This window comes from Ammospiza nelsoni, chromosome 8 (genome assembly GCF_027579445.1).
Source record: "Ammospiza nelsoni isolate bAmmNel1 chromosome 8, bAmmNel1.pri, whole genome shotgun sequence".
In the NCBI taxonomy this organism is placed as follows: Eukaryota; Metazoa; Chordata; class Aves; order Passeriformes; family Passerellidae; genus Ammospiza; species Ammospiza nelsoni.
In genome coordinates, this window is record NC_080640.1 from 23,131,126 (window position 1) to 23,275,304 (window position 144,179).

Consider the following 144,179-nt stretch of genomic DNA (forward strand, 5'->3'; position numbering starts at 1 on the left):
TTAATCTGGCACCCACCCCTTTGAATGCTAAAATGCATTATCCTCCCTTTCTATAGTAGTCTGCATGTTAAAACATTGAAATTTCTCTGCATCCTCCTTTGCTCCATAGGAAAGATGAAAGAGGCCGTGGAGAGCAATTGTACATCATGGATCTAGCCCTCAGGATAGGGATGGTACTGATGACAACCTGTCAAAATGTTGAACTTGTGGTGTTGTTTGGATGAAAGAGAGAATGCAAATGAGGGATAAAGAGAAAATAAAAGCTTCAGGATAGGCAAGGGGGATTTTCCAGCAACAGAATAGCAAACACTGTCAGAGCACTTGTGATTACAAGTCATATAGCCTCCACAGTTGGGAGCCTGAAATGTCTCCTCCTCATTTACACTTCTTCCCAAAGACTTTGTAATGCCTGAAAGAAAATAAATCTAGACAGATTCTACAAGCTACAGAAGGAAAATCTGCTTTTGAGAAAAGACTCTTGGACCCTGTTGTGTACTACCTGCCAGGTACTCTCCGGTGTAGACTATGAAAGTTTATTAATTTCCAAGACATTTGGGTTTCTATGTATGGCAAATTCACATAATTAAAAATTAAATAAATTGGTAAAGAGGTGTAACACCTTCATGTTGGTGCTCTCACTTGCTTTCAGATCAACTTCTAACAAGTTATCTTAGCTAGATTAGACACCTAAATCAACACTGTTTTCTGTAATAACTGTGACCTTTAGGACTGTAACTGACAGTAGTAGTAAGGCTACAGCTGACTGCTTTTGAAGACTAAAAGATATAATAATGCCTAAATTTGTTACATGTGTTTCCATGCTTCACTGTAGACAAGAACAAATATGCTGTAAAATCTATACTGTTTTCTGAAATATTGTCAGTAATTCTGCTATGTCTGAAGAAACTCATTCCCTCAGATCTCATGGGTGTTCTGAGGGAGGGAATAATTCTGTTTCCCACCCAGTTTTTAGAGCAAATAGAATAAAAAAAGGGTAAGCAGCACTAGGTAGAATCACTACAAAAAGAAGAGCTGATTCTCTCCAGGCCTATCTTCTTCTGTGCTATTTCTCCCCATTGCCTTGCAGGTAGGACATTAAAAGAAGCTGTATACAAGGAACTGAGAATAACCAGAGCACAGCAGTCTTTCTTGATTTATTATTTCATTCATTAATCCATATATAAAAAACAATCTAGGACAAGGTTCAGAAATCCTCACTCCTGACAGGTTCTCACATATTTGATAAATGATTTCGCTGTAAGAGACTTGTAGGGCATCTGCAGTAAGTTCTGCTGAGATCTATTTCTCGAAATATTTTTACAGTTTCTTATCAGATTAGAGGATATCTCATAAATGGGTGATTGAATTTCTATCACTTGGATACAGGTGGAGTAGTATAAACAGCCAGGACCATAAGAAACCCTCAAGTTCAGGACAGTCCATTTGAAAATGATCTTTGGAATAGTTTCCTGTTTCCTTTCAGCCCAAAGCAGTCAACTGCCATTGAGAGGTTTGAAGGCATTGATATGAATGTTGTTTCCTCTAACTGTTCAAAAGGAAGAAGCACTGTGATTTATGCATTCCATTTGAGTTACTCCAGGCAGAATGTGGATTCTTAATATTAACTTGAGACAGCTGAACTGAACTTTTGTGGCAGTCACACAATCTTATTGGAGCAACACAACTTTCTTAGAGAAGCTGTGGGTGCTCCATTACTGGAAGTGCTCAAGGCCAGGTTGGGTGGGGATTTAAGCAATTTGGTGTAGTGGAAGGTGTCCCTCCCCATGGCAGGGGTGTTGGAACAAGATGATGTTTAAGGTTGCTTCCAACCCAAACTATTCTGTGATGATTCTAAAATCTGAACTTTAAAAAGAAGAGTTACATTCATCTTCTAAGTACATAAGACCCAGAAGCTCTATTTTCTCTCTTTATTTTGATTGTTTTGTTGAGGCAGTAAAAGTTAAATTAGAGAATTCCAATAACTGGTTCTTTCTCTTATTCTTGCCAACCTTTTAGTTCAAACATCCCTTGTCTCTTTCTCCAAAAATGTAATATAAAATACCTTCCTGAAGATGAGATGTCAGTTCAGGGATGCTGGTTTCTAATACAAGTTTAGCTGCAACATCTCCACCTCTGCAGTGAACATGGTGTGCTGTAGATCTCAATCATGTGTTTAAATTCTCTCAGAATATACAGATTATTGCTGCTGTGCAAAGGAAATCTTTTTACTCCCCTTGAGTAATATCCCACAGCCTTATGCAGCCAGGCAGTATTTATCAGAAAGTCATTACAGCTGTTTTGTTTGCACATAGCTTTCACTCCTCATATTTTAATGTCTGGACAGTATTAGCTCAATTAGTTTAATGAACAGGTAGGTCTTCTGATATTTACTATCTAATTAGTTTATTGGCCTAGATGTAACATACTAGGTCTGTCTGTGCAATGTCTCTAGCCAAGTCTCTTCTCATGGACTTTTCTATTTTGGCTCAGCACTTTTTGGAAAATAAAGAATGGGCTACATTCTGCATCCCTTTTCCTAAAGGATGTCAAAGCAATAAATTCCCTTACAAAAGATGATACTTTTACCCTTGTAAACTGCCAACCAGACAACTCTGAATCCCTTCTGTGTAAGGCAACCTGAGAGAGAAACTAAAATAAAGAGCCATCTTTATTTTAGCATGCAGCAACAGAAGTGGAGGACAACACCATCAAATATGTATCAAGCATCATAAAATGCTTTACTATATTCTCCTCTTTCTCCAAACGGAATAAAAGAATTAATGTTTGATAGGTGTTAGTTGTATTGCTTATTATTTATTTGAAAGTGCTGAGATCATACGAAGAGGAGCTCATATCAAGACACATGCAGTGTGGATGGAAACAATTATAAAAAGAGAGATATGAAACTAGAGTACCTCTACTGTGTCTTAACGAGTAGAACAACAAATTCAACCACACCTTTTTTTCCCCCTCCCTATTTGTTCTATGAAAAAAAAAGATAAGTATTTTATCAATAAAGGCCTCCTCCCGCCAGCAGGCTGAAGAGCCCCACAGACTGGCCAGTGCCACCCCAGAGGAGAAGGGTGGTGACTCCAGGCAGCTGCAGGTGCTGGGGCTGTGCCAGGCCCAGCTGATGCCCATTCCCTGTGCCCCAGGGTTGGCAGGGTGCTGATGCAGCACAGCTGCTGCCCATCAGGGCCAGGTGAGCCAGGGAGCTTTTCTTGCTGCCTGGGGGAGGGCCTGGCCTTTCTCCCCCCCATGGCTGCTCAGACCCTGCAGCCCCGAGCAAGGAGGAGCAGCAGTGGGAGGCTCAACATCTGCTGGTTCACTTCTTCTGGGTATGAAGGTGCAAGAGTGACTGCTTAACTAAGATATTTCTGAGTGCTCTGGGGATTCATCACTTATCCTGAAATTCAAGGAGAGCAGCCCTAAGAAGTCCTGAGTGCAGATAAAGGTAGGAAAACTCTGGTATTTCTGTTTAAGACTGCAGAAGCTTAATTGCTTTTATTCAGATGTTGGAAATGCTTAAAACAAAGAGCAGGAAGTTACATGTGTGAGTACAGCAGTGTCTCTCCTCTTAAGCTAAAAGAGGCAGTTTGCCTTGCCTCTAAACTTGAAGTTGTTCTTTACAATATCAAAAGTGAGCAAACCAGCAGGTAATAAAGTAAAAACGGACATGATGTTAAGTGGGTGAAGTGACTACGTTAGGAAAAAACTATTTGTAAGTAAGGCTGGTTTTTGTCATTAAATCTAGTTATTCACTTCTTAGTTTTTGACCTTAAAGGTGACTTTATATAAAGATCTTCTTTGGTTCAGTCAATATTGAAAACAAAAATTTGAGCTGGTAAAATCTCTTTAGTAAGAAAAAGTATAACATGGCTCACAATTTGGAGGCTGTGTAACTTTGCTTCTTTGAGGTTGTTTTACTTGGTGATGCCCTCCACAGCTGTAGGGTGTAAACTGAAGGCATGTAAGAATTGATAGCTTAGTGCATATATGATGGTAAAAATTCTGGTTCCTTCCTTTTTTATTTAATTTTTGTCAGTGTTACAAGGGGTGTTGTGAATTCCAGGGCAATCTCAGGTTTGCTATATGATATCAGTGTTTTTAATTCAAGGAGTTTGCCTTGAAGAAAATTTTAGTTGCCTTCTGCTCCTGGTTTACTCAAACAAAAAATGCTATCAAGGTTTCTGAATATGAGCACAGGATATTCTTGTTAGTGAGGCCTTGTGATCATAGGGGCTAAAGCTGTGGGTAGGCCCTATAGTAAGTACAAGGATCTGTTCACAGAGCTTGGAAGTGTAGCCTGAAAGGGGCTCTGAGCATGGGATGCACTGCCTATTTTCCTGTTAAAATATTTGCTGGAGCAGTTCAGTGACCCACCCCTAAGACAAAATGGGCAAAATGGGCTATTCTAGCCTTGGGGCCTTTTTCTCCTCTACAGCAGCATCCCTGCTAATGATGCTGAATGGGCCATGCCAATAACTAGCTACTGGAAGTCAAAGCAATTTGTGAAGCTTCTCAGAAATGTTTGTGGAAACCTCAGGAAGATGTGTAAATTGAGATGAGAGAAAAAGCAGCCTCTTATTATTTCATATATTATTTACATTCATAGCATATCAAATTGATTAATATGGTGTCATAATTACTTGTTTGTGCCACATTCATTAAATGAGAAAATGCATAACTGAAATGTAAAGATGGGAGTTAGTCCTCGAGGAACAGTGTTGCTTCCTGGCTTTTGGGAAGCTGTTTATATTTGGGCAGGAGACCAGAGAGAGAGCTGGCCTTTCATATGCCCAAGTCTGAGAAGTCTTGACATTAATTATAAGTCAGGTCTCTGATTCACTGAACTGTTAGCTGCTGTTGTATTTCACAGAAATGGATAATATGTAGTGAATGCCTCTGCTGTTATGGGTAGGGATATGGTACTGGTGTTCAAATGTCAGTGCTGTGTTTCAGGATTAGCATATCATAGTAAGTGGTTAAAAAAACAACAAGCCACTGTTTAAAGTTTTCTTGTAATATTTCAGGGATCTAATTCTGTCATGGTACACAGTTGGAAATTCAATCAGTGAACTGAACATTTGTGAACGGATGGAAGGGAAAGTTTTATCCTGGTGATAAAACTTTGTGAAGGTGTATGATGTCCTTAAGTGGACAGTCTGTATTGTTAGGTACTTCTGATGTACTTGAACATCTGGTGCTGTGTTTCATTCTTGTACAAGCACTCATTTTTATGGTGTGCCGGCATGTCAATGTGTTGGAAAGCTGTTCTGATTGCTGCACTGGTAGTATTGACTGACTGGGATCAATAATGGTACAATCAAATATACTACAAGCACTGCTTACCCTTCAGCTTTGCATCTGGCCTTGGCGAAGTTGGGAGCATTTCTCTTTCTGAAGTTTTCATTTTCAGCGCATTTCATTCTCTTCTAATGCTGCTTGTGCTTTCCTCCTGGAGTTCTGTGTCAGCTATAATGATATACCTCTAAACCAAGTTTGAATCCTGCTTTGTAAACATTTATAAATGTTTATGAGTTTGCCCGAACATTTCCTGTTGTCTCTGTGTGTTAATAGAATAATTTCTGATTCCTTCTACTTCATCAATATACGGTCACATAAATTCATGTTGCAGTTTAGAGCCAATTAAAATTTATAAGGCACAAATAGTGAGTGAAATTCTGAGGATTAATTTACTCAGTGAAGTATTAATCTGTGTAATGTAGTAGGTTATCCTTCAGTAAACCTGGTTATATGGAGATGGGGAGATAGATTTCCTTGCATGTTTTACTGTAAATGCAGTAATTGGTCCCACTGGGCTGTTGAGCTTGAATGGTTACAGCCAGAAGTACCACTGCAGCCTTGGTGTGAATCCTGGGAACAAGAACCCAGTTATATTTATCTAGCAGCATCCATCTTGCTTTCCATTCCCTGCTCAGAATTGGAGATCAGGAAAGAAAAAAAAAAATCAAATGAATAAAATTAATTAAACTTTAAAGGAAGAAAATCTTGCATGTGAGTATCAGGAAGTAGAACCTATTATCTTTACCTGCCCCAAATCTCTGCTTTTAAAGAAGCCATGGAGAAGGGTTTGGAAAAGGGCAGTAGTGATCAAAAATTGCATAATACATTTGGCAGAAGCAAGTTCCTCCATAAGGCTTGTGAATTAGGATGCTCTTACACTTGGAAAACCTAATTGATCAAGCCTAGCAAATCTGACTTTTGTTAATGAGTTTTTAACTATCATTTATTCAGCTAATGATCTTGCTGATAGGGAGCAGGGGCAGAAAGAGACTGTGGCTTGTGAAGGCCCACAGGAAAAGGTAGTGCCTGATCCAATGCTTTAATTTAGATCCTGTCCTTTCTGCTTCAACATGTGCTTCCTTTCATCAACTTCTGCCTTCTTCCTGAGTTATTAACTGTGAACTTCCAGTGGTAAACCCACTGGAACTCATGTGCTTAAAAAATATATAAGCTGGGGAAAAAAATGTGACAAGGGAGTTGGGGAAGATTTTTTTTTTCCTGTAAAGACCCATCCAGGGAAAGCAAATAAATAAGTGTGCTGTAGGAACTTGTGTGTTGGAAGCACTGAGGTTTCAGGATTGACTTGCAGTAGGGGTTCCCCTCATAAAAGAGGGTGAGCCTGGTGTTCAGTCCTGTTTTCATTGCTGTTGCTGGCTGTGATTTGGAAAGCCAGCATCCCTGTGTTCTCACTTTATTGGGTTTACCTGCCATATTCCCTCTCAGAGGGATGATGCTGAAAGACCAAAACCTGCTGAATTGCCTTTATCTGAATGAAATGTCAATTATCCCTGTCCAATCCCATAGCTCAAATTCTGATGTGTGTCAGTTCATGTAGAGCAGAAATACAGGTGTAAAAATAAAATGTCTGTCTGCAGATAACTCCAAGAGCTTGTGTCCCATGTCAGCTGGGACACAAGTTCTTGGTGAGCCCTGCCCTGTTTCCTAAGATGTGCTTCCTAGCAAACCCTCCTTCCCAGGCCCCAAATGTCAGATCCTTGGGGAACCTCTCTACAACTTGAATTTCCAAGGAGGCAAAAATCACAGTCTGTGCTTACCAGTCCCTCGTGGTCAGATGAAAAATCCTTATTAGTGATGCATATCAAGAAAGTGGGCAAGAACTTATTGGTTTGATATCTTTTCAGGATGCACACTGAAACAGAGCCCAAAATAATGGTGTAGGATTTAAAGGGGTTTCTTTACTGAAAATTATGACACTGCACTCTCACTGGAAGACCCTTGATAATGCTGTCCAACTCTAGAAAGTTTTAAGAATGATGAAAATAGGATCATATATAACAGAGGTGCTTTTGGGGGAAAAAACCGCAGCTTGGTAAGGTGTAGCACAGAATCTGCTGTTAGGAATGGAAATTACCTTTTGGGTTTCATATATATATATGGTAGATTTGGTAACTTCTGTGCTTCTGGTTTGTAATGGTGCTTTGTTTTGCACTGAAGTGGGTTGACCCTGGCTGACTGCCAAGTGCCCTCCAAAGCTGCTCTCTCTCCCCCTCTCAGCTGGACAGGAGAGGAAATATAACAAAAGTTCATGGGTTGAGATGATAATTCACTGATTACTGTCATGGAAAAACAGATCCAGCTTGGGGAAAACTGATTTATTGCCAGTCAAATCAGAGTAGGTTAATGAGCAAATAAAACCCAGATATTCAAATGCCTTCCCTCACTGGTGACATCTTCCTGGGCCCAGCATTACTGCTGGTTTTCTCTGCCTCTGAAGTGAATTGTTTTTCTCACATCCTCACTCCTCTTTCCAGCTGCACTGTCTATTTCCCCTCTTCCCGTTTTAGGATGTGCTAACTCAGAGGTGCTACCAGGTGCTTCTTGGAGTTTCTTGGCCTTGGCTCTGTCAGACACAGGCATGTTCTCACAGAAACCACCTCTGGAGTCCCCGTGTGACCAAAACCTTGCCACACAAACACAATTTTGTAGAGCATTTTCAAGTAATTTGGAGGAGAAAGGTGCCTCGTTTCATACCATGCTATTTCTAAATTGTTAATAGTAATTCTTTGTCCCACCTTCTTTGTCTCTGGTTACTGAAGCTTGCACATATATTTTTGTGTGCATGGCTTTATAATTATCTGCTATGAGCTATTACTATTATATTCCTACAGAGAATAATAGAAGTTGGTAGAGATTCATAAAATGCCTTTAAAAACCCTCTAATGAATGTGGGGAGAACAGTGAATTTCTTCTTTTTGCTTTTAGATGTCTACCTCAATTCAAATAGTAGCATTCAGGAGGAGGGGATTTGATTAGCATAGTTCTGTCCCATGGCATTACTTTCATGGGAGAGAGTCTGGTAAGAGTTGTCATCTCCAAAGATTGTCATCATAAACACTAATGCTGCTTGTTCTCACATTTCTTGGTAATTTCTTTGTAATTGTTGTTGATTTTCTTTTTTTGTTACTCAAATTAAGTCACTTACATAGATTTTTATCTTGAGTATCAAAAATGGATCCTCACTTGCAGGAAATAAAAATGGAAGGAAATAGCAAGTATGCAAAGGCAATTGTGAATACAATTATAATTTACCCTCGCAATTATTTACTATGGTCACTTTGTATTTGAATGAATCGTATTTTTTTTTTTTCTTGATGACCTGAACTGAAATAGTCTCTTACCAAGGACTTTCCAAGACTTTTACTATGAAGTAAACTGTGAAATGAAGATGGTTGCACTTCTAATGTTGAGCCTGAGTGGTTGGTTGGATTCTTCATTGGTGAATAACTTTTTTCATTTGGTTTAGATTTTCACTCAGATGTCGCAGGGTAAGGGACCATGACTCTGAAAGCCTTTGCTGGCCTTAAAGGTATTTGCTGTGGATTAAGATGCAGGATGAGCTGGCTGATAGCACTCTTGGCAAGCATTGCTCTAGTTACCAGGATGGGGAACACATGGAATAATGAGCTTTAATCCTTGTTAATAATAAAAATGAAAGATGCAGGTCAGCCAGCCTTGCTTGTTAGAAGAGCCTGATTAATCAAGCCTTACCTTTTAGGAAGTAAGTGTTGAAGACTGATTACTGCATTTTGTCCACTGAAGTTTGTTTCCCATTTATTTTGTTGTGAGCTTTGTTAGATGTTAGCAGACCTCTAATATCTGGTGGTGTTTTCCATGTCAGAGGACTGGGTTGTCAGGCAGGATTTCCTCCTTTTTAGCTTGTAATTCCTGTTTGTGCCCCAGCACCAAGCCTGTGCTTTGATTTGTGTAAGGATGCATTTGTTGCAGGCATTGGTCTGTCTGTGTCCGTGTGTTGCAGAAGTTGGCACAGCTGGTGCCCATAGTGTGAGGCTCTGAGGCAGTGGGGCTTGCCTGTACCCATTGGTCAGTGGAAGCTGACATCCCAGGCTTCTTTCCAGGACCCTGTCTGGGTTGCAGAACAAAGGTCCTCACTTGGCAATTTCATGTATGCTTTCTTATTGCTGAGGGAGATGCTATAGATGATGTGGGGCCCCTCACCTTGCCCCAGGCCCCATTGCAGCTGGCTCCTGCCTCTCAGCTGCAGGCTGGTGTTAAGTAGTGGGAGCAGGACACACCAATGCCTGAAGCTCTGGCAGTCAATTATCATCATGGTGTTTTTGCTGCTGTGTCCTTTGCTCTCCTGGGGCAGAGAAGATGGTGCATTAACCAGCTGTTTGGGGCTCCTCTGCTGTCCCTGGGCTCTGCCTCGCTCAGCTGCTGCCCACAGGTTTGCTGTGAGGCAGGAGAGAAACCCTCAGAGCACTGTCAGACTCTGTGTGGTTCTGTGTTCCTGCAGTTTGGCTCCTCTGCCATCTGCTGTAGGATACAGGTGAAGATCATACAGTACTCTGTACTGTGGAAACAAACATCTTCTGGTGTTTAACATCTACCAAGGACATTTATGTGTATGCCCATGGGAAAATGTATTTTATTGGACTTTTCCAGGCAGTATCTGTAGAATTATCTTAATAAAGGTATCTTTTTAAAGGCTTTTAAATGAGATTTCTGTAGATTTTCAAGGTATTCAAGCGCAGTGGTCTTCATCTTTTGCAAACTGAGTTCATACAACAATATACTCTGGTACCAGACTTGTACTGAAGAGGGGGAAGGCCAGCTTTGCTTTTAGTACTTGTATTTCAAGCTAGAGCTGCTTCTGTTTATAGCCAACACAGAGTTTAAAGGGCTTATTTTACAGCCTGGGTCAAGAGCTGCTGCTATTGGTGATATTTACCAGGTCCTAATTTCTTGTATCATAGAGATCTACCCATCTTTACACTTTTTATAATTGTCTAGGTGACTTCTAGGAAGAAAAAAATCCAACAACAACAAAAACCTCCAAACCAAAACCCAAAAAGACCTAACAAAACAAGTCCCAACCTAAAGCTGCTTTGGGAAAAACAAACAATGAACTCCTAAAGCTTTTGTTCTTGATGAATGATAATTGAATTGCATATTTAATGTGAACAATTTACTTGGATTTGCTTCTTTAGGTCTGCATGCAGGGATGAAATGAATATATTGCAGTGGGATTACTTCAAAAGTTTTGCTTTAACAAAACCCAACTTGTTTGTACCCATGAGTGTATGATGACTTCTACCACAAGGCCATATAAGGCCTTTCAAAACCATAGGTAACTTGAGTTAGATGCTGGCTTTTTCAATTCCTGCCCTCCATGTAAAGTACAAATATGACCAGTAGCCTACCAAATATGTAGAATGGCAGGCCTTTTTCTGTAAGGACTTGTGCTATTAGCTGCTGTAAGCTTATATCAGGAAGTGATACAATAGAGGTCTGGCACCTGGGTAAGTGCAGAATTCACTACATTTGAGCCTCAGGCTGCTAGGAGCCTCAGGCTCAAACATCTTGCAATTGTAACAGTTTATAGATTTATTTATTTTGGTACAGGCATATGTAACGGTAAAAGAGAATTCATTTACTTTTGACTTTTTTAATAAGATGCTGGAAAGGCCCAATGACAGAATAGTGAAAGCCTTTTTCCATGGAAAGCAAGGCATGGGTGTAGGCCTTTCCAGGCTCCTTGTAAAGGCCAAGCCATGATGACCCTGATGGCCACCAACTAGGAGCTCTAATTGGTCAGCGGGATGCTGGCACATGGGTGCTCTATGTTGCATGCTCCAGCAAGGTTTACCTCTGTGATGCAGGTGGCTCTGGAGAAATCATGTCTTGAGTAAGAAAAATGTGTCTCCGAGTTCTGTAGAGACCCTACAACACGGTCAAGTCTTAGGAGCTTAGTTGAAGGAGTTTAAGCTGGTGGTTTTTAGTGGGATTGAAGTGTTATCATCCAGTAGCTTCTATATTTGAGTAACTATTTATGTGTGTAAGTTGACATCATTGCATTTGATCAGGTATTATGAATATGCATGAGTGGTAGTGGCTCTGCATGAAGGATGCAGAGCTTCACACAGCTCAGGCTCAAGCTCTTGACACATCCTTCACAAATAGAAATGCATTTGGTAAGGTGTGAGAGTGTCTTGTTCATTGATTGCTCCATGGGGCCTTCAAGGAGTCAGTCTCGCATGCAACACAGGAGAACTGTACCGCTCTGAGTCCTTGCAGATGAACTCTGTGCTGAGCAAAGGTCCCAGAGATAGTCTGGCATCCAGCTTTCAGTGACTCTTTAAACACTGCAAGTTGAAGCTCTACCCACCAAAACTGGAGTTCACTGTGCGTTGCATTTCTGGTGAATCTTGGGTGCAATTTGAGCTTGAGAAGTGAGATGTGTCCTTTCCTGTGCTGCCTGTCCCAGTGCTAGCCATGATTTCTTAGCTAAATCCTCTGTGGAGAGAATCACTACCCCATCTGCTCCTCAAGCTGTTTGTTAATTTTTGGGTTCATGCTGCGCTTGGGCCCCTTCCCCTGCAGCAGAAACACACTTTGCCTCTGTGACAGAGACATAAAACATGAGAATGGCTGGCTGGCTCACACCAGGCAATGGCGGCACTGCTCTTTCCCCTGGCTGTGGTCTCTATATTCTGGTGGCCTGAAACACTGCCTTGCTCAGACACAATTATTGTATGTATCACATGTAGATCATAGTAAATACTTTGTTTTGTCCTTATTCAGGGAAAGCCAGATTGATACCAGTCAGAGAGATTTAGGTTTTTAGCTTTTTTAAACCCTCTGTTCTGAGCAGGCAGAAGTGGACAACTTTCAATCTACTAGAAAAAATAATTAATATTTTTTCATTTTTGATATAGTGGCAAATTATGGTGCCATATTTGTCTGTCTTTTTGATTAACTTTTTTAAAAAAATCAGTAATATGGTATGCTGCTCTGATGCTCAACCTTTACAGCATGTTAGATAAGAAAATAAATATGAATGTGTTGTAATCATAAGGATTCAGCATGTTTAGGTGTCAAATGATTGTCCGGTATTTATCTCTCTGGGTATATGTTAAGAAATATAGAGAATTCTCATAGTCATACCTCTTGGATTCATTATTGTTTTGGTGTTATTACGGAGGGGCTAATTCACTATTTAGAACAACCCTAAGGAGACTGTGATGTAAATGTGATTTTTTTTAAACTCTCCATTACATGATTTGGTAAAATTAATATTTAATGGAGTCAAAAGTTAAATGCCTGTGTTTATTTTTATAAAGGCAGAGATGCTGCAGGACAGCCTTTGACTTTGCTACTTCAGAAAATATTCATGCTTACAAATATTTCTTTGCTTTCCCTTGCCTCACCTGAAACCTTTCTATTCTCTCATTCCTTATTCCTAAAAAAAAAGCCATAGGGCTCTAATAGAGACACTGATTAAATATGCTGCTCTGTAATTTATGCAAAAGTGAATCCCAACAGGAATCAGAGACTCTGAAAATCTGTTGTGAAATAATTATCCTGAATGACATTGTAGAAATGGTCCATGAAGATGTTGTCAATAATGCATTACATAAAATTTGTTTGAAATAAACCTTGAAAATTACATGATATTCATAGGAACCTGAAAGAATTATCAGTAAACAAATTTAATCAGCCTGGTGTTATGCATACCACTCAACCTCTTATTATCTGATCATCTAGGTTTTAGAATACTATGGGGAATTGAATGACAATTAATAGAGAGAGCTGTAGGAGCTCATGTGGTGGTTGCAGGACTACCTTATTTTCTCTATTTTTGCTCTTCTCTGTTTATCTGCTTTAATTTCTTGCTGCCACAGTCTTCAGTGATGCCCACTGGTAGTGTTCTGGCTGCTGTCGCACCTGTTACCCTAACAAGAATGCACTTGTAAACAAAGAATTAACCCACTTTACAGTGAAATTCTGATTTTTCCCCACTTATGCAGGAGTGCTTATACCAATGTCCAGACCCTTCTGGTGGTGATATCCTAACTGCGTTGGGAGCATGGACCTCAAACTCTGAAGTCAAGTGCAGGATGCACTAGATTATGTAGAGGTTTATTGATGCTTCTTTCAGGAAAATGCAAGACCATGATCAGCTCCATTGCATGTCAGTTCAGAAGAAGGGATGCCACTTCTGCTTGCTGAATGCAGTAGCAATTTTGCCACTGGCTTCACAAGGAGAAATAGGAGTAGAATTGGATTCACCTGAACTCTGGTGTATCAAGCTACTGCTTGCATCTAGCAAGTTCTCTATAAGGCAAAAAAATATGCGGAGGACTTGATAGGAGCTTCAAATCTTTCTTTCAGTAAATGGGAAAACAGTGCAGAGTTCTTTAGCCTGTCTTTGTTATTTAAGGTCATTTGCTAGCCTGTAGGACAGAGCTGTGGGTATTCGCTTTCAGTTTTACATATGCATTGCTTAAAGGGATCTTCTGTTCTGTCAATGTGTTTGGATGAAATAATTAGAACTCTACATTATTAGAACACACATTTAGGCAATAAATATAAACATACATAAAACTGGACACACTGATGTGAAACCTAGTCCTATAAGCACTTAATAATGCTTCAGTTTATCTGTGACATTGATGTGAATAAAAACTCAAAGTAGTAAAAAACAAAGTTTTTTTAATCAAGGCCTGCAGCATGTCTGTGAGTTTTGAGGAAATGCTCCATGCTTTTGGGGGATGACTGTGCTGAACAAGGGAAGTTAATGCAGCCCGTGGTAATAAGTGCCACAATTGGCTACTGTCTCCATTATCACTGAAACAAGGCCTTGTACCTTTCACATATGTGTATATCCAATTACAAGTAGCCATAGATAGATAAGAAGCAGCACCCCATTTCTTCCACTTCATTTTGTCGTTGTGCTGTTTGATAACGCAGAAGTAGATGCCATGGCTATTGATGTCACCTGAACTTGTGGACAGCAAGCAGAAATACTGTAGCAGAGCTAACACGTTTTACTATGGGTTCACTTTTCGTTCTTTTGTAAAAACATTGTATCATTCTGCGTTTTAATAAGAGATGGCTAAAGCATCTAAGTGCTTCAACAAAACAGACAAGTCTTGGGGATTTTCCTACTGGCACTGGCAGTAGCTCTGAGGGAACTTCGGAGATGAGAGTTATGCTCTTGGTCAAAATGGAGCTGCTGTACATGGACTTGTAGTCCTGTGTAAGAATTGAATGTTTTTCTTTGGAAGAATAGAAACTTGCTAGTGTCACTTCAGGAAAACATGATGGTATTGCATGTGGCAATATCATGGTCTTGTTTTATTGGCAACTGCATGTCAAACTGGTGGGAATGTATGAAGCCTGAATGATGAGACTGTGTTGTTTTAATGCCAACTTTCAGCAGTTTTCTCTTTATGCCTCATATTGTGTACCTCTGGAAAACTGGTGGACTAGTGGAGGTAAAGCACAGCACACTGTGCTCCTATTTTAGACACATTCTGTCACTTGTGGAGTTTGCAATACAAATGTTTGTATTTGCAAAATCTCACAAGGTGTGATGCTTCCTGGTCCTTGTGATATATTGTGAGAAAAAGCAATACCTACTTCTTGAGATCTTTTTAACCTGAAAATGCTTGTGAAATCTGATATATGTATAAAAATGTGTCCACAATACCTATGAACTATTTGTCTTGGTGAATAGTGTCTTGTAAATTAGAGTAATTTAGATTTGAGAAGGTCTTTAGTATCAACCCCAACTGTTAACTCAGCACAAACCCGTGTTTCTAGGTGCCACAGCTATGCCCTTTCTCCTCCAGGGATGGTGATTCTCCCATTTCCCTTCCATTGCTTAATGAATCTGGTGAAGAAATGTTCCCTCATATTCCATCTAATCCTCCCTTGATGCAGCTTTTCCTCCAGAACAAGAGGAACATTTCCTCTTGTTCTGTCACTTGTTCAATGAATGACATAAAGCAATCCTACCAGTATGATTTTATAAGTGATTGTGAAAGTTCTTGCAAGGATTTGGCCAGTTATTAGTTTAGGTAATTGTATTAGGATTATTTATGATCACTTTATTTATGGCTGTTGTTTTTAGTACCTGAGAAATTTGCAACCAACTGCTAAATGTTTTTCCACTTATGGGAAACGTGAGTACTTGGTTTTCCTACCAGATGTATGAAGCTCAAGCTACATAAAAAAGGTGTATTTATTAAGGTGAAACAAGACAAGTTGGAAGAAGGTGCAACGGCCAATAAAGTGGATGCTGTGGACACAGAGCGTATTTTGCCTCTAATTTCAGATCCTAGAAGTGAGGTGAAATGTCCAGGGAGTTCAACCTAATTTGAATGCTTACTGTGAATAGCACTTGTGTAAGAAGCATTTTATTATGGCACAATGAAAACAAAATTAAAATCTTCTAGAAATTAGGACTCTTTGTGCTTTGAGGCAAAATAAATACACTGGGGAGGAATAAAAACCCCTGTTAGAGCAATTTGAGATAGTATATCAGTCTGATTCTGATCTGCAACTCAGTTCTTTATTTCTTGCAAATCCTCTTTCAGACTTTCTTTTCCTTGTACAGGTTCAAAAGCAGGGACTGATTGTGTACGATCTTTATTAAGTCCCAGAAGCTGGGGGTCCCATATCCCATTGTTGTATTGATGAAATCTGTGCCTTATCCATGTTCTTGTAGGCAGAAAGACAAACTTAGTTATGTGCCTGGGAAAAACAGAATGCAAGGAAAAAATCACTAACATCCTCTGGAATGTTAAAGCACTCCAAGTGCTTTGGAGATGCTATGTGACTGAATGGTGTTTTTATCATCTAGCTTGCTGTTCTGTGGAAAATGTTTCTTTGTGTAATGTGTGTTATGTACTCAAATATACATAGACGCATGTCTGAAAAGATGTTTATCTGCACTCATTTGAGCTGTTAGTGATAGCGACTATATTTTTCATTAAATTAAATCCTGTCAGTGTAATTAATAGATTTTGCTAGGACTTTACACAAGATGATGTCAGGATTGAAAAATATTTGGGGTGCAACATGCATAATGACGTAAATTTTTCTTTGAATTCCCATATCATATATCCTCTCTAGACATTGTCTAAAACATGAACTGTAATTGGATTCCTTGGTTGTGCCTTTTGGAGAAAGCAATATGTTAGATTAATGGTACTTTTTAAATTAGAGTGCATCAGGAACAACCCTGAAGACTTGTGAAATGCAACACCCTTTAGTGAAAGCAGTGGTTGGGTGGCAGAACAGCAAGATGGTTAGTGTGTGTTTGCTCATCTCTTTCTACTTGAATGATAATTCCACTGATTTGTGTTTTGTTTTTTTTCTCTTTTCCTCCTCTGTCAAATAGCAGTAAGTAGGTGTTTATATTTCAAGTAGTAGTTGGGAGACTGACAATCCTGTATCTTCAGTCAAAATCCCTGTAGGAAAATAATCCACTACTAAGTTAAAGCAAGTGGAGATGAAGGTTGGGTCATGTTTCGTAGAGTGAGGTACAGTTAGCATGTTAGAACTGGGAAACAGAATGGCGTGTGAGCCATCATCAACAACAAACACCAATGAAGAATATAGGAACTGCAAGAAAAATTTATCAATAAAAGGGTAAGAAAGCTGCTGAGGCAGAAAAAATTAAAGAAAATTAGTTATAAATAAGGATTTAGGATGGGTGAGGTATTAGAACAGAAAAAGCCTAATAATTGTTTTATTTTCAGTTATTAAATTTAAAGTAAATTAATTTCTTGTTGTGGTGTGTGTAGGATGGTAGAAAAATAGAAATAACAAGTCTTGTCTGATTTCCAGTTGGTATTACCTGTTTTGACTACTTCCACATTCATCAAGCTCCTGACTTGCTGATAAAATAGTTGAAGATTTCTTCTGTTTCCCACTAGGTATAAGAGAACCTTTTTACCTTCAGAATTGCTTAGGAGCTCTTGCTTTGGGAATAAGTTTCCACTTCTCAGGACTGGCTCTGGAGGAAAGTTGTTTATGAATCTAACAGTGCTTTGGGAATTGTTCTGGGGCCCAGAATAGAGTGTACACATCACCATGGACTTCTTGATCTCACAGGCCGAATTCTGCAAGACAGCAAGGGAATACAGATGGTTAAAACTCTGTGTATTTGAGTATCTTGTTCAGCATCTTGCTGACCTGGCATTCTGGTTCATTCCCACAGGTGGTTCTGATTCACTAAGCAAAGAAAATTAGAAGGTGAATAGTAGAGCAATGTAAAGAGTTGTCTCACATCTTGATGTTGTCCTTGTATGCAACAAAGCTGCAGGAGGAATACATCCTTTATGAAAAAGATATTGGTAATTCTAAAGTGCCAGAAGTCTGTGATGCCTCAGAAAATGAATTGGTTAAAAAGGAAACAACAGAATAGTTGGTAGTTGAAGTTCACTCTTGCCTCTGAAATGTCAGGTTAGATGCTTACTGCAACCAACTGTTCTGGCTTTTTTTGTAATTGAAAAAAGCTGGGACCCTGATTTTTTTTTAGGTAAACATAAGCTTTATGATTCTAACATTTTGTAATCAAAGTACAAAAAATTGTCCATCTTAAAAGCTGAAGTGTAAGCTGAAAAATTGAACCACAATGTTGTCAAAATCAGTCTTGGCAGTCTTTGATCTTGATCTGGTTTGATGGTTTTCAAGTATGGAATCTTCCAATCAAACCTGACGGGGAAATATTTTTATGCACTGGTGGCTCACTTAGCGTATAGAAGCATTTTCAGTGAAATATGCTATTTGTGATACATATTCTCAATAGAATTGGGATGAGAATCTAACTGAGCATGGCCCTCTTGTCCCCCTTGCCATATCCATACCTTTTTAGGCGACTGCTCTGGGTTGGAGGTTCAAGCTTTGCTCTGTGCTTGAGTCAAATTATTCGAAGCCTGAGGAAGGTACCTTTTTGTCAACCCCAATTGTGTTAAATAATTCTATAATCTTACTCAAAGAAAAGCTGGGAAACTGTATTCTAGTGGTTAAGACCTTGCCTGGCATATAGGAAGAACATGAATTCAACTCCAGAACTGGTATATATACTACATCCATGGAAAACTAGTTGCTGGTCTGTATGTTATCCACAGATGATTCTGCCTGTCCCTGTTTCTGTCTGTAAAAACACTTCGGAAGGTCCTGGAGCTGATCAAAGACTGAAGCCATCAGGTGAAAGGGGTCCAGAATTTTTGGCAAATGCACCCTGTTATCACAGTTAGCCCTTCTGACAGTACTGGGTTTGCTGGTTTAAAACCGTGCTGGACTTGATGCTCCCATCACTGCTGATAAATGCATTGCTCCTGGGTGCCAACAGCTTGCAATCTCTCATGACTGTTACGTTCTCCATTGTGTTTTCAGAGATTATTTAGATATGCATACCAATTCTAATAAGTCATTAATCTATGTACTTGCATTCCAATGTACATTTTCTACACAAACATCTACTTGTGAAGCTGTGAAGGTGTTTGTTTACCTATGAGTTAAGAATCATTCTCTTGTCTCTGCTGCTCAACTGCCGTGAGTGAGAACTCAAATGATGGGTGGATTTAAATAAAATGGGGGAAGTTGTCACTATGTTACAGTGGTGCAAACAAGTTAACTTGATTTCCTCTGCTCTGCCACAGAGGTTGGTTGAGTGCAGCTGCCCAGAAGCTGTGTGGGATGGGGGCTGTAGTTGAGCTGCCACAATAGTCTATGCTTTCAGGGCAGATCTCAGACTCTTTTGCTGTCTTGAAATGGTACTTTAGCAGCGCTAAAACCCGACAAGTCAATTGCAGTCCGTGTCTCCTGCATCCAAGATGCACCTAAGTGGAGCTTCATGTTGAGTTTCATAATAGTTCAATCTGTCCTGCAGAACAATTCTGCTCCTCAAATAGTGGAAGGCCAGTCAGTTTTTCTGTGAGACCTAGAGGTTTTTGCCACTTGGTATATAGCAAGTGAGATGGTAAAACCTGGGGGAGGGTATTAAGATAAAGAGAAAAAGCTTCCAAGTAGCTCTTGACAGATGGTGCTTGAAAATGAGTATCTCTTTGGCACCATGAATGCTCCCTGAGGGGTTCTTCATTCTCCAATTCTTTCCCCTTTCTTTTTTCCCTTCGCTTGCTCCCTGACACTTCCCTTCATTTGCTGTAATTTAAATGAAAGCGCAGAAAAGGCATATTTGGTTTTAATATGTAAAGAGCTACTCCTGGGTTTGAAGCAGCCATTTAACATGCAGGTTGAGTGAAAAAAGAAATGGAGGCTAGGGCTGCTGGCTGTCAGTTCCTGCCACAGCAGTTGCTGCCATTGCTTGGCTGCTATCAAAGATTCATCAGGGGGAAGTTGCTGCTTTGCAGACAAAAATAACAGATGGTCGTTCGTGTTTGCCTTACTCCGGGGGCCTCGCCACAATACACGAGGTCCAAGAGAATTTGAATTACTGGGGGTGGCTGCTTTCTCTGTGTGTGTTCATGCATATTTGAACAGATTTTTTGTTTTTGGATTTTATAAACTTGCTAATGAATTTAATGATGAACCTATAGATTTCCTGAGATGCTTACATGATGTGTTGGTTTTGAAGTGAGTTTTAATTAAATTTTCCAGCACTCATCCACAATTTAGCACTGTTCTGTTGCAAAACAAGCTTCTTGCCACAGGTGGCAGGGCATGGATGTGACTCAGAAAAAAAGCTCTCCCTGCTGCCAACCCAAATAAACATGGTTCATTTTGGAAAACTACTGATCATGTTTTTGTCTCCAGCAAACTAAATACTGTATAGGCAAAATAAATGTCTGTTTCTGTATGAGGTAAGTAGAACAGAGTAGGATAATTAAGTTTTGAGAGATCTTACTTTTATCTCTTTAAATTTGGATAATTTTTTTCTTGAAACTTACTGGCTTTATCTTTACAGAGAAATTCTGTTATGTAAAATGTAACATTAAACTCCTCAAAAAGTTACCTCAAATACTGTGTATGGCCAAGGAAGGTTACCTTTAGCCTTTTTGCCCAAAGTTTTTTCAACATTATTGCTTCCAATTAAGTGACTTATTTGGTATTCATACTGAGGTTTAAAAACCAATCAGAGTGCATATGTGAATTTACAGTGTGCTTATATTGATCAAGTGCAAAGTTCATGAATTGCAGGAGTGCTGATAAGAAGTCAATCCCAGATCTAGACCCAGTCTATTGCTTGGTTCCAGAAAGATTCTGTCTGAGACTCAAATACCATCTATGTGTGCTTGGCCAACTTGTATGCACCACGCTGGCAGTTCATGTTTGGTACCCTCACACAGCTGGGTGTGATGGTCATGTGAGGGACACGTCTCACACTGAGGTGCTGTGTGCCAAGGCAGTGGTTCTCACTTAATGCCCAAAGAGCTCTGAGCAGTGGTTGGTAGTCACAGAATATGCTGCCTTGGAAGGGACCTACAAGGATTGAGTTCAGCTCATGGCCCTGCACAGGACCACGTCCAAGAGTCACATCGCATGCCTGGAGTGTTGTTCAAACACTCCTTGAACTCTGTGGGGCTTGGTTAAAACCCTTTAGTAAAAACGTGAGTTTGTTGTTACCGAACACCAGCAATAAGGCTCAGTAGCCTGTTTGAGTTCTGTGAGTCCTGAGTTCATTTGTCTGCTTTTGCAGTCACCTGGGTCTGGGAAACATGCACAAAGAGCTGGATGAGCAAGCCCAGGATACAGCATACTGCAGGCTTTTGGGATGGTGTTTTCTTCTCTCAACTGGCCACCACACTTGTTTTCTTCAAGGCAGAAGAGGAGATAGATGCATAGATAAATAGGTGGTGGTCAGCTTCCTTGATTTTAGAAGCAAATTTTATGTTAATGTAGTGGCTATTCAAGTATGACTGAAAATGCATGTAATTTGGCTTAGATTCTTTAGGATGGTTGGCTGATTCTCAAGTGGATTTTGCTAGATGAACTGTGTAATCAAGTTGTACTACACTATGAGATGTGTACTCTGTGTATAGATCTTTGGTAAATTAAAGTTATTACTGTACTTTTGAACTCTGTAGATCTTCTAATGTCAGAAGGAGAAAGAAGCTGGTTCTGTGGTGATTGTTGTGATGATGGCCAAGATAATCTAACAAAGGTCTTTGGGTTTTCATTTTAGATTTGCAGAAACATGGCCAACTGGTGAAATGTTTGTTTTGTTAGTCAAACTTTTTGAAATCTGTGAACAGACAAATTAGAAGACAACACAAAATAGCAGAGTTGAAGCCTTGTTTGCCCAGTGATGAAATTAAATACTCTTCATAACAATGCTGATATACAGAATTTTCTCAGTAATCCTTCTCAAAATCCTGCTTCTGGCTTGCACAGTGATGGTCAAACAGAAAAATTTGATTAATAATCAAACTGATGTTTTGTAGCATTTAAAAAGTTAAACATTTCAACAAATATTTTCTGGCAAAATACTAGCTTTGATTTTTAGATGACTAAGAAGCTTTCCCAACTGTTATGCTGATGAAAACAAAAATTACTAACATCCTGAATCCCAGAAAAATTCAAGTAACCTTAGTGTCAATACTCGTTTGATCCAAACATAAAGACAAAATATTCCACAGCAGACAAGAACATGGGTACAGTTTAGAATTCAGACACATGGATTTCATGTCTCCCTTCAAAAAAGGCAAATTTTCTTTTTTGTGCATGTGTGTAGAAACATTTCAAGGAAGCGTCTGGGGTTTAGTATTTTTTTTTTTCCTATAAAAATGCCTATGCTTTTTTTTTATTGGTCTCCAATAGGAAAATAGACTAAAACCATTTGCACACAGGGGATGATTCTTCATGCATTTCCTTGTCCTTATCAAAGCAGTGTTGGCTGTCTTAGTATTTAAGTGCTTATAGAGTATTTAGAGACCCTGAGATGAGAGGATTCTAAGTGTAGTTTGGAGTAACTTGGCCACTTATGCTGTGGTTGGAGATGAATGCTTCAAGAGTCTACAGCCATCACTGGTTTACTATTTAATTTTTTCCTATCCTATGTAGGAAAAAAGCCAACCCCAAACAACAAAATCCCCAACCAACAAATTGATCAGTTCACAGAACTCAAATCAGGCAAAAAGTGTTTGGGGGTAGGAAAACTCTTGGTTCTTCATGTGTTTTCATGTGCCAGCTCTACAATTTCTCTTTTGAGAGCCTTGAGGAGGTGTGTTTGTGTATTGGTGACAGACTGCTCTGGATTCAAGTACCAGCAAACAGCATTCATTCATCTGTTATTTGGGGATGTTATTTGACACAGTATATTTTGAGAAGTCCAGTTTATAATGTTGATAACTTGAATGCATGGTGGTGAAAGGGTCTGGCAGAAGTAGTTAAAGGCTTTAAGTTCCTCTCTCTAGACCACCAGATGATTTCCAATGTGCTAACAAGGATGGATAGATTAGCAGGTGGTTCATGCAGGAAAAATGCTTGTGGTGTCATTATCTACTGTGTGTGAAGATATATTCCCTCTGACTGGAAATCTGCCACTCCCCCACCAGTACAACTAGGAGAGAATTGGAAGGGTAAAAGAGAACTCATGGATTGAGATCAAGACAGTTTAACAGGGAAAGCAAAACCACAAGAAAAACAATCAGTTGTCCCTTCGGGTGGGCCAGCAGGTGTTCAACCATCTCTGGGAGAGTAGAGCCCCATCACACAGAAGTTGCACAAACACAGTCATCCCAAATGTCCCCCCTTCATACCTCTTCCATCCACTTTATCTACAGAGCAAGATGTCACATGGCCTGGAATGTCACTCTGGGTCACCTGTCCCAGCTGTGTCTCCTCCCTGGCTCCCATGCACCCTCAACTTCATCACTGGTGTGTTGGTATGGAAAGTGGAAAGGCCTTGGCTCGGTGCAAGCCCTGCTCAGCAATAACAACCATCTCTGTGTTTTTAACCCTGTGCTCTGCACAAAGCCAAAACACAGCCCCACACCAGACACTGATGAAAATTAACTGTACCCCACTGAAACCAGCAGAGACGTCTTCCAGGAAAAATATCTTGTTCAAATGGAGCTGTGGTTCCTCAGACTCAGGTCTAGGGATGCGAGGTCTTACAGAACTTCGTGGTTATTGTTGAGGTACATAAGGTCCTTGGGTTAGTCTGAAGACTTGTTGGATTTTTGTTTGTTCTGGAATGGGCAGAGTTATCTAGGCTAGGATTTAATACAGCTACTTGCTTCTGGGCCAGAGTTTGTTGTGTGGTTCAGATTGCTGACATGACCCAAAAGGATGGGAGTTAGCAATGTGGAGGAAATCAAGATGACTTATGTGACCCATCTGGTTCAAGTGACTGGAACCTCTGTGCTACATGGCCTGAATATAGAAACTATGTAGACATATAAGGTTGATGATGTTAATGAAAAGTGGCAGTTCCACATCTCCAGTGCCAAGTGCATTACTGAATAATTCAGTCCCTTGTACTGTACATTTCACTTCATTTCTCTTGTAAAGGGATTTATTTTTTGGCACAATAATTCTACTGCTGTCCTTGTCACAGTTTGGCCATAGGAATGCAATAGGGTGTGCATGGAAGCAGGAAAGATTTATAGGAGATTATAGCTACTCTGTTCTCATCTGTTGTAGGCTCTATGATACATCCTTGGAGCTAGTCTAGTTTATAGTTGAGAATGGAAAAAGTGAGAATGCCTATTTAAATCAGCACCTCACAGAGCAGTACTTCTTAATGCATATTACTCAGATTATGAACTCTTGTAAGGAGAAGTCCTTTTGAGTGTGAAAAATTCTTTCTCCAGGAGTTTTTCTTGGTATTGAATATGAGCTCAGATTTCCACCTACCTAACTCTTTCTGTAGTCTTCAGGTTTTGCAGTAAATTTGGGCCAATTAATATGGGAACCCAGGTGTCTGAGTGCAGAATAATCTCACAGTTGTTTTGAAGCACAGTTGACAGGTTAAACTTACTGGGTTCCAGCTTGGGAAAAAGCACAGTAGATTCCACAGTTGAAAATGTCATGCAAGACCTTTGAAGACCTATCAGGTGCTTCTTCCAAGTGCTGAACACCTATTGGAAATACACTGTTGTTTTTCTCTTCAATGCGACTTACTGAGATCCTTTTGCGTCATGGAGGAGAGCAGTGCTTGTGTTAAAGGTCATGGCTTTAATTCTTATCCTTTATTGGCCACAGACTTAAATGCAGCAGATCATGGGATCTTATTTGTACTCTATTGCACTTGACGGAGGGCCTTTGCAAGGCTCTATGTTCACTTAACTGCACTACAAAAGTACATGCTGCTGCTTTAGAAGGTATTGATGCATTGCTGTTTTGCACAGTAAGCACAAATGATAGTTAAAATTCATGGAAGGAGGTCCAGGGAAGTACCTCAAGGTGCTTGTGACCATAGTACTGAGATAATATTGTCTTGCAGCAGTTCTTAAGCTTTACCAAAAATTAAACAAATTATTGAAATGTTTTGATGCTTCAGCACTTGAGAAGAGGGGAGCAGTGCTCTTTTTGTTTTCTTTGTCAATAGTGATAGGCTGTTACCTGCCTTTTGCACTGCTAATGGCAATGGTTTTATCTGTAAGTGTATAGGTTCCCACAATTACTTTGATGATGGATTAACAACAAAACTGCTCAAATTTCCCTCACTTCTTTTTCCTGTTCCTGTCTTTTCCTGGCTCCACATATCCAACTTCCAGGCTGTATCTCTGACTTTGTTTAGTAAACAAGTGAGGAGATTAATCTGAGTTATCCTGGGTGGCATTCAGCCATCTGTTCAACAGGATCCCTGGCTTGCAGAGTTGCTCTTTGATTATACGGGTGGTTTGTTTTTCAGATGAATTTTTTTGATAATAGGGAGCATTTTGCAGTAGACAGTCTCATGTTTTTCCTTATATTACAAAACTTGGAGGGAAGTGTATGGCAGTAAGTAGAAGAGAGTCCAGGCAACACATGAAATGGCTGTAAGAACTTGTGAAGTACAGTAGCATGTGGAAAAGGGAACAGGGTGTCCTCAGAGCTAGATGGGAAATGGCTGAGGACTGGGGAGGAGGGTTATACTGCTCAGCTATAACCCTCAGCCAGACTCCCTACAGCCAAGGTCAAAGTAGTATCTCTTATGTGGGAAAGAGCTTTAAATCTTACTGTGTTCAATTGCTTCCGGCTGCTGGGGTTAGCAGAGCTAACCTGATAGTTTTGAATGAGTGAGCTCAGGTATTGGAAATGATTGAGGCACAGAAGCACAGAGCACCAGACCTGTGGAGAACAACCTTGTTTCTGGTACTAAACTGAAATACAGCTTCTTAAATGTAAGTTTGTGTTTCCCCATTCAAGCACATTTTGTGGTTTAGACTAATACTCAGACACCTGCTTAATTATATATTTACATATGAGACAAGCAGCATAATGAACAGTCAAGAAGAAAGGAAAGCATTCTAGAGTTGTTGACACCATGTGGTGACCCATGTCTGTTCAAATAACTGTTTTTTATGCTGCTGGCAAAGTCAGATATTGAGGGTGAGCTAACCCATGGTTAGTGAATAAGGAGCTGTCTCACATAGAGCAGTGGCTCTGTGGACACTGAATTGGGAGCTGTGTCCTGTGCAGCAGTGGTTCTGTGATCTTGGTAATGGATTAGTGACTTGGTATGAGCTCCAAGTGTGCTGCAGTGGAATATGTCCAATCTGAACCTTCATATTCAATCTTCCCTCAAATAGGGGAGAACATAAATAAGGGATGACGCTGTGTCTTTAAGCACAGTTTGCCAGTACTGGAATGCTTTGCACTCAATCCAAATTTGCAATATACTGAGGGGAGGAAGGAGGAAAAAGAAACCATGATTTATTTGAAGTCTGTTCTTTAGTGATTGGTTTAAGGATATGTTTGGGTGGGCAGAAGGGTTAAGCAGTACCTTGGTGGCGATGTTATGGTACCTCCAGTTGAAGAAAATCATTATAAAAAAATACTTATTTCATCTAAATAAGCATAGATATCTGAAAGCTGAACCCAGAAAAATTCAAATTAAATGGGAAATTTTTGCTAGGTGAAGTTGATTAACTGTTGAATCGAAGTGTCAAGAGAACTGTTTGCCTTAATTCCCGCAGGTAGAGACTAGAAAGTATAATTTGATCAAACAAGTTTCTGGCTTAAACACACAGGCAATTGGTTAACATTTTAAGTGCTATCTCAAGCAGAAAATTATATTACTCTGTAATGGCATTCTTTGGTTTTAATATGTCTGATCAGCTGGTGGAAAAAAGAACAGAGCATTTTTCTCTGTCACTGAAAAATTAAAATTCATTAGAATTTGATCTAGAGAATAAAATAATTTTTGTAGCTTTTCTTGTAGCATTTTGTTGCTGAAGAAAAACAGATTTTTTGCATTTGTGCAAAGACAGTCCTACATCATCAAAAGCTAATGTCCAAGTATAAATATCTTGTGCATGTATGCATCCTCTATATTTTGAAAATGCATTTAAAGAAATGATGTAGTACAGTGGATTGTTGCATATCTGGTAGCTTAAGATCAGGAAGAGATGACTGAAGCTCCTTGGTGAAAGGTATATGGTGTTTGTTTACCACCTACTGCTGTTCTTTTGAAACACATCTGTGAGCAGAATATTCTCAAGGGATGTTTACAAAATAAGCCAGGAGCCTGTCAGCCTTTTCTCTGTGTTGTGGTGAATATGTTAAATTTCCTCTGTTTTCTCCTTTCCCTCTTGTAACATAAAAAAAAATCTGAAATCCACAGCAATTCAGACAGTTGGGAACCTCGCAGCCCAAGTATTCTTTTAGGAAGTAAACTGGGCTTGGAGAAAATCTTGTCATGCTGGGAAACGCTGTGCTGTATTGCTACTAGAGTGCTGGGAGCCTCTTGCAATGCTTTCCCATGCAACACCTAGATAACATCTGCTTATTGCTAGAGAGTCCTTCCTTAAGTCCTCAGCTTTGTGCAGAGGTTTTTTTTGTAACATGTTTCATCTTGCTGGCCTTAGAGGTTTTTATTGACTCTGTCTTTATTGAAGCACACAATGAGTAAACTGCTTCTGCTTACATGTGATTCCTTCCTTGCTAGTTCTGCTTTCAGGAACTTTTCTGTTCCTGCTTCAGGAAAAGTCCCTGTTTTAAAGATCAACAGTGGAGTTCCTCATTGGAAATTAAAAAGCTGTTTCTTAAAAAGAAAATAAAATATCAAACAATCATCTGATACCTTGTGTGGTGCCAGCTTTATGGCACCTCCTGCCTAATTGAAATAGCATTAATTATGGGCATTTGAGTTTAAAAATAACAGTCTGGAGATCACTTTTCAACTCTGGACTTAGTTACATAGAGGCTTTATATTGCATTTAATTTGAATTTCATTTTTTTAGTAAATTTTTGTTTGAAAATTATAAATTACTCAATTAAAAACATTTGTCTCTGAACTTCTGAATTACTTCAGTTTTAGACATGGATCATCTGCTTTACTATAGCCTTTATTACTGAAAGATGACAACAAAGGATCTGCTTCCTTCGTTCTAAATAAAATGGATGTAGGTGCAATAATTTTCATGTAGTGTTCTCTTAGGCAAATGATTAAATTTAATTTACCCATATTGTTTATCAGTGCTGTTTTGTAACTTGCTGAGTATTTTCTGCATCAAGGGTATAAAAAAGGGAAAAAAAGCCAGAAGAACCAAACAAACAAACCTGCAACAAACCCCCAAACAAATGAGCAAAAATTGTGAAAACCTTGATCTGGAGTAGAAACACTGAAACTTACCGAAGTGTTGTGTGAAGTGGAAGATAGAAACCCAGAAGAGTGGAGTTTTAGCTTTTTGATATCTTAAGTCAGTACAGGGCTATGTTTTTAAAAAAACCCAAAACATCTCAACCGAACAAGCAAATGATGTGAAATAACCCTCAAAGCAAAGAAAAAAAAATCCCCAGCCCCACAGAACTACCAGCTGGTTCACACAGGTGTCTGTCGGGCACTGTCACTCCACTCTGATCACCTTTGGTCCATGAGCTGCACTGGGCACTCCCGTGTCCTGCCCTGGCCTCGGGTCTGTGAGCTGCACTGGGCACTCCCGTGTCTTGCTCGGGTCCCTGAGCTGTGCTGGGCACTCCCGTGTCCTGCCCTGGCCTCGGGTCCCTGAGCTGTGCTGGGCACTCCCATGTCCTGCTCCCACCTCAGCAGTGGTCACTGCAGTCAGGTGTTTGGCGGAGCCTATGCCCGGCCTGGGCAGGGCACACTGGGCTATAAGTCTGGGCCATGCCAGGATGAAAAGGTGCAGAGATGAGCAATGGAGGACAGGTGAGGGTCCATCCCCAGCAGGAGCAGTGCAGGGAGGGTGAGGGTCCCTCCTCCATACAGCGTTTGGGCGGCTGAGGCCTGGAGCAGATGCGGGGCTGATGGGGGCCGACTGGGCCTGTGGGCGCCCACAGCGCGCTGGTGGTCTCAGGGCTGCGCCAGGGTCTGCTGCGTATGTGGGGATGTGCTGATAAAAGATGGCTGAGCCGTTCTGAAAAACTGACATGGGGCCAAACTGTGGTGTCCCCATGAGCTGGGTGGGCTGGGCTGCCTGATGCTGCTTTGTACTGTGGCAGAGCCCTGCCCGGCCTCACCTGTGCCCGGCTGACTGAGGCTGGAGCAGTCCCTGGGTTTCCACTGACTCCTGTGCTGTAAAGAGGAGCATCAAGCAGACTTATCTTCAGCTGTGCAAGTAAGTTTGATCATGCTTCTTTTGTGCTGTTTGTTAATGAATAATCCTCTGTCTCACTAGAGTTTTCCATCATCTGGGAAAGGATGAGCATGAGGGCAGCGTGCTCAAGTCCTTCGTACATGTGTATTGCAAATGTGCCACTGTTTGCCTGACGTTAGCACAGATATGGTTCATGAATCAGGTTTCAACCACTGCAGATGTGAAGGTAGTTTTTGTCAGAAAACCAAGGCAAATGGGTATTAACCATGTTGTACAGAGTGTAGCACTTTAAATTAACTTCTGAATGTTTCTGTGAGGGTTTTTTGCAAAGGCTTGGCAGGATTCTATGTCTCGTGGCAACTGTTGTGTGAAGCTTCATCCTGCAGTTGTCCATGTGAATGTATGCTGTATTTAGTGCTATGAGTCCCAGCTAGGTACTTACTGGACAATGAACAGTACCAGCACTTACTAAGGTGTTGCACTTCATGAAGTGTCTATTTAGTGCATTGGTATCAGAGTTTTTAGCTCCATTTCTTTTGTGATAACACATTATCAGCAACTCAAATGAAATGACTGAACTCTCAAGTTTTGCAGAAACTCTGGGGCAAAATCACTGTTATCTGTTATTATCTTTATCCCATAAAAAAAAAAAAGGGGGACTATTAAGCATTCAGTGTCTTTTAGGACAGAATGAGATGTGACTGCAGGGTCATTAAAAAGTTTGTCAGACACCTTTCACAAGAAATGTTGGGTGCAGGAACACTATCAGTGGCCTTAGGCTTCCCTGCATCTCAGTTCTTTCGAATTTATTCACCCAGGACCTTGATTTTGTGCAACTAAAGAATTTGAGGACTGTGTTAAGGTGGTGTATCTAAACTACTGGTTGAGCATGGCCTTCAGGGTTCTTTTTCAGTTCTGCAAATACTGAAGGGAGGTATATAAGTTTACAAAGGTTCACTTGGAAGGAAGCAGTGCATCAGCCCCAGGTTGGCTGGCTTAGCCAGGCCTTATGCTTCCTTGCAGCTATGAACCACGTTACCACACTGTAATCTCTGACAGAGTAGAAAACTGCATGATGCAATTTTTACCATTGGAGTATGGAAAAGATTGTTTCTGGGACCTTGAAAAGGCTTGTACTAGTGGTACATACTTGGAACAATGAGACTCAGATTTATGTTCTCTTTATGTACCTGGTATTCCTCTTTGTGTACAGAAAAGCTCCAAACAGAAATTGCATAGGCAATGTGGAGATGGGGATTTGTGACAAAACTCAAGGTCAAGAAGTTATTTTTTGATCAGTAATCAGTTTAAATGTGTTTGACAGACTTTTTTTTTTAAGTTCAGTGCTTCAAGGCTATTGGGCAAGTTTTCACATGGTGGCAAAGATGATGAGAAAACACATGACCTGCAGTAAGCAGTAGAGCCACAGTACTGAAAACACAGCAGTGATTGAATACTGTTTGTTCTCACAACTCCCTCTTTGCAGCACTCTTTCATTTATTTATTTGATGTGTCACACAATGCCATTGCTCAGCTAGAGGCTAAGAGGGAATGTAGGTAGACTGCATACCTGCAAGAGAAGCAAGAGGCCTGGAATGCTGCATCTGGAGAGCAGTATTTGTAATAATACAAAGACAGGCTCCTGTGTCTTGTGGCCCTGGTGTCCTTGTGCTGGCATCAAGGCAGCAGCATGGATCAGCTCACTGCGGCAGCAGTCCGGCTGATGTGACTTGCATTACTATCAGGTACCTGATTGCAGTCTCTGGATGGAGGGAGCGTGGGACGTGAGCAGCATAGCAATGTGTGTGTGCTGCTGCTGCTGTGTGATAGTAATCTGTGATGAGGACAGAGGCTCCTCAGCATGCAGAAAAGTTTTATAAGGACATCATGAAACTGCTTGGTGAGATTTTGATTGTTACTGGGATCTTGAACTCTGATGTACTACTAGCTTGTCCAGAAGGTGTTTTAACAAACATGTTTAGCCTGTGCAGAACAAGGACATAGAGGGCTTTAGTTCTGAAATTGAAGTTTTCTTCTGACAGAGACTTGCTATATAGTTTGGTACAAATTTGGAGATTCCAAGGCTAAAGTAGTCCAAGTTTTGGATTCCAATGTGGTATTTAATGATTTTTCCTCTCAAAAATTTTTAAATTTCTTGCCTAACTGTGTCAATAAAATTTTATGACAACACTTCTGATTTTTCACATGCTGTGGTAAATTGTTCCGACATAGGATCTTGATCTATTTATTGATGGCAAATCGCTGTGGTCTTTTCAGTGGAGCAATTCCTGGCCCATGCTGGTTGCAGACTGAGCAGTGTGGTATTCAGAGAAATACTTTTCTAAACTGAATGTAATTGCCAAAACATATTTTTAGAGCACTTAGGGGTTAGTAGAAGAAAAATCCTGACATAAGGTCTTTGCCTTAATTTTCGTTTTGGAAATGAAGACAACTGGGTAAGTAAAGAAAACTAACAAAAAGAGAAGGAAAAGAGAAGTAAATATGTCCTAGCCTTTATATTCAGAGCAGAAGAAGCTTTTCAGAAATGTACTGCAACAGAGCAATGCCTCAAACTCAGACGTATAGAAATCCTCACTATAGTGGAGTGCTGCCTGTACTCTATACTGGGAGAGCCAGTCAGTGAAGGATATTGCTGCCTTCTAAATTGGTCCCTCAAACACCTATTGAAATCAGAAATCATTCACTGAGCAGAGGGAGGGCAAAAAAAACCCCACTGTAGTGGCAAACCACTTGAAAAATTTCTCTGAGCTGCTAAATTTGCATTGCAAATCCCCTGGTATCTCTTGTATGACCTGATACAAGAAATTATGTTAAATATTCAGGATATGAAAGAGTCATCTGGTGGGAGAAAATAAACTTTGTAATGTTTTTTCTACTGTCTGAGACTTCTGTCAAGTATTCAAGTGCATCTTTTGTAATGATATGCTCTAAGACAGTTTTATTGCTGTTTGAGTGCAGCAGAATAGGTGACAAGTTTTCAACCATTTTGCCTGGTTAAAACTTTTTCTTACATTATGTTGAAGTGCTGTCTGGGCCTGTGTACCCAAGAGCAGTGTCTTACCTGCTAGCCTGACAATGTCAAGGAGAAACAGAATTGCTAATAAGAAGAATATGCAACAAATGGCATGGATCATGAGTTAGGACATTGTCAAAGACACTAAGTGTTGGAGATGATGTGTGCTAATGAGCAAGACTTAGTCAGAGCCCTTCTACTGAGATGAGAACATTGTAATGGGACTATGAAGTTATAGCAGTCACACTACAAGGGGTCCTTGTTGGGCTTATAATAAATTTATTGCCATTATTTTAAGCAAGACTCTTTTTTTTTTGCTCAGACTTGTTTGCCCTCTGATGTTTCCAATTCTGTCATTTCATGAAGACTTTGTAGTTGCCACTTGATGAATATGACAGTGTTTGGCCTGTGTTACAGCAGGAAAAGGAGAAAGCAGTCATGTAAAGGTGTTTCTGTCATGAAAACTAAATGACAGGTTTGGTCTGCTGTATAAAGTTTGCAGGTCCATTTGATAGTGTGTATTTAACATTAGTTTGGTTCTCTGATAAAACTGGAATTTTCACTTCTACAGGTGGAGCAGAAAAGACCATATCCATAGGTCTTAGGAAAGAGGTTTTTCTCTAAGGCTTAGTTTTCTTCTTCTTTTTTTTGTTTGTTTAGTGTTGTGTTTGTTTTTTTTCTTGCTAGAATTCCATGGGCTATAGATTTGAGTCTGAACAAAACTCCACTGAATTTTGGAGGAGTTAATTTCAGGTCTGTTTTCAAGTGCAGCTTCTGTAAGACTACAGTGGCTAGATTTTTGAACTCCTCTGATGATTGATTGTACTGCATTTTGAGTAGTGTGTAGAAAACACAAAGCTATATTCCTTTGAACAGGTGCAGAACTAGCACACCTTTTGTACTTGTAGGAGGATACTCTGTCGTAGCGAGCTCCCTGGATCATCCATTATCTGAACTGTCCTTTGTGAGCCACTCTCTGATTCTTTGCTGAATTATTTATATTTTGATTTCAGCGTGCCCCTTGGATGAGGCACTGTAAACTCCAGGACTTCTGTTGTCAAGTTCATAGTAACAAAGTGCAGGATAAAACCAAGTGAAGCTTTTGTAGTAAAATGTGAGTTTGCATTCTAGTAAAAGAGAAATGGCAATGTTTTAGGGATATGGAGACAACCACATTCAATGGAAGAAATTTTAAATTTCTCTGTGTTGGAAAGAGCCCTATTTTATTTGTAAAAACCATCTAGTTTGTGGAGATCATGTTTCAGTAGAAAGTCTTATTCAAAAGTAAGATGGGGCATTCAGACATTGTTCCTGGTGTTTGCTCTCAGTTTTTACTTAGTAAATTATTTGTGCTGGTTCTCAATGCTTCTGTCTATGCTGATGAGGCAACATTGAAAAATAAGCTTAGAAATGTCTTCAAACGGGATGAAAATAGACCCAGGTCTAGTAAAGTTCTCAAAAGGTGGTCCCAAGCATGGGCACAGACTTAACCTTAGATCTAAATTAATCTGGTAATCAGTAGATATATCATGCTGATAGCTGATGAGAAATCAGGTGCAATTGATTGTTTTGCATTGTCAATGTAGATTTAGTGTCCTCTGTTCTTAACTTATATGCAAAGGGAACTTCTATCTGTACTAAGAGTAAAGCTCTGATATTTCAGAAATTCAATACTATGCTTGATCAGTGTTAGATACTTTTGCACATGGTATTCCTAATGTTACAATGTCAGTGTTTGCAGAGATTTTTGAGTACATTACCTTTGCTGCAATGTACATTACCGTTCCTATGTTTTAAACAAGTTACTGATTGGTACAGTTAGATAAATTCCTATTTATTTAGTTAGCATGATAATAAGTACCTTTCTGTAACTCACTATGTTAACTGACAGGCAGAAAACAAGACCTCACTAAGTAACTGAAACATTTTTCAGTTGCAAAGTAATTTTTAATGAGGTATATTTTGTCTGCTAGGAAGAGGAGTGAGGAAGGAAAAATAGCAAGTACAATATACAAAAGGATCTTTGTGTTCCTAATACTGGCTGACACAAGAAGCTTGCCAAACAAAACCATTTCTTTTGCAATGGTAATGAAGTGCATGTACAAAGAAGAGACCAAGGGTGAAATGGAAAGCAAATGAAGTCGGTCATGTAGTTTCGTTTGTACCTGCTAAAAATGAATCCTTTTACTTGAGAGTTAGTAACAAGTTGTACGCCTCAAGAATTACAACTAAACTGTTGTGGTCTGTTTGCATTGGGAAAGCCAAGAGTAGGAAAAGCAGTCTCCTCAGTAGCAGTATTTCAAATCTGGGTGTTAGTTGGGGTGTTTGGGAGAGCAAGCCAAATTGCAGCAGAACACGACCAGTAGTACTGGCTCCTCACAGGGATTAGAACAGATTTGTCTGCTATCACACTACAGATATACTTTAAGCAGCTGTAGCTTTGCTAAGTCATGGGTAGTTGTCCTGTGTCTTGGTGCTATGCTGCATTGTTCCCAGCACAGCAGCATGTGGAAAAACAGGCTAAGAAAAGCCAGTGTCCATAAAGGGGATTATATTCGAATAAAGGGAAAGAGTCCACTAGGGCACATTGCACTAGGATTTTCTCACCTGAGATTTCAGAGGGCCCAGCCTCCATTTCTCCTTAACTCCTGGCTGCATGTTGCCCTCTTCCGTTCCCCTTTGACTGATGTACCAGGAAGATACAGCCTTCCCAAACTGCCTACCGTATATTCTCCTTTCAGCCTGTCATTTTACTCCAAAGTTCTGAAATTCAGGATTGTGCAGACCCACTTGTTTCAGGAGACAACCTGCTGCTTGAACTTAGTAGAGACGTTAAGCCCCATTTAAAATATGTTAACTCCCATACCTTTACCCATAGAATTGTTTGTAAACACATCTTCCCTATCTTGTAAAGACATCTTCCCTATTGCAGTGAACAAGGACTGTTTGCTACTTTGCCTGTTTTTTGGCTGTGAGACAGAGATGAAGCTGTCTGTGTTTTGTTTGAAAAAACAGTTTCAAATTTCTGCAAAAAGAGGCTGTGTAAGTTCTTGGTTTGTATCACTTGCTTTTAGGCAGTGTACTAGAGAGAGACTACTCCCAACTGCGGTCTTGTATTTTGCCTTGAATTGAGCAGTACCTTCTGCAGCACTTAGCTAGTTTTTGGGAAAGCATTCTGTCTTTGTGGGCATATGTGGCATTCATGCTTGATTTGGGCTTTTAAATGATGCTCGTCTTGACAGCAAATTAGCGTGGCAGATACACATCCTGGTTTATGAAGAAATAAACTTGTTAAATTTGGCTGTACCAGATTTTAAAAGCTCCTTATTTCTTTTGGACAAAAAAAAAAAAAAAATTGGGTCAACTGAAATGTGGCTTAGATGTGTGTTTTTTCAAGTGCAAAGTCTTTTATTAACACAAGGTGAGATTTGTGAAGCAACCGCAGTAATTCAGTCAAGCAGTATCTACATAATCTGTTTCAGTGGTTTCAGGTCTTTTGTGACCCAGTTTTCTTGCATAAAAATTCTAGGAGTACTGATGAAGCTCAGTGCTCTTATTTTGACACAACTCTACCTTCTTGAAATTGCTCTTTTTATCTCTACATAGTAATAACATGGCTATTTGTGGGGTGTATCTGGATTGGTCTGCACTGTCTCTTTTGAATGCTATTTCCTTTTTGGTGTGCTGTGCTTTTGGATGCTGCAGCTGCTGGCCTTTCCTTAAGTTGTGCATTTTAATTCCCCTTTGTCATGTAATGACCTCGAATGCAGCCAATATGAAGATCTTCAGACAAGTTGCAAGAATGAACAGATCCTTTGCAAAAATTGTCTCTTATACTTACCAGAAACAAAGTGTGTTATTGCCTTTTCTGTTTCTTGTTTAGCACTTGTGCTTCAGTGTGCTGTATTTTTCTGATGAGGGGTTTGTTTTTGTTTAGTTTTGGCCTTTTTTTTGTTCTAAAACCTATCCTATTGGGCAATGTCTGCCATCCTAAATGAGGGTTAAAGTTGGGTTGTTTCTCATATTTCCTATATTTCTAAGTGATTAATTTTCCAAATGGTTTTGCTCAGAAAACAGCAGCTGGTTCCTGTGTCTCAGAACATTAGTTTCTGACTGCTGAGCTCGGATACATTGAATAAAAATATTAAAGCTTTCTGCAGCTGTCTGTGAACTGGGAGTTTAACTTGGTAGATGAAATTTACTAGGAATCCCAGAGAGTAAGGTTTACTTGTACAGAATATTTGAGGTCAGTAAGAACAATCAGATAATGAATTAAAAATGTTTATTTTGAGGTACTGGAGTATTAAACAAGGATATTCTGTGATATTAATTACTACCCAAAATATAATTTCATTTTTCTATAAACTACTTCCATTACTGTGCTCTAGGCCCAAACTTCTCTTCACAGTATTGCTACATGGCTTGTTGACCAAGCTGTTAAACCCCATGCCTTATATTGTAACTGAGGTTTCTTGGGCTGCAAGTAGATACTCAAGAAACACTTTCTGTGTCACCTGACAGCAGGATGTCTAGATCTGATTCTGTCTTGTAACTGGTCAGTTAAGAAAAATGGTTGTAGTACCCTTCTTTGAAAAGCCTTTCATCGCTGAAATTAGTGTTGAAGAGTGAGCTAATATGGTGTGAAAACTCTGACACTTAATGGTTTAAGACTTGATGTCATCAGCTGTGTCTGTCTAATTCTAGGCTGCTACATTTGGTTGTTTCAATGTTTTTTAAATTGCAAACAGCGGATTGTTTGCTTGGACAGGAGCATTTCATGGTAAGTAGAGGTGATGTCTCCAGGAGATAGGAGCTTAACAAGTGTGGTAGATACTTGTTTACTTTTGGTTGTGAATGCATGAAAATAAATAGCCAACATAGTGGGAGAAAGTCTTAGTCTTAGAAAGTATTAAAGACATCATAAGATACAGTAACTTAAAAAAGGAATAGCTTATAGTTGTATTAAGAAGTATTGCTTAAACTACGTGAGCACATTTGAAGAAAATGTCACCAAATCTTTCCAACAAATATCTTGCTGAGGTTTTCCTGAGTTGAATAGAGATGATTTTTAGTGTTTTTATTTTCATAGAGAAATGTCTTCGCGATGGAATTTTTTCTGAGGCTATGGCACCTTATGGTAGATAGTAGGCTTGCCTTGAAGCAGAAGTAAATAACCCTAAATAGAGGATATAAAGCATTAAATTGTTGAGTGTCAGTCCTTCACCACAAGAACACAAAAATCCATCTTGCATGCTGTAGATAAAACACTGAAGCAATAAGCTGGGCTTTTTTGGACACATGCACACCAGACTGAACTGGAAATAAAGAATTCTTCGGAGTTGTTTTATCGTTTATCTTGGGGAACAAATAATTCACTGCAGAAGAGAATGAACTTTAGATAAGAGCCCTGACAGTGATGTAGTATGATATAATGTAGTAACACTTTATTTTATAGCATCTTTGTTGAAAATGATATCTCAAAGTCTATGTGTGGTTAGATAATACAGATATAAAGTTAAATGGTAGCAAGGAGACAGAAATTAAGACTTTTTAAGGAAAGCGAGGACAATCTGTTTCCAGACAGCATTTAGAAGATAGATGGCAGTATGATTGCAGAGGCTCTTTTTTTTCTTTTTGGGAAATGTTTTTCTAGATGTGGCAGGTAGAGTGGGAAAATATCTATTTAAAGAATGGCAGACAGAGATGTGCATGTGTAAACAGACTGCTGAAAATTACTCTTGCTTTCTAGTACCCACTTGGTAATGCACAAGCTGACTTTGGCATTATTTACATGAGTTTCTTCCCTTAGACCTGACTTCATTGCGTTTTATTTGTGCTTAATGTAGTTAAAAAATTCCTGGCTTGTGCTGATTGAAGTGAAGTAAAAGCAGACTGTTTTATTCATATGCCTCACTCTTCGTCATGAGTTTTTTAGCTTCCCTTCCTCAGCTTTTTGGTAAATTTCCCTACAAGACTGTCCTGGGCAAAATAGTCTTGTCTTGGAACTTTTTTTTACTCCATGCGTGCTGGTTAACATGATACGCACTTTACACCCGATAGACTATTCTGTTCCTGACCTGGAGATGCTTTTCAGAAGATTTTGTTGACCATGATATTCCACTGCATTTTGGAGAGCCTCTTCAAAACTGAAGCTGGATTGAGCTGTGGAACCTGACTTGGAGAAAAATGAGAACATGTTAGGGAGGAATTTATTTACCCTGCTGTTTCTTGCCCTTGAATTTGATCCTAGCTCGCTGGAGTATACACAACCAAGGGCACTGTGAATGTGATATTAGCCTTTCAAGCTGTTCAAATGTGTGAAGGGAATGCAAGGTGTGCACGGTCAGGATGTGCACAGCATTGCTTTCTGTGGTGTGGTCAGCTGGTCTGTGGCTGCAACTGCCTAGGGGTCTGCTGCTCACTTAGCTGCAGAGTTTGTTTTGTGGGTACCCTCAGCATTGTATGTCTACTTCCCTGCTTTACACTGGGTAGGAGCTTCCCTGCTTTTGTCCGTAAATTCCATCTGGAAGACTTGTCCCAGAATGGGTTCTTTCACCCAGTGCACGAGAGGCCAATCCCCACACAGGTGAGGTATTTGAACAGAGATTGACCAACTTCTGCTCATGAAGTATCTTTGTAAACCTGCTTGCATGAGCTGCAGCCTTTCTGTTAATGCAAGTCTTTGGAATGGATGCTTATTTGAAAAAATTTCTGGAAAAATTTGTCTTCTCCATACCTTAATGTTCCAGCTGCTCATTTCTTGAGTGTTTTATGAGAATACCAGGACTCTGCACTTCAACACCGTAAAGAATTCTTAGGTATGTTAGTGGTAGAGAGAGTGAAGCCCAGAGCTAGGGTGTATGAAAGAAAATTGTCTCTGCTATTTTAAGAGAATTACGATATTGTGCTATTTCAAAGCTGTATATCACTGTTAAATATCCTTGACTGTTCATTTCTCACTGAAGGCTCAATTTTGATAATTGGATGTTGAAAGTTGTTAATGAAGAAATTCAGTACCTAAAATTTTGGGTTAATAATTACAGTATTATGGCTGTTTCCCAATGTTCTAATGTCTTAATAATGTAAAGGATATAGCTAATATTGTTTGTTCATTTTCCTGTGTTTACTCAATCCAATTCCTATTGAACCTTCAAGGAACTTACTAGCATGTCAGTCTTGACATAAAAACTTATTCAGCAAGTTCTATTTGAATATGACTATCCCATTCACTCATATTCAGTAATAGTACTGTTACTGCTTCAAAAATGAATCCCCAGAGCCAAGCTAGGAAAGGATACCTGGGAGACAGGAAGCCAGGGTTTAAGTGGGGCTGATCTTAACCACCTCTGTACTCTGACATCCTAGTTCCACAGCCCTTGGGAGATACTGGTAAGAGCGTGAACATGGCACATGTTTTGTGGAGGTGATTAAATCAAACCTCTTGATGACAGACTTGATAAACTAATAATGGGACAAAAAAAAGGTCCCTTTCCTTTTACCTCTTATTTTAGTTTATAGTAAGGCTGTCTAGATTTGAAAAGCAGAATGCAGTTTAAAATTAAATTGCTATGGAAGGATTTTTCTCCAGCAATTTCTTTCTAAAAATAACTTTAGGATAGAGTAAAGTAATCTTTAATGACAAATGGATAGAAATTACACCAAGATCTTCTCGTAACTAAAAGAAACCTATGCAGTATTTAGCTATAAATCTTCAGTGCTCCTAGGTTCTCTTTAGGTAATCAGCTGTTTAGGTAGATCAACATGAGCGTTCTGGTGATGGCTGGGCAGAGGGGGAGCCAAGTCACTGAGAAACCATTAGCAGAAAATAACAATAGCAGATTGCTTGGTATATTCTGTTAAGTATTTTCTGATTTGAATAACACAAGACAGAGTTTGAGTGCTTTACCAAAATGAGTGAACATGTGAAGCAATATAACGTTTTTTTTGGTAGTGCCTGAAGAGTATGCTTTCAATACGTGCTTTCTTTAATACCCTTTATATATTAGTACCATTCATATCCTGCAGTCTGGATCATGTAGAAAACTTTTAGATAATCTGTCACTGTTGCAGTAGCTCTGCTGATGCTGGGATGAGTGTGAGAAGTGAATGTATTAGCTGTTGGCACGTGAATTATTATGCATTTCAGATCCATCTCCACGCTTCAGTGGGGCACTGGTATTATCTTAACTCATGTTAACACTTCTTTATGGACTGTGCAGTTGTACCAATAAGGCTAGTACAGCCTCAGGAAGTTTTTCTACAAATGTCAGGGTTTCATCCAGCTTCATGAACCATTAGGGGATCCCTTGAAATAGTATTTTTACATTTGTCTTGACTTAACTGGTAACAAATCCTAGAAGCACATGTGTTTTCTACATAGAAAAGCAGCTGCTCCCAGTGTTGGAAATACAAAGTCTATCTCCACATCTTCCATTAGGATTACCTTTGTTCTCTCTTTAAAGTTCTTCATGTCTTCTGGACCTCATGCAGGCAAATGACTCATGCTTCTAAAGATGAAGGAAAGACAACATTGCCAAAGGATGCAGAGGAAAAAAAAATGAATGGTTGAGGAGAGCCACCTTGGAGTAGAATGCAGAGGGAGTTTTGTTAGGGGAAAAGAATGTCAAGTTTTGATCACAAGGATGATAAATACAAACGGTAACATCTTAAGTAAACCAGAGGGAAAGCTGGACTTGTAATATAGAGGTACTGAGTAGAACAGGTTCACCTATAAGTCAATAGGGCATTGCCAGAATAGCTTGATTATACATTATTTCAAACATAATTCCCTACTTCCCCTAATAAATTAAGTTAATAATAGTTGGCTGACATAAACCCATAAAACTCAAGATTCCCCCTTAACAGGCAGATGAGGGACTGAGAAACAGCATGTAGCCCATCTCCATTTTTGACCTTGTGCCTTAAACAAAGACCAGCTACAAGGAGGAGGGGAGTAAGCACTTTGGGACACTAATTCAACTTAATGCTGAGTATGATTGAAGCTGTCTCTGTTGGCAGTAAAGTATATTCTCCATAAGGTCTAGGAGTAATGACATGTTGTAAATTCATTTAATTTTAAAGCTTGCTCAAAGGTAGAATTACTAGAAGCACTTCAGGTCTAGTGTGGATGTTGGGCTGGATTTTTTTTTTTTAACCTACAGACTCACCAGGCACCAGTTATTCAATTAGATCTCTGGCTTTAAATGTATAATGACCTGAATACAGATTGTGTTACTAATGTGGAATCACCTAGAGCAGAAAGCACGGGAGTTATTTCAGTGGTTTGTAATTTTCTTCTGTCAGATTTTTGCGTTAAAAAACCCCTAATTAAAAAAAATATATATAGATTCCTGTGCACTTATATCTCTTTAGTATGGAGTCTAAATGCTACCCATACAATGGGTGTGCAGGGCAGTAGTAGAAAAATGAAATGTAACCCATTGTCATAGCAGGCATGAGTTTGCAGCCTGTGTAATTACCTATCTCTAGCCAGGCTGAAAAAAATCTGTAACCTCAGAGTGAACTCTAGCCCTGGACCTCTACAGTAAGAGTAGAGAAATGCCATGCTCCAGCAGTCACTTAGATGAAACACAACATCAGAACGTACTCTCATAGGCTGATTTCCTCCTGAAGGCATGGACACTGGTTCTTCGCTTATATTGGAAATGCAATTTACTACAGATTAATTTTTGCAATGGGTGCCTCAGGGCTTTAAAGGTTATTATTATGCTGTTTTGAAAAAAACACTGAAGCATAATTTGCTATTAAAGGCAATTATGATAGTTGCTGTCTGAGAACAGTCTTTCTTGGAGCCTACCAGCACATTAGATATTGCTGCTAATGCTGCATTTCCACTATCAGAACTCACCCATCCTATTTGTGCTGTACTCCAGTCTTATGTATGTCCCTCTATGCCATTTTGATACAGATACTATAAAATCTTTGTCATTAACTTTGCCGTGGTTTTGGGTAGACTTTAGTGCATCATGTTTCTGTACCAGACTCCAGTGGTCAATAGCTTTGACTAGTGCCAAAATTTGTTTTCCCCATCCAGTAATTAAGCCTTTGTATTCTCTGCAGTTCCTAAGGTGTGAAGGAGTTAAGATGTAGCAGTAAATAACTCTTTGGATATTCTTACAGGATCAGATGTGCAACTAGGCATATTTGCCACCAGCAGTGGCCTCAGCAATATAGAGAAATTTGGGTAGCCTCAATCAAAAGGGGAGACAGCTGTCCACCTTCCATCAGGGACAGGTTTCTTAGGACCTTCTCTGTGTAAGCCATAATGCTGGAGAGGCTATGAATCTGCTGTTATCAATTCTTGGCAGTTCAGTTGGGTGGTTGCCACGAGACAGCATGGAATCCTCAGGTTTAAGGGGACAGAGATTTGGGATGGCTCTGCCTTCCTTTTGACCTTACTGTTTGTGAGCGTCCTTTCCTTGCACTCAGGGAAATGCAAATATCTGCTGAGCTTCTGTGGTCTACACATAACTGTGTTGTGGAGCAACACTGAGTAATTTTCTTGTAAGTAATACAAAAATGTCTTGGGAAAGTACTAATTCTTTATCTGATTTACCCCTGATTAGGCATTTAGTTAGCACTTATAAGGTGTTTTTCTCCAGATAGTCTTAGAACAAAAAACATTATGTGGGTTTTCACACAGACAGTTTGCATTCAATGTGATGTACAGCTGTGATTACAGTTAAATCCAAACTCTTTTTAAAAGAGTGAGCTACACAGGCCAAAGTTTTATGGCTGATAAATGTGAAAGTTAAAATCAGGGGAAAATTCACATGCAAATGACAGCTCACTGTACCTACCATGGAGAGGAGTAGTGATGATGAGAACTCACAGATTAAGCACTTAGGTGTTTAACAGGTTTCCTGAACAGAGATCAACTTATTGATGCACTTTTGCTAACCATCCACAGGGACAAGTGTGTCACAAGGAGTGTAGCTTCAATGGTGGTATATAAAGCTATTTGTTCAGGAAGGACCAGGGGGCAGCTTTCCTTTAAATGCAGGAGATGCTGCAGTAAGGAAATGTATCTGAATGTAATGCAATAGTTCTATTTCTAGCACCAACCTCTGCTATAAATGCACTGCTGAAATGTAGAAGGTTAGTTTTTTTAAGAAAGCATTTATCAAAATACTGTTTTATATAACGATTTTGATGATGTTATACACTGGCAGATCTTTCCTTTTATGTGTTCCAAATGCAAGAAAAATTTGCGTTCATCGGCAGTTAGATTTTAAAAGCTGTTAAGAAGTAGTTCTGTTAGTCTCTTAAATAAAACCACTGCATCTCTAAGAGCTTGGACAAACATTCAGCCCAATCTTGCATTTCAATGGGAGCTATGCTCCTACTCTGCTTCATTAGCCTGCCCCCAGCCAGAGAAACACAGTGTATTGGCTGCCTGGGAAAGGCCCCTGCCACCTATGGCGAGAGAGGAGCCGCCATAGATAGCTGGTGAGGGGCAGTTGGTCTGTGTGTCATTCTCTGCCAAGAAGTGGTTCTGTTTTTCATTAAAAGCTATTTTGAGACCTGCAAGTGTCTTGTGTTGCTGTTTTGCAAAAAGACAAAAAAATCTTTTGTTATACAAATTTAACCTAACAGTGACCCAATGACGACACTTACTTTGTCCTAAGAGCCATAATTAATTGTGTTAGTGGTTACTGAAAATATCTTTGAAAACATTTTTTTTTCTTGAGTAGAAAATCCTTGCTTCTCTGTTTAAAATATCAGTCCCTCCTCAGGCCTAAGGACTCCATAATGAGGAAGTCTGTCATTTTTTTCCCCTCATTTTTTCTTTTCTTTTGGTCCTGTCTGTATAGCTGTGAAGAGTAAGTACACCTACACCGTTCCACAGCATGCCTTTCATGGAAGTGACTCAGCAGGGATGTTCAATTCTTTGACCTCTGACAATCCCTTAAACTTGTGTAAAAGAAGAAAAAAATTGCAAATACGAATGTTCTCGTGGTGGATTTTTGTAGCTGCTACTCTACATGTTTCAAAATGGCAAGTTCAGTTCTTAATTCTAAGGAGAGGATCAAGTGACAACAGAAGTGAACTCTGTACTTAACTCACAGCTACCTTCTGGAATAGTTTTTCCACAGCTTGACATTTCCCTTATTGTAAAATATATCACTCCTCATACATTAGGCTCTTTTAATTTCAGAAGCCTGCTGGGATTGATGTTTTGTAAATCCATCTACATGTGTAATCCTTTCCTATTACTTGGATAAATACTTTGACTCTCCTGCTCCAAGCCAGAGAACTAGAAAAAAATGGATCAGTTCTTTCATGGGGAAGGAAAAAGTCAGTCTACAGACAGAATCAGTCATCTCTTTCTAATCTTTTAAAACTATACAACTGAGTAAAACACTTGGGTTTGTTTGGGTTCCTTTAGCAGAACTGAGGCAGAATTGGGAAATTATTTCTTGGAAAATGCCCAGCCTATAAAGTTACAGGGTATTTTGCTCCAGCTTCAAGGGATTTTACATCTGTAATGTAATTTTAATATGCAGACATCCTTGTCTAGTTGTCTCACTGTTGCTATGGGTGTTCTATGCTTTCATCAGAAAGCTAACATGCTTTACACCTGCCTGAGCTTGTACATTTGAATTTCAGAGTGACTTTGGGGTAGCTATGTATGCAGGTTGCCAACTGATGTACCAGGGCTGTGGTAAATAGTCTTGTCTGTAAGTGCTCACTAATTTGTCCTTATCTAAATATGAATGGAAAGTAGTCCCATAGTGTGTTGGAGTATAATTTGTGAGACCATTTTGTTCACAGCTATTTTAATACAGGATAACTTAAAAAATCCTGTCCTTGTCAGTACTGCTTTCTACAGAACGTGTTTATGTGAACCCTACCCAAGAAAAAGAATGCCAGAGACAGAGTCTACTCCATCACCTTCTTAACATGTTTATGTAGTTAGAATTTTCTTCAAATAACTCTAGTCAGAGGGGATAAAAGTACATTTCTGTTTGGGCTGCCTTTGTTTTAAGGCTTCTTTAGCCATACATGTACAGATTTGGTTTATCCCAGGAAAATTGATATTATTTGCATGCTAGTAGATACGTGGCTGGAGCCTCTCTTTGCTAGGCTCTGGACAAGCCTATATTAGAAGAGAATTGGTGCCACAGCTGAAAAAATCCACAACTAGGCCCCTCAACCTCATTTTTCAAGTAGCAGACTCAGGTGGCCCCTTTCTCCTTGACGGGTGGCACCAATACTTTGTGTACTTGTAGCATGATGTGAAGGCTAGCTGGGAGAAGTACAGGAATGCTAGAAGCCAGCTAAGGTAGAACGTTGCAGAGAACACTAAAATGTGAAGGATCTCATTGCAGGACATGTTTTGGATGTGCTTATGAGAACCATATAAATGGCAAAGGAAATGGAGACATGATGCCAAACACCCATGGAAAAAGGGTCATGTGTGTCCCGGCTGCCACCATCTAGTGTCTGATACACTTGAACTATGTGGTGTGTCCACGAGTTGATAAGGTGCTGGTTTATATGACATACAGTTCTGCAAAGAAATTTAATTTTTCTAGACTAGTTTTCAGCTGTATTAATATTTGGGGTGGTTTTGTCTGGGGTAGAATTATTTTTCTTCATAGCAATTAGTATGACTGTGTTTTGGGTTTATGCTGGAAATGGTATTGATAGTATAAGAAGGCTTTTGGCTACTGCTGAAAAGCAATTCCTCTGAGTCCTTTGCAGCTTCTCACCCTCCCCACCAGAAAGGAGGCTAGAGGTGCACAAGAAGTTGTCAGGCCACAACAGCTGACCCTACTTGATCAAAGGAATATTCAATATCATATAGCATCATGCTCATCATATGAAACTGAGGGGAGAGGAGGGAGAGACATTGCACGTGATGGAGTTTTCCCAAGTCCTCATTATGTACGATGGAGACCTACTTTCACAGGGATTGCTGAACACCTGCCTGCCCATGGGAAGTGGTGAATCAACTCCTTGTTCTGCTTTGCTCACACACGTGGCTGTTGCTTTACTTTTTATTGGACTTCGTTTATCTCTACCCACAAGTTTGCTCACTTTTACTCTTTTGATTTTTCTCCCTGTTCCACTGTGTAAGGGAATAGATGAGTGACTGGGTGGTGTTTAGTGTTGTGGGGGACACTGGGGTTAAACCACAATAAATTTTATGAAATAAAAATACCCTAAATGTTAGTAGTTAGAGGGAGGATGCAATTTTTTGCTAAAGGATGATACATTCCATTTAGTCTTAGGAGATGTTATAAACCAAAGAAAATCCAAGATGAATGAAAATATACTTTTTATATTTATTGTGTACAACGCTCTTGCCAAAAGGTGCTGCTTCTCTAGTCAACTTTCTGTGCCTCAAACCGACAGTAGTTAGGATTACTGTAATAAAGGGAACCCTGAAGAATATTAAAAATAAGCTTGTGCTAAAATCTGCCTAAGCTTTATAGATCAGACCTCGCTAGCACTTTGAATATCCTTTTGGAATGAAAAGAGTCCTGTAATATATAAAGAATCGGCTTAAAAATTGCCCTCTGGGGAGAGAATATGTTTGGATGTTTTGGTTTTGATTTGAATTTCTGTAAGGCAAAATGCTATGGGCAAATATGGAATCTGAAGTGCTGCTCTGGGAGATAGCACTGTACTATTTTATAAAAAATTGACTTTGCTTTTTTGTCTGTTGTGTCCACACGTCACAGTGCCCTGCCCATGATACTTGGAGTTCGGTGAGAATGTTTTCCCAGAATTCATGAAATTGCAAGTAATGATTTCAAAATCAAGATGTGGCTTTATCACAGAAGAATTATTCATCTCAAGATTGCCGATGTTTTTCCCTTGCAAACAAGGGGTTAAACTTCACAGGAAGTTTGGCTCTGAATTTGGAGGCTGTAGTCTAATTGGGTTTCATTTCATGTGCACATTAACATAAGCTGTAAGTGGGTCTGAAACAGTCTAGCTGATGGATGGCTTTTCTTCCGAAGGTGGCACATTGCCACTGGTGCCAGAGACTGCTTAATGCACTAGAGGAGATGGAGCAGGTGCAATGCTCTTGCCAAGGGCTTGGAGTACCTGCTCTGTCTGGCTGAAAAAGGATAATGCATCCACATTGTTTTGTTTCTAGCATCAGTTCTGTGACAATTATGTTTTTGAAGTACAGTTAGACCAGATATAATTTTTTACCAGGTACTGAATTTTCTTCTAAAGTACAACTAATGGCTGAAGCTACTCATTCCTATGTAGATTTTATTTGCTATCAGCATTTTCCACTTCGCTGGCTTAGTCACAAAGTAGGCAGAGAGAATAAAGCCAGGAAATGGTAGCCAAATTGGCAATATCCTGAATCCACTGCCTGCATCTTTTACATCTGCCTTGAACTTTCATGGCATCAAAAGTTGTATGTGTGCTTTTGGGAAAAATATGCCCTTTTCAAAGAAAAAAAAAGATTAAAAACCTCCTGGAGCTTATTGGAAGGCATGTGCTTATAAAAGGTCCTTGGGCCTGACTTGATACTATTCCAGTTTGAAAACAAACCCACAAACACACTCCCCCTCCCCAAAACAAAAAACAACTGGCAAAACATCCTCCCCCATCTCCCAACCCCCAGTTGTTTTTTTTTTTCTTTGCTATTTTAGGCATATTCATATGGCATCAGTTGCTAGTTTCAGTATTTTCAGGAGCAGGAAGGCAAAACTGTAAAAATTGTCACTTATATTACTATTGGAAGCAAATTTCAGCTTACCATCACTCTTGGCTGATAACTGAATTTCCACTAGCTGCTGATAACTGAATTTCCACTTGTGGTAATTTACTCTAGCTACTTACTAATGCAAAACCAGTGAGCCCCTAGATTTATTGACCTGTTGGTGTAAACCTCTTATACAAACATAGGAAGCATAATGTAATGCTAATTTTTGCATCCTATTTTATAGTGTGCATAAGGTTAACATAATTTTCCTTCTTGCTGTCTGTTGAGCAAGAGGGAGAATACCAGAGATGTGGTTAGGCATTCATAGCTAATGTAGATGTGTTACAGTCACAACTTGTAATTTGACTATCTGTGCACTTCTGGCTTGAAGATATGCTGACGTTTTTTCCATGGAATGGGTGTGGGGTTTTTTTTTTTTTGTCTGGATCCATAGACAGTAAAATGGTTTGCTAATGGTTTAGACTTGAGATGTGATGTTCCCATTTATTTTCTGGATCACTTAGCTGAACAGAGGAATGTGATCTTCATGTGGATTGTTATCTTCAGAGGATACACAAAGCTCATTGCATGGAAAACATGAAGAAAAAGAACTTGGGAAGGTTGGAAGGAAGAGAATGGGTGAATGAATTGAGATAGAGGTGTTAAGTGAGAAAGTTTGCTAAAGGTGAAGGTGAGGAAAAATTGAAATGGGAAGAGGAAGAGAAGAGCTGAGATAAGAGTACCAAAGGGACAGGGAGAATTGACAAGAAAAAGATGTTTGTGCCCAGTACTACCGGTCCCTGCCCCAGGCAGAGAGCAAGGCAGCAGTGTGGTGATGTAAATTAAGTCTTGTATTTCTTTGGTACAGACACTGACTGCCCCATATGCTGTTTCGTAAAATTTTCATATCCATAGTCTTAAAACACAGTAAGTGGTCAGAATATGCTTTTAGAACTCACTATGGAGTGATGTTGTTTCTGTTCATTGTCTTGCAAGTTGTTTTCCAAGTAGTTTGAAGAAGCATAGAGCCTTGCAAAGTGTACACAAACCCTCATGGTCTTAATTTTTTTCTTAAAGCACAATTCCTGCTTAATTCTTTTTCTTTTTACTTGTCCTTTGAAGAAAGCAGTTGTTGGAGTAGGTGTTCCCAAGCTGCTTTGTGAAGAGTCAGGAATTGAAGTAGCTTCTTTTGACATGCATAAAAGTATTCAGGAGTGCAGTAATTGTCACTGTTGTAACAGAGAAATAAAAATTAACAGCTTGTTTGTGGTTTTAAGACCATAATCAGAAATATTGATTTGTAGCAACTGAATATGAGTTTGCAATTAAAATCAACTAAAACTATGTTTTTATATCTGGAAACATATATTTGTATTTGTTAATAAATTCTTTTCTTTGAACTGCTATTTGCAGTCAAGATGAACATTTTTAACAATTGTAGTACAAATCATAAATGTGAATCATGGCTTAAATGGTGGTTTACTGCAGTTGGTGATGCCCCTTTGCTGCCAATTAGCCAACTGCAAACTCATAGGATTTTAAGTTTATTTTCCACATAGTGCCTCAGCAGTGAGAGAAAGAAGCTTAGCCACAAGCAAATTGCATGGGCCAATCTTGGACAAACACTGTACATTTTTTTTTTCTGTGAGAAATCTGGAGATAGTTTGCCAACTGGAGGCAGAAGTTATTTCAGCTAGCTAGTTGTCTTTGAAGTTACCTGGCAGGTAGTTTCCCTACTAGACCATGGGTATCTTGTAGGAGTGCACTAAAAGTACCATCCCCCATAACAACTCTCTTGTAAGCTGACTATTGAATAGTTAAGCAAGTTTTGGGAAAGACTTTCAGACTGGTTCACCAAGCAGCTGCCTAGTAATTTTAAGTAATGTTGAAGTGGGCATCTACTTTAGAGGAATCCACAGAGTATCTTTTGCATGCATAGATAGCTGCATACACATAAATGTGTGTATATAGTACATAGTTTCCCTATGATATGACAGTAAGAAATATGTTATCAAGACTTAAAATATGTCTGTGTATGTAAGACATAGAAGGGCAGTAACATACATTGGTGATCCTGTAGTGACAATGGGGTTCAATGGATTTATTAATTTAGTTCCTAGATGATTCTTTGGATTGCAGCACTGCAAAACTAAGAGCAAAATAAAAAGCACTGAACAACAAACAAACCTTAAAAATCCTCAACACCAAAACAAAGTGCAAACGATCTCTTGAAATATAAACTTGACAAAGAATATTATAGATAGAATAGTCTAGAAAAATTAAATTTTAGGTGTAATAGAAATATGTTACTGTCATTAGAAGCATCAGTACCCAAATTCTTTAATGAACTGCATGCGGTTTCCACTTGTTTAGAGGAAGTGTTTTTCTTCCTCTTTTATTCTTTCATGCAGAACTGAGGCTGTGCTGACTGTGGCAAAAGTGTCTCCAGGTTTCTGTAGGTAGACATTACTGTCCTGATGTAGGGGATTCATAGGTAAAATAATGAAAAAGAAATAATAACCTAGTTGCATTTTAAGTGCTCTCTTTGAGAGACCACATCAGATACATGTGGATTTGAATATGGAGATAATTTCTCTCTTCAACTTAAAAACAGTGTTATATTTCTTGTGCTAGCTACTCTGAAAGAGTACTCTTGTAGGACTAGTTGGGATAATATGTGTGACTATTTGTAATGTAAAGCCATTTGATCTGTAATCTGTCCTAAGTGGTTTTTATCCCTCCTTGATAATTATACTATGAAGTCAGATATTCTTTCTCAGCATTTATTTTTCTAGCAGAATAAAGCTGTTCACTCTTATCTACACTTTGCTGACACTCCCTTTTTCCTAATCACTGTAATAGGTCCTCTTTGAATGTATTCCAATTGAAATTGGTTTTCATGCATAAATGTGACAAAAGCTATTTACTGTTTTAAGTGACATCTTAGTGAAGATGCTTAAAGTAGTGTTCATTGGATAGGTTCTAAAGTCAGAGTATCAACCTGCACATCTCTGAGCCATCTTTATATTCCTAGGCTACGGATGAATACATATGCTTTAAGATTGATGCTAGGTTGCATCCAAGAATCTCTTGTATTTAATTGTTGAATACAAATGGATATTTTTAGAAGTGGTGCAGAGATGGTGGCCATGTGGATTATATGCAGCTGTACAGCTTTTTTGTCTCTGCTCTCTTGACACAGTCTTGATAAAGGAGTTAAGCGTGTGGTTTATGATACTATGGGCAATTGCTTAGTGAAAAATGGCTTCAGAAATTTTAGCTGAAATTTTTCATGTTCTTCGTCTTGGGTGTATCTGATAGATGTTGATAAAAAGGGGTCTTTCAATTTTTTTTCAAATATGGAGGCATGTAACAGTCAGGAAAAATGTCTGCTACTTATGCCAGTAGTAATTTTGTTTGAATGGATGTTGCAAAATTTATTGTAGTTTGGAACTTCTCCCTTGAAATCCAGTTACCTTGTATAGTAAGAATTAATATATTTTCATTACAACTTGCAGGGTTTGTCTACTTAAGTTTTCTAAGTAACATCATTTTCAACACACACATAAAATTTCATTCCCTTGTACAAGCCATAGATAGCAGCCTTTTCACTAAATACTCTTCAAGTTTTTTACTTTTTTTCTAGGTGGTTGGCTGGAAGTGACTTAAGTGTGACAATGAAGGTACCAATAAACTTCTATATAGGGGGTGAGACCCCAAGCAAATGTTTGAAACACCATTTTGTATTTGTTCTATGAAGTTGGGATAAGGAAGGGTTTAAGTACCCGTATCAGTTTGTCCTGTTGGCACACACTAAGCAGGAGAAAAATGCTGAAAGTTTCTCTGCTGAATTTGTACACACATAGTTATATAGGTATATGTAATAATATATGCTAATATGAAACTAGTGTCTACCTTGAACAGTTTTAATAATTGCATTAGATTACACTTCAGCACTCCTGAATACGGGAGGCTGTGGCAATTGCCAAGTGAGTCGTCTTTCACTACAACATGGTGTGATTTCTGGGTCACTAGTGCCATCAAAAATAAAAACAAAACTTGACATTTGTCTTTTCGAGGTAACCTGAAAGCTATGTTTATGTAACTGTACTTTTGGACTATTTTTAATTATTTCTTTCATTTAATTGATGCTTCAGACAGAATGTTGAAGTGTTTTTTTTAATTGGGGGTTTGGATTTAGCACTGGATTTAGAAACTTTTTCGCCACATTTTGATCTGTAAGGTCATGTGTTCAGTTCCTCTCTCCTCAAATGCATGAATTAGGAGTTGTATGCTTTACCTTACCTGAAGTTAAGAATGTTTTCCTTAATGTTTCAATGCCTCATCAGTTCATCCATCTGTATTAAGACATTAGAACTTTATTATTTTGCGAGAATGTTTTCAGTTTTAATTCCTTTAATGTCTAAAAAATACTTCCATAATCTTATGTGAAGGAGCTAATCAGTGCCGGGTGTTAACAAGCCCAAGTGCTCTGAACCTGTCTATACTGAACTCCAAGTATGAACAATATGAACTTTTTGATCCCATGAGTTTCCAGGGAAATAGTTTACCTGCAATTGCTGTATGTTGGTATTTTTTGATGTTAGTGGAAAGGCTAATTTCTGTGCAAACACTTTTGTATCATAGCAGCATGAAGTTTTATACTTGATCACAGCAATAGGGCTTGAAAGAGTGCAGAGACATGGAAAGCCTGAAGGCTTAGATCTCACCTAGTGAAAAGATATGAGGGCTTAGAGCTTAGTTATTCAAAATATGAATAACTGTGCAGGGGATATTCAGCCTTCAGTTCAGTATCTACTTGATTTAGAGTTCCTTTGCAGTGAGCCAAAGAGAAGGGCTCCTTAGGGATATATGAAAAATCTGTCTCTCCAGTGTTTTCACCTTATCTATCTTTATTGAGTGAAGCCAGTTCACAAGACTGAAAAGCAGTGCCTTAAAAAAAAAAATAAATTACATGATAAGCATACAAGGAATTAATGGATACTTTTTTTTATTACTGTCATTACTACTGTGGCTTTTCAATTTTACCTGTGACATGACACTTTGAACTGAAATTTTATCATGATTTAGAAAATACAAATCAATCAGCACTTAATATATTTTTTCAAAATTAAAAGTCATGTAGAGATGTGCTTCAAACATTAGTGATAGAAGTAGCACTGAAATATCCTTGGTTCTGTTAATAAAAATTTACATTAATGCAGCATTTTCTATTCATTTTGACTGATTTCATTCACATTGTGTTTGGTTAACTGCTGGGCTGAAATGCTTCTACTGAGCAACTTGATTCACTTCTGAGGTGGTGGTGATCAAATGGCTTGTAGCAATTGTAAAGCTTGGCAGAGGTGGAGCTCTTGGCCCCAGGTAAAGGATCCAAATGGTGAAAGACAGTGCTGAGTACTACTCTGCTCTAAGATGGGATGCCAGCCTGATCAGTTTGGCCAGCTTCAAGTCTAAGACATTTATGAAAGTGTAGAAAGCTTGTTCTATCCACATGTTGGGTGAATATGTTGTTTTAATACATTGAGCTCACTTTACTTGTGTTAGGGTGGGTTTTATCATCGTGGGCATGAAGAAACCTAGTTTTGTTTTTGACTCTGTGTGAATTCAACTACATCAGTTCATCTTCTGCTGTGTGGACTGCTATGCTTGTTTCTCAGGATTCTGTGAAAATTGTAGGAAGACCACCTTTAAGATAAAGTCTCTGTCACGAGCTGCGGCTATTTTAGGAATTAATCATGTTGTCTTTTGGACACACTCAGGTTCAGGTATCTCCTGAGTATATTGTAATGTTTTGACTAATTATTTGTCTCATTGTCATCACCACAAAATATATATACCCAGGTTAAGGTTTCCTACCACCCTATCTTATACTTCACAGTGAAATTATATCTTAGTTGTTTTTAAGTACTGAAGAAACATGTTGGGAATTTTGCTGTTGATTTCTGTGACACACAGGTTGTGGCAGTGCAATTTGTTCTGTCTCTTCAACTGCAAAATCATTAATCTGGAACCTGTAGGAGGTTCTTGTTAGAATCTCAGTAGTAACATATCACACTTATTAGTGAGATGTTCATAAATTAAGCTCCTAAAGCCATTTACTTGAGCCTATCAGTATCAGCCTATGAGGATCAGGGTTTTTATGAGGATTTTTTTAATCAGATTGCTGCCTATTCACTGATCTGGGTGGCACTAAAAAACAGACACTGGAACAACAGACTATTTGTATCACTCTGAATCCAGCAGAGCCCTGTTAAATGATGTTTGTTTGTTTCTTTGTTCCTTTCTCTCTATAGCTGTTTAGTCTCTCCTTTGAATGAAGGTGTTTGGCTGTGCAGTACTTGATTTCAGGAGGTGGAGAAGAGGCCTGTTGGCTGGCACTGTTGGGCAGGTTACAGCAGGTGGCACTGTTTGGTGACTTTTGCTTAACACCATTAATTATTTCAGTGCACAGGTATATGTTGATATATGATGATTTTTTCAATTGGGTTTTTATGGAAACACTAAATAAGGTACCCAGTCTGAAGAAGCAGGTATATATGTCCTTTCTCCTAAGGAATAGTAACAACTCCTGTATACTTCAATATATATGAATTGTGTCTAAGGCTGTTCTGTGTTATATTGATAATAAAGAAAAAGACCTATGGAACTAATTTTTCAACTGACGCTTGGACTAGGTGTGCTGGACTCGTGTGCAAAATTCCGGAGAAGTAATCATGTTTAAATTGTATTTATCAAGGGTTAATTATTTTTAAAGGGCTTAGAGGTCTCTACAAAAAAAAATCAGTTTTTAACATATAGCTTTGTGTTCATGTTCAATTTCATTTTTTCATCATGCCATAAGAGGTAAAACAAAACATGGTCTTGTGAAGATGATATCTCTGTTTATGGGGAGGGGAGAGTCATTCTTGCTTTGCTTTTCCAGTGTGGTAACTTATACAATAAATGCATCTTCTTATTAGGTCTCTTCCAACCTAGAATTTCTGTGATTCTGTGAAATTCACAGATGAAAAAAATGTCTAGGTGTGTGCACATAGGTATTCACTTTTAAAGTCACTCTACCCTCATTAGTTTTGCAGCTGGGAGATTTCTTTCAGCCCCTTGATAAACAGGGATGTCAGTAAAAGCAGAATTGATGTGATGAGATCTACACAAGACAAAATAAATACAGTTTTCTGCTTATTTCATATTAAATATGGCCATTCAACAGCTGTGTTAAATGTGTCTGAAAAGCTACAGATAAATTGTTTCTATCAAAAATAAAGAATGGTGTGTCTGGGGGAGAGAAAGCCAGCAAAGCACTGGTTTCTGACACTGCTCTTTTTCTAATGTAACAGTTATTTTTAGCTCTAGAAAGTGCAAAACATGTTTAAGAGAAATAGGCTGGAAAATGTGACATTGCACAACCCATCTTTGTGGGTGGATGAGGTTTCTCTGGATTGTGCTGTTTGCTCTCATTTGCATCCTCTTGCTGAAGTGTCATGCTCTTATGAATTACATATATTTGTGGCTCAGAAGCCCTATGCAAGCATATTGATGTGACTGGAAAATATATTTAAATGGTATGACATACAAACCAGTGATGTTGTTAAAATCAATATTGTAAGAAATAATTCCTCATGTTTTGACTCAATAGTTATATTTTGTTTATCAACCTTACACTAATAGCAGAGTTAGACTGAGAAGGATGGATTTTACAAGGTATTAAAATAACTTTATATTTAGTAGGAGTGGGAAAAAAGCAGGTGCATCATGTTTATTTCTAAGGATGAACAGAATCATTTGGACGAGAACAGGGAAAGGAGGACTGGAGATGTGCATTTCCGTGCTGCCTCTATTCTCAGTTCTGTTGCTGGCCTCCTGGGATAAGTGTTTTCATTTCTGTATGAGTTGCATGCCTTAACCTTTAAGATCAGAATAGTGATTATGAACTTTGTTTACCCACTTGCACGTGTTTGGATGAAAAGTGTTGTGTAATGGTTTATTAATTCTCATATGTGTTGCTCCTGCCATCTGCCTATTTGCTGGCCTGCTTATTCAAATGGAAAGGTCTGGGCTGCACCCTGAATTTTTTTCTTCTCTTTCCTGTGTCCAAAATCAAGAGCTTGGATGATGTTGATGAACTTGTGACTGGGTAACCTGGGTGGAAGAAAGCAGTTTCTCTGAGGATTATTTATTATTAGCAGTGGTCAGAAGACTAGGGAGTACATAAAAGGTCTCTACTCCAGACACACAGTGAAGAGAAAGTTGAGAGGGAATATTTTTGTGTGTGTGGCATCTGCAGCTCCTATGGTCGTCTGGTCAAAAAGGGAGAATTTGCCTCATAGTTGCAGATAGAGCTCCTTGCCTCATTTACTGGTTCACACTCAATTCATTTACATGTCTTCCAGCTTATTCTTATGGTTATTCTTACCAGGTAGAAAATGGGCTCGTGGTTTGAATACTGAATATTGTCAGTATTTTTCTTCTTGGCTTGTACCATAAGCAAAGCAGGCTGGTATCAGTGCTGATGTAGACAATATGCAGTATTAGAAAACTAATGCAAAAGGTTTTCCAGCAGGGAAAATCTTGAATTAATTGAAGGCAACATTGAGTGATTTTTTTTTTTTCCCCTGGAAGCCTAATCTTCAGAACTAAGAGGAAGAGTGAAGTTTAATTACCACTACTCACATAAAAGATGTTTCATCAACAGTTCTCCTTAAAAAGGGATTGAAGAAAAAAAAATCTGCTTTATGTGCTTTTTAGTCTGTGTGGCATTTTGCACCCAAATTTGCCCATTAACCAGTGCAAGAACAAAAATGCCTAAGTAACCCCTTAGAAACTCTCATAAAATCATATAAGCTCAATCTAACATAGCTCTGCAAGTGCAATTTTTAGTACTGAACTGTTCAAAGATTTTAATTTCAAGATTTTAATTTCAAGAGGATCACAGGGTATGTACAGAAAGAGAATTAATCTCGACTTTGTGTGTAGAATAATTCAGATTATCTGAACCTTAATTATTTCGAACTTTGTCCAATTATTAACTGTGCTGAAGCCATCCTTGAGTATCTGAAATCTAGTCTCTAAATGTATCTGTTGGTTCCAGTGACTGAGATAATCAAGATTGTAACCTTGATGTAAGTTAGACGCCTAGCATTTGGGGTAATTCCTTGTGATATCTCAAGATCTTCACCTAAAAAACTCTTAAGGGTTTTGAAAGACACTCTGGCAATGAACTTACACAGCCTTGATTAACAAGACTCAGGTTTCAAGTGTGCAAGTTGACAAAGCCATCTGAAAAGGTGAAGGTCTCTGGAGCAAGAGCCACAGTGTGTTTTCCAGGCTGACTAGGTCCCATTATCATTTGTTCACATTTGGGCCAAGTGATGCCTTTCCATTTAGTGGTTTTGTCCAGATGCTGCATAACATTTAGCATAGTTAACTAAAATCAGAATAGAGGTACCTTTGAGGGAAGTGGGTAAATACAGGTAAAAAAAAAAGTTGCACACCTCAGAAGATAAAAATGATTTTTTGGATTTAAATTCACACTGTGTTACTGCTTTTAACATGCAGAATGTTTTGGGTATTTAAGTGGTTTGTTTTGTCAGCTTTAGGTGCCTTAATACCCATCCTTGTCCATTTCTCAAGGACAGGTTTTTAGATTTTACTGCAAAATTAGTGCCTCCAGTTGGGTGCTCAGATATGCTTCCAAATGCATAGGCCATATGATGTTGCTTATTGCCCATTTTTCAGTTTCCTGTTTTCACAGCTTTTATGAGAATATGAATGATTAAAGCTCAAAAGAATAAACTGACAGAGCTTTGTTATCTTAGAGCCATTTGTAAAATAACCACTTTGAGATGCTTTATGGTTTACATAGTGTTGTGAATATTAGTATGAATTTCTCTTGGCTTCTGCAGGTGCTGGTTTGCAGAGACAAATATAACCTCCAATTCCCAGCACACTGATCTGTCTAAACACAATTTGACATGCATTGCTATTAGCTTAGCACCTTATCAAATAATGTGCCCTGATAGAGATAAAAGGTTTTACAACCTTACCGCCTTTGTTTCTGTGTGCGTTCACCCACAGAGACAGCTCTGCAGCAGCTAATAATTAACACAAAAGACAAAGACAAATCTATATGGCTCAGTGTTGGAGGGTCCAATGTGCATGTTAAGTAGCTGGGGAAGTGAAATCTACAGCAAGAGGGTCTAAAATGGGATCTTTAAATGAGACTTTCAAATGAATTGAAGTTGGGCTTTGTAAAGTCTCATTTTTACATGATGGAGCAGATGTCATAGTGTTTTCTGGAAATCACCATGGTTCTGTGTGTCAGAGCATTTACTCAAGTCTTCAAAGAGGCTCTCACTGCTCTGTTAGCTGTAACTCCATGTTGCTTCACATTCCAAATGCAAGCAAAGTATCTGAGGAAGGAATTAAGTGTGCTGAAAAAAAATCACCAGGGTGATGATATGAAATGTTCACTGAACTGAATCTTTCCTTGCTAACTTGTGTGTCTTTGGGAGTGTACACAGTTTTAAGTGGTAGCTTGGGGGACTAAAGACAAGGCCATGCTGGCTTGTTCTGACTGTTTCCTATTCAGAGGCCAGTGAGGGCCCCTCTCATTTTCTTGAGTCATCCAGCATCTTTAACCTGCCTGGCAATAGAAATATCATCTTAGCTGGACTAGATACTCAAAATGGGAGCTGTTTTGGCATGAACAACAAGGTGACTGGTCCAGCATTATAAAGGACAGTGAAACTATTTGTTTCCCCTGTCCTTTCAAAATCTAGTTAAGTACTTAAAAATAACAATCTTCCTCATGACTGCTAAAGCTCTATTTCATCATCTGAATAAATCTCCAGCCCAAATTATCTGAGAACAATGGGGTGTTTAGTAGTTTTAAAAACGAGATGAAAATTCTAGCTACCCGTAAGTATTGTTGTATTTTCAGAAAAATCAATTCTAGTCAGACTTCAAGATATTTGACAACACAAGTACGAAGAGATGCCACGAGGGATCTTCAGAATTCAGTGTCTTCAGGTGCTTTTGAAACTCAATAACCATCTGTCTATGTTTTAATGCTTATGAATGTCTCTGCAGCTTGAATCTGGGTTCAACTCAAAATTTTCTTGACTATGAATTTAGAGGCACAAGATTCTTATTTCTATGTAAGGTGAGCTGTCAAAGAAAATGATCCTTAAGTTAGAGGATAATGCTGAAGTGAAAATATTTAGGAACAAGAGAAACTTTGAAATACGTGACTTTTATTTCCTAACAAAATGTTTAGGAGAAACTTCAGTTTATTATCAATTGTATTGCTATACTGAGTTTTAATTTATCACCCCATCAAAATAATAAAATTAAGCCAGAAAATCCAAATGAGTTAAAGATCCAAATGCCCACAGAGAGAGTAGGAAGAGTAAGTCAGAGAACAGTGATACTTGAAGGATGTTTATAGAATAGATGTTTCACTTGGAAGCATTATGGTGTCATGCTGATCCAAACATCCAAAGCAGATTTGCATAATTATAATTTGGCTGAAATTTATATAGGAAGCCTATGGAATTTTGGTGATAATTTGCCATTGAGTTTCCGTGAGACTTTCTAGTACTTTGGAAGTCTTATTGATGCTGGTTTTTAATTCAAATTTTCCTGTAAGATGTCGCTGAACATCTTAAGGTAAATTTGCATGCTGACATAGCTTTCCAAAGGGATATTTTTTCCTGGTATTTAGTGTTTGATGTCTGAGAAAGCTGCTTAGGGATGTCTCATCTTATGTCCTGACTTGATTGGCAGTGATGACAATTAGTTTTAATTTTGTGAGCCAGCGCAATGTCAAGCACATTTTGTGTGCAGTAGACATGTAATGGTAGGACCCAATTCCTAATTTCTGTGGATCTGACAAATGTGCAGTGGAAGCAGGCTGTGTTACTGCTCATGGCCTGATCAAAACTTTGATTTTTTTTTTTTTTTTTTTTTTTTTTTGGTGTGCGTGAATGCCTTAGTAGTACAACAAATGTGTCAAGCCTTATAAATTCCCCATCCCTCTGAGTGCAATGGTCTGTGTTTATCAGCAAACTAGGCAAAATGGTGAAAAAAATGCTTCTTACAGAGTTCTTTTTATCTGTCTAAAATACAACAGTTCACCCTCTGCTTGCTTTCTAAACCATTGAACAAGATTCAAAAGATTACCCAGCTACTAAAACCTATGTATTAGTCTTGCCTGAGTTGAAAAGAAAAGTAGTAGAAGACTATGTGGGCCTGAGTAGCTGCTTCCCTGTGATTCGTGGGCTCAGCAGCTGTCCCTTCCCAAGCACTGAAGTTATAGTGCAACAAAGTCAGGGAAGGAAGATCCCCTCATAAGATCAGTGTCAAACACAATCTGTGTCCCTGTTCTTTGAGCATGCTGGTAAAACCAAGCAAGGGAAGAGGATGGAGAACAGGAAGAAACCTGCGAGAGCAGTGTTGGGCTGGGCTGATGACAGGATACTGTCTTGCACCTTCTCTATCTCATTTTCTTAGCTTCACAATCACTAAAATTTTCCCAACTCTACAGCAGTGAGCAGAGGCCAAGTGTCTGAAGCCTCAACTGTTTTTAGTCTCAGTGAGTTTCTTCATTTGCAAAAAGAAAGCTTATAGACTAACATCAATTTTTAGGAAAATTTTATTAATAGTCATTATTTAGATGGTTGTGCACCTAAATTAATATTTTATTAATATGACATATTTGTATTTTAGAATTTTCTGTTCCATTAGCTGGTGAGAAAACTGGGATTTGCTATTTCTGTCATGACCAACCTGAGAACCTTCTCATCTTTCTTCCTGAATTATAGCTCACAGAAAAAGGACAGATAAGTTGCTGAGTTGTTTGTTCCTCTGCCTGACCCTGCTCTGGCAACTTACCTTTATTTGAAGGCTTTTATTTTGCATGTGAAGCTTTTTGGGAAGGATGCTAGCAAGGTGCAGCACAACATTCTGGTAAATCAAGCAGTCCTGTCACATGGTTTCACACTGCAGAGCAAGTTCTGCATTGGAAGCATTCAGTCCTGAGAAGATTAATATAAAACACCTATTTTTATTTGCATTGTAACAACTTTGAATTGTTTTTCAAGTACAGGAGCCCTTTTGTGAACTACACATATCTGAGAGTAACTCCAGCATCTGATGATACATAGAGGCCATAGTAGGTGAGTGCAGAGTGCTAGAAGAGAAATGCAACATAAACCAGAGGTGATAAAAACAACAGTAACAGCAAGGAAGAGTGCATCTTGTTGCCTGAAAGTAGCAAGCAGTGGGAACCAAAATAGAGCCTCAAGACCCTCCCTGAAAATTGCTAAATGAAATCTGAAGCAACAGCTGTGTTGCTATCTCTTGTGGAAAGTACAGATGAGGACTCATGCAGAGGAACATCATGTATCTTTTGACATCAAGTCTTTCTTGGCAAACAGCCAGATCAAACACATATGGGTCCATGTCCCAAGATATTCAGGTTCCTCTGTGACCTTCAAAACCTCCCTGGAGGATTTTGGGGTAGTTCTTACTTGGAAGAACTAAGGGAGGAAATTGCACACACTACAGCTTTCTTCCTCCTTTGTCACTCATATTTTGTTTGGGTTTGTTTTTCATTCAGGAATTGTTAGGATTTTTATCTTGTGAGCTTTTTGGTGGATGCCCAGAACCATCTTGAGCAGTGAACTTTTGGCTGATAAAAGTAATTGTATTAAGGCAGCACACAAGCAGAGGTGAAATAATAGGAAGTAATAGTAACTCTAACTTGGATGTTCCTGCTAAGTTTTAAAAACTATTATGTTGAGCAAGGACACTTTTGATTAAATTATGAAAGACATGATCTCTGTGCAAATTTTGATTTGTTGCATTTCAAATCAAGGTAATTCATTGCTATGAATGCTTCTCCCTTTAGTGTCTTGGAGTTTCACAGACATAGTTTTGTGACCATTTGCATAATTATCTAAATGGGCAACACTTTGTCCTTCATCATACTTTCCCCCTCAGGATTTCTTGCCTTTTTTTTTTTTTTTCCCCCTGCAATCTTTTGAAGTCCAGCCCAGGATTTCTGAAGTGTAGGTATTGGCTTGATTAACTTCAAAGCGACACACCGCTGACTATCATATTAGCTTGTCACTTGGCCTCCAGCAGACGCTGCAGTTGTGAATGGAATTGAGCAGCTTTACTGGAGCTATATACATTTTTTTTTCTTCCATAGCAATGGGAAAATAATTAAATATGAAGATTCAGCAATGTCACTCAAGTGCACGTTCATATGTTAGCTAATAGTGTCTGCTGCAACTTTAAATATAGAGATGTATATAATGCCAAAATATTTTTTTTTCATGTTTATTCTTTTGCTGCCCCAAGAAGAACCCAGAGGAAATGTGGAGATTTGGCAGAATTATAATCAAGTCCCTTTCCCAGGACTTTGGAGTTTGAAATAGCATGAGATGCAGATATATTTTTATAGTTTTTAATTTTCTTGGTAAACTAAATTTTGATGGACACCTAATAAACAACTATGTCCCTGTTTTCTGTGCAGTCCTACAGCTCCAAAGGTCAATGCCATGTATCTCATTATGACAAAACAGTAAATTTTCAGTTGCATAAAATCATTTTTATAAACTACATCCTCCTAATGTTAGCTCTATGATGCAATTGCATTTCTTCCTGAACTAGTTTCCCTGCCTTATTGTTGTAATTAGAGATGTCAAGATATCATCTGGCCCTGGTAATAGTTATGTCCTAATGATTAAATAGTTGTGGTAATCTGTGGGAGGTGAAAAATTTTCCTGAGATGTTGACAAATATAACTTTTAGGGAGTGAATTTTTAGGGAATGGAGAAATTTTCTTGGTAGAGACTATGTCTGTATGCTGTTCTGAGATTATATGGCTGCATCTTATTTTGCCTAAGAAACCCCCTTTTCTGTCTTTAATTTCTCTATGCAAATGAAAGATGGCCAAATGCAAGCATGACTAGATTGAAAGTCAAAATGCACAAACTGTGAGAAAGGCTGGTTTTTCTGAGATCCAAAGCAGGCTTGCTAGTGAGCAGCATTAGGTTTAATTATTCTTTGTAATGTGAAAGACAATATATAAAGACAATAAGGGAAAACATATTTAGAGTTCCATGCAACTGAATATGTGGCGTGCTTGCTGGGATGGTAAATACAAAAACCTTTAGAAGTTCTATGTATGTTGGACAAGAGACATGCATAGGTACTCTCAGAAGGGTTTATTTTGTTGGTAATTAGAAATCTGAGTCAGAATAATAGGTCACAAATGATCTAAGGATATGAACAAATTTGACCAATGAGTTTCTATAGGGTACTTAAGGTATTTTGATGATACAGATAGACCATACCTGCCTTTCTGTCAGCCTGTTACTCATTTGATATATTTCAGTGATTTTGGAAAGGCTGTCTCTTGCAGTGCAGTTCCATGCCCTCCATCTTTTGTGGCTTTCTGTATGAAGGAAACTGTTCATGTTATGCAATACAACCTTGTAACTGACATCTGTAATGAAAGGGGAAATGAGAAATTAAGAATTCAGTCCGAGAAAAGCCCTTGCCTGTGTTATTCCAGAAACCAGGACTAACATAAAACACTCCGATTAATACTGAATACTGCATATTATTTCATTACAATTCAGAAAACTTTTTTTGGTAGGTCCCAGTAGGGTGGCTTGATTTAAATCACCAATTTTAATCATGATGTAAGCCAGCAGGCAGGAGCCCTGTATTTAGACAATTAATTTTAATCTGTACTTAATTATTTTCTTAAAGAAATTTCAGTCCTGTTGGTAGGTATAAACAATTAAAACACACTGATTTGCAACCAGATGCAATCTTATGTTATTAATTAATAATATATTTTGTTAATAGAGAAAGATATATTAAAACACATATGTGAGTAATTACATCACTCAATATGCATTTATTTATATTGTTAATTTTTGCATTTTCTGGCATTAGAGAATGGTCAATTGTTTGTCTGCTATGAGGATAGTTTCTCATGCAGGGTTTTTCAAGAAGCATACCTTGGTTCATGGAATGTAAATTAAGTGATTGGTTAGGTTACTTACGGAAAAAACATATAAGGAGATGAGTACATGATTGTAAAAAACACACACTGAGGAAGTGTAACTTAGTTCTCTCATTCAGTAACTATTGAAAGTACATTAGCTGTAGTGAATATCTGTGCTCAGCACACTGTATTTTCAAAGGTGTAGATAGCAAAAGGTTCATCAACCTATCTTTAGGTGTCTAAACAACTTTGTCTTTCCCCACATATTTCAGAATTGTAGAGCTTCCAGTTTTGTAGTCTTTTGTACCTTAATTTACAGATGGAAGAGAACACAATCTCTTGAAAGTAACATTTACTTTCTCAATAAGTTTAACCCAGTGAAGAAAATATTATTGCCAATTTTAGTAGACATTGAGAATAAATATGACTTTAAGTAAAAATCTGGCTTTGATATGACTGATTAAGAAGGTTGAAATTATTTACCCCTGCTTATTAAAAAAATAAAATCGGGAACACCAAGAAAACAGCATGTGTTTGGAAAAAACCCAAAAAACCCCAAACATTCATTCAAGAAAAGAGCTCTTCTACAGCTGTGTGTCTTATGGCGGTAGCCAAATGGATATAGTAAAAAAGCTTCTAAGGGGAGCTATACCAGGTTAGATCAAGAATTTGTTTCATAAAGATTCCTGTTTGCAAGGGAGACAGTGGCACCTAAAACACTGTCATGGTTTAATGATGTACTTGGCAGTTATATACAGTGATTGTACTTTAATGAGGAAAGAATACTCTCTCTGAAGTCTATGTTTGTGCATTTATTGCATGTCTAATTAAGGAAATTTCAAGATATGTATAATATACTGTAGAAACTTTTTAAACAAAATATTCTGTGCTTATTTAATAGCCAATGTTAGATTAGCAACCACTAAAGTAAGGAAATGAAACAGATTTTAAACCCCAGTTTTGCTGTAGATCACAGCTTTGAAGAAAAGTAGTGGCAGAATCTGAGAGGTGCTGTATGAGGTAGGCTGAATGGTGTGATGAAATGCTTTTTTGATCTTGTTAGATGACATCAAAAGCAACAATTTCTTACTGCTTTGATCTTGATAAGAGAACAGTAACTGAGTTCCTTCTAGACCCACAGGTACTCTAGATCCTAGAGAGGGTTGCACTGATGAGATGGCACTGATTTTCCAGTACGTGTGTACTTTTTCTGCAGCAGTTGGCTCCAAGAGAAGTCCTTCCTACCTGTACCCAGGAGGAAGGGTTTTCATCAGGGCCCACTGCTGTCACCCATCATGTCTGCATCTTTCACCTTGTCAGCTCTGCAGCCTTGGGTGGAATGCAAGCTGATCCATGACACTTAGCTAACCCTTCAAGTATTGCTCCTGCTACTCAATGCCCTCTCCCCAGCTCAATTTTATCACTATTATCTGCTAAACAGGACTGCCTGGGGGTTTTAGGCAAAGCTGAGCATCTGCACAGTAAGAGAGCCTTTCCTGAGGCTGGTGGTATTTACTATCCCAAAGGAATTGCACCTTTTCCATGGAGCAGTGTATTTGAAGGGTGTGGTGTGGGAATATTTTTATCCTTCTTCCCTATAATTGACTTCATGAGAAGCCAGACCACCTGGTGCTGATTTGAACAGTCTTGTGATGTGGGGAGGAAGGTAAATCTGCATTCCCTCCACTAGGACCCAGGGAATGATTTCAACTGTCATGTCAGATGAAAATTCATGAGGCTGTTCTGTCGCAGTGTGAGGCAGCATAATAGAATATGGTCTCATTCGTAAAAATGTCTGTTTTCTTCCCCTGCCACTTGTCTTTTTAGCTATTAAACAGGGTTAAGGGTCCTCTTGTCACTTTTATTAATGTGGAGAATCTACATCAAGGAGATTTTTTGCCCTTCTATTCCTTGGAAAGTTTCTCTCAATGCTAGAATTAGAAGTGAAGATGAAATCAGAAAAAATAGACTTTGAGAAAAGGATAGATACCCAGCAGCTCTTTTTCAGGAAAGAAAACTCAATAGACATGATATATGTCGTCAGATAGTTTAGAGATACTTCTTTCCTGCTGATTTAAGAGAGGGAAGTGAGATGTAAACAATAGATCAGTGGCCTCACCATGGAGCATGTTAGAATAGGCTACAGCCTAAATCCTTATCAAATCATCTTGAATATTAGGAACTTGTTGATTTTAGCAGCTAAATGATTGCAGCTACTGCAGGGATTTGCTCTTTAGATTTCCTAGCTCAGGGAGCTGAACTTTCCTTTCAGGAGGATTACCATTAGGTCTATAGGACCTAATCAGCATAAACCTTCAGCCCAGCAGGCAGGTGTCACAGTAGCTGTTCGTTTGCAAGGTAAGTAGGTACAAAATGTGAGAAGTTCAGAATTAGTAATGCAAGTCTTCTGTCATTTTTATCATTGGACCCTGCAGGGAGGATCTGATTAAATGGATATTCAACTCTTTGCATTAATGTGAACCCAATTTTAATTTGCATATAATTAACAGCACAGAAAGTATAATTTTATTATTTGCTGTTGGAAAGCAGATCTGTGGTGGTAAGGAGCTACATACAGTTGCTGAACTGTGATATACATGACTTCATCTCATACCTCTTCTTTCCTTCCATTTCTGCTTCCTGCAGCATATTAATTTCAACATCTGTTTTGTTTGGTAAAAAATGCAACATCGAGATTTTTTCCTGAATTAAGTTGTTTCACATGTTCCTTTGTTTTGTAGGTCCTCTATGTAAAAATAGCGATGCTGTAGACCTGGAAATCTTCAAATGCCCTATATAGTTTCACAGAGCTGTGTTTCAAGTTCTGTGCTACAAAACACAAAAGCAATCTCATTTGGATTTCTAAGGGCATTGATTCTGTCCACGACTTCTGACCTGCATTTGGGAAGTGACAGGGAGCAAATCAGTTCACCTCACTGTACCTTGGTTTCCTGTCTCAGTGTGGCCTAGCTGGTCAGTTTAGACTCTTTAGAGCCGGGTAAGAGTAAGAAAGGAAGAATAGCTCCTCTTATGTTCACTAGATGGGCCTCTGGCTCTTGTTGGGCATTAACTGTAGTAATTGAGAATTCAGTTATCTACTAAAATGGTTTATTTATGAATCAATAAGTTACATTTGTACCTAAATGTGAAATATGCCATTATCTTTTAAAAACTATTATTATTATTGTTTTACAATGCATGCTCCTGTGTCTGCAGTAGATAAGATAGAGCTTTACTTCAGTCTAGTATGGCAGTTTTCATAATCTTAAATTAACAGCTATAGGTTCTTCTACTTGCTGACTCATGGGTACGACCTTTCTGCTTAAAAATCATGCTCCAGAAATCCATACCATCAAGAGTTCTTTAATGGACAGCTGTAGTAGTGCCCTGAAACATCATGTGCTTTGCTCTACCAGCAGCTGGAAATGCTGTACTTCATCAGATAGCTGGAATGAAATGAGAAAATGTAAAATCATTTGGTATATGCTGACTACATGTGAAAAACAACACATCCAACATGTTCTGATATGTTGAACTGACATGCACACGTATGTTAAACCAACACATGAGCCAACATGTAGCAGAGAACTGGATGTTTTAGGAATCAAAGTCTTACTGGATTGAACATATTATAGAGAAACTGTAACTTAGATTAATTGAATTTTCTAGAAGAAAACTCTTCCACAAAAGTTTATTGCAACTGATTTGCAGCAGAAATTTAGTCAAAAGTTTACATGTTGTCATGTCGGCCCGGATTCAGTGAAATCCATCACAAGAAGTATCTTCCTGTAAGATTGTGTCGAAGCGAACTATCTGGGGAGTGAAACACACAAATACATGGAATAAATGCTAACTGCTGAACTGCACAACTTTGATTCTAAGCTTACTTTTTTCTTAATACCTCATTTGAACAATGCTCATGGATGTATCTTTCCCTTCCATTTACTTTTATGTCATACAGAAGGGAGTAGATTCTAGTCCAGTATTAGCATTTAAAATAGCATTTAGGGTCTGGAATCTGGTGATCCTGTGTTCTTTTTAGCTAACTCTGCATAAAAATATAAGTACATAGTGTCTCTTTACTTAGCTCCATTCTTTTGTGGCTATTTTCCCAACAGAGTAAGATGGATACAAGCCATCAGCCATATGAGTGTTTTGCCATGAGACTGGAATATTTATACTTTGCAAAACATAAGTTGTGTAGTGTCTTAGAGGCTGAGAAGCCTTAGGCCATCCACTTTCTAGGCAGTTAGAAAGCAAGAAGCTCTTTGGAAGGTTGAGGGTTTAGTTCAGCAGCTGTTGCTTATGTAATTGTACCAGGATGCTGAAGCTAATTATGGCGCTGTGATGTGAAACTGTTCTAATCTGGTTGCATTGATTATTTTAAGAAACCTCTGTAACACTAGAAAGACTTTTTAGGAATTATTGAAGCACTTGCAGTTTTAATTTGAGCTGTCTCTCCCCAGTTTGGATACCCAGTACATCTTTCATTTATTAGCATATGGTCCTTGTATCTTGCTTAGTGTATCTTTACTTGGGCCTGTGTGTGCCAGGCTCTAAGCAGAAGCAGCAGATCACTGCTGGAAAGGAATTACAGTAATTGACTTGTGGGGTCACAAACAGTTAACTCTGTGGGAGAGATGTTAATGCTAAATGATGCTATAATGGCATTTCTGCTCAAATACATGATGCCAGCACAGAAAGGTTTAGAAGTAGTTTCCAAATGACCAGGAAATGTGAGTAAGCAAGTCATGAGCTAAAGCGTACATTCTCTTAGCAACGAAAAAAAAAATGAAAAAGCTGTGTCATGTGCTGCCAGTGGGGCTTCAGCAGTGAGCAAAGGGGATGGCTGGATTTAGGAGGGATGCAAATTTCAAGCTTTAAGCTTGAATTTAGGGCCTTCCCTAAATGTGTAGGCTGAAAGCATATACAGAAGGGAGGTCTTCTGGTTGTGCAGTGTCCTTTAAGTAGATTATAGGCAACAAAAGGTATCCCTGATTACACTGATGTTAAACTGTTCCTCTGATGACTTTTTCCAGCAGGTACATTCCTCATCCAGGTCCCCAGTGCCTCTTATTATTGGTATAACAAGGTATGTTATAGACTGTGTTGTCTCATGTGTCCCATAGTCCGATACACGTACATGCTTTATACCCATTGGTGCAGTCCATGGTGGGATTCTCTCCCATGGAAAGGCATGGGGCACAACTGGGGAATTTCTTCTTGTGTGGATGTCAACGGATGCCGTAGTTTTTCATCCAAGCAATTTTCATGTTCCTCTGTAAAGTGAAGAAAGATTTCTACTTCTGTGTGCTGCTGCTCCGAGGTTACCATGTGTATGAAACTGAAGGTGGAAGAGGTAGAGAATTGTAATTTCCTGTTGTCTTCACTAGCTCATTACTTTGTCTGATGTGACTGGGATCAAGTTGTAACTGGACATGCTGGACATGACAGCCTTTTCTTTGTCTAGTTTTGGTAGGATACTGGCAAATTCATGTACCCAAGACTTGTCTGGTTCATGACTTGTTAACATAATTTGAGCCTAGTGATTAATAGTTGGTAGTAATTATCATATTAGACTAGTATTCAAAAAGTATATCTTTCCTGAGGCACATAAAAAGCTTAAGAATGTATTGAACACAAATTTCAATATAATAAAGAGGTAACCCTCCTATCCCTTTGTCCAAAAAGTAGGTGGACTGGGCTGGATTATCGTATATACTGTTTTAATGTATTTCTGAGTAAGTGGTAACTAAATAAAGTAAGATTATCCTAGTGGCTGGCTACACTGAATGAAAGCAAGAACAAGATGAGTAATTTACACCATTATAAGGCCGAATATAATAAAAATTGGTAGGTGTACTTTGTATCTGAGAGATTAATTGTAAACTTCGAATCTCTTGAAGGCACTGGGAAACCTGTGGGATCCTAGAAAGATATGATTTATGAACAAGACTTTATAGGCTTTGCCTGTATACATCGTGCAACATGTGGGAATGCTGGATTCATCAGCGATGCCTGATCAAATATCCACTGTGTCCTTGAGGTTTCTTGCTTTCCTCCTCTGGTACACTGAGCTGTGACTTTTGGTCTTTTGTCACCAATCAAAAATTTGCTAACTTTTTGGAAGTATTTTGTGTCTCACATTGTAGCACATGTGATAAGAATGTTCTATAGACTCTTCTAGCTGAAAAGGGAACATATTTGCTTTTGGCCAAGGATGGCCTGGGCAAATTCTTCCAGGCATACATTCTTTAGCTGTATGTGACACAGGACTTTCATAAGCAGAAAAGTAATTTGGAAATATGGAAATCCTTTAGTTGAAGCTGTGTTTTTGAAACAGCAATTCTTTGGAAATGTTCTGTGTAATGGAAATATATTTTTCTTATTAACAGGTTCTTATGTGTGGCTTTATTTTTAAAAGCTATTTGTGAAACCCTGCAAAAATATTTATTTTATATATGTTTACTGCATGTAGAATATCTGCAGCTGCAGACAATGGTGGCAAATTCAGTCCATTTAAATATCTGCAGCTTTATTTGAATAAGAAATTTATTGAATTTGGAAATCAATATAAGCCAAATACTATGAAAGTTCTATGTATTAGAACTTTGAAGGTACATGGGATAAAGCAGGTGTAGTTTAACTGCAAAAAGTCCGAGGCTCTGAAAAATCTATAAATGAAATATAATAACTTATTTTCAAAATCTGACTGAGGAAAAAACATATTTTCTCCAATAGTCACTACTGTAATTTAGTAGAAGGAAGCTTTTACAAGGTGGTTGTTGCCAAGGTAACGACTTCGTTCCCATCCATGTGTTGAGCATATGCGTATCACTTTATCTCAGCCCTCAGAGGCAATAGCATGGCGCTGCATTTGGGAAATGATTTTTTTTTAAGTGTATAAAACCTCTTAACATCTAGAAGACTCATTAAATGTACTCACTCAAGACAGATTTAAATTACTCTTTTGGGCTTCTTTTATGCTAAAGTTCTGTATGTGTCTGCGTCCTGTTATAGCTTCAAACTCCGCACAGATGAAATTTACAAAGTAAACAAGTTTTCAATATTTAATTTCAAATGCATTTATTCAATGACTTATGGGTTATATCTACACACAGACATACATATATATATATAAAATGGATTGTGTTTATATTTGTGTGTGGAAAGGACTGTGACAAAAAGGAACTGGAAGAAATCTCATCATCTTAATCTTTATTATGGTTGATATATGTTTGAGCTGATTTTTTTATGATTTTAGGGAAACTAAGATTTGTTTTGCTGGTCACTTGTTCTGACCAGCAAAGAACAAGTGCTTTTGCAAATCTCACTATTTGCTGGTAATTTCCAAACTGCTCAGCAACAGAGGTAATGTGGAGGTGAAAAAAACCAAACAAGGATAGGGGGAGCAGACTGACTAAAAACTATGGCCTAGACAGGTGTATTGAATGCCTCATTTGAAAGATCGACAGTATCATTACAGTTCCTAGAACATTAACATCAGTTCCTAGATATGTAATAATGTCCTTTTGGTACTGTGTATTATACGGGGAAAAATTGCTGTATGATACTGCCTGTGTTTTTTACTGCTGTCCAATACTGAAGTTGCGTCAAATTTTGCATTACTTAAAACATCTGGAAGCTTTGCCTTATGTTTAGCTTTTGACTACATTGCCCATCCTTAACTTAGTCTTTTTTTTTTTTTTTTTTTTAGTAAAGACAGCCACGTTGTACTATTTTTGAAAGTGGTCAAGGTGGCTTTATATGGGGAAACTCTCTATCATCAGAAATATTTTGCAGACGGACACAGTAGACAGTAGAGGGTGACAGTGTAAAACCAGTTTCAGGTAGATTTGCTGGAAGATGTCTGGCAGAGCCTCAAATTTTTGTGATTTATCTTAAAGGCCAGAGGAAGACTTTAGGTTTTTGCTAGAGCCTCAGAATGTTGGTAAAATATTCTGAAATGCTTCTGTTGAGCACAAAGTCAGTTATTGGTATATTGTGCTAAGTAGGTTGGTTGGTTTTTTCCTGCGGTTGTTTTGAGATTCGGAGGGGAAAGTAAAAGCCTATTCTGGACAGATCTTGCTGAACAAGACAATGAAGGGAAACAAGTTGGTTTTTATTCCTGTAAATAGTGTTTCTAAATGTATTTTAATAATATTTTTGTGTGAGGAATATGTGCCATCAGAACTGTCTTTTAACTCTGAAGATATCAGTTGGAAGGAAATTTGTATGGCCTAAGGAAAGACTAAATAGAAAGGAAAAACCATGAAAGCTTTTATTTCAGAAATATCTTGTTGCTATCTTTTGTTTAAAACAAAACAAATTTAGTTCACAATTATATTCATGCCAGAGTAGAAATAAGCTACCACTTTTTGTAACAACTACTGCTTGGTAGTTCACTGTTTGACTCTCACAGTCAATTCCAGACCAGCTTCCCCCCACTTTGCCTATTCAGCTGGTACTTGGCAACTTGTTGAATTGTATGGCTGGCATCCAGAAGTTTCAGCAAATCTTACTCTGCCACTACCACCCTGCTCATGCTCACTGTGCCCTCTGAAGTTACAAGAGTTCTTTTCAATCTTACATGACCATGTGGGTTTGTACTGCAAGGTTCAGTACTTAATCTGAGGTTTATTTGCACATGAAAGTGTATGAGATCCCTGCTCAATGCACAGGTAGATCCTTTAGTAAAGAGAATACTCAGGGGGATGGCAAAGTATTCTCTAATGGAAATGGGAATAAGATATGCTGGTATAAAGTAAGATTGCACTTATATATCTTCAACTACACAGGGGACAAGGGCTGAAGAGTGAAATAATTCAGAGACCTTGGTACAAGATCTGTGTCCAGACAACAGTTATGGACCCAGATCTCAATGCAGTGATCTAAGTGCAGCCATATGAATGGGGGTGTTCCACTGGCTTGTACAGATTTGATGTTGAGAATTTGTGTGAAGCTCAGGGCATACAAACACACACCAAAAAATTGCAAAGGCCAAACAAATGTTTATTTTTAAAAGATGGTGACCATCCGTTTGAGGGTTTATTTTCTTTTTATATGATGATGCTCTTTGGAGTTGTACATTTTCTCCCAAGCTGCCTCATTATTGTAAATCATTACTTATAGATGATTCTTTTCTTATTTTATATTTCAGAATTTCTAGGGCATATTCCATTTGAGTAAAAATCCCTCTACTGGGTAATCCCAGACTTATAGTCTAATACAGTTAGCTAAATAACTCATGATTTTTCTATAGTTTTAATTACCTAAGATAGTAAGTGATTATTAGCTTAAAACTAATACCGCTTGGGATGAAGAATTTCAAAGTGGGGGTCCTTAAGGCCAATATGTAAATACATAACCCTTAGTCCCCAGTCATATCTCCCTACTTGCCATTTCATCATGGAGAAGTCCCCAAAGGATCTCTAAAGAGCTCTAACCAGGCATCTGCACAGATCTGCCTACAGTACAAAGGTTGGTAATCAAGGTTAGGCAGTTTGCAAGTAACTTAGTGAAAGCGTTTCCCTTCCCTCACTTGCTTTCCTCCTTCTTTTATGGCATCTTTAATAACAGGAGATTTCCGTAGCATTTTATATTTAATAAAATTTCGCTTGGTTTGTCTGTGGAGCAGGTTTAGAATGCAGTTAAAGGCAAACTTTCTATTGAGTGTTGATTTGAATATTTTTATTTTAATTGGCAATTAAATGTTTTGGATGGAAAATCTACTACATTGGAGGACAGTGGAAGTCCCTGATCTAATTTTCTCTTAGCACTGGGGACTCGATAAACAGGAGACTTGTAGTGGTTCCTCACTAGTGGAATAACAGGAAAAATAACTTAATTTCATCCTTTAGAAGGACATTTCAAGATAGCTACAAATCTCTTTGTGCAGTGATTCTCTGTAAATAATCATGAAACAAGGTTTTCACCAATTCCATCTAAAATGAAAACAGGTGTATTGAGAGGACTAGTATTTGGAATACTGTCATATCATATTTGGGAAAATGGAGAGCTCTTCAATTTCTCAGGTTCTTTAAGGACTCTTTCTCTGACAAATCAAGCTTTCAGAAAACAACTTTTGATAAGATGTAATTATGGAGTTAACTGGCCATTACCAGTGTTCTGTATTTGGATTGTTTTATTTGTGTCTTGACTTATTTGTTCAAAAAAGATGCATTAGTTTTTTCAAAGTAATGGCAGGCTGTGTTTGCCTAAGCTGTATGGAAATTGTAAGGTTTTAGTACAAATAGGTTCCACATTTGATAAACATTGGTTTTTGTGGCTTTGGAAGAAAAAATATGGTCTCGGCAACAAAAAAATATTGACCATTGAATGTTATTTTTTCTAACTTAACAGCTTTCCTTTGAATTTTAGTTTAGTCTAAGAATCTTATGCATTAATTGAAGAAGTTAGGTTTGTACCTGCTCACTTCATTACCAGCTGTTACTAATTAGTGCAGCTTAGTCATTAAGGAACCTGCTGGGGTTTGAGGAGAACAATTTATATTTTTTCATGGCATTTAAGCACACAATATGCTTGTGAGTGGAAAAGTTTCGTTTGGGAGCACTCAGTTTTAGCAGCATTAGCATATCTATGGTGGGCTAGACTTGAGCTAATATCCCTGGGGCAGGGAGCACGGGAGAGCCCCACTACTTGAGTAGGTGCTCCAGGAGGGGTTCAGAGCAGCCTTTTGGGCTGTAGCTGTGCCTGCAGCAGGATGAGTCATGGGGCCTGTGCTGTTTGTGCATGGTGAGGCTGCATCATTGTGAGCTTTAGCCTCAAGCAGTCTCTGAAAAACAGTTTTTGTTAAGCCTCAGTATATGGACAACATGATGTGTCATAAGGGTATGGGGGAACAGAATTGCCTCTTCATGGGTTGTTCAGGTCATGGCAGGCTGGGCACACATGCTGTAATCCATTAGAAAGGTGTAGGCTGATTTCCCTAATTAATTATTTTTGTTATGTGAAGCAGAACCATTTTCTCCCCTTCCTTAATCTAGTCCTTGCTTCCCATAGGTAGTGGTATGTTTTGTGTCTGTTTCCAGAGCCTTTATTAATAAATCCCAGTATTAATTCCAGGAGCTTGGAGATTTTTTGCTGTATGTTGCTGTCATACTGTTCTGCACAAGTTCTGGTGCGAGTTACCCTGTGAAGTGTGAGGACAATAGTTTTGATTAGTTTCTCTGCTGGGGACATATCAGAGAGGAAGCCTTCCTGCTCTTTCCTCCCCTTGAGCTGTGTAGGACAAGTTGTCCCCTATTGGGCTGATGTCAAGATTCATGTTTTGCTCTTATGATGTCTCTCTAATGGGACCATTTAATGTACTAGATGACATTACTGGGTTAGTTTTCAAGTTTTTGCTGAGGGACTTCCAAATCTATCTGGCTACATTGGATGTAAACGTTAAACACACTCCTAACTTAGGCTGTTGCATGTCTTCACTGGTGGAATGCATGTAATCACAGAATCACTGGGTTGGAAGAGATCATTGAGTTCAACCCAGCCCTAACACCTCAACTAGACTATGGCACCAAGTGCCACATCCAATCTTTTTCTAACCACGTCCAGAGATGGTGACTCCACCATCTCCCCAGGCAGACCATTCCAGTACTTTATCACCCTTTCTGTAAAAAAATTTTTCCTAATATCCAACACATTTTCCCTTGGCACAGCTTGACTGTGTCCTCTGGGTCTGTCAGCTGCTGCCTGGAGGAGACCAACCCTACCTGGCTACAGCCACCTTTCAGGGAGTTGTAGAGTGTGATAAGGGCACCTCTGAGTCTCCTTTTCTCCAGGCTAAACACCCCTAGCTCCCTCAGTCCTTCCTCACAGGGCTTGTTTTTCCAAGCCCCTCACCAGCCTTGTTGCCCTTCTCTGGACACTGTCAAGCATCTCAACATCCTTCCTAAACTGAGGGGCCCAGAACTGGACACAGTTGGTTGAGTTTTCCTTTGTACAGTTTTGTTTAATTAGAAGCTGCCTATAGTTCTATTGAAGTATTTCAGCTCCATATAATATAAATGTACTGCAACTAGGTACAGCTCCTAGATGAATACTGGCATTCTCTCAGGGTAGAGGCAGTATTCATATTCCCAGCTACCTAGTTAGACTTTAAACTACCAATTAAAAAAAAATCAAAATAACCAGAGTTGGGCTTGGGATTGAACACACCCATTAACAATAAAGTAATTGAAAAAAAGGAAATAACATTTTTGTGGTTGTGCCTCTAATACTAACAGCAGATTCCAGTTTTCTCCTCTGCCCCAACTTGCAATCAGGGTAATCTCTTCCTAGCTAAGCCTCTGCAGTGTATGGCCATGTAGAAGTGACAGCTTGCTGCTGTTTCTTGGCTCGCATAAAGGGCTGCTGGAGGTCACAACAAGAAGGTGAGTCCAGTGCTGTCCCATAAGCTGCAGGAGGGCAAAGCTGGACAGCAGAGAGCATTTCTGTTGAAAGAAGCGCTTCAAAGCAAACCAAAAATAAAAGGTTATTGCTAACTAAAAATTTGGCCTATTTCAATCTGGAATATGTCAAAATATTTTGACAGCATGGGAAAATTCCCTTCTCCCCTCTTTGCAATGTGTTCCAAAAAAACCCCTTCTGACTGAAGGAAATTGATTTTGCCAATTATTTCTGCTTTTATGGGAAACCACAGAGGCTATTTAAATTTCTGAAACTGGCTCTTGTGGGAAGTAAGTTGGGACAGAGGAGCTAAAGGATAATAGGATTTACCAGTGGTGAGAAGAAATAGGTGTCTGTTGTCATTTGTGCCACATGAACCCCTAGCTCCTTGTCTCCAGCCACACAGCTGCTGCTCAGGTCAGGTACAGGAGTGCCAGGTGATTTCTTTGCTAGGAGTAGGGCCTGTTGACTTACCTTCTGTCATTATCCTCTATTTCATCTCCTTAAGAGTTGCCTCGTATGTCTTGTAGAGGACTTCAGCTGTCTGGAGTTTCAGATTTGCTACAAACTGCACGCTGGTCATTTTGATAAGGATGACTTGACAGGAGCTTTTTCTTCAAGCATAAAAATTCAAGGACAGAGTTGGTTTCATTGGTAGTTAAACCTGACTGTCAGATTGTTTTGGAAATGTATTACAGAAAAGAGCTGTATTTCTCCTTGCCATTTTATATTGCTGAGTCTCTTGGACTACTGTCTGGTTCTCACGTTTTGTGTCTTAGAGGGAAAGTCAGGGAAACATTGGTGCTCTCTAGGATATCACCCTTTTTTTTTTTCTTTTTCTATTTTGTTAAGAATTATTTCAAGTCTAAAGTTAATAGTAAGAATGAAAACCTGATCTTATGGAAATAATTGGGAACTTTGTCTTTATGGGCAGACTTTCCCAGAAGGAGTTTCTTCATAAATAATGTGTTTGGCGCTCAGTTATCTCTGGAGGATTGTCCAAGGTTGCAAAGTATCCTTCCCACGTATTAAATACAGGCACAAACAAAAAACCTGAAGAAAACCCAAACCCTTTCATCAGAACTATCAACAACAACTCAGGCATGAATCCTTAACTGAAGTACTTGCCCTTGTCTTTGTAGAGTCACTGACGACATAGCAGCAGCTCAAGTTAACCTAGTGGTAAGAATGATTCACTTAGAGATGAGAGGTTCTTCACATGCTGTATAGCACTTTAAAATGCTAAGTACTTCCATATTTGGAAGTACTTATCTTTTATTTTCTACAATATCTTAATTTTTTTAAATGCCACCAAAATAATATTAGGGTTCTCTTAAGTGTTTGCTTTTATATTAATAAATCTTCAGAAAACCACATAATTTTTTCTGATTGGTTTTATAATTTGACACCTGCTTCTTATGAATTTATTTCAAACATTTAAAGACAGTACTAAGCCATCTCTTTCATTTCTGCTGTCGTGTGACAGTAACAGATTACTGCCTGCCAGTAATTTCATTAACATTTCAAATTAAAGAATATAAGGACACACACTTGATAATGGGACTTTTTTTCCTGGTATTCTTTTCTTCATTTCCCTTTTTAGGGTACTCTAAAAGTAATCTGTGATTTATCATGTTGCTAATCTTCCTGTTATGGGGGTGAACTTCCTCTTCAGGACTTCAGAAAGGAAATGGCTCCTGATGAAATGTGCAAGATTCACAGAAATGTAAACAAAATAATGGCATTGGATGCCAGAACAGGCAAAACAGAGGCGTCAGAAGTACAGAATTCTCTTTTAACCCTGGCAAATTTGCCTTGGTCTGATCTGATGGGGAACAGGAGGTAGCTGAACCTCCCCTCAGTTGAGACTCGTTGCTCTTTGCTGAAGCTGATAGTACAGAAATTCTCACAGCAAATTTGACAGTGTTTTGTGTGCTGTGTGACTTGCGCTCAATTCACTTCAAGTCCTGCACCAGCAGCCTCCAGAGGTGTTCAATCTTTGTAATCTGAAGTAATCATAAATCTTAGAGCTGTTTCTTTGCAGCTAAGCACTGGTAGAGTAATACTGCATCACACTGAACAGACATCAGTTCCTCGAGCTTAAGAATTAACAGATATGTGATACTGAATTTGGAAAAAAAAGTTGACCGGTCAAAATTTCTTTAAACAGACTGAGTGGGTATGCTCAAGTACCTGCTCCTCACCATTCTGTTCTGGAATCAGCTGAGACCTGCTGGCAACTTCAGTGCTCTGTGAATTCTCACATAGTGATATAGATATGAGAATTTAAAATGTATGAATCTGGTGTGAATCAGCTGAGAGCTGGTTCAAGTTAGTTTTTTTAACTTTAAAATGAGCTAAGTTCATCAAATTCAGATTTTGAGCATTCCTTTTCCTAGACCCTGCATTTCATGCTGTCTTTACCCTTTTTTTTTTTTTTTGAATAAGCACCTGCAAAAGAAAAATGTGCATTCTGCACCTGTTTTTCTCAGACTTTATATTTCAGGGTTACAAATTACTTTGGGATGTTTAAGGGAAAAAAGTCACCTTAAATATGCATTAAACACAATCGTGACAGAAAAATGCATCTGCTTTATTGATGCGTCACTGCAATTAGCATGTGGGAACAGCCAAAAAGAAAAAAGCAGAGTTTAGTGTTATGCAGTTGCTTTATTAATTAATTGGAGAAAGGCTTGGTTTAAAAATACCTTTTTATAGGAAATGGAGGTCAAAGTGTGCAGTATTGTAAGATCTTATTTACCAAATGTAAATGAACTGTTGAACTGTGTAGGGAGGAAAAGAAGAAAACACAGGTGCAGTTGAATTTCATGGCAAATTATTGTCTTCAAAATGAGTTTTATAATGTGTTTATTCTGTTTTACTGTGATAAAAATATTCCTAACAATCATAGCTTAGCAAATACCCATCTATTCCAGCAGAACTTCAGATTTTTCTGGCTTTGCTCTTGAAGCACTTTATCTAAAAGGATTTTCTTTAAGTGGTGCACTGCTCCCCAGGTTTCCATATCTTTGAAGATTATTGGTATATTTTCTAGTTTAAAAAAAAAGGTTTTTGCGTTTAGCTGAACAGCGATCACATCTAATTAATCCATTTAAAAGGAGTGAGTTCTGATTTAAGACGAGTGTTTTGATTGCACATAACCTGGAAGATGGTGTTTAACAGAGATGTAAATGACTTCTTGAGGGAAAAGTCCTTATTTTTGGGCTAAAGTCATATTTGAGAAATACTCTAAAATAGGTAATCATCATAGAAATGAATGTTCTTTGAACATGAAGGCTTTTGAATTATTTTATAAGGTTACAAATGAAGATGTTTTAGAGATTTGTAGTGAGTTACATCAGTTTCCCAAGTGATGCCATTCAGGTCCTGCTCTTTGTACCTTGAATCTTAGTCCCATCAAAATTCTTTAAATGCAATTGGTAGCAGTGTGCTGAGATTCTCACTCATCCCCATGGAAAACCCTGTGGTATCCCAGCAGAGCAGAGCATGAGGAAGAAGAGCTGTATAATGCTTCCTCTGACAAAAATAGTCCAAGAGTTCTAAGAGAAGGTTCCACACATGTTCACTTAGCTGGGTTTTCATGTCTGAATCATTTACTGAAATAAACTGAGAATGAAATAGCACCTGTTGTTACCAGATGATAAATTTGTGGGATTCTATCAGATGCTGAAGCTGTGTGTTTTGTACAAACAGAGATAGAGATGATCACTTTTCCTTTATGCTGAAGGAATAAATACGGTATTTATTCCTTCAGCATAAATATTGTATAGGGTTGAGGAGCTTATTAAACATATGCCTAGCATATTATTACGTTTTTTTCACTCAATCCAGTCAATTACATGTCAGGATTGCTGTTAGTCTGTGGGGTCTGGTCTTTGTAAAATTCATGAATAATGGGATGGAATTTTAATTGGGTGCATTAACATGACTTTAGAACCTTGTACTGTTTCTGACTAGCGGGGTGCTTATGTAGCCAGTCTGCCTCATCTCTGACCGTGGCCAGAAGTGCATGCCCTGGGATGAGTAACAATGTGGCAAATGCATGTCCTGTGTTATAGGGACTTTTGATCTTACAGCCTGTTCAGATGTTTGGATGTTCATTTTGTACTGGTACTTTTTTCCTTTCTGAAGTTGTGTACTTTTCCCCTGAGTTGGATCTCCCTGGTTCCTCTTTGTCTAGGAGTCACATTTGCTACTGATTGGTCTTCAAGTGTTACAACTGTTCATAGCAAAACTGTTAATGCTACTGCTAGTGATTAAACTTCCACTCTGAGTTCCTTTTGAATCCTTAGCTGAGTATAACCTAGTCCTGGGAATTGGACACTTTGTCTAGTTTTTCCTTATTTTCTTCAGAGGATTTTAATTTTAGAGAAACCCTTAGAATTCCTCCAAAATTAAGGACCACAGCATGGGAATCTCTCTTGTCTTTTCCATGATCAGCACTGATTCAAATGATTTGGATTTTTTTGCTGCACCTTTGAAACCTTCATGTGTATTGTGATCATCGCCAGGCCTTCAGATGATCTGTTATTATTTGTGTTCCTACAGTTTCTCTTATAATATTTATGTTCTTGATGTATGCGGAGAATAACTTATTTGCAGTTATGAGTCCTGATAATCTCTATTTGAATTTGTTTTTGGTATACCTTGGGGGGGTTTTGTTTAACTTCTTCTTTTAATTCTGAAAGGGTTTTTAAGTTGATGACAGCCCCAGCTTTCTGAATGATATCTTGCTCCAAAGAGGCTTCCTGACTCTTCTGATGAGCTGTGCTTGTTTCATTCTGTCATTTTGATTTGCTGATAGTGAGACTCTTCATTGATAAGCTTCTGAACCACACTAAGCCTTTTGAATTTGCTACAACATGAGGTTTGCATCTCTGATTTTTTGGGAGACCTCATGAAATATTTCTTTTTAAGGCTTAAATTTAATCTCTGAATTATATCCTGATGGGTCATTTTCTTGTGGTGTTTTCCTGTTTACCACAGAATGGATCAGTAGTGTTCCAAGGGCAAAGGAATTTGATTCTATACAGTTCCTTTAGAATGACCAAAATACTGCAAAGATCTGTAAGAGGCAGTTAGCAATGAATTTTCCCTTGTGATGTAGAACTCAGATTGTCAGCCTCAGAGTTTGCAGTTTTATGAGAAAGACCCGATGCATTCTGTTGAAGATGAACTCCACTGTACACACCTCCTAAGAGTTGTAGGATAGCCTATAGGAACAGAGTTCTTTGGTGTTCAGGCTATTTCATTTTGCAGTGTCTTAGGTGCAAAGGTTTGGGACAGTTAGTCTCCTGATGTGCTCAGTTCCACATTTCCTGTTATTCCTGTACAAAGGAAGGAAAAAAGAATATAACAAGACATGTAGCTGCAACACATAAAAGTACTCCTCATTTAAGTAGGAATAAGTTGCCTGCCAGGTGGTTACCCTAGTATTCTTGTATGATTTATAAATAAAAGCCTGCTTTAATATTTTTACTGGAATGCTTAAAAGGATATATAATTCATTTCTTACCCTTTCAAGACATTATATTCTTCCTCTCTTCATCCTTAAGAAACTTTATAAACCCTCAAAACTAGAAGTAAAATTACCTCATGGTGATCTCATTTTTTTTCTAGGCATGAAGTTATGAAGTTGCTAATCCAGTCTTTTATCTTGAATTCACCATTATAATGTCAAGATTGAATAATCTGCCTTTATCTCCAGGGTGACAGCTATGTAGAAACTTCAAAAGGGACAGTTTTGCCAGCATCTAAAGCCTCTTGTTAATTACTACATCTTGAAGTAAAGTGAAATAAAGTAGGATGAAAATTATATTTCTCTTTGACAACCTTGTAAAAATATCAGTGATGAAGCAGTACATTATAAGTACTTTAAAAATGCATTTACTGAGATCAAGACCATTCTGATCATGGTTCAGGTTAAAGTCTACAAGATACATTATAGGAGATGTGTGTGTGTCACTGATGGTTTAGAAATTTCTTAACTGGGAATTAAGTGTTTTGCCTCTAATTTCTTATTTAAATTGATTGAGATGATTTTGTTATGGTGTTGCTTTACAGCTGGCAGAAGGGCTTGTATTGTTGTCTCTTCCAAGTAGAAATAAACTTGTTCTGTTTCATATCCCAGCTTTACCCTGTTTTCACTGCTGCTGGCCTTACATGACCTTATTATGTAAAGCCAGATAGAGTGTAAATATTATGACCTGTAGCAAGCACTGTGTTATCAGCAGAGAATGCTAATAGTGAACTAACTATGTGTGTTTTCAGGAGTGGGGTTTGAGGTGTTGTGCATTGTGTTAGTTTGTCTATGCCCTCCTTCTGGAGATCAGGCTGTGTGGGTGGGCCAGCGGAGGGATATTTGCTCCATAGGAAACAAGTCCTCATATCAAACCTGTAGGCCAGGCAGGAAAAGTTGTGGATCAGTCATTTTCTTTTAAAGGGTTGTTATACTAATTGTCTCTAAAAATCTGAGGGAGGTTCATGCAAACAAGAAACCAAGTAATCCTTTCTTAGTACCAAGTTGTAAGTAAGTACATAGTATGGACTAATGAGAAATAAAATTAGGCTCAGGTTTTTAGGAAATTTGTAGTGTTTTATATTTTTTAATGTGGTTTAATATGAAGTAATTTATATCACAAAATACATAATATAAACCACTGTGGATAACAAAGTTGACTGAGCTGATGGTGCTAGAACAGTGCTTGTTTAATTAATATTAACTACTTGAGGAATTGTAGCATTGTGGATTTAATACTACATCAATAATGGCTGGTTGTCAATCCAATGTCCTTGCATTACTGGTAGCCACTAGATGATGTTTCTAAGGAAGGAAAAGCTTACCAGTTGTGTGAAGGCTTAAGTAATTCTAGAGGCTTTGGCTGGATAAGGGGGTTGGACCCCCCCTCTTTGGTCATCACAGTTCACATCCTGAAGGAGCTATAATGCAATATATGACCCCTCTTTTTATTAGGTGGTCGTTCCTACTAACATTTGATTTCAGCAGTGCTGTTTGCCATGGGTATTTAGCTTTTGTGCTGTATTGGTTCAATGTGATATTATTAAAATAAAAAATAATGACAAACAAGGCAATTCTATACTATTCAAGTGAGATAATATTCCTTCTTTGCAATGCAACACAAACAAACGTGATGTTCCTTTTGTTAGCATAAGTTTCCAATGGTGTCATCCATAAAAAACTGCAGTTATAAAATCGCTAATCCGGGGTTTCAGCCTGGGTGTCTCCCCATGTAACAGAAGGGAATGCAGTGAGTGTAGCTTGGTCCTTGTATATAGATTTCCTCATTCCTTTTACATTTGTGGGAGACAGACCTCTGAAGTGGAAGTTCTTAACTGGATAATTGTGGCTAAATGAGCGGCCCTGAGGGTTTTAGAACTGTTTTAACAAATTACTGTGATGGCACAAATGGTGCCATCAAGAAATCTGTGTGGGTAAAATGAGGCAAATGTGGTAACAGGGACATGGCAGTGTTTGCACATTTCAGAAAATTAAAGGTGACCATTAGTGTGGATGTTGTAATACATAAAGTAGGATTTCATGTTAAATACAATGTGATGTGTGGGGTATGTTTCAGTAATATCTAAAACTGAGACTCCTGGTGATTGCTTGATGTTGTGATGAAGTTACTGTTTACTCTGTTATTATCAGCTTCTCTTTTAAAAATGCTGAGAAAGTTTCAATGAGGTGCTGAAGCCCAGGGGGTTTTAAGGCAATTCTAGTACCTAAAAAGCTTTCAAAAGTGCAAGTTTGTACCTGGAGGACATCAGCTTTGTAGTGCAAGTGTTCTTTCTGAAAGATAATGTGGAGACTTATATCACTTGACATATCCACAGTGGTGTCATAATGTCGAGAATCTTGCAAAGCTAGTCCTGGGACTAACCTGAATGAAGCATATCTGTGTTAATCTGCAGCAAAAACAGTGCCTGCAGTATTTCCAGCAACATTTACCTTTGGAATCAATTTAAAATTTCTGTTGTTATAAGAATTGTCAAAATATATTAGTAACAAATCTAAAAAGTATTGTTAATATGTCTTCAACTAGTTCAACATTTAAAATGCTTGATATCTGGTACTTTCCTGAGCCAAAACAGTCTAGTCACTCCTGAAAATCACAGTGGTGCAAAAATTACAGTGGTGACTTGAACAGATTTCTCTACTGCCACCTTTTCTGGGACTTTTCAAACTAATTTATCTCATTCTAGGGAGAAGAAAAAATACTCTATTATCGTTTCTGAAATGTCATTCAGATCTTAAATTAATGAGCAGAATATAAGCTTATTTCTGAACATAAGTCTGGGAGGGATAGTGAGTGAAGCATGAAAAACAATCAAATAATATGAATGGAAGCAATTCCCAGAGTATGCATTAATAATTCATAATACTGCATTTTGAGGAAAATCTGTGGGTTTTCAGTTGCTGTACTTTTGGGTATCTGACACAGGAGGATGGTAACAGCAATGCATTTTCACTCAACAGTGCCTCCAGGTCTGGAGTGGTTTCAGCTGAGGTTTTAGGGAGAAATTTGCTTGTTGTGTGGTCCTGTGTAAAATTATATCTGCTCTAAATATCCAGGCACCTCATAAATCCAAAAAGCAAGATTGTTTTTTTTTTCTCTTCCATTCCTTTGTCTGTATGAATTGATTCATAATTTTAATTAACCTGCCTTTTTTCACCCAAAATACTCTTTTGAAAAACAAAAAGTATAAAAATTTACAAGATCCTTTTTTGCTAGGTACATCCTTTGGTTTCTAAAATTTTCTTGTTATATATGTTTCCTTTCCTCTAGAAATGTTGTTAGCTCATTGAGAATTTCTAAATGTAAAATAACCAAAAGAAACAGTTTCTAAACTATTGGGGGAGGGGTATGCTTGGTATAGCGAAGTATTTTTCTTTCAAAATCAGTCTCGCTTTCTTTTTAAGCGTCTCAGGAGAAGATCTGTATAGAGAGCTCTGTGTATTTCAGACTCCAAATGTATGGCAAACAGTTGTCAACTCAGTTCTGCTCATCTGCTATCAGAAAATCTGTTGCAGGCTTACTGTTTCTTGTGAATAGTTCAACAAAAACTATTGTACTGGCAGATCCTAGCCTGAATGTTTAAATGCTGGAATGTTTATTGTAGTAATTAACATATAGTAATTAGATCAGTTCAACAGTGCTGGCTATCTATAAATTTAGTCCACGGATACTCAAATCCAGCACAACACTTCGATGTAATCCCACTGAAGTCAATGTAATTGAAGTTACATCCATCCTTAAGAGCTTTTTTGGATTAGGGCCTAAATGTTTTTTATTATGAAAGAAAATGCTGTCCAGCTCCTGGTTCTTAGATGTTCTTGTTCATAAAAATCAAAGTTGTAAACTAAGTAAGTAGATAAAAATGAGGAGGTCACCACTCCCAGCTCTTTGTGGAGCTGGGACTTGCCTAAGCCCATATGTCTTGGGTCAAGCAGCACATGATGATGGAGCTGAGAGTCTGGGGAGAAGATGACTCCATGAGACAGGTGCTGGTGGGAGAACAGGCTGCTTTCCTTGACAGAAAGAGAAGTACAGATCAACTGTATGCACACAAGTTTTAGGTAAATACATGTAATTTTTGAATGACTTCTATTTTACCTTCCTTTTTTGGCTGATACCATGTTGCAGTTAAGAGTCAGCAAAACTTTAAGTGCTTACATTTCCTGCAGGAAAATAGTTCCAACTTGGATATGAGCAGCTATTCTAGAAAATGAAATGGAAATGAAAAATAGAGAATTAAACACTCCCTTCCTCTCTTGAAAGCAATACTGTGGGTGCGATGCTATCACAGCTAGGTGTGAGTGTCCTGCTTTGGAAAGGGACTCCTGAATAAGGAAAGCACTGCTAAGAGTGGTAGGTGAGAATAGAATGCTGTGTGGATTACAGGGATTAGACAGTGGACAAATGAGTTGTCTTTTTTGTTTTTACAGGCTTATTCTTGATATTTTTCTCTTTCTCCTCCTAAACATCTCCTTTTTTTATGTGTATGACATACAAATTTAATATGAATTACAAAAATAAAGTGCTTTGGAATTCCAGAAATTTACTTTTAGACCTTTATATTCTATATGGTATGTACAAGGGCCTCTAACTAGACTGTTGTCACTGTAGACCATAGGACCTTGCAGAAATATTAAGGCATAAGGAAAGACAAATACAATAAATGTAGTTGATGGTCTCCAAGATGTATTTCACCTCAAGCATTTTGCATTTAGTTCATTAAAAGTAGGTGCTTTGCCTGCAGGACAAATGTATTTAGCATTCATATCCTGCTCCCTCTATATTATTCAAAATATTTTTATCTCTTTGGTTAAAACCAGAAGCATTTTCCACTTAGATAGGATTCTGCTACACAATTCCATTAGTCTGCCAGGTATTTTCCTGTCTTTTCTTTCATCTTTGTGTTCTGCACAAGCAGCTTTATCACCAAGCTCTTCTGTACAGCTACTACTGCTACATTTCGCAGTATCCAAGGTGCTTCAAGGACAGGGATTTTGTCATCTCTGATATTGTTTTTCTGTGTAGCATCCCTGAAAATTCCCAGGTGTAGAAGTAGGAGCATTACAATTTTCTGATAAAATTTAAGATGAAACATAATGCAAAGCTCTTGATATTGAGGAAGGGCTAACATGACTAAATCCAGATTTAAGAGCATTCTGCAGCAGCACTAGAATCACAGCTGATGACTGTACTCAGCTTGGATGGGAGGCACAGTGCTGTCAGTGTGCCACTCCTGTATTCATGACTCAAATGGCAAAGCCTACCTATCCTAAGGAGCTGGCGCTGCTGGATCCATGGCAGCTGTTGTAATGCATAATTAACGCAGCCCTGGGATGCAGTTTCAAACACTCCATGTCAGTGCGTGCAGGAAGCCTGCAAAATGGGCACTACTTTCAATAGGCAAATATTTATTTTTCACTAGCTTTATAATGGCATACATACTTCTGCAAAATTGGGTGGAAAGAGGTAGGGTTCTCAAGCAGCTTGTGATTGAGAGATTCCAGTGGAAATCTCATTTTCATTCTCTACAAACAGCAAGGAAAAGATGAATTCATGTTTGCTTACTCAGTTTTGGGCAATGTACAGCATAAACACTAAAATGAGTAAAGAAACTTCTAGTTGGTTATTTTAGATCTAAGTAGGTCAAAGAAAGAGAGTGGATGAAGCAGAAATTGTATAAATGTTTGGGTAGTGTGATCAGAGTTGGTTTTGGAGCAAGCTGGTATGGGAAGGGTTTTGAAGGAAACGCTCAGTAAGGTACGTAATTTTTATATTGACAAATCCTTTTTTGGAGGGTTGACAAAAGCAAAAATGGCTGTTTAGCAGCATTTCCTTCTCTACATGCTGGAAGCCTTTGCCTTATGATGGGAGCAGAGTCCTGTCCCTTAGCTGTGGATGGCACTGGAGCGTGAGCTTGCACGTGGTGTTCTCACCTGTGCACCTTTGATTAGCTGGAAACCAGCTGCTGTGATAAGGAATTCTGCCGGGGAGATTTTGAAAAGAAGCTATATAAAACTGATCCAAGTATGTGTTGTGCTTGTTGTGCTGTGTATTTGAGTACCTTGAGCAGTACTGTGTAGCAGTAGCAGAGAATCTCTGGGTGGGGTACTAATTACACTGTCTATGCTTCTTTCTGGTTTCATGTGCCTAGGAAAATAACCTCTGCTGTTTGAAAGATCCAAATGTAAAAGTCTTATTTCTCTGACCTTAAATTTAATTCTTTCACTGCATGTTGGTAACATCTCTTGTTGAATATGAATGATGTAAATTATTTGAATTATATTCCCAATGCCCAAAGTGGAAAACCTGCCTCATGTGTGAAATTTAACAGATGAGAAGTAGAAATTGATATTGAAATTTTGATCTTACTCCACCAGTTTTAGCACTTTGATTCAATTAGTCAAGTTCTATGAATTTCAAGCAGCTGAAAAGTTATAGTATCTTCTTACAGATAAAGGCATCTAAATGTACTTTTAAGTAGAATGTAATTTCTGGACATCTTTCTTGAAATTATTTGAATTTAATTCAAATACGGAAACAAAACCTGAAAAAATTTTGATTGTGTACAAAATAAGTTTGTTTTGGTCTTTTTTAAAATTTTTTTGAATAAATTTGAGATCTTCGAGAGATGTAAAGATCATAAGGCTTTATTTCATTCTTTAGAACTTAGAAGAGCATGACTCAGGACAGCAGCCCAACCTTAAGGTAAATGCCTTTCTCTCCACAAGAGATCCTCCACTTAACAGTGCTTATAAGGGGCAATTTTTTCCTCAATATGTTATGTGCTATCTGACCTTTAAAAAACCGAGACATTGTATGTGAAAACTTGTGATAGGCATAGAAAGAAATCAGCTAAAAAATGTAGTGTGCATTTTATGGTGAACTGAGGTTCTTCCAGAGGATAATGATTCCTTTCTGCACCGGTGTAATTAGATGGTTGGTTTCTCCAAAGACACTCAGCCAGTTTTGAAAGACTCTCTTTTGCACAGGTATTTGTAACAAGGGGAATTAGTAACCAGGTGTGTCAGAGAACTGTTTATCTCTGAAAGATCTGCAACAGTGAACTATAAAAGCTGACTTTTCTAGTAGGCAACATTTTAAATAAGCCAAGTTATAAAAAACCTGGTGAAATGTTGGGAGGACTACAAAGGCACTGGTAAACACAGTCCCCCTCTGTAAGGGAATGATGGCTAATGGACTTGCATTGAGATGTGTTTTCTGGATCTGGCTAATATTTGTTGCCTCTGGATTGTGAAACAAAGAAATCACGCATCAAATGGAATAGCTGCAATTTTGCCACACAAAAAAGCAAATTGCATAATAGATGTCTGCTGTAACTAATTTATGTATACATATTTAATTTATTTCTTAGTAGATTGGGACACATTTAAACAAGAGCTAATTGGAAAAAATCTGAAGGGAGATGGACTGCATTTCAAGTACAACCCTTGCTTCAAACAAACCAAAAAGAAGGAAGACCTCTATTAAAGGAATTTTTTCAGAGTTGTAGAAGACATTTTTGTATTAGTTCTTTACTCTTTTCCATAACTCTTACAGACAAGTGTATGGTTCCCTTGCTTACAGAGACTGCACACTGTTGAGCAATATCTGCCCTATTTATATGAATAGACTTGTTTTAATTGACTATATTTGAGCTGGATAAAATAACTTGGAGGGAAAAGAGGAAATTTGTTTTTCTGCAGAGAATAATCCCTGATTAATAGATGGGGTTTTATTAATAGTTATGAAGGAATGAAAAGATGCAGTTTTTTAGCCATAGACAAACATGACCTAGCCTGCGAGTCACTTAAAATAGGTAGGGCACTCCCCACCACAGAGGAAAATTAAGAGCCTCATGCCATGTTGTGGTCCTGGATGGTGCTTAAATGGGTCAGAACAAAGAATCTGTTTGGAAAGAAGTTACATTAGGATTTGGTCCAGTTAGTTCATTTGTGCCTCCTTTCGTTGTCAACCACAGAAGGCGATGCCATAATGGGTGGCCCTGTCAGGGACCATTTAGGTATAACATTCTCTTTGCAGAAATGCAAGGAAATTTTTCATCTACCTGCAACAATGAGCTGAAATGCTTGAAGAGAGAAAACCAGACTAGTTTATTTATTTTATTTTATTTTTTTTTGTCTGAAAGGCTTGGAACAATTCTGCAGTGCAGTTCTGACCTTTTCATACACACAACTAAGTGCTAAGGGAAGCTGGGCTTCCTGTCAGCCCTTAAAGGCTGCTATTTCTCTCCTTTTCCTTGTGGTCAATACTGGACTTTGCTGTAAAGCCTTGCTTGGTTGTTAGTTCAGTTAGACCACAAAGATCCTTACCTGACACTGCCAACGTGTCTCCTCGCAGAAATAGATTATCTCAAATGACAGAATCCAAGCAACAGTTCAACTTTAATGTCTGATGCCTTATAGAAAACTAGCAGCATGCAATACATGACTTAGCAGCACTGCACCATCAATACGTGCTTAATTCTACGTTTGTTTCACTTTTCCTTAGAAAAAATTTTAAATGTAGATATAAAATAGAACCTATTTTGTGTAAAGGAAATATATTTCTGGCTTGATTTAGGATGAGATGACAAGAAAGGACAGAAGAAAAGTATGGGAGGAGGACATGTAAAATAAATGAAAACAATCAATTCAGTGTAACAATCTGATTTGTGAAATTTATAAAATTAGGTAAATTTCAAAGCCAAAAGGGAAAGTTATGTATTGAGACTGACTTGTGTGAGCTCAGATAATGAGTAAACTCATGTGAGAAACATTTTTTTAAACTACTGAAATTCTTCACATGTGAAATTTCAAATGAGAAATTAGTTTAAAATTTTAAGGAGAAGAGACTGTTCTGTAAAGGGACTGTGTTCTGTAAAATGATTTATGGGTTTAGTGGTCATTACTTGGAGTGAAAATAAGGACTTAGTTTGAAAACTGTGATTTAAAACTGTTTTGTAATAAAGCAACATGGATATGTACGCAGAGATGAACCGCTGAAAGTACTGATGGGTTCTGTGACCTGTAATATGCAGCTCTCTCTCTGCATCTGTGATACTGTAATCAAGGAGAATTATATGCCAAGGCAGGCCTTGTTAAGACTAATTCTGGTAATAAAATGGGCTAAAATAGATAGGTTTCCATATTCTAAGCTTATCTATGAAAAAATCTTATGAAAGATAAACAACAAAAGTAAAAATTTATAGGAGGCTGAAATATTGGATGTCAAAAAGACTTCATATGAAGAATAGCTAGAGAACTCCAGCATAATTTGAAGAAAAAATTAAATTTTTGGGCCATAAGACTGATTATTTTCCCTCTGTTTTTGACATGCTGTTTTGTGAAAAGCATAGCATCTTGTTATTTCTGGGAAAGGTGTTTCAGGGAATATCAGCTTTGAGAGTTGGACTTACTAAAGGTTCTACAAAGATATATAGTGAAAAAAAATTCTTTCCTGTAGAGCACATTCAGCCCATAGATTGACAGAAAAGGATAAGAGATTGCATTAAGATAGGAGACAGTGTAAAAACTGCTGTAGTGCATTCTATGCAAAACTGCAATACTTAGATGGCCCCCCATGCCATCCCAAGTATTCGTGATGAGTAAACTGATTCCCTGGAATGCAGGGAATGTGATTCTGATGTTTAGAATATCTCTGTGTGTCTGTACATTTTTATACATGTGTATCTGTACATTTTTGTCATAGATACATAAAAATCAGAAGTTGAAATGGAAGGGATTATAGTCTCTTAGGCAGCCTGGCAAGCCCAGATCACTACCCCTGGATTCACAAAAGAAAATCCACATGGCTGAAGTGTGACAGGCAAGTGGCTGGGAATATTCAGAGGAATAGAAATTTTAGGGCCCTTATGTTGAAGAGGTGTAACTTTTCAGTAGGGAGAAGGATCGGAGAAACTGCTTCGTTTGAAGCACAGACTCTTTTTGTCTGGTCAGGACTGGCTGGTGATTTGAGCATGTTTACTCTTCCTAGAGCTTTCCTTTTGCACTCCTATAGTCATTACTCACTGAAAATATCCTGCAGGTTTGGGGATTCACTGGAGGCCAGGTCAAGAATATGGGCAGCAGATACTCCACTGAGAAGTCAGGAAAAAGCAGCTGAAAAGACCTGAGCAGGGAATGTGAAAAGATGCTGCAATGGAAAGTGATGTAACAGAAAAGTACTCTCTAGTGAGCTTCATTTTAAAGTACAGACACAAGCTTGTGCTGTCCTACACAAATTCCTCCTTACTGAATGGCTTGACTGCTTTTCAGAGATCGGGCTGTCCTTGTGAAGAAAATGTTTCAAGAGAAAGGGCTTGGATCAGAGCATGTCTGTTACATCAAAGGGTGTGAAAAAGAAGTGGTACTCAACGTTTTCTCTGCTTCAGTCTGTACTGGTGAGGCTAATGTTCAGGACACAGGTCTTTCAAACCAGTCAGAAAGTCTGGAGGAAGGTACTTCCCCTAGAATGGAAGAGGAGCATGCTATGGAACTTGTGAATTAACTGGATGTTCATAAATCCATGGCACTTGATGAGATACAGCCCCAGTGGGTGAGGAGCTGGCTGCTGTCATTGTGAAACAGTTCTTGACTGAGGTCATGTGTGCTTGGACTACATAACACTTAAAGGTTTCTCTCCAGCCTCAGCCAATCTATGATTTGATTATATTGAGCCTTTACTGAAGGTGAATGAAACTGTTTGTACCACACCAGTACCAGAAGTCTCACTGTTGGAGGAATGTATGAAGTAAGGTGTTACTGGAATGATAAGGCTCTTGCTGACAAGGACATAAAGCATTTTGTTTGAAAACTTGTCTACAGGGCACCTTCTTAGATGACATAGATATGAGATGCTCTGTAGCTTATACTGCACTTCATAAAATAGTGATTAAATTTCCGATGGGAATAGGATGTAACTGGGGAGCGTAGGGAAGGCTACAATATCAGAAATGTAGTTGTCCTCTCAGGAGTGCCTCAGGGAACAGGGTATTTAAAGTAAAAATCTGTTTCCTGCTTGCTGTGTGTGTTGTAGCTCCTCCTGAAAGCTGCTAGACTTTGCTGCTCCTTGGGGGGCAGCTGCTGAAATTGCAGTGGAATGCCCACACATGAGAGATGCTGTCATGACAGAGAACGATTCAAGTTCCTACTTTCTTTTCTTTTTTTTTTTTTTTTTTTTTTTTTTGCGGTGAGTGACTCAGTTACATAGGGATACCTCATATTATCTGCCAGATATTCTGCTCATGCTGATCTGTGTTCACTATATCTAAATAGATGTTTTCTTTGCAATTTCACTTGTTCTGGTACAGATATTCAAGGAATCTGTATAGCCTTATTGTGCTCAATGTTTCTTTCTGACCTCCTGCTTGTCTAGCTCAGTTCAATTATAAGGTATTGAAGGCATTTGCTTTCTTCTTTATTTATGAGGGCTCCCACAAACCAGTGGTGGTGGCTACATCCTGATGTAAGAATAAAGAAAGAGCATGAAGAGTTAAATAATACCTGTTAGCATATGATGCTTCCATAATATGTGATTGGGTGAAGTGCTGGGGAATAGCAGCCCATCAGTCTACTGTGTTGCAGACAACTACTCTGTTATTCAAACTGCCCTTGCATAAGCTGATTGCTGTGTGCTTCTTCACCCTGGCCTATATCTCACCTCATGCACTAAGTAGTTTCTGCTATCTCAGACAAAAAGTGTACTGGGAGTGGAGGAAGGCTTTTTCAGGGACATAAAAATCAGTGAGACTGAATTTTTTTTCACTAGGATTTTGTAGAAGGTTGTGTTCTTTTTTTATACCTGTAAGGGTGATCACTATAAATGTGTGCATTGCTGAGTGTGTTTGGTCAGAAAAATCTGCTGTTGTTATTCAGTTTGCTTTTCCCCTCTTTTTCAAGTGTTTAATTTTGGAAAAATGACAGAATTTTTTTGATATTACAGCAACAACAACTTGATATTAGAAGATTTTTCTAACAAGACAGTGCTCTGCACATTATATTTTTGAATAGTTGTCAGATAGAAATTCTTTTGCAATCTTGTCTCTAGAGACAGGAGGAGTTCTCGTAGCAGACATCACATTCATGTTCAAACCTTGTTTACAGTTCCTAATGAGAATGAATGTTTGTATTTTTCTGTTTAGTCACTTTGCTTATCCTTAATTTGTTTATGAAGAAGGACAGAATGTTCTGCAGCATGTGTGAAATATTAACAATTATTTCCCAATTACATCACTGCTAAATAGAACTCTGGTTTTATTGCTGAGATATTTGTGAATCTTTGAAGAAAGGAAAAGTAGGCTTATTTTTTCTCAGAGATTTTATTTTTAATGAAATGCCTGTACATGCAGACAGGTTTAATATTCTTAACTATAGTTTTAAACAATTGCTTTATCCTTTGAAAATATCAGCTGTATTTTCTCATGTTTGAATTAGCCAGAAGTGAACAGGATGAGTACAAAGAGACACTGAGAAGTTTGATTTGGCTGAAAACTTGAGAGCAGCCCACCAGCTAAATTTTGTATTTGACATAAAGGGGTCAATTGTTACCATGCAGTCTCATGCTGGCTACAGTGGTGCTGCCTGAGGAGCACAGGAAATCAATGGTGACTGACAGATGCTACTTGTGGGTACCAATTGCTGCTTTTCTCATTCATTCCTCTAAGATGCAAGAAACTTGTGGCAGTTTTTCTGCTAGTATAAAATTGCTTCTGTGTGCCACTTCTGAAGCTTCATTTAGCTTACAAAGGATCAAAAAAAACCCCTTGCTTTTCCCTCAAAAATCTTCACGTGCCCCACATGTCTACAGAGGGTGGCATGTGACAATTTAGTGGCGGTTTCTTTGCCCATTGTTCGTTTTAGTGATACAAATATTTTGTGTACAGAAAAGAAACTTGAATTGATTGAAGGTTTGATGTAGCCAAACTCAAGACTGTAAATAAAACTGTAAACCTGCTTGGGGAAAGCACTGACCCTAGCAGGCTAATTTGCTGGGTAAAATGTCTGTGACAGTGCAGCTAAGCTGGACTTAAGCAAGTAGGTAACCAAAATGATGCGAATAGACACACAAAAAACTCTTTCAGAGCTGTAATTTTTCCAGGAGCAAACTTTGAGAAAATTAGGTTCTCCTAATTAAGGACTCTTAATGTCATTGTATGCAGTGACAAGTTTTTTCATTACTTCAATATAAAAGAAAATATTGTGGCTTACAGAATCAAGAGATCGGTTTGGTGTTTTGTTGTTTGTGGTGGGTTGTTTTGTTTGTTTTTTTTTTTGTCCTGAAGCACTGAAGCATCCATGTTGGTTGGAAAATAAACCCTCCTAAGCCTTAGACTATTGGTGTTCTATAACTAGAAATACAGATATATAGATTAATTTGCTGTTGTGTGGAACATTGGGTAATGAATACATCAAGAATTTGACTATTAACATTGGATGTGCTTTGAGTTTTTTATTGGGATTTGAGGTGTCTTGCCAGTTACTGGTTTCAACACAGTGGAGGACTAATCACAAAGAGATTTTGTAGTAAGTTTCTCCTCTTTATTTTCTGTTTATAGAGATTTTACTATTGCTGAGACCATGAGCTGGAAATGACAGGGTTAGAGTAAGATTTGCGCGTTGGTCAGTCAGTCCATGAGAGAGACAGCTGGAGGAGGGCAGGAACATGGTCCTAGAATTTGAGAAATAAAGTATATCCATGTGAAACTGAATAATGTTAGCTCAGTAGTGCAACATAATGGCACACATTACAGGCTACAAGTTTGTTCATCCATGTTCCAGAAAGATGAACTCAAACTGTAACAGGTACACAGAATTACTCTGAGCTTAATGAAAAGCCTTTGTGAGAAGAGGCTGAAAAGAAATTGCTCATTTAACTTTGGACAATAAAGCTGACTGGACATCAAACAAAGTGGAGGTAGTTTAAACAGGGAAAAGAGATGAGCTACCTAATGTAAAGGACAGGCAGAGGAACAAATGGATATAAAGTAGTCAGTCATGAATAAATTTTAGGTTGGAAATAGAAGAAGGATCCTTGTCATGGAAGGAGTCAGGCTTTGAAGTAACCTTTTAATTAAAGAAGCAAGGGCAAGAAATTACCAAGGAGTTTACATTATATGGTGCTGCTGATAGGGAACTGGAATTGATAATAAGGAGGTCGATTTCAGGCTCACTTCCTACAGGCTTTGTTTTCTTTCCTGGGAAGGTAAATATAAGCTTGTTTCTCTTTCAAAAGACAAAAGTAAAAACTATGATGTAGGAAAATCTTAGGGGTTTGAGACCTACCACAGAGAGTAGACTGGTCTTAGGGATGAGAGTAACAGTTTATTAAATCATTGCCAGCCTGTGGCCTTTTGCTGCTGTGCTATCCCAAATGGATAACTTAGTTATATCTCACTTTATGACAATGACCAAGAAAGCTGCAAAGAAGAAATATTAGGTCAATTTATATTATGGCACAAATCAAAACTAGCTCATGTTTTTAACATAAATATTGAATCTGTTGTGTTTTCAGATATAAAGACTATGCTACTCAGTCTAGTAATAAGTGCATAAGAGTTCAGGGAAGGGTGGGTTTGTAAATTAATAAACATTTCCTGTGTTCCTCAGGCCTCACTGTCAGCCTGGCCTGGTGTGAGCTCGAGCTTTGACCTGGGGTGACCCAGTGAGGCTGCAGACACTCTGCCACCAGGCTGTTCTGTCAGCACAGAGCGTGACAGGCCATGTGTCACAAAGCACATGAGGGACTCCAAAAACCCCTCCTGACCACCACCACCTAGTTAGTGCTTTTCACATGAGACTGCTGCTCCCACTGCAGGAGAGCTCACCTCTGTTCTTAGGAGGTGGGAGCAAAAGGTGCTCATTACAAGCTGAAACCACAGTCTGCCACCTCCTTGAGATAAAAGTCAAAAAAAAAGAAAAATTGTGCACTGGGCTGTCTCAGCTGGAAAGGGATTTAAGTCCTGCTTCCCAGCTGAGAATGGCTTTGAGTGAGTCCTTGCCAGCTCTGCTACCTTTGCATGTCAGTGTAAATAACAAGTACTGACTAGAAGTGCATGTTTTGTCTATATTTAGGTATACCAGGATCCAGTGCCTAAAATTCATTTGCATCACAACAAGGTAAGAAAATGTGGCAACAATTTTTGTGAGTTCTTTCAAGTTGTAGATATATTACTGGGACCCCAGAAAGTGCACCTACACAACAAAAATCAATGAGTTTGTGCTGAAAGTCTTTTCATAAGGCAAAACCCCATAATTGTATGGTAAATATTTAGCTTTTAATAGCATTAATGACCTTGATAGAAGTAGTTGTAGGGATTAATGAGCACCTGAGGTTAATACCATCAGCTCCACCCAACTGATCATAATTCAGAGCCTGTGCCCTAGATTTTGATCATTAGTGTAAAATAGAAAATCAATTTTACATGGTTTGGGGCACCTTTTGACCAACAACATCAACAATACAGATTGGTAATTTTGAAAATGACCTTCCTGCTAGATTTTTCTCTTTTTCTTCCTTACATTGCCCTCTGTTCAATAACATGTAAGCACTTAAAGGAAAATGCCAAATTTCAGCATGCTGTGTTTTGAAATGCCTGCTTTATTAAGTCCTGAGGCGTGTTGATAATAGAAGCATAACAGCTTTTTACATGAAGCACTTGCAGATTCCAAAGTCTTACAAATGGCAGTTCTTAATGGTTTGAAAGTATTCTCTAAACACTTTAGACTGTTTGAATTAATAACTTTGGAGTTCAACACAGAATTAAATAGGTTGGTTGTGTGCGTGCCCTGCACCAGTAGGTGGTGGTTAAGGATCTGTGTTCACAGACACTTGTGCTAATAGCTGTTTTTAGAAACAAATCTTGAACTTCTGGGAATTTTGAAAATACTAAGGTCTATTTCAGACAGATTCCATTAACTTCAGGTGTTTCACTGCAGACTGCATTTAATAGTATCCAGCCTCAGGCTGAGCAGACAAAAAGGATGCCCCAGTATTGCTCTGGTATGGGATAAACATGCACAGGAAACAAGTATCAACAACCTCCTGAACTGTGTAACCTGAATACTCTTGCACCTGTGTTATAATATGTCATACATAAATTTAAATGTACCCGTTCATTTCTGCCATGGTGTGGATACTAAGCCTTCCCCCCAAAAAAGAAAACAAATATTCTATAACTAAACCCCCTGCTACATGCAGATCAGATTATGAAGTAGGAGAGTTAAAGGAAATTAATAAGAACAGTCCAGTTTTTAAAGTGAGACATGGGAAATAGGGTTCTGTGTCTCAGTACCCCAAGGTATCTGACCTTAGCTGCAGCAATAGATGCAGAAGCTGCAGGAATCTCATAGGATATCAAAATCTAAAACCTACTATCTAGACCTCATTGTGAAATATCCCACAGACAAAGTGTATTTGTTTTTATGTATACATATAGTTGAAATATAAGAAAGGCATTTTCAAAAATCAATATTTTGCAAAAACAGCATTAGTACAAGGTATCAAAAAAGCTGTTTTTGTGTTTGATGCAAAATGCTACTTTATTTTACTGCAGAATGCATTTTTGCTTAATTCCTATATTTTGTTCAAAGTGTAGGAGTGGATTATTAGCCCATTCAATACAGTAGCCAAACATCCTTTATTTGCTGTGTGATCACAATTACATGTGAAAATTTTTATCAGATTAAAAAACAGGACCACCACAAACCCAAAGTGTAAAGAAAGGAGAGGAAATTACCTTACAGAAGATCTGTAAAAAATGTACTAATCTATGTCAACATCAAGGTATATGATCTAAGAAATTAAAAAATGTTTTTCTTACACATTTGAAAATAATTAAGCTTTATGCAGTGTTATATCATGTTAAAACATGTGCTTAACTTAAATTTTTCATTGCCTTGAAAATTCTGAGGTCTCACACCTCTCTGGTAGATTTTACCATAAACGCCCTCTAAATTTCATATTCAGTATGCATGTTAGTTGATAGCACGATTTGTTTCTACTTGGTCTAAACAGAAGCACCTAAAGATTTCGATTGACATCTGTTTTGCTTGGGCTTTTTTGTAGTTGGATTCATCTCAGAAATGCTTGAACAATTACTCAAGTATCCTGACACCACTGTTGTACTGAGAGCAAATTTCTAATCAGTTTTTGATTGTGGAGTATAACACTCTTAACACAACCCCAGGTACGCACTCCCCTACTTAATTCAGCAGAGTCTTATTAATGTTATTTTTTATTGCACTGGTAGTTTTCATAGATGTTTCTCTAAGGGATTTTGTTTACTGTTTAAAATACATCTGAAAATGTTATTCTAATACATGCTTGCTCCTTCCCAGTGAAATGCTGGGAGGCTGGTGAGGCTGTAAAAGCAATGGTGAATGCAGGGAAGGTGCAGAGAAGCCTCTGCCCCGCGCTCTGCAGCCCCATAAACAACTCGCTAACGAGCATCGGGTAATGGCTGTGGATGCTAAATAATCTCTTTCCCTGCCATCGAGCGGACATGTTTAAAATATGGTGGTTTTTAAAAATTAGTCTTTCCAGGGGAAAACAAATAATTTTCTGTTTGATGTACACCACCTTTTTAATAACATTTTATGGTATCACACAGAGGAGAAAACAAAATAAATTCAGCAAATGTAGAAATCGATAGAGAAGCTGGTATTTCCTCCGGTGAATAAAATCAATTACATCTTCAGAAGAGGTGTATCTTTAAAATAAATTAAAGCCCCCAAACAAGCGGGGCGGAGGGAGGAGAGCAGCCCCCCCGCGCTGGCCGCAGCGGCGGCGGTGCCCTCGGGCTGTAGGTGTCACTGTAAACATGGCTCAGGGCCGCGCTCGGCGCTGTCCGCCCGGCTGCCGGAGCCGCCGCTCGCATGTTCAGCATGCTGGGGACATTGTGTGCCGGGCTGTTGGAGGCGCTGGCAGCAGAAGGTGACATCTGGTGACTAATGGGCTCAGATGCGGGGGCCGTTCCCAGCGCTCCGGCGGCGGCAGCTGCGGCAGCGCCGCGCGGGGAGCGGCTGCCTGGGGACGATCGATTCCCTCTGATCGCCCGGGAACCGCGCCGCGGCCCCACCGCACACACGCTCCCAGCCCAGGGCTCCCGACAAATGCACACACCACCCAGCCAAGCGCGGCGCTCACTGCCAGCTCCTCTTGCGCTTATCGACACCCAGCTACTTTTAAGGAAATGGCTCCACCTTATATGAAACAAAGATGGACCCTTTCCAGGCACAGCTCGGGCTCGGCAGGATGCTCGCGTTCGGCGGGCTCTGTCAGAGTCAGACCGCTCTGCCTCCAGCCCAGTCCCAGCTGCCTTCCCCCCTCTGGACTGTGCTCAGCCTGAACCGGGGCTCTCGCTGGTTCCGCTCATGTGTGTTAGGAGACGCACATCTGTCATTTAAACTCCCTGAAACAAAGCCGGAATGCGGGGCCCGTATTTTTCTCATTTGATCTGTCTAAGAAATGTAATTTATTTGTCAAATTCTTAGAAATGGCAGAGAGAAACCACAGGAAGAGCTCAATGTTGCAGATGGTGATAAAAACACATTAGCAGGTGACAATGGAAAGCAAAGACGAATTCAGAGCTGGAAGTTAGTGTTTGCTGCAGAACGGATTTTAAGAGGGTCTTTTTGGTGTGTGCAGGGGAGGGGAAGGGGAAGTGGGCTGAGGTGGTAAAGGACCATTTTTTTAGTTGTTGTGCCCATTCACTACAACTAAAGCAGAGTATTTGGTGTTTGGGAGTCGTGGAAAGAGCTGACATAAGAAAGGAAAAACTAGAACCTGAGAACAGAAATGTTTTGCTGTGCATGCATACATACACACATAGATAATTGCATTATTTTCTATCATCCAAGCCTCTAGTGTGACAGAGGGAGGGTAGTCACATGCATCAGTCCCATAAAATCTGCAAAAGCACTGTTCTTAATTCAGCCATCGGCTGTTCCGAGACCTCACGCAGAGAATTACAACGAAATTCTATTTTCAGACTGACAACCCTAATGCTGCTGTGTCCTTATGTTTACTTCGGTTAACTGTCAGCCCTGATAACGTGCACTGAACCACAGCTGCTGCTGTGGAAAAGAAAACCCTCAGAGTAGCTGCTTTGGGGGCAGGCATTTGAGAGAAATGAAAACAGAAAAAGCAGGGGAGGAAAAAAAAAAGGAAAGAAAACCTGCTTGTGTATCTACACAATGTGAGACTCAAAACAGAGATCATTCAACTTTTGTTTTCAGCACATTTCTTGCTTTTAGTCTTGGCTGATAAAATATTTAACAGCCATCTTAGCACTCAGCATAGCAATAACCAAAGAACAGTCAAGCTCTCGGCCCCCGCTGAGACAGAATCCAATGGCATGAAGTTTTTTTCTCCCTCTTCCCATATGATGTGTTGTCTACCCTAGCTCCAGATTTAATCTAAAATAAAAAACAAAACAAAACAAAACAAAAAAAACCCCAAAGCTTTATTACAGCATGCCCTGTTCCTGAAATATACCCATGGAAGTTACAAATTGAACTGGCATTGCTCCATTTACTGGTCAGCTTGTTGTGTTTGCCTGCTTTTAAAAATACAAATGAGGTTAATTCATTTCAGTCCTCAAGCAGGATGGAAATCCCCAGCTAAGATGGAATCGTGTTTTTTCATGTGGACATAAATCAGAATGCAGTCTCTGCTCCCAGGAGTGTGCTTTCTAAAAAATAAATAATAAAAAGAAAATTGGTGGAAATAATCAACATGGGAATTCTGGTGAACAGAATTCAGTACCAGGTGGAAGATTCTCCCTGTCATTCATTGCTCTCAAGTCAGGACCTGAATTAGAAGAAGTTACACTCCAGCCTGTGAATTCTGAATACTGATTTTAAGATCACTGAAAGTTATTTTTCCATGTGGGAAATTGGGAAAATTGTAATTAAAAAGTTGCTTTAGCATCAGCTTTCCTTGTTTTGGTTCATACAGAAATAGAGTACATTAATTACTAGACCATGATATGTGATGGGACCTGGGTACTTTGTGTTTTGGTTTTTTTTTTTTTCTTTTGGAATTGGTTAATACTCACAGCTCCCAATCTGATTGAGCAGTGTCTTTTCAACATCTTTGGAGAGTTGGCCTTCATAGCCTTTTTGTAAGAGGGGGCAGTATCACTTCTTGAGATTTTTATTAGATCTGCCATGGGTTTTGTTGTTGTTTTTTATGTGTGCCAGCTGTCAGAATCAGGAAATTGCACCATCCATTCAGCTGCTGTTACTAAATCAGTAAATAGGCCTAACCCTTTCTGATGGGAAACTTGCAATTTGGAGAGACTCAAAAACTGCTCATCAAATACCAAGCTCCAAATCTTATAATTTGGAGATGATATATCTTGATGACTTTTGTCTATCTAGGCTTTCATTCTGAATGAATCTTAGTAGTTATCAATAAAGGTAGAATCAAGCATTATGCTTTAAGATTACCTCTTGTTTTTCCTACATGTTCTTATGCATTGCATAGAGTGCCCACAGCTTCTCAGAGGGAGTTTTCTCATGCCAGGTTTTGAGATGAACACCTTTTTCTCCTTTTATAAATTTTAGCTTTTACTCAGAATATCAGGCACTCCTTAATTCTGGCTTACTAAATCTTTAGTATTTGCTTGCTCTGAAGCAGGGCCTTAAAATACACAGAAAAAGTTGAAGACCACTGGTAGAAGGAACAGATGAACACATAAGGAGAGGAGAAGAGAGAAATGTGGATGAAAGACAATTGTGATATGTAGGAAGGACAGTGGGATGTAGCAGCCATTAAAGAAACCCTTTAGCAGAAGGAGCACACACTGAGACTGGTGTGGCTCTACAAGCAAGGCTTTTTGTGGTGTGATATGCTTAGGTTGTGACCTTAAAACTCAGATGGAGTTTTATGAGAAATCTGGCGTATTTAAAATTATTAAATTTGCTAAAAGTACACCCTTTTCCAGCATCTGAGTAACATTTTATTATTATTATTGTCTGGGATAATTTTAAAAATCTTTTTTCAACGAGTTCCTAACACTTAAGTGATAATTGAACTTCTTAATGAACTATTAAAGTAAGCCCTAAACTACTTTTCTATGTATATAAATTACTTAGGTTTTAATGGTAAATAAATTAGTGTTACAACTTAGTTCCTCTCAGCACCACTGATATATGAGGGGAACTGAACTGGTTGCTGAGCTTCCCAAGGCCTTTTTTTTTTTTTATATCTAGAATACAGTGAAAACATTTATCAATTTTTAGTCTTTGAATGAGATCACAGGGATCTTATTTTAACAGATTTCTTAGAACTATCTTCTTTCCAAAATAATGAACAGGTTCTCTAGTAAAGTAATTTCCTCCAGATAGCTCAGGAAGGCATGCTAGATCTGAACATGTATTGATATTTGCCTTTCTGTAGAGCTTGGATAGCAGTCTCTGTAAATCTTCTGAAAGGCATGTTGCAATATATTATAATAACCTTCAGAGCTTCATGTTCTAAGTGTGGCGTGTGTGCCTGTTCACTAAGGCTTTGTCTGACTGGTCCTCCTGCAGTCCCTTGGGAACTTGTTACTCCTATCTGTAAGATCTGGGAAATAGATCTGTCAGCCTCATACTGTGTCTTCAGGGGCTGATCCTTGCATTTTCTTTTCCTTTTTCAAGTAACGAGGGCTGAGGCAGAGTGGTTGTGACCATGAAAGCCAGTGTAGAAGGCTTTTAGGACACAGGCAGACCTTCTGTATCTGTCAGTAACAGCTGGAGAGAGATGGAAGAGAAGATGTTCTTTTTTTATGTGACATGATTGACCTTGCCATGCAAGGCTAAAAAACTTGGTAAAGGGTGCTAAACTACTTGTAGTTGAGATTTTTTATTGGGGGCCTGGTGGGATGATAAAAAGGCTGAAGGGATTAGGAATCAAGGAGGGTTTGTGCAGTTCTCTGCATGAACCTGGCTCCATAGTGTGGTTTTTTGCACATAAAACGAAGTTTTCAGTGTTCAACATTGTCAGTTAAATGCTGGGGTGTTATTTCTGTGTCTATATTGCTAATAACCTACACTAATAAATGTGAAAGAAGGGTGAAGTCCAGTTTGATTCTGACTGGATTTCTAATAGCAGAGATTTTGCTAAAAGTATTGCTCTTGTTAGGACTACTTGATGCTTCTGCTAATCGTGTGGGAGTGGCAGGGATAGAGTTGAGGCAGAGGTATTCTATCAAACAACTCAGTTTCAGGCCCACCTTGAATTATTGTGAGGGGAAAACTTCACACCAATTTGAGGTTTTGCTGTGGGAGTAGAGCCTTTTATTTACTTTGGAAAAGCATGTGCTTATTTATTAGGAAGACTTCAAGAAGTTCCCATTACTTCCTGGGCTGTGGTTGCTGAGATTATACAGTGAGGTGACGCTTTGAAATCTTTCACTGAAATGTGCTCTTTGCTGTGAAAGGAAATTCTTGCTAAAGTACAGGCTGTGTTCAGTTGGGTTGAAGATAAATTTCTCTTACCTGAATTGCTTTCTGGAAAGTGTTACTCTCCTTTATAGAACCTCTCCACCCCTTCTGCTGCTGCAACAATTATAGATTATGTACCTGAACATGCAAACTCTCTATCTTGATACAGTCATGTCTGTTGAAGATGACAGTGCTCTGAGAGGGAACCTTCAGTTTTCTAACTGGAATCTTGTTTTTTGTTCTCGTGTGAAGATAGCGATAAGCAAATACAATGAATGACTTAGTTTATTGTCAGAAATGTTTGTGATATTCTGCAGTTATGAATGCTGCACTGTGCTTTGCTAGACAAATTAACATAGTTAATAACACTACAATGATAAGGCTTTTACTGTTTACTGAAAAACATTTGGCTCTGGTGTCTCTGGGGATTCATTTGGAATATCTGTATTTTCACAGCTGCAAAATACAGGTGGCGTGGGCTGTTGTTGAATGAGGATGACATGTTTTTCAAAGGCAGAAAAATGAAGTCAACAGTCACACGACTAATTGACAATCATTAGTGAGTTGATCTTTTGCACCAATTGTTGGTTTAAGGCTTGAAAAATCTATCATTATCCCTGACAGCAAAAATTAGCCTGGTGAGATTCCAGCTCTCAATTGACTAATTAACTTTTCTAATGCTGATAGAGTTCCACCAGGTACACCTAGGAAATAATAGCTGTGGTGAGAATCCTCAGATACGGCTTCATTTGAACGTAGTCCCTCTTGGGAACTATGGTGCCAGGAGATCAGTGAGCAGTCTATCAGCACTGAAGGTGTTAAGTAGCGAGAGCATCTCTCGGTTGCCTTAGAAAAGAAGGTGGCCATGCCTAAGCTGTAGTGTTTTACCAAAATTACAAAAATGCCTTCTGGATTAGGGAGCTAGCAAACACTATCTTAAAAATTATACACCACGTTCTAGATGCTTCTGATTTGTTTGTTTTTTTACAGACACTGTTATGTTTATAGTACTGATACAGCAGAATCTTTTAAAAAAATGCTGCAAATCTGCTGTGTTTGTGTTTCTACCATAGCTGAGATTGGATTTGTAATCCTGTACTATTTGACTGTTTTTGAATATTACATTTCTGATTCTGTAACAGCAAAGTTCTCACTGAGAAAAACGCTGTAATTAATAGAGTTGAATTAAGGTAGTAGAGGTAGAAAGACTAAAAATGAATTTTCGAGATAATATGACCATACTGGTATTTCTCTAAATCAGTATGACCGATTGGTATTTCAAAACAAGAACATAGAGGTCTTTCAAGAATAGCCTGACATTTATTTTCTTGACTGAAGATGATCTAGCACAAATGGCACGTTAATGGTGGTAAATAGGGAAGTATTACATGAAAGGCACTGTATGACACACATTATCAAGATATGATGCACATCCATTTTATTTCTTGAGATTTTTTTTTGCTTCACTAAGCTAAGAATGAAAGAAGGATGTATTTTTGACTATTATCAAGTTATGCGGCTTATGCTCTGCACCCTGGTGTCTGTCACATAATTTGGGCAGTCACATGGCTTTGTAATCTATTGCTATCACAGACTTTCAATGTCAACCTAATGAATTATAATCATTAGTTTTATGTTCAATTTGACCACATCTGGATGTTCTGTAGGGGGTGTACTTTCACCCTTTCACACTGTACTTGAAATAGAATTTTCAGTGAACTATTGGTATCTTGTTCAAATATGTTAGTAACAGGCTTTAATGTTGGTTAACTTCAGAAGTTCAGTTTCAGGAACAACTTAATCAATGCCTGTTTGTGTTTATATAATGAGGGAATAATGTTTGAAGGCTGAAGTCCTATGGTATTTTTCTGTTTCCTTTTGGTTACCTCCCCCCCACCAAACTAAAAGTATTAAAAAAGGAAGCAAAATGCAAACCAAAACAAAACGCCAAAACCCAGTAAAAAACAAAGCAAGAATCGAAAACAAAAATCCCAAGCCAAAACCAGCAACCCACAAACCAGTGTGAAGATTGAAGGCTCAGGAGTCACCTTTCAGTGATCAGGAGTTGCTGCTCATATACACCAGAATCAAGGCCATTAGTCAGTGTGTAAATCAAGTGTGCCCCACATTGCTGAGAGGTGAAGAATGTCTATCTCTGCCTCAGAGCCTCTTGCAGGGAATGAAAGGGATTTCCCTTTACAAGACTCAGGTGATGGACAAGTTGAGAATATTTGTTTGTACTTTGACCCACAAAGCATATTTATGAGAGGACTCTTTCAGTACATTATAGCAAAATTATAGGTGAGAAATGGGAGGGGTCTGGGCTCAACTGCCCAGGCTCCCTGTGCAGGGCAGGCCCTGCCCTCCTTGGCTGCCAAGCTGCAACAAGCTGCAATAGAGAGAGCTGGACCAGCCTGGTCACCCTGTTCAAATGCCAAAGTATTCAATCCTCTGTTGCCTTTAAGTGTACATGTGACCTTTTGATGAATAAGAATTGGCATGTGTGTGCACTTAGTGTTAAGTACATGGTTAAATGCCTCTCTGAAGTTTTTGTTGAAGGAATCTGGTCTTCACACAGTCTGAGTCATGAGTACGTAAATGGCTGCTCTGTTACTAATGAATTATTGCAGTTCTTTATCTCAGAATGGTATAAAATTGTTTCTTGTGCACTCCGTTTTTTCGGCTCAGTGACTTTTCCACCTGTTTAATGTATTTGCCAAGCCCTTACTGCAGAAGTGTATTCTGCTTGTGATTGGTTCTGTCCATTTGTCCTGCAGCCCTAAGTATGTGTATTTCTTAGCATGTGTTGGAGTAGCTGATTTGGGTAATTTGGAGGCTCCTTTTGCAGATTGTGGTTAAGTACAAAATCTTATGTTGAATCCATTCTGTGATTTAGGGGAAACCAGCATGGGGCTCTCAGCAGTTACATATACATTTACCTTGCTGCATGTTGAGCATCAATAAGTCACATACTCCAATGCTGGTTGCACATCAAAGGCTTTTTTGAGAAACAAAATGTCCAACATGAGGACTCATCCCTTAGATAATTGCAGATACTACTCTGCATCTTATTTCAATGCCAGGAGTTTCTGCAATCCAGCACTGGATACATCACTGACTCACGGTGTTGTTTTACAAATGCACATGAAAAATCTCTGTGAAAATCTTACAATCTGTCCATTTCTTCATTTGTAATACAGGATTTAAATGGTTTATTTCACAGGAAAGGTGGTTAATGCATTGCAAAATTCTGTGCATTTCAAATTCTCTGTACTTTAGATACTGCTATGTAACTGGAATATATGAAACAGCAGTGTGCCTTAGTTCTCATACACTACCAATCAGCTTCTCTGTAGTCATTGTGTCCCCTCCCTCCCCATTAATTAATTTCTTTCTCTGTGTGCTGGTTTAAAATTACCTAATTACCTGTAAACAAAGGAAAGCATGTTTCTCGGGTTTTTAAATGATGGAGTTTAATTTTACTAATCTTATTAAATAATAATATTAATAAGACTTAACAGTTCTCATACAAAGAGAAAGAGTCCTCTATAGAAAACATTAATACAACTAGTCAGTGTAAAACAGCTTGAGCCATTTTCATTTCCACTGTGTGTAATGTATTTTTTTAAAGAAAATCAGACATGGGAAAATTAATTTTAACTTCATGATTTGTGAATTATTAATTCCTCATGACTAGGATTATTTATACATACTGAATAGTATTTATAATACATAATACATACATAATACATACTGAATAGTATTTAGGGAAAGAGCAATTAGAAAGGTGTAGCTTTATCAAACTTTAAGAAGCCAGAATACCAGGCTGTTGCCCATTTTTTGGGATTGTATTTTTGCTGTTGTTGGATTTTGCTTTGGTTTTGTGTTGGGTAGTTTTGGCAATCACATTTCCATCAGATTTCCCACGTGGATATGTGTACTCTTAGATGTGCTCTTGGAAAGGTAGCATTTTAACTTTGATATTCCCTGCTTTATATATTCCTCTGGACCTCCTTGCAACACTTCAGCAGTTTTGTGTTTTGACTATATATTTAATATATTCTGTTGAACCAGTGCTGTCTTAAATTCAGTATCTCAAATTCAATTGCTTTCCTGTAGCTCTGCTTCCCTCTCTTTTTCTTAGCATAACTTCTGTGCTGCTGTAACCAACTCCTGCTCATTCTTTCAGCCCTCTGCTGTCTGTTTGATTTTGTGGAAAGTTTGATTCCATTTGTTGCTCTTTTATTTATTTTGTTGCTCTTTTAAATATTGGACACCTTCTTCTCTGCTGTATTTCTTTTTCCTGTTTCTAGTCTGGACTGTTGCCTTGAAACTGTTCCTACAATTCTGTAACCCACCTCCTTCCTGTTCTTGGCCCTTGGCCACATGTCGGGGAGGTTTGCCTTTCTGAGATTGCTTCCATGGCTCAGTCAGTCTTCAGAGGAAGAAGACACGGATGTAGATCTTGGATCTGTAATATTCTACCGTAGTTCTTCCTTCATCATCTTAAAAGAAATTGAAGTTTTATTTAAAGATATGTATGTTTTTATCTATATATATTTCTGGTCATTTTTGGAGTAGTGTTTGTCACAGCTTGTGCCTTAATATTATGACTTCCTGCAGAGAATGGTTTCAATTGAAAGGGACCTTAGAGGCACCTTCCACCAGACCAGGAGGATGTTCATCCAAGTTGCCCTTGAATACTTGCAGGAGTAGGACATTCACAGCTTTTTGGGGCAACCTCTGCCAGTGCCCCACAACCCACATGGTGAAGCATTTCTTTCTAGCACTTAATCTAAACTTGCCCTCTTTGACTTTAAGGTCCTTCCCTCTTATTTAATGTGCCCTTTTCTGAAATCCCTCTCTGGCATTTTTCTAGACCACCTTTAGGTGCTGGAAGGTGCTATTGAGGTCTGCAGGTCTACTTGGAGAGATTCAGTCTGTCCTATTTTCCCTGGTATGGACTATTGCTTCAGGCTTTTGTTTTCTTTAGTTTTGCAAACATTTATGCTCAGCAAGGAATTTTGACAGTTTTTAGAGTCAATGGGGAGTAATGATGTTATCCAGTGCCACTGCTGTTGGAAAGGCCAAGTCTTATCTGAAGAACTTCATGCTGTAATATTCAAGTCAAGTTACAAAAATTCTGATACATTAGTCCCAGTAATATTTTGGAGTATTTTATGTGATATGAAAGTACCTGGGGAATCTCTGATAATAAGATCTCAAAAGCTATTCAAGACTTGTACTAAATTGCAAAGGAAAGAATACAGGCCTGAATATGATCCCTTCCTTAATGCCAGATGGATTAGTGTTATGATAATGAATATCCAAGGAATTAAAAGTGATTTGTCACTTTTTGTAAAGGATTGCCCAGAATAGTAATCCATCATTGCTTTTTCACAAAAGAAGCTTGCTCTGTGAGTGTGATCTCAGAGATGCAATAGAAATGTGTATTGCCTCTGTTAAGAGAAATGCAGGGTAAGCCCTGGCAGTTTAGCAGGACTTGAGACAGGACTGAACTAAAGCTTGTAGTGAGATTACATTGGTTTACAGTAATGGGTTAACTTCCCTCCCAGCTGCCGTCATGCATGACTATCCTGTTCTTCCCTGCAGTGTGCAACAAGCAGATGGAATGGTCAGCAAGTCAAAATATGAAGTGTTGGAAAGGTCACAGTACTACAGGATGCCGCTGTCTTTCTCATCTGTCTTACAATTAGGGTGTCTTGTTCTTGTAGTGAGAGTCATAATGAGGACTCTAATGAATACAGTGTGTATCTGTTCCTCTCACCCAGAAGCTGAAAACAAAGGACAGGTTGTACTAATGAGCGACCAGGCAAGGCAGCTTTTATTTATGTGAGCAAATGTTTCTCATTCATATAGTTGTACTTATATGGAATTCAAGAGAAAAAGAATTATTAGGTGAACTCTTGAATGAAGGGAGGGTTACTTAAAGACTGTTTTGAGTCTTCAGCTTTTTGAGGCTGAAAAAAAAATTTATCAGTTTGCATTATTAAAAAAGACATTTGCTCAAGATGACAACAGCTAGGGTAATGGGCTTAGGTTCATGAAACTTGGGTCCTGGCTACAGAGCTCTTGTAGAATTTAGAGAAGATTATTTAAAGACCACTGATGGTGTTGAAGATTTGAGAAAATTTCAACTTCAGAGTTCTTCTAAATATTATGAAGAAGTTGCTGAGGGAATTTCTCTCTATTCCTAACTAGCTATGGGATGGTAGGGTTGCATTATGTGTCTCTGTAAGCCTGGGACAGGAGTAGGTTGTTAAAGTTGAAAAAGTTAGCTGTGCAGGGAGAACTTGCTCAGCCACCTGCTCTTAAAGGAATATGAGACAAGAGAAGAATAAACAAATGACACATCATCATATCAGGACTGAAACATGGATGGGATTTGGATGTAATGAGAGATCACACTAATTGACACAGAGCATTTCTGCTGTAGCCACAGCAGTGCCCTTGGGTGATCCGAGAACAGCTGGAAAATCTGTAGGTAGGGCTCTGCTGAGTGGCTGAAGCCACAGATGTGGCTGTTAGAGCTGAGCTTTCAAGGTGTGCCATCTGCAAAGCTGCAATATTATTTTGTTTTTCCACCTTTTGCAGTTTATGAAAAGGTATGGATAAATTTCTATGTTTAGCCTTTATGGTAGCCCCAAGATAACAAAGCTCTCCAAGTTCACTCAGCAACTCTGGCAGCTCTGCTGGAATTCTCTGTTTATGAAATGGAGCAATGCTGCTTTCTGGCGTTCAACACCAACTGTGGAAGGTGTCTTTCCTTAAGTGTAAATGGAAGTAATGAAGCACTTGTCACAGCTTCTTTTTTATTCTGTGTTTTGTTTCAATATCTTGGCTGTCTTTTAAACCATAGTTGCAGTAAGTTTGGAAAAGTTGTACCAGAGATCTATTACTGCACATCCTGATGTCCAGTACAACTGTCAGTCTGTGCAATGTTCTCGTGACTCACCAGGTAAGTGAGTCTTCAGCTGAAAATTTCGTCAGGTAATCCAAAGCATTGAAATATAAAATGTAATTAATCTTTCAAGGCCCATGTTGTCTTTTGGTAATATTATAGGATTATGCTTGTACCTATTACCTTTGAGCAAAATTATTGCCTAACAATTATTGCCTAATGCACCTAAGAAGCGAAGAGGAGGAGAAATGGAAGTAGGCAGCCATCATTATTTTACCATGGTTACGTAGCAGATGAGTGGCAGAACCAAAGATATAATCTCGTGTTTTCTTGTTTTCTGCTTAGGGCTAATGTCACTAAAAGTATCAGACTACACTGAATTATACTGTTGTAGATTTTGATTGTGGTGTTCTTGTAACAGTTTTTCATGATATAGTGTAAATTCTTGCTGTCCTGTCATTTATGGTACAAGTAGTGCTAAACTATGTAAAATCATGAACAAAACTCTAATGCATGAACAGCACGAGATTCATACATCGGCAGTACTTTGTATAAATAGAATTACAACAATAAACACAAACCAATATAAATATTAGAGAGTTGACAGTTCTAGTAAGGAAAATGTTAATGTTTGGGTTAAAACTCCTTAGATATCGTTCGATGTTGGCTGGTTTTTATACACACTACTTGAGCAAACTCCCCCATGCATCAGGGAGTGCCGTGTACCTGTATGAGGGGCTGATCCTCTGCTTTGAGACCGGAGCACTGGAATGTGAGGACTTTGCTACAACTAGATAAACATGGGTGATGGAGAAAAGCTATGTTTGTTTAAATCTGATTCATGGCAGCAGATTTATACAGTGATATTGTAAAAAGGTTTCAAGAGTTATTTTTGTGTAGAGCTGGTCAGTATTAGAGTTATGTCAGTAGTAGAAGCATCAAAGTTTTCCAAATATTTTTGTGTAAACTTAATTTTTTTGTGAAGAGGGAAAATATCAGAAATGTATGTGGATGTTCTAGTCATATGGTATATGTTTTCATTGTGCAGTTCATGGGAGGAAGCATGATGGATGATAGACAAGAAAACTCACTGAGTTATGTTCTGCCCTTTTTCTGAAAGCTATAGTATGCCAAAATTCATTCTTGGTCTTTATCTCCCCCAGTTCACAAGCTGAATTTCTATGATTATATGTTAAGTCTTCTGTGTTGTCATCAACAACTTATAGCCAAATCAGGCTGTATTTCATACAGAACATCTAAAGATGAGTGCAGGGAATCTTTCCACTGACTCCTTTAAGTCTCACTCTAAGTCACCCTTTAGAGCATTACAAGTAGAAGGTCTGAAGGGAGGAATATATTTGTTTATCTCCTTAACCTCTTGAAATACTAGAGGTGATTGAATTCTTATAATTTAGACTTTCATGAGACTTCTTTCCTTACCTCCCCTTTCCTCTTATCCAATTCCACCCCTAACCCATCCCTCCCCAGTTTGATTTCAGCCCCCATTCTTTTTCACCATGTTTTATATTTTGTTCTTGGTCTCTTTCTCACTGGGAGGAGGAAAATGATCTGATTAGCTTTACAAACTATGTTTTGAAAACAAACACAGGCTGTATGGAGATAAATAACTTTAATATTTTTGTATCTGCAAAAGAAGTCATTATTTGCTGAGCATTCCTAGTTTCAGGATTTTTCATTAGAGCATCCTTTTAAAAACACTTAGCCAATGTAAGTCCTGTAAGAATTAATCAGAGAACCAAGCTGATATTTCAGAGTACTTCATGCTGTTAAATTTAATACTAAAATGTCAAATCTCTCCAGTTTTTCAGGGGTTCTAAGTGGGAGTCGACTCCACTGTAGGATTTGACCCTGAGTTTACATAATTGCTGAATGGCAAGGTTTATATTCTTAAGGTTAAATCACACAAACTAATTTTCTCTTATAATTAAACTAGCAAGAAGCCCTCAGAACTACAAAGAGTCAGTTATTTACTTAGTTAAGTTGATTGACTTTTGCTATTGCCTCAAGTGAAGGGGAAATACCAACATGATTATGTTGGTCTGTGGTCACAAATGAAATGATTACTATAAAGCTTTTTCAGATAATAAAACCTATTTCTGACTGTTGTAGATATGCAGGTATTAGTGGGAAGGTATCCTGATATGAAAGAGTTGCTTTATTAGGTTACACTGTTGCTGTAAATGTTTCCTAATTATCTCTGTTATGGTAAAAATCTGAAAAAGTGTAAATGGAGTGCTTTGCATAATTTATAAAAGCTGAATGTTTCCTAATTAGTTCTGTTAGGTTAATGATACTGCAGCCTCATTTTTCCATGGCCCTAAGCAATGACCTTTACCCTCCCTATTTTTAGCACTTTCTTTTAGTTCAAAAACGTGTGGTGACCTTCCTCATCTCAAATGATCTTTGGCAGACATAATGCTTTGGAAAATGTTACAAATCCTTTCTCCTTTCTCCCTTTGAAAGTAAAGAAATGGCCTGCTTTATGCAGGCAGAGTTAAAGCCTGATTTATACAGATCCTCTGAAGAATGCTGGTGAAGTGCATTCCTTCAGTGTTTTCATAGAAACTGATGTGAGCTGCATTAGCAGGAGATGTGAAAATGGTGAGGTGGGGGAGAGAAAAACCTCTCTCAAAAGGATTCTAAAATAACATTTTGCATCCTCGAGTAATTCCCAGCTCTCCCTGGCAACCATTCATTTCTTCGGAGCAGCAGAAGTTTGCAATATGAAAGTGGATTGGCTCGCGTTTCCCATGGGGCTCTGTATCTCTTCATCCACCGCCTAGGGTAAAAAGCAATGCATACGTTTACAATATAAATGCGATTTAATCGACCTCCCTGTCAGAGAGAAATGGCAAGCATATCAAACAAGCCCAAGATGTTAGGAAGAAAAAAATCATAAATTATTCCAGTGATGAGTTTCTGAGCAGCATTTTGGACTCCTAGATGATTCTATGTAAAGCTGTTCCTTGAAACAATAATTAAGATAATTCTGTGTGACAAGGAGAAAAATGTTCAGCTTTGTATGAAATGTGCTTTTTGTTTAGGAAGCTGCATGTTTGCTGTATTGATCAGTATTTCCCTTAGCTGCTGCATTGGAAAGCTAAAACTAATTGAATGATTCACCATTTTATTTCTAAGTCTTTATTTATTTTATCCTATGCAAAATCAGTTGGCTTCTAAATCAGGAAGGTGATAGGTTTCTTTGTGGGTGTGACTCTGTGAATATATACCAAAATATTCAGTAATATTATCTTATTTTAGTTATGAATGTAGATTTGTGAGGAAAAAAAGTATTTATTATTATTATTTTGATTTCTGTTGCTTGAAAGACACTTGAGTTTTCCTGAGGAGCTAAGGAGTGTTTAATGAGCAAGTGCTCATAGAATCATTATGCCACTTAGTTTGTCTATAAGAACCCTTTCCAGATTTTTTTCCTATTGGTAGGCATGAAAGCATGGGGGATGTTATATGCTTTATTTGTTAAAAATAAAGGAAAGCTGGTAGAAGAATTCTTTTGGCAGATGGGACATTAATACGTTATTCAAGTATGGATCAAGCCACAGGGATCTGAGGCTGTAATTCCATACTGGGATTCAGATCTTTTCCTGCAGAATATGTGGTCACAGTTTAGGATTACTGAAGGGATCCAACTGGGTTAGATTTCTGCATACCAGAGAGGTGCCATGACTGGATTTTCAGGCCATTTTACTGTCCTGACTTTGGTCATGATTTAAAATGTCCCATTACATGTTTCTCTTCACTACTCATATAACACTGCAGTAGCTGGTGGAAACTTTAGTTTTACCATATATTCTTTACACCAGAGATTTGGCATTTTACTGTCTACTTTTTTTTTTTTTTAGTTAATCCTTTTAATAATGCAAAATGCTTCCTGTTGACCACCGACCTTCATTGCACTACTTATGTATTGTTTGTTTTTTATTTTTCTCTTTTTTTCCCATTAGGAATGTAAAATTTTATTTACAACTTTATTTAAATCTCATCCCCATCATGACTTGCTTTTGCATCTTTGTGTTACAGCTGAGGTTCTGGTTAAACCCAGTGATGTTCTAGTTGATCTTTTCCAAGTAATTTGCCCCATTCTAATGTTTTGACCTGGTGTGCTATTTCTCTTTCAAGTTCCTTTGACAGAATATGTAGTTTTTGAACCTTGCACTTAGATTCTTGGCTCTAGCACACATTGAATTACTGCCTTTCCTCCCCTTCTGCTGAATAAATTATAGTTCCTACCTCTTAGAGGACTGTTATACTGTCTCCTTTGCTGACCTCATGTTCTTAATTCACTTGCAACTTGTTGTTATTTAGCTTAGCCCCTTGTGTGGCTTTACTTTCTTTCTCTGTGGTGCATTTCCTTTTTGTGCTCTCAGAACTCCAATATGTGATCTTCGCAGTCTTCTTTTGTACCTGATGTTCTACCTCTTGAAGGTTTTATAGCAGGCAAGACTCCAGTTTAAGTAATTAGTTCTGTTTTTCTGAGTTCTTCTTATCCTTTTGAATTGAGTGTGATGATCCCTGTGTTCCTGCCCCTCACTACTGTGTGCTTTGCTAAGCAGTCCCTGTGCTTCAGCCCACACCTTCCCTGCTAGATTGTCCTGTCTGATGTGCTTTGGGGAAAAGGGGAAGTCTAAGATGCTATTTATCATTATTTTAACTTGTAGGCTATCCCTCCTTTATGTTTTGCTTTTACTGAATTAGAGGTTGTTCTTATTTAGTGCTTCTCTCTGCCATTCCAATGGGTGTAGTGTCTTCTTTGCTCTGCAGGACTCTTCTGCAGTACTTGGAGTATTTTGTCCAACATATTTCTCTCCTTTCCTCACATGTGTCCCATCATGGATATTGATCTCCTCTACCCCACCCCCAATGTTATCCCCAGTCTTTGTGCTTTAAAATATTCTTTTTGTAGTGAGGTTTTCTGTTCTGGACTCGGTCTGCTCACAAGTAAATGGTGTGCATGTGCATCCTGTTCACATCACAATTCTACATTCATAATACCTGGCCCTGCTGCCTGTGCCTCCACAGGCAGACCAAGCTGTCTCAGGGCTCTGTGCAGACTTCAGTAGGTGTAAAGTTAGATCCATCTGGTTTTTTGGTTTGTCTGTATAATCTAAGGTGGTATTACTGCAGAGGGATGAAGAGATGGAAATGTCTTGGGTCTCCACAGCATTCAGTTTGCACAATAAAGAGGAGGGGATGGTATTTCTCTTACGGTCCTGTTCTTTGCAATGCTGTTCTGAATGACATGTCTTGGTGCAGAAATGGGTGCTGTAATGAGTTATAAGAACCAGCAGTTGGTACTAACCATCTGCTCCCAAAAGATTCTGGAGACTGGGGGTAGAAGTGCATGGATGAAGATCAGAAGCACAGTCCTCTGTTTTGTTAGTGCATTGGCCTCAGAAAGGAGAGTGACTGTGCCACACTGCCTAGTGAGCTGTGGCAGATGAAATAGTGTGGAAATCCCCCTTTCTCTGAGCTTCCTTTCTTTTTCTTAAAGAAAGGTTTTCTTCTAAAATGTACTGTGTCACAGTGAATAGATGCTGATGGCACCTGGTGTAAAATAATTGTGTTGAATTGACATGCTGAATGAATCGGATGCTGATGTTGTGCACTGCGATGATCATAGCAAGGAATCTTAAGAGCTTGGCCATTGTGCAAGAGTTAGGCTGATTACTTGATGTAACCTCTGTGAGTCATGCTAGGCAGACAATGAGATAATGGTGCTAGCTAGGTTTGGAGCAGCATAAACCTCTGTGACATTAGCAGGATATTGTTATTAACTCTCCAAACAGACACATGTTTTTTGCTGAAGAGCTGCAGTTTGCATAAAATGCAAGATGTCTGAGAGAAAACAGCTACTGTTGTGCCAACTATAGGATTAGGGTACAGTATCATGTGACATGTAGCAAAATCCACAGGAAGTTTGATATGGTGATTAAGTGGCTTAAAACCAGAAGCATGCTTATCAAAACACTTCTCTCACAAAATGTTGCATACAGTAGTATAGGTCTCATATTACTGCCTCCTTTAAATCAGTGTCCATAGCTATCTGTGGCTGCATTGACTTTTATTGTACAGTTTCTTCAAGCCTTCAGTTTTTCTCAGCTCAGGGGAAAAAATAGATTGCTATATTAGTTCTTCATGTCAGCAGGCCCTGTTGTAAAGAGTGTAATGTAGGGGCTGGCTCACAGAGTGGTCAATAGCAAGGTATATAATTAAGGAAAAGCACTAATATATCTGTCATAACCATAGAAACAATCAAGTTGAACTATAGGCATGAGAATATTTGTGTGACTTTGATGCAGATCCATGTGACAGTCAGGATGTACACTCTGTGACTGATTCAATGATAATAATTGAAGACTTAGAGAGATGCAAAGCAGCATGGGGAATAGCATAGCAAGTAGAAATTTAATACACAGCAGAGAGATATGTGTTTCTGACTGGATTATTTACATATTCAAATTTAGATGGAGAGCCTTCTCTTATTCAGTAAATTAGCTGTAACCAACAATAATGGGCTCCCCCCTGCCCTCCCCTAAACTGCAGGGAAGGAAAGGTTGTTACTCATTTGTGTTTCCTTTTGTTTTCATGAAAACAATGCTAAAAAGAGACACAGTTTACAAATCAGTATTGAGTGGTAGGAAAACAATCTACTTCAACAATAAACAGTGTAGCTGAAGAATACAGTTAGAAACCTGGCACATTGTTGATATTGCTGTGAGCAGATGGACCATAAGCACACTGACTGCCAAACATCCCTAAACCCCACAGACCAGACGTGGCTGCATGGCAGGACAATTTGAGTGACTGGCAGCTTGCTAACTGCTTCTTAGCATTTGTTTTTTAAAAATAGGTGGGTATAGAAACTTACATTTTTGTATATATTTGTGTAAATAAACTTATATAGTCCTTATGAGAAGGTTAATAGTAACATTAACCTTGTACTTATGCCATAGAGATAGCCTGCCACTTTACTGATATTATTGATTGATGATGCAAACTGTGGCCCAGAATCTGGTTGTTGCAGCAGTGACAGCATCCTCTGCCATGGGCAGTACCTCTGTCAGGACAGGACAGAGCAGCAGACCTGAGCACCCCAGGGTGGAAGCAGGAGAACCTGGCTGTCCCTACCATCTGGTGGCCAGCAAGTTTCTAGAAGCAGAGTGGCATTTCTCAACTGGTGGGCTGTGGCATTTGAAAGTGAATGAGATATATTTATAGTAAACTGTCAGGAGAAATGAAAAGGACATTATTACAAATCCTTTTATGATATAAAATAAATGGAATTCCTTCGCACAGTGCTGCCCTCGGGACCAAGTAGCTGTGAGCCTGTAGCAGGCAATCGTACTTTAGGTTTTTCTCAATGGTATGTTTTTACTCTGACTACTATAAGTAATGTAAGAAAAATGTCATATTTGTTCATCATAGTTTGTTTTCATATGATTCTAGATACCTCTCTTCCTGTCAGTATTGGCAAGTATTCTTTAGACATGTCTGATTTTTAATTATCACAATGCCTGCATTTTTCAGGGATCAGAATCAATACTGATCTTGGTTTGAATATTTTCTGGTTGAAGTGTTTTTGTAGGTTCACAAATAGAATGAATATGAATTAAAACTATTTAACTTGGATATCACAGCCTCATTCATATATTAAATATAGGCATCACCCATTACTATTAATCTTACAACTATTAGGTAATAAAAATCCTGCACACGTTTGCTAGTTTTAAGTTATACTGCAACAGGTTGGATTGAAAGATGGAAAATAGGCAAGTAAAATACCATTTGGAAAAATACATCAAACAACTTCCCTAAACTATATATCAGAATTCTTCACATCTGGTGAACTGTTGAGGGCAGAATCCATTTCCATTCAGTTTTTGGACTTCTTTGAAGACTCAAGAGTGTACAACTACAAGACACAAGTTGGAATAATCCAATTGGATATTAGTGCATTTGTCCTCAAACTGTGAGGGTGGATTGACGTTCACTGTGTGTGTCCCTGAGTTTGTTTTCTAGAGCTCCAGCAAATGGAATTAATGCTTTACTAAATGGAATATTCTGTTTGTTCCTGGGCTGTTGTCAGGCATTAAGGGGACCTTATTTACCTGCAGATGTGTTCAAGAATGCAGGCTGTCCTCTGCAGCCCTATAGGGACTAAGGAAGGACCTTTATTTTCTCAGACATGGGGGTTTTTTGACTGTCTGGAGATCTAGAAAACACAGTAGTGTCTTTTATCAGAAGAACATGATTTTTTTCTCTGTGATCTTGATATATTTTGGAACTTCAGCTCCATTTAAATAGAACTCAAGGAGAAGGGATTCTACATTTAAGCTGTTTGCATCTTAATGGTTATTTCATGCTGTTCCTTAGGTGGCTCTCATTTCCTCTCTTCTTTTCTCCCTTCTTTATAATATTATCATCAAACTTCTCTTGAAGCTTTTTCTCTTTGGATTGCTTGCTTTCATGAATATGGGTACCATCCTGAAGACAAGTCTTCTGATCCACAGGCTCTTTAGCTCACTTCTAGACTTCTCTGATCATTAGAGACTATTCACAAAGGGGAAAAGTACAGCTGAAAGGAAGAATTCCCCTTAGTGACTTATAAAGGAAGTGGGCATTGAAAGGGCAAAGCAGAGATACTGCATCCCTCAGTAATCCAGCCAAGAGATTAATAGCAAAGATAAAAATAGAAAAACATAATTATTCTAACTTGATTTCCTCTCTTGGAAAATATAAGAGCAGGCAAGACCTTGACAACCCTGATTCCCAGGTTGCTATCTCCCTATCACACTTGTGTGACTTGAAGCACATGGGAGCCTTAGTAGTAAAACTAAGTGAATAATTCATGGCAAGCAGCTTATTTGATGAATTACTGAAACCCCTTTTTCTGTTTGTGCAGTTTCCAGCAGATGACAATGTCTTTCAACTTATGTATTATTCAAATTTTCTCAACCATGTTCTTTTTTTTTCTTTTATAGGATGCTCATATAAGGTAATAATTTTCCAGGTACTGAGCAGTAACAGACTCTGGATGCTGCAGCTGGTCCCCAAAACCATGTGGAGAGAGTCTGGGTCTCCCATTTGGCTGAGCATAATCTTTATACTGAAGAAAAGTGTTCAGACAAGAGACAGTGCTCATGCTTTTTTTCCAAAACAAAGAGACAGCAATGAATTTGAAATTCCCTGTAATTGCTTAATCTTTTCCCTTTCTGCATCACAGAGGCATTGAGTGAGGTGTCATTCATTGAGATGAAAGGCTAATGTAAAATATATTGGCTGTGGGTAGAGTTCAGGCTTAAATTTCTCCTGTTACATTCATGCAAAGAAAGGGCTGGATGTTTACAGATGTAGTAGGGCAGGGGACAGTCAGGCCCCTGTCTACTGATTTTAATATCTTTAATGTTGGAACCACATAAAAAGTGTAGTTTATTTTTATTTCCCTGAAGTTTGTTTTGCTTTTCTGTGTCAAGCATTGTCATGACCCCAAATTGTCACCTTTTGTAGCACAAAGCCTTTATGTGTTTAAGTGATAGTGAGAAAGAAAAAACTTATAATGATTTGTAGCCCCATTTTTTTTCCAGGAAGTGTGATGAGCCAGTTCTTACTTGAATACAGGCAATAAGGAGCAGATCTACACTGGCACTGACCTTACTGAACAAAAAATGGATTTGGAAATGGAGAGTTGATAAAATCGGTTGGTAGATTGAATAAGGGAAGAATATTTGGTAGCCTGTAGGCTAGGCTCGGATAATGTTGCAGAAACAGAAGTTAGACATTATAGCTTTTATTCACAATTAATTATCAGGGAGAGACTTTGTGGACATTTGAGACTTAGTACTTGGAGGGGACAAGTAAGAGTCGTGGGGTTATGAGCAAATAGCATCCTTAAACATTTAGGAGAGAGATGAGTTTGTAGTGGTGACCCTCAGCAATTCATTGTTTTCTTTTTTCCTGAGTGTTGCACTTATTATAGTGACTTGTCTAACTTTATATAATTATTTTTATTTATGTAAGAAAAATAAAGAAATTGCTGTATAATTGACATCATGTTTTATTTTGTCTCTTTTTTTGATTGGTTAGAATGGAAGGTGGAAAGTTATGCCTTGATGAGAGATTCTTGTGTGGACAAGGCTCATCTTGTAGCAATGCTATCCTCAGAGCCTATCTTGGACTGTTCTGCAATCACTGCTGAGGTGAAGAAATCTGTGCTGCATACTCAGGATATATTACTTCAATTAATGTGGGGAAAAATGAGTATTGCTTGTTTCTGTCTGAAACATGTAGCAATAGGAAAGAATTGACAGAAATGGGAATGCAATAAGTTAAGGGTGCAATTTAACAAGGTGTCTGACCAGTGTCACAAGAAATTATTTGAGATTTTACTTGACTTACTCCTTCTGATTTTCCTTAGAAAAGGAGTTGTTTCCATAGTAACAGCCACATTACATGGTTCTGTACTTATGATACCTCTGAGATAGACCAGCATCACAAAGAAATATACTTCTCAATATGTCATATAAAAATCCTGTACTTGTTAGTAAAAAGAATCTTATTTTCACAAAGTGAGACACTTGTTTGAGGTTTCTAGGCTCTAGTTAATTTATTTGTACTATTGTTCTGTCCCTCCCTCATTTATTATAGGTAGTGCTTATATTGCTGGCTATTAAGATGCCTGACACTTCCCATTGTAGGCTTTTGTCTTCAGCTGCTTACAGCTTTACCAAATATTAACTGTTTAGACTCATATTTTCTGTTCCAAGTCCCTGCTTTGTGCAGAGTCCTTTTGGAATATCTCATAGCTGTGCAGATATTTCTGAGAATTATTGTGTGTCTTTTCCTTTTCTTCTTAGTTTAATTGCTTTTTGGTTTTTTTTTGAAGGATTGTGTATTCCTTCTGGGGGAAAACCTAGTGTGGTGTGTGCCTTTTGCTGTGGGTCCTTTTCATAGCCTCATTCCCCACCCCTGTTCCTGAAATTTCACTCATTTTTGAGGATCTGCAATCTCTTATTATCCGAGTCAATTCCTGACTTTTGAGTGCTTCTGGTAGATCTTGGTAATGTGCTACTAAACATTAATTACACAAAAATACATGTATTAAAAAAATACATGTATTTATTAAGTGTGTGTGTGTACATATGGACATAATGCATGTGTTTATGCACTTAAATAGATTCCACTGGTTGTCTGGAGAATGACAGGTAGAGCAGTGCTAATCCATTTGTGTCAAGGAGTAACAGATCAGAAAGAGATATTAGAATAATTGGAAAATGAAGACAGGATAGAACTCTAGCTCTTAACAATTCAACCAGTCAATGAAGAATTCAAATAGGTAAGGGGCTCAGTTGTCAGGGAGTGTTAATTTGCAGCCTGTTCAGAAGCTGCCGTGGAGACTGTTAATACCTCAGATGCCTCTTAATGAATTTTAAAAACAATGTGCACTTGGTTTCTGCACACTGGAATGCTGTATTTTGATTTGGTTTTGTCACAAAACATACGGAAGCTCTATTTCTGCGTTCAGTGCTGTTCAGTGCATGCAAAATTATTTTTCTGGTTCTTAGTATAACACACTAAGGTATTTCCTTATATCTTAATATTTCAGTATCATAGTTCCTTTTGTGTTTTTGTTTTGTTTTGTAGCTTTTATTTGTTTAGTTTTACTTTTTTTTATTACAAACTTTATGATTATATTGCTAAGCTACAAAATAATGTAGTGTCAATATACATGAATTGGCTCTGGAGTACTAGTATGGCTTTTTTGGTGCAGTACTCCATCACTGTTAAGTGTAGTTAATTTGGCTGAGCCACAGCATGCACCATCTTGACACCTGAATTCTCTCATTTATTGACACCTTGGAATATCCCATCATATCATATAGATTTAAGTTATGCATCATTTACCAAAATCCTTCTGGTTGCACATTTATTCTGGCATCCAAAACTAGCAGAAATCTACTGGCAGAGTCCTTCTGCTGTTTCTCCTTTTTCTGTTTTCTCAAGAGAACACGCATGGGGTTGTAAAGGTCATGTTATTTAGTACAGAAGTGACAAGTGAACTGTTCCCTCCTGCAGCCTCCCCATGCTTCTTTCACAACTGCTGCTTTGATTTGTCACTGGGGTAGTCTCCTCCAGTCACCTCTTTGCGTGACTACAGCTAGTGCTCTGACACTTCACTTCCTTCTGCAGATCTAAAGGGCTCACTTGATAACAGTGAACTGCCATTCCTAACCTGTCAGGCAGCAAACAAATCAAACTCAGTAATGCAAGCAAGATCTCAGTAATTCATGAACCTCTGAAGCATCAAAGATAGCAAAAGACATATTTGTAGATGGGCACAGGCTGTGTTACACTATCACTGTGACACTTTATTTTGACAAGCTAGCAAATTTGTGGTTGTTTTCTTCCTCAGAGTTTCGATCTCTCTTGGACTGTAACTCTGGCATTATTGATTGAGTTGCAGTGGGTTGGGAGCAGCAAGTTGGATGTGGGAGGTTTTCAGAGCACAGCAGTGCAGACACTGCTGGGCCCCTGAGCATACTCAATCTGAGAGGGAGACACTTTTTCCTCAAGGGGAGACTACTCTGGGAAATGAGCAAAAAGACAGCAGCACCAGGTACTGATCTGTGTTAGGTCATTCCATTGGCAATTCCTCTTTCAAGAGCTGGGAAGAAGTGTACTAAACATCAGCAGAAATACTGCAGGAAAATAAACGTAGAAGCTTTGTAAGCAGGCTTGGGGACTGTGGAAGGTAGCTCTGTGTGTAGGGCTCTTTTTAATGATGATAATTTGGAGGAAAGCCTGGAACTATGAGCTCCAAAGTGAAGTAAATAGTGTTCCTGGTTATTTGCTTTTTCCTGTCTGCTCTGCTGTAGTCTATCTGTGTATTCTCCTAACTTGGTATTAAATCCATTAGAAGAAGGCCAGAGGCTGAGGCAAGATAAACAAGCTGAAGAATAGATGCGAACTTTTAAAAGCAAGAGCAATTAATCAGTAGAACAGTGTACCTGATGCTGTAGTGGGTGTCTGCCTCTTGCAATCTTCCAATCAACCCTGGATGTGTTTCTAGTGGATTTGCTTAGCAGAGAGCTTGATGCAGAGTTGACTAGAGTAGAAACTGTGGCCTGTGGATACTGTCATCCCATGAGATGAGCCTTTTGGGAAAAGATTTCCTAACTCCTATTTCCTTGGCTGATTGTTTCAGCTTCCCTAATTGACAGTTATTATAATTTTGCCTAATGTCAATGCTCTCAAGTAAAATTTTCTGAAAGTGTAGATTGATTATTTTATCTGGATAAAAGTAGATAATTGTATCAAATGAACAATATCTCATATTAAAGAACTGGGTTATTGAAGCACTAGTTTTTAACACTAGATCCTGCAGTTAGATCAGTTTAGGCATATTTCTGTGTACATACAGAATTCATTGCCTTTGATTCTACAGATCTGTTAGCTGGGTGATTGTCTTAGTTTTCCTCCATGTTTCGGAGAGGATTATAACCTGTGTTCAAAGTTATGGAATTCACCCCTCAAATAATATTTCTCATTAGGGTAAAAATGTGTATGGGGCCAGATCTGAAAGATCCTGGTACTGTGACTGAATCAAAAAATGAGTGATGAGAGAAAATAATCATATTCAGGTAAAAATATAATCTTACCTGTGTACATGCATATAAATCAACTCATACTGAGCGAAGCGATGGTAGAGATTTTTTCCATATTAATTATGAGATAGCTCTTCATGTTGTGCCAAAGGCTGTGATTCTTTAGGGATATAAACTGGAGGGCTTACTGGAGCACATTTCTCTACTTCACCTGCTTACACATGTCTGTTTTAACAGGCAAAGGTGGGAACCTACATCTTGGTTTTGTGCATAGCTGGTGAGGATTCTCACCAATCCCTAAGAGAATTCTTCTTTTGGTCCCACAGCTTAGACAAGCCTCTTAAGAACAGTTTTCTGACAACATCAGCTCATCACTCTGAAGCTGTCAAATGCCCAATAAAATTATTACAAAGTTAATTTTATTGCATTAAATACAGAAAAACCCCACGCCCACATTATATCATTAGAAGGTGAATGCATTTTCTGAATTTTCTTTTGGCTTTAGTTTTCCCCAGGAAGAAAGAATAAAGCATCTGAAGAAACAGTACACTTGACAGAGAAGGTTTAAAAAGGGTGAGGTAGAAAAACTGTTTTCTTTCAAGGTGACAGTCAGGCCCTGGAGCTTGAAAAGAAGTGGTAGAATGGAGACTGCATGAGAGCTTAGTCCAGCCTGGGGGAAGTGATTAGAGAATGATTATATGACTGAAATAAGTTGGAGTTTTTTACTCATGCTGTGTGTAAGTGTTGTGTTGTGTAACCCAACTCGTGATGCTGTCAACACCTAAAGAATTTTACAGCAAGGTTCATAGTGAGCTGTTAAATACAAAAATCTGATATCTCGATTACAAAACTCCTGAGTTATTGACCTTTCAGAGGACAGTAAGATCCACAGAAGAGATCAAGTTCAGGTTTTGGGACTCTGCATGAGCATCCACTGCAAAGTCCTGGACTTCAGGGATCTTTGGTCCACAGTATGATTGGGCTTTTCCTTTTAACCAGGGAGCTTATTTTACCTGCATTGCAATAAAAAAATTTTGCTTGATTTATACCAAAAGGAGATCTATCCAACACAATATTTGCATTTTTAAGGCAAATTTTATTGTTACTTAGTAAAATAATCCTTTTCCCTTAATGATTTTACTGTGAAGTTTGTGCTTAATGTATGTTTTTAATTACTCAGTTGATTCTGTCTCCAAAATAAGGTCTGTCATCTATTTCCATCTTCAGTTTCCATATAAGCTTTTCAAAGAGTTTCAAGCAAAAGCACAAAATTACCCACATGGTGTATTTGATTTCTTTAGGCTGTTCACAGATGATAATAAGAACAGCACTGCAAATGTCAAATTAAAAGATCAGCTTTATGCCTGATATAAACCAACTATACTGTGTTGCCTTCAAGTAGTATGATGCCTTTATCAGAAAGGGAGTAATAATGAATCCCTGTGCCAATCAACCCTACGGGCTTGAATGGAGAAAAGGAAAATAGGAGGAACGAATTTCATGGGTAAATACCTCTTTGATAATTTTTTTTCTAACTGTATAAGAAATTTCTTCCATTTATAGTCTCCAATCACCTGCATTATCATGCTACCGTCTTTTTAATGTTCAGCAGTGTTGTTGCAGTAGTAGCACATAATCATGCTTGTCTCAAGGGAAGTCAGAAAAGGCCAGATGACAGAATAAGAGGCCAAGAAAACAGAAAAAATAACTAATTTGTGCCCTATCTTGAATCTGCAAAATTTTGGTGCATTTCAAAATGCTTAGAATGATTGCTTCCCTGATTTCTTTTAGATCCATATAAGTCCCTACTGTAGATTTGTTCATCTATGGGGGAAAATAGTGCCCTAAGTTGTGTGATTCCAAATGTAAAACTCTGAAAACTTTGCAATGCAGATGTTTTGAATGAAATATAAGGCAAATACTAATGTTTATTTTCTTTACATGAAAACAATATAGCATTTCTTTAATGAAATGGAAATAGGTTCTAAATTACATTCCAAGAGAAGAGTGGCATTCCTTTAGTGACACTTTATTCTTCTTGCATACAGGAATTCTAAAGGTTTTGTGTTTCTAAAAAACTTTTGGCTTATATTTTTCAGTATTATAAGTAAAATGTTGTAAGGAGGTACAGACTGCCATTATTTCCAGGACAGAAGTTTTGAAGTGACATTTCCCTACTGAATGAAAAGTTTTAAGTAGTGTAGAGAAATGACAATGAAACTCGAATTGAATGATGAAGGAACTGATCCTTACCTCTTTGTTTGAAAACACTTTTCTAAAAATAACATATGAAATATACAAAGTAGCGCAAATATTTTACTATTAAATAAACTGGATACAGATTTTGCAGTGTATTTTGGGTTTGGAGAACAAGGTATTATGTGCTCAAAAAGTCATGTTAGTCTTACAACAAGAGATGACTGAAGACTGCAGGCTTTTAAGTGTACACAGCATTGTTCAATAGATCTGTCCTTTGGCTGGGCAGGGCTGCTTAAGTGTTTGTCTCTGAGGTCACTGTGCTGCAGTTTTGTCATAACTTTTATGATTATAAAGCCTGAAGAAGGAAAAGGAACCCTCAAACCTTCCTGCAAGGTAGTTCAATTTGTGGTAAACTTTTCAAGCCTGTGGCCTGAAGTGGGAATATGTGCCCAGATGAAAGCCTGGAGCACTGATTCCCCTCGTTTTTCACTCTCTCCAGTGCAACAAACTGATGGCCAAAGAGGTTTGTCTTTGCCCTTCCTCCTTTCTGTGCAGTCAGACAGGCAGGCAAGAAGGAACATATATATTATTCTCTATTACGTTTATATCTTGTGATAATTAAGTTGTACCAGATCCAAGACAGATGTATGAACAACCCCAGCTAATAAATTTTGTTATAAACTACTCTCAATTGATGCAGAACCCAGTCAGCTTTGCACATTTCTTCTCATGATTTCCTTTTTAGTCCTTTTTTCCCCCAAAATCTTTTTCAAGAAGCAGTGCTGGAAGTATTGTAAAGAGGAGATGCAGCAATTAACCATATGGTTCCTATTTTTTAGGTCTCTTTTAGATTGGTTTGTTTTAACTCTTACTCATCTTTGAGGCTTGTGTACACATAACTTATAAATAATGTTTCATTATTTATTTGCGCCTTTCTGGGAACAGAAGGCAAGCTGCGTGGTCTTAGCCTCACATAGCAGCTATTGGCTCTGATTGCTTTGGCCCATACCCAAATGCAAATCAAAGATACCCCCAGATATCCCCATCTTTTACTTCTATAAATAATATAAATAGTATTCTCAATTAATAAGTATCTCTACTTTTAGCTATCTTTCAGGTTAAACTGCTTGCCAAACAAATGTTACGTAGTTCAGTTACTGGGAGAACAGGAAAATATCCTCTTGGTTGTCTGGGCAGTTAGTATATCCATAAATAAGCATGGTTCATATAATGATTAATATATGGGATATGATATTTTGAATTATAGGGTGGCAAATTGTCTAAACTGACAGTAGCTTAAAAATATTTGTGCCTTCCATAATTTTCAATGATATCTTACTTATTTTGAAGGTAGTTTATTTTTGTACCTTAGTGAACTGTAACAGTACTAGAAACAGCTATTATTTATTCTCACTTTTCAAGCAGGGATAATTCACTAGATTTACATCTAAATCCAAAGCCACTTATTAAATTATAAAAACGATGTCTTTTGGTATCACTGAAATCAAGACTTGGAACTTAAAGGATCAATTGTATTCTTAATTTTAGATGCTATAATGTAGTAGCATCTAATTCTAGTACCCTCTTGTTCAGTAGGCTGTGATTTACCAACGTCAGTACCACTGTTCAAGTTGTACAGTCAGAGAAACTGGCAAATGAGGTTACCACAGACAGCAGGGCCCTTGTCTGGGATTAGTTAGAATTGTGTTTTCCTGTCTTCTTGTCTATCCTTTAGTGCAAATATCATCTTACTTTTGGGAACTAAATATTGAAAATTATTGTCGTTTGTGGCTTAAAAACAGCCTGCAAAATAGCAACTTTTCTTTCATGAAACCTTCCATGACAACAAAAATGGCAGCTCTTGCAAATATAACTTCATTTGCCTGAATATCATCTAAGTGTTCAATTTCTCCTGAGTGCCTTCAGAATGCAAATCAAGGAATGCAGCTCTAGTTAATCAGCCCTAAGATTGATGCTCAAAGCAGAGAGAGAAGAAAGTCTGTCTTTTAAATATTTTCACTTGTGTGGCATCAACATACATGCTGTAATAAAGAGGGCCTTGCAGAGACCTGTCCCAGTTAGAAATGACCCAAAGAAAGTGAAGTGGCACAGTCCTTTACAGAAAGAAATCTCCCAGTCCTGAGAGCAGAAATTGTGCTAAAGGGGAAAGACACAGAGAGAAACTCTCACTATTCCCAGTTTGCAGGTTGCAAACAATTTATTGGAAAAATGCTTTTTCAAAAAGATTTGTTCTCATCCACTTATACCTTCTATCTGCTCTTTCATTTAGCCTTTCACATGCTGTGTTGGCTCCCTAAACACATTGCTGCTGCTTTCTCTGCAGTGCTTTTGTCACTGCTGTTTCCTGGTGCTGTAGCTGCCAATTGACAGCTCTGCTTCTATTAGCGATTTTGAGACTGCTTCTCCTTATCTTCAGCTAACTATAAAATTGTGCTGGCTTTTCAATGAAGAGATTAGTTTGTTGGGATATCTGCAAAGCCAGCTAAGAACAAGGTGGAATCTTTGCTGTGTGAGATGCAGCCTCTCTGCGCAACAACAATTTTCCAGCCACTTGGAAGAAATACTGTTCAACAGTGTAACAATGAGACTGAAACTATCCTCTTGCTCTGTCTGGAGGTTTCCTTGCACCTCTTGATTTAAAACTGCTTGAGCTAGAAATGGTCACAGTCTTGAGGCTCATCACACCCCCTGACTTTGTTCAAGTTGTTGTTAATTGCTCACTTGTTTGTTGGCTGATCCTTGGGCTATTCACTGCTTTCAGATCTTAAAAAAAAGATTAATGATCCTATCTGAAAAAAACCCCAACCAGTCAAGATGTTTGGCTGAGGTTTTACTGTATGATTGTAGTCCTAAACTTCTGAAAAAGGAAATTGCTTTCTTGCCTTTGACCTTTCACATTAGCTTTTATAGCTCTTGTTGCATTATTTTGACTCTTTGACAGTTTGAATGTGTTTGCAAGGGATGTAATTCTTCCTGTGCTAATGGCTCTTGTTTGCACCTGAATGATTATGTGTAAACATATGAGGGGCAGATGGCCTGAACTTCTTGCAGTAACTCAAGCCTTTTTTCATAACTTAAGTGATTTCACCAAAACATCTGAACTCTTAGGCTGCTGCAGGGTGATTCTGAAGAACTTAGCTGAACTAGCTGAACTAACTTTCAGAAAACCATTTGTTACTGCCAAGTGTTTTCAGTTCCTTGTTGCACCATCTGCTGGAAAATAGCTTTGGCTTGCTGGTCTGGTCCTGTTCCACCCCTCCTTCCTCCTCCAGCTTTTTTTTCTTCTTTCCAGGAAATATTTGGAGAATCTGCTTAGGGAAGCATACTGAAAAGGGGAAAATATTGGACTTGTGTGTAGTCAGTAGACATAATAAACTCAGCCATGGTGAGATAGAAGCTGCCATATTCCCTGTAAATAGTATGACTATCTTAGTTAAAAAGAAAGAATGTATAGTCAAACAGAGAAGTGGTTTCCCATAAATGCTAGTTATATGTATATATCTAGTCTCAAACAAATATGGCTTTGATGACTTGGTTTTGTGCTGCCATTTGCTGTGTAAAGGAGGGCTGTAACCTTTAAGGAAGAAATCTGGTATAGCTGAGATAGATTCCAGCTTACTCTTACAAGTATCAGTGAAGAAACATTACAGATTGCTCTGTAAAGAAACTACAATGCTAGCAGGCTCCAACAGAGGTGGAACAGCAAAGACAAGGAGATAAAAGTGATTGAGGATATTAGTCATGCAGGCTTCTGCTAGTTTGAAATTCTGTGGGACTGTTACTCAACTGAATCAGCCAGGAAAAGATGACTGGTGGGGTGACTCTGGACAAGCTAGAGGTGCTTTGACTGAAAGCTAAGTGGTGACCATGGGCATTATGTCATGTTCTTCATGCAGAGATTCCTGTTGTGATCTCAGAGACTACACTTTGGAGAATTCACTACAATTGCAATTAAGATGGACTATTGAAAAAGAAAAATACTTAACAAGAAAAAGCACAATGAGGAAAATAAATATTTCTGTTAAATACATACGGGGAGGAAGAGGGAGTGAATGTTTAATCAGAGAATAGAAAAAGAATTCTTGTGAGTCAATTGTAAGGTGACAAGTAAGGAAAAGGAAAGTGTGACAGCAGCAATGGGAAATGAAAAAAAAGACAGCAGAAATTATGAGGGAACACAGGATTTTTTCTTGCCTCTGGGTTAACTTTTTTAGGACCAATTAATATTGTACATACTGAACATAAGAAATGTTATCAAGTCAGCTCAGAGATTGCATTTCATAACTAGTACTCTCCCGCCTACTTGCCTGTCACCCAGACTCCTGTTGTTTTCCATTTGGGAATGAATCCTATTGATCTTTCTGGCTTTTAGAAGTGTATGCTTTTGACAAGTTATTGACAATTATTTTCTGTTTGTGTTTTCTGTGCTGTGTTCTCCTTATGTAAATTTCAAAACCAACACTGAGAAAATATGATAGCTAAATGATGACAGTTAAGAGGTTCTCACTTATGAAGAATGTCCTAGAGAAGACAGAGAAATTCTGGTGAGCTGCGCAGGGGTGTTCTGCTCTGAACACACCCTGAGCTGGTGAAAATGTCTAAATGACTAATCAGATGCTAAGAGCTCTGAACTGGGAGGAGAACCTCCAAAGCAGAAGCAAATATTTTTAACTTCTCAGGACCTCCTGATTTAATTTGCAAGTGGCAGAAGTGCTACCTGCAGACAGTAACACTAAGTCCTTTATTGTGGTTGGGGTTTCCCCAGTGCAGAGGACACACTGGCCCCCTGAACTGTAGGACTGTGTAAGAACAGGGAGCAGTGATGCTGCAGGAGGGTCATGAAATATTCTTGTGTGACACGACCTCATGTCCTGTGCCCAGTGTCTGAAGACCAATAGCCAAAGGGACCAAGACACCATCAGAAAATAACGCTTCCTCTGTCAACTCAGACATCCAGTCTGTCAGTGAAAGCCATCAGCATGAATATCAATGTTCAGCAGACTAACCAACTGTTTGAGAAATTCTGTCGCAAATCATACTGTGTATTTAGGGCACATGGAAGTGATTTCCTTGCTGTCCCCATCTTCTGTCATCCTCTCCCCTCCTGAAAAAGGGAAATTGCGTGCATCAGATTTAACCTCTTCTGGAGGCTCTTGGTCACCTCTGGCTTTTTTACTTCTGGTGCACTGTATAAATGGAGGCTGGAGACATGGCTTGGGCTTAGAAGCTAAACCAGCTTGGAGGCAGGTGTGTCTTCTCACAAAATACCTGCTTTTTCTCCATTTAAGACAAGCAGCAGCTTCCTTTTCAATCCCCAATCCTGTTGCATGGAGCTGCCAACTGATTCACTTATTAGCACCAGAAAAGCCCCACATTTTCTCGGTTTCTTTCAGAGATTATGAGAATTTTCCTTGAAGTTGGCATCTGTGCAGAGATGGAAAAATTGCATGTTTTCTTCGTTGTTCCTGTAGTGTGGTTATTTGTGATTTGCCGTACTCTGATGCTTAGGAATTTCTGCTTTATAAATGTACTGAGAATTTTTTCCAACATGTTTTGATGAACACTTTGCTATAATTAACCATGTTCTGAACTGTTTGGAAAAAGTGACTTCTACAGAGGCATTTCTCCTTGGAGTAACTGCTTTGCAGAACTGACCCCATGGGCTGTTTTTTTCCTTCCCTGGATTTTTTTAATTTATAAGAGTACAGATATTTTAAGTTTGAATTAACTATGAAAAAACCTCAACCTGTTCAGTTTTTGAGTTCATTAGTGCTAATTAGAACTCATTGTGAATTGTTATTGCAATTTTATGTTGCCATACAAATGATTAAACCTCTACAGAATCACTCAGCTGTACCCTAATATAAAAACTCAGCAGCAGTGCATGTAAAATTACTAGATCATCAATCAGCTAGGAGTGGAACTGGAAGGTAAGGGTTTGACTTTTACTGTCTACCTGTTTCGAGCCAAAAGCTACTAAAGCAAAACTTATGCAGATATTTGTTTAGTATGTATAGGCTCATTCCTAGGCCCTTATGCAGTTCAGCACTCACTATGTTTACAAAGTCGAGCTGCTTTAACAGAGCTTTTGTTCAATATATTTTTGTTCTCAGATAGCCCAGCCTTTACTCTTGTCCAGCAGGGTCATGTTGCTTCAAGCTCAGTGCATGTAATTTAAATACATACTGTATATTAATGAATCATCTTGTAAAGTTTATGTCATAGGAGGAGAAACAGGACATTAGGTGTAATTTTTTATGAGTGATCCAGGTCTTGAGTATTTACTATCCAAAATAGTCAAGTTAATCTTAAAGTTTTTGTTAAATTAATTGCTAGAGTTAATACCCCCTCACCCACTCAGTTATTTCTACTAAATTTAAGATCGTTCTGCATGTATTCTCTTCTGTTTTATATATATATGTAATTTTTTTTCCCTAACAAATACGTAGTTTCCACTGCAGGAAAATCATCATAGTTTTGATTTGTAGAATTCTTGAGCAGTTATTTTGTAGAGTTACTTTGCTAGTGATGCTGTGAAGGATTTATTGTTTTGTGTGTGAATTAAGACAGATAAGAAACCTTGGGCTGGACAATTCACTTTCCATCGAGAAGCGTATAAAACTTCCTGCTTCCTTGCCTCCTTTAGAGGTTTTGTTTATTTCTCACATACAACTTGGTAAGAACCTCTATAAGTAATGTATCAAGCATAGCAATGCTATGTAGGGTTTTATAAAATAGGTCTTATTTTTAATCTGGGACTTTTATTTGGAAGGGGGGAAATATATGTCAAGGATTTCAAGACTGGTTGGCCTAAGTCCTGGACCAAGTCACAGTGTTGCAGGGCTGAATTCTGTGCATTGTGCTGAAGGAGTTTGAGGGATTCTGGTTCTGCCCCTTTGCTTGTGGGCCATCCATCTGTAGGAATGCCTGTGCATGTCTATTCATGTGTGGTGTGTGTTTGATGCTTTTAGTAAGGCAAACAGAAAATATCATAGGGGGTAATTGCTCTGAAGGGCCAATTAAGATCTCTCCTTTTACACTTGGCATGGGATTATTCTGAAATCCTTGTCCAAATATGATACTATGTGTTTGTACCAAGCCATGACACTTGAAGCTGGCTTGTATTGTTCCAGTTTTGGTGATATTTTGGACACTTTTACTATTTTTTATTTTGAAAGTGTTATAGGGCAGGTAAATGAGTATTTGTCTAACATTAAGGGGTTTCTGGATCTTGAGAAATGGCAACAGTTGCTGGATAATGCAAAAAAAAAAAAAAAAAAAAATTAGAAAAACTGTATAAAGGCCAGACTTGCAAAATAATGAAAGGTTAAGAACTGATCCATATCTCTTCCTGCTGTTTTAGGTACTTTCTTCCCCTTTTCTTTTAAAGAAACACTTGAAGGCCTGGAACAGTAACTACTCTTGTGGGAGATCATGTGTTTCTTTCTGTAGTTTTTGCTTTCACATACTAACTTACTGAAGCCAATTGAAAGTCTTAACATAGTAGAAGGGGCACAATATGATGACTTTTTTCCACTTCTATTCCCTAACAGCTTAACAAATACATTTTTGAAATACCTGATGCTAATGTAAATCTGAAAATTATGCTGAGTCCTTCTGAATCTTCTCAGTGTCACCACCAGTAAGGGAGCTGGGATAAAAATCTCTGTAAAATATGTGTAGCATAGAAATTGCTTGTACTGGTCAGTTCTGACCTGAAGGTTCAGCTGCATGTTTCCTGGTTACTCCAACCTGAAGAAAGGTAATTTTCTTCAAATCCAAATAGCCAAAAAGAAAAAAAAAATCAAACTGGCATTTCAGTCAGCTACTTGGCAGTGAGCAGAATCAACGAATGAATGACAGCATAGTAGACTTGCCACTCAAGATGAAACTCCCTTTGTGCTCTTTAGGGTTTTTGGTTAGTACCAAGGTCATGTTATGTTGTTGGAAAGTGTGCTTGCATATGATGCTCAGATGTGTGGCTCCCCACATCAATTTCTGCCCCTGACCTAGTGGAAGAGGTTCCAGTTGCACTCAGCAAGAACATCCATTAAATGTGAATCTGTACAGAAATTGTGTCACCAAGACATTTATTTGATTTCTTATGACACCTACGGGCAGTTAACATGCTTGACTGATTTGGGGGTGATAGGTGTGGGTCTCAAGTAATAGCAGTGAACTTCTTGAATTATGCTTTAATAAGCATCAAATTTCAATGTATATATAATATATTTAATGCCTTGGAGGAGGGTTTGTTGAGTCTTGAGATGGAACTGTAATTCCATCAATGCAGACCCAGGGAGCTGTGCTGCCCGGGTGAAGAGACCTCATTCAGTTGCTTCAGTCTTGTTGTGGCACGGTCTTGTCTCTCACAGGAGATTTAGTCCTTTAATACTGCCTAATATTAATTTAAGTTGCCTGTTCCTAAATGAAAGCTCAAACAGTTGATAGTCGTTCGATTTAACACCTGTTGTAGTGTTACACAGTAGGCTACCGGCTACTCTTCAGTTATATAGGGATGTGTTTCTGTTTGTTGGTACTCTGTGGAACAAAGAAAGGCAAAAAGGTTGCAAATCCTCACCTCTGTGAATACTCTTTTGCTTGATCCTAGCAGTGGATTCACAGTTGCACATCAAAGCCGTTCAAATTTCAATATAAATGGACGTGTGGTGGAACAAAGCATTTTACAGGTGATAGAGCTGGCATGTTGTGCTGATGGTAGGCACGCCCTTAAGGGATTTCCTTTGGAATGGTTTTACTGAGGTGGGATGAAAGGTCAGTGAGGGTTTAAAGCAGATTAGAGAACTCAGCAGTGAAATGGCATCAGGAAGTACTGACCCAAAGAATTCAAGGTGACAACTAGTATGGAAGCCAGGGATATTTGTTTTCCCTGAATGTTGGAGGGCAGGTTCCTTGTTCCCTGTTGCTGTCAGTGAAGGTCAGAGTCTGTCACTTTGCTTTGCTATGAACTAATGCTGATGTGCACCCTGCTTGGGCAGCAGTGTTTATACAGGCGTTGGAAGCTGTATGAGAATCCAAACTCCAGAAACTGAGAGGAAAGATGCTGCTCTTCCTGCCACTCTTGAGACTGTATGCTCAGTGAGGAGTCCTGAGATGCAAAAGTGTTATCCTCTTTTGCCAACAGTAAAATAATCAAAAGACTTAGAAAATAATTTTGAAGCAATAGTTTTTAATTTTTAGAGAATTAAATTTTAAAGGCTTTTAAAAATAATCATATCATTGTTTAACATAGTGACATTTTCTAGTGAAGTGCATCTTGGCTGTGAGGAGAGAAAAAGAAGTTAATGTATTGCTGTGTGTTTGCTTAGCACTCCTCCCTTAGGCAGCATATGGATTTGTTTTTGTTTCTAACCCATGTGCTTTTCATTCCTTGTCTGGATGATCCCGTGGAGCTGGAATCCCCAGCAGCCCTGGCTCTCTATTTTACTTCTGCAATCTGGGGTGCCCTGGATGATCTTTTTTTTTCCTTCTCTTTCTATCACACTATGTAAAAGAACAAGTGGAAGTTGTATCTTCAAGCCACGGTGCTGATCCCCTAAGTCTGGCTTGGCGGAATGCCTGTGCTTTTGGAGTCCTAGCCTAATTTGAGCCAGATCAATGAAGAGATTATTAAATAACTGCGCTCTTCCATTTGAGGAGCTTGGCCTCTGTGGCACTTGTTACTTTCACCTCAGACTTTGGCAACACTAAAACAATCAATATTGAATCAAAAAATATGGATAGTGAAAAAAATACTTCTTTTCTGGGAGAGTAACTGCAGAATGATCTCAGTACTGTGGTGCTTTTTTAGTGAACAGACAGAACATTTCCTGTGCAGGTGCTCTTGCACCTTCAGCTCTTACCTGTCATTTTAGGCCCTTTAATCTCATTGTTCCCTTTTCTTACAGCTCTTCTTCTCCCACTAGTAATCTTCCTCCAAGTATCCCACCAGTGCTAACCCACCGCTCTTGCTGAAGGACCCAGCAAGAATTCTCTTCAAAGGACGAGAAAAAATTTTCCTCTCAACGCTTTTTGTCCTTAATGTTTCCCTTCACATCAAGAGGTCTGCAGCAGATTGTAAAACCCAGCATCACTAGTAACAGTTCCTATGGCTTGCTCTGCCCCACTACACACTAACTGGTACCCAAAATGACAAGTTGTCCTTCCAGGTAGGCCTTATCTCCATTAATAAGATGGAACTTAGTAAGTTTAAAAAACTCACCACCCTTGATGATTGTAGGCTTTGTTCCTGCATTAGTAACATCTGATAGTTATAAATTTTCTGTGTAGATAAAAAGAATCAAATAGGTTTTAAGTCTCATTGCCATTATTTCTTAGCTGTATTTAGAAAACAAAATGGATACCTCCCTCATGACTCTGTTTTAGTGCTCAATACATTTATTAGGAAATGAAAGCATCTTCCTGTAGCCTATTAAGATATTTTGTAAGCTGGTGTTGAATTCTTTGACTGAGCCTTGTTCTGTATTAGAACAGCAGTGAAATGTAAGTATTGGGTTGAAACTGCTGAGAACTGGAGTTTGTCAAATCCATTACTGTTTTGCAGTGCTGTAAGTTCAGAGGAGCTGTGTTTGCTTACCTAAAAAACTCTTCATATCTCTTTTTTCTAGCAAGGCTATTTAAAGATCTCTAGTGTGATAAAATCTCCCTTCTCAATAACAATAAATATTCAGTAAGGAGCCACGCTTTGTGTGTTCACCTTAACCATAAGTGTTCTTTGTAGCACATAGCAATAAAATGAGCAGCCTGACTTCCCACTTGCTAAAGGGTGCTGAGAGGAAAGGAAGCAAAACCACACTGGTGAATGAAAACCAGTTAGCTGTAACAGTCTTGTTGATGGGGTCACTATTAGTCCTGATGTCATCTGCAGAATGCACTTTCTGCCCTGAGCCTCCTTGCAGGCCTGGTTAACCTCTAGTTGCTGCACAGCAGGCACTTCAGGAAAGTTACTAGAAAAGCAGCTTGCAAAATATTTGTGATTAGGAATTTTATAGCAGTGTGTGTACAGAAATTCCATATGATTCACACTGCTTGTACTATGTATTACAGTATTATTTTAACAACAGAAGTAGTTTGCAGCAGTTTCAGAATTTGGGGTGTTTTCTGTTTCCTGTTGTTAGCTATGAAAGAAACAGACTGTCTTCTGGCACTCTTCAAATATCTCTTTTAATGTTTTACATTTTGATTGACAATTTTTTTTTTCTTAAGGCATGTATTAGCTCTTCCACTTGCTTGAATGTTTTCTAGGGAGTGAAAAAAGGTCTGTGCTTTGATGTGTTGTGAATGGGCTGATGTGAGCTTGGGGGATTAGCGTCTGAGTTGCTGGGCTCACCATCTGGGAGAATAATTTAATTTATTTTCTTTTTCAAGAAAGGCCCACAAAAGACCTTGAGGTCAGTGCCGCTTGAGAGAAGTATTCACCAGGAATGCAATTGAAAGAACTGCTGGCATTCTAGTTGTATTTACAGGCTATATTTAAAAATATCTATTATTGGAGTTCAGATCCTCAGTGCATTTATATACATGTATGTATATATATATATGTATGTGTATATATATGTGTCTATATATCTCTATATATATCTACTGATCAAGGGAACAGAATTAAAAATTTGTCATAGCAAAATTTGTCCCTGTGAAGTGCAAGTTCTAGCCTCCCAGAGCTCCATGTGCTGGCTTGTAGACAGTAGGAGGCTCAAGAGAGAGGCCATTCTGTCTCTCTCCATTCTTGCTTAGTTTGTTTAAAGTAATGAGGCCAGCTGTCCTGTCTAAATGAATCCATACCCAGGTTCAGCTCTTTTCCTTCATTTCGACTCCCAGAAGAGGAAACCTTTGGTACTCCTCAGGAGATTGTTTCTCCTGAAATTTGTGGAAATGGGCTCATATGTGGAGCTCATATCACAATTTAGGACAAATTTACACATCATAGTGTGTGTTAGTACAGTTCCTTATGTAACTTAAAATGGTTTTACACAGGTAGATTGAAACAATCTGATTCTTGAAGCCCAAAAGCACTTCTGTGGCTACCTCCAAAGGGATTATATAGCTTCACATTTTATTATAAAAATATGTATTCTATGGACTTTGACTTAGTAGATTTTAATACACAGAAAATATGTCTTCTCTTATAAATTTATAATTCCTAATAATTATTTTTATTAGGTCGCTGTAGGATTTAAATACAAAGTTATCTGACTAGTTCAGAATTCTCTCCTCCAAATATTCTGATAGTGAACCCTCCTGTATTCTCTAAAAAGCCTGGCTTGAATCTTCAGGGTTCTCCCTTCATCTCCTAAAATGAGAATGAGATAAATAAGGTTTATAAGGGCAGTGAAGCTGGTGAAGGGTTTAGAAAATGTGTTCTGAGAGCAGCAGCTGAGGGAATTGTGGTGATTTAGCTTGGAGAAGGGGGGTGGGGTCCTCATTTCTCCCCAGAAATACCTGATAGGAGGTTGTAGTCACTGGGGAGTTTATCACTTCTACTGTGTCTGTTTATCAGCAAAGTGTTATTTGTCCCTTCTGGTAGAGCTATTTCATTTTTTGGCATCAGCCCTCCAGACTGAGAATAGATGATACAATACTTCCAGGAAAATACCACAGAACATTCTGTTTGCAGACTACTTGTTTATGTGGTAGTTAGTGGAAAAAAAGCAGCAAGGGACATGTTTGTAAAGGAAAGCTGGAGCAGAAGATTAGGGGAATAGGGAGCAGCAAACACAAGTGCATCTGAGTGTTTAGAGGAGAGTGAAAGAAGCACTAGAAAGAACTTACATGGATGGTGAAGCAAATTAACAGATACTGGGGAAAGAACAAACAAAAATTAACAAATTTAGCCTTCAGAAAGAGGGAAAAGCCAAATTATTAACTGTGTAAGGGAAGCAGAGGGAATGATTGAAAAGGAATAACAAGAATAAAGGAAGGAGACTGGGCAAGGGGGTGACAGGTTCCCTGGAGCAGGGCAAATAAGGAAACAGCTCTGTGGGGGCTATTATTGTGTGACCTGCTCTGGAACACTCACAGCCAGATGATAAAAAAATCAAGGTATCTGTAGTCATAACTCATCTAGCTCTTAGGTAGCAAGGTCAGATGTCTCTTAGGAAATAGCTGCATCTGTGCTTAGCTTGGTGATTTTGGGTGATGTTGAGTTTAATGCACATCCCCCAAAGCTCCAAAAATCTGAGCAAATGTATTGTGAGAAGACAACTTCTTAACTCCTGTCATTCCTCCCGTCTCTGTGATGTTTAAACAGGCTGAGTGAGCAGGCTTTGGGTGTGAGGCCACACAGGGAAGGACAGCAATACAAAAATCATCTCCACTCTCCCTTTTCCAAAAGTGTGTGCAGCTTTAGCTCCAATCCAGTTCACAGGCTGACTGCTCAAAGACTTGCAGCAATGAATAGGTTGGGGTGATGCAATAGCAATGAATGGATAATGGGGTGAGGAGCAGCATTCTTAATAGTCATGGGAGCTACTTTATGACAGGATAAGATGTGCATGTGTCTCTAGCCTCAAATAATGATTGAGATGGAAGGAGTCTCTTGGTGGGATTTTTAGAATATTCTGGTCAGGATTTGGGTTTTTTTTTTTCCCTTGAGGAAGTTACCAGCTGAATCATGGAGAAAAGCTGTGGAAACAGCCAATTTTCATTCTAAATGCCAGTGTTATGCATTCATAAAACTGAAAACTCTGGAAAACATTAGGAGAAGATCTCTATCATGATTCATTTTCTGCTCATTTCCTGATGTTTTTGCAAAAGACACTAGATTTCTCAGGGTAGCTCAGGAAAATCCAATCTTGGCCCAGAACTTTCTCAAGAGGTCCATTTTTTTTTCTGTGCTTGCATGGGTAATGACAAGAAATCAATTTGTCTAGACTACACTTCCAATATGAAATATAGAATAAAGCACAAATCTGTAATGATTAAGAAACACTCCTTTATATGATCTTTTAGTTAACATTGGGAATTTTCCTTGTGAAGCATTCTGTCTGTGTTTTTACACATGTTCCCCACAAATACTATTCTGTAACATGCTTGTGTGGCTACATTCAAATTCTATCTCTCTTTTTCATCCTTAAAAGTTTTCAGAGGTCATTTTCATAACAAATTATTACATGTTAACTAGATGTAATGCTCAACTTAAATAACAAGTTGCTTAGAAAAATTTGAGTGCCCTGTGCACGGGTTGTTTGATTGGTCCAGGAAAGTCCTGCATCTCAGGCACAATACATGTACAAGTCTTGCTTATTGCCAGAAAACAGTCCTAGGATTCTTTTAGGTTAACTTTATTGCTAAGGTGAAAATTCCAGGTTTTATGAAACATTCAAGAATAACAGCATGGGAAAAATACTTGTATCAAAAAAGGACACTTGGTTTCAAAGACCCTTCAATTCAATCCCTGCTTTACCTACCATTCTCTCATTCTGTTGAGATTTTTTAAGTCTGGCCTCTTATGGCCTCCTTTATCACCCACTTGTTATATTTTCTGGTAAGTGTTTCCTGCTTTTCTTCCAGTAACTTCTTGTCTGCTTCAAATTCTTCCTGAAGTGAGCTTTCTTTTTTTCTTTGATGCTTATGTATATTTCACTCTGCTATGCTGGCAGTAATAATTTAATTTTGTTTCCTGTGACACAGTATGTAGCACAGTTGGATGACCAATTATGACATGTAAGTATTCCAAAAATGCAGAGAAGCAGACTTGAAATATGTATGGTTTCTAATTTTTATTTTCGTTCTGGCTTTAGTAGGATCACTAACAGCTGACATTTTCTGCAGAGATGTGTTGGGTCTCACCTCTGGAGTCCTGTTTTTAAGGACTGAACCTGGGACCTCAATCAGCTCAAGGCTTACTGTCCTTAGGGTGATAAAATGCACATTTGTGGTATGAGTGGAATGGATGGAAAGAGCAAGCAATGTCTGGAGTCACTGATGAGGAATGAATCTATTGGGATTTGGGATAGAGGTAAGGAGTTGGAAGGAGGCTGTCTGTTGCTGCAGTGGCCAAAAGAAAGGGGATTTTGGAGGAGTTAAGGTAGTTTGCATGATGCTGGTAAGGAAGGCACTGTCAGGGTTTCTCTGTATAAGACTGTGGGGAAGGTTATGGTAGTTCCAACAGTTTTATAATGACAAAAATAAAGAGATGATTCTGAGCACTGCATGCGACACCAAGGGCTCCCTTCCTCACACCTTTCACCTGGCTTTCTTCCAGGCAGCTCTCAGAGAAACCTTTCCAACCTCTAAGAAGCTCCCATTGTTAAGCCTTTCACCCTTTTTGACATTGGTACCCAGCGATGCTTGTGTACTGCCCTGCAGTGTGGGAGGACAACTTGGGCATTTTCCAGTGTGCAAAAAGAAAGGACGTGGTTGTGACAAGAACAGGAGAAGATCTTGAACATTGATGTTCCTGGTGCTAACAGGGAAGCAATTTCTAAGCAAATGGTATCTTTCATATGCCTTAAAGAGCTGAAGATCTTAATTTGTTTTGGTTTTTTTTTGCAGTTCTAGGCTGTATATTAAAAAGGGTTTTTTCTTTTACTCCTGTGCTCTAAGTAGATTTCATTTTTACCTCTCCCAACCTGTAATTTTGCTTTTCAGACCACCGTCTCTGAAGTAGGAGGCTGGTTATGGATTAGGATCACTAATGAGCAAACTTCTTGACTATAAATCTGTGGATGAAGATTGCTTTTGTAGTGGCAAATTCTGCTGTTGAAATCTGCCTTGAATTTCTGAAGCAAACTCACTTGGATGGTGGGCATGGGAAATGCTACTGCTGTGATGTTTCCTATTTACTTGCATTCTAACTAGGAATGCCTGCTGTATGTATTCTTAACATATGTTAACCTCTCTGCAGCAGTTCTTGCCAAGAAACTGTCACAAAGGTTATTTAGCAAACAAAACTGCGTAGGAAACATTCCTGTTGTACTGGTGTGCCTGCTGTAACTAATTGGCCATGTATAACAGGAGGGTGAAGGTAAATAAAGCTGCATATGTACAGTGTTTAGGTAAAGTGCATGATATTTTGCATCATATTTCTAATCCTTTTAGATGCTGATGATCTCCAGAAAGGTGAGCAAATGATGGAAATGAAGTCCAGCATGAGCCTTCTCCGAGGCTCAGTGTTAACAACATGGGGCCAAGTCATGCAGAGCTGTTGTTGCAACTAACCAAAGGACTTTTTTTGTTTCCCAATGTGTGTGCACATACTTGGAATATACATAGGGTTTGTTTCTTTTTTACCTTTTCCTGGGTGTCCTGACTTCACCCTCATACCCCAAACTGGAAGCAAAAGTTGCTATTTCATTGCAAAACAGGGCTGTGATTGCAGGGCTGTGATTTGCCTGTTTGAGGTTGCTTTCTCCCATTAAAGAAAGGGACTAGCTCCTGCTGAAAGTGTCTTGGTTCTGCCCACCCAGCTCAGTAGTGGGGTGTATTTTCTGAGAGATGAATGGGTGCAGAAGGGTGGCTTTGAATGCTTTTAAGCAGAAGCAGCATTTCCAAGCCAGGGCCAGAGGATGAGGAGACCCACAGAGTTCACAGCATGGCAGTGGTGGTTTTATACAGAGAGGAGCAAGGCAGATGGGGAAAATAGACTCACTGATAGCACATCAGGCTGTGCTTCAAATAGATTTTGGAAATAAAACCTGGATTAGAACTGAAAGTCTCATCTTCTATCTATTTTTGCTTTGGTAAATAAATTGGTTCTAAATTGTAGATGATTTCCCTTTCCCTTCCTTCTCCCTGGGCAATATATTCTCTCAGGCATGCAAGAGATTTTTGTTTTCTTTAATCTGGAAAGTCTTCCTAAGCTCAGGAATGCTACTTGGCTCAGTAAGCACAGTAACAGTCCAGAGAGATTGAACTGTTATCCCTATGAAGACAATAAAAAAAAAATGTGCACACCATTGCATTTAACACTCTGTGGTGTCTGCCTCTTGTTTAACTGAGATCACAAGTATGAATTAAGTGCCCAGTATGGTAACATAAACCAGTGTTTTCCCAAAAGGCAGAGCAAAGGAGTGTGTGGTCTTGTAACTTTTATTGTTAAGTTTAAATTACAAAATAGATTTACAGTAATGCCAGTTTTCATTCCATGTACTGAAATCCTTCATCACTGTAGCTTAACTATTTTAAGTGTTGGCCAATATTACTCTTCTGACAAGAGAATCATAAACAAGTAGAAACAAGATAAGAATTGAATTGTAGGTTAAGAAAAATTGTATGCTTGATGTGTATGTATACAT

At 38.5% G+C, this 144,179-nt stretch overlaps 1 long non-coding RNA gene across 1 annotated transcript; it reads left to right on the top strand.

Annotated features, from left to right (window-relative positions):
- Positions 1-3,275: 3,275 nt before the first annotated feature.
- Positions 3,276-98,895, top strand: LOC132076445 (uncharacterized). The gene is made up of 3 exons (XR_009418919.1): positions 3,276-3,454; positions 96,781-96,825; positions 98,774-98,895. It is a non-coding gene; the product is annotated as an uncharacterized LOC132076445 (long non-coding RNA).
- The last annotated feature ends 45,284 nt before the right edge of the window (positions 98,896-144,179 follow it).